The 144,082-nt window shown below is 40.1% G+C and overlaps 3 protein-coding genes and 2 gene segments (V, D, J or C); all 5 read right to left on the bottom strand.

The window, feature by feature from the left end:
• LOC113964073 (immunoglobulin kappa light chain) overlaps positions 1 to 5,639 on the bottom strand; it is a 23,176-nt gene extending 17,537 nt beyond the window's left edge. Inside the window, exons 1-3 of the mRNA XM_027675885.1 lie at positions 5,407 to 5,639; positions 5,117 to 5,179; positions 4,682 to 5,006 (exon numbers count right to left, since the gene is read on the bottom strand). Coding sequence (XP_027531686.1) covers positions 4,682 to 5,006; positions 5,117 to 5,179; positions 5,407 to 5,503 — 485 coding nt within the window. The 5' untranslated portion in view covers positions 5,504 to 5,639. The remainder of the gene's footprint in view (positions 1 to 4,681; positions 5,007 to 5,116; positions 5,180 to 5,406) is intronic.
• LOC113964074 lies at positions 78 to 1,330 on the bottom strand. The segment is given in 2 exon segments: positions 78 to 847; positions 956 to 1,330. Coding segments are annotated over 2 exon segments (627 nt in total).
• A 3,836-nt stretch (positions 5,640 to 9,475) lies between the features above and the next one.
• On the bottom strand, positions 9,476 to 10,043 carry LOC113964076. The segment is given in 2 exon segments: positions 9,476 to 9,876; positions 9,980 to 10,043. Coding segments are annotated over 2 exon segments (423 nt in total).
• A 13,492-nt stretch (positions 10,044 to 23,535) lies between these two features.
• Positions 23,536 to 136,495, bottom strand: LOC113964071 (amphiphysin). The gene is made up of 22 exons (XM_027675883.1): positions 136,315 to 136,495; positions 88,807 to 88,887; positions 76,672 to 76,726; positions 70,974 to 71,068; positions 68,346 to 68,441; positions 64,784 to 64,891; positions 64,319 to 64,404; positions 62,638 to 62,713; positions 61,669 to 61,751; positions 58,918 to 59,056; positions 57,320 to 57,448; positions 52,398 to 52,505; positions 49,110 to 49,133; positions 47,515 to 47,538; positions 44,858 to 44,890; positions 43,440 to 43,490; positions 41,217 to 41,336; positions 34,957 to 35,013; positions 30,920 to 31,069; positions 29,648 to 29,914; positions 27,217 to 27,318; positions 23,536 to 24,695 (listed from the first exon to the last, which is right to left on the bottom strand). Exons 1-22 carry the CDS (start codon positions 136,381 to 136,383, stop codon positions 24,588 to 24,590), a joined length of 2,061 nt encoding a protein of 686 aa, XP_027531684.1. The 5' UTR covers positions 136,384 to 136,495; the 3' UTR covers positions 23,536 to 24,587.
• Positions 44,947 to 47,292, bottom strand: LOC113964072. The gene is made up of 2 exons (XM_027675884.1): positions 45,981 to 47,292; positions 44,947 to 45,845 (listed from the first exon to the last, which is right to left on the bottom strand). Exons 1-2 carry the CDS (start codon positions 47,185 to 47,187, stop codon positions 45,400 to 45,402), a joined length of 1,653 nt encoding a protein of 550 aa, XP_027531685.1. The 5' UTR covers positions 47,188 to 47,292; the 3' UTR covers positions 44,947 to 45,399.
• Positions 136,496 to 144,082: the final 7,587 nt, after the last annotated feature.

Raw genomic sequence — 144,082 nt, 5'->3', positions numbered from 1 at the left:
TTACATGTACAACAGGGAAGAATAGAAGGGGGAACTTTTTACTCAGACGTGATAGGCAGTGGCAAGTATATAATTTCCATCCACCAAAGTAGTACTTCCTTCAGCATGTTGTCTTGCTTTTGATGCCTTCTCTTTCCTAGGGGAGAACAGTGGCTGGACTAGAAGAACAATGTTTCTCTGTTTGCTCCCCTAAAGGCCACCAGACTTCTGCCATGGCGTGCAAACAGCACCAAAGGAGCAGGAGAGTGTCCAGCATTTATATGCTAGGTCCTAAGGCAGTGATGATTTCCTTTGTCCTTAAAACAGTGGATGTGTGTTGAAGACAGGAGTCCTAATGATGCCCCAGACTTTGAAAAGAACAGTTGTGCAGGGTTAGCTGCTCTCTTTGGGAAGCAGAAAAAGGTTTGGCCTTTCAGCAGCTCACATCGGATGGAGTGAGAAGACTGGTGGAATGGGACAGTTACAACCTTGTGGTTCAGATGTTGCAGGTGTTTTTTTGCCTTGATGATCTTTGAGTTTCTATCACAGTGAGGATCCCAGTAGGCACAGTAGTAAGTAGCAGCATCAGTTGGAATGACATCTTTTATTGTAAGAACACACCGTCTCTGACCAGAAATTCTTTCAACCATATATCTGCTTGCTTGAAAGCCAGTTTCAATGGTAGGTTTTCCTCCTGAAAGGAACAAGAGCCTCTTTGGAGCTTCACCCTCCTTCTGCAGATACCAGTGTATGACAGCACTATCAAAATTTGCCCCTAATGTTTGAATTTCACATGTCATTCGTGCACTTTTTTGGAACTTGGTGATGGATATAGGACTCTGCACGGGAATTTCCTGTGCAAATCCATCTAGAAAAAAGGAAAAATGATGTCATTAGCTGGAATTCAGTGAAAGATGCCTGTTAGCATAGCCATGAGTGCCTGTGAGGAAAGGTAGAATAAGAAGGAAGTACTTACAAGACCAAGTGGCTGTGGCAACAAGCACTACCAGCAGTAGCATGTTTGCTTGCCACACTCTGCTCTTGTTGAGACTGAGAAGAGAGTGAAAGGGATGCCAGATGGGGAGGGACTGTGTTGTGTGGAAGGAGGAGGTGACTCTTTAGAATGGTCTTCAGCAATGGGTCTTCTGTGTGCAAGAGGATGGGTGCCTTTGCAGAAAACCCTCTCCAGGCTGCCACATGCTAAAATTGGTTAAAAGGCTGTAGTCCTGTCTGCTTTCCAAGTAAATATGAAAAACATTGGTAAATCCAAGGATGGTGGCCCTATAAAACTCGAGTCAGAGCAACTGAGAAAAGGTTGCAAGTGAGAGCAGCTATGTATCGTGGAGTGAAGGTATCAGCCTGGAGGTGACCCTGGTGGGCAGTGTGTGTGTACCATCACCCGAGGGGTGCAGAGAGGTGCATAGTGTCTGAGTGGGTGGGAGGCATTCCCCCATCCTGTTAGGAACCACCCTTTGCTGCTTCACCTTAGTCACGTAGCTGCAGAGTACAGAAGTGCCTGGAGTGCCCCTGTGCAGGTGGTGCCCTCCACCAAGGCAGCTGAGGCCATCAGCCTGCAGCAACCAGGGCAGCTGCATGGCAGGGACTTGCTTCCACTTTGGCTTAGGTTGTGGGAGGAAATGCACAGCTGCAGGATTTCAGTTTCTAAGCTCAGCTGAGATGCAAACGCTCACTGGAAAAAAGACTGGAAAACAAAAGAGAGAAGCTGCTGTCAACAGCCGTGGCAGAGAGACTTCTCAATGAGGCGGTCTGGTGCTGTGAGGGACTCCCCTGTGATTGGTGGGCCCGGGCTGCAACTCACCAGGCAGGAAGGAAATGAATTTGTTCGGCCTCCCTCCTGCTGGCAGCTGGCTACATGCAGTGAGCTGGTGGTAACCACACATTGCTAAGTGCTTTGGAAATGTGCCTGTGAATGCAGGGTTCCAGGAAGAGTCAGGCTAGGAGAGACACCTGCCTCTGTGTGGAGGCAATGGAAAGGGTCCCCTTATTCCCAACAGGAAAGCCTGTTTAATTTTGTGTCTGGCCACCCTGAGGTAGGTGAGAAGGAGAAATTACTTAAAGACTGGCAGAGCACAACAAAGTGACAAGGAAGAGAGAACTGAGAAACAGATTTTAAGGTGAAGTGGGGAGGAGGGGCGAGGAAAAGACCGCTTATCTCAGCAGCATCCCATGACAGTCTCCTGTGTGGGCAACTGTAGTTAATCAGAGAGAAAACTGCACTGTCAATTGTATATTGAGGACCTGAAATCAAGCCCATGTTGCAAAAAACTGCCATGCATGAAACAGTAGCAGTACATTGATATTCTTCTGATCACACAGCAGAATTATCCCAGGCACCTGATCCCAGATGAAGAGTAAAGAAATATGGCAGTGATTGCATCAGTGATTAAATGCCTAATTTACAGACACTATCTAGGTTTTGTGCTGTAGTTTTCTAACACAGTAAGTCTCCCAGTAGGAATAATTACAGACCAAACATAATGATGTCTATGCCAAGAGGACACATGAAATGGCCAGAATAGTGTTCTACAAAATAATTTTCCAGATTCAAATTATCACTAAATCACTTGTCACAGATGAAATGGCCAAAATCCAAGCACTTTGTAGAGTGCTTCATTACCTAAAGCTGTCTAAATAGCTTCCCCTTTGTAAATCAATGCTACTAATCCTGATCAATTCTACTAATCCTGTCCATCACCTTCCCAGGGATTGAGATAGGGCTAGCCTGCCTGTAGTTACCCAGGTCTTCCTTTTTGTCTTTCTTGAAAACAGGAGTGACATTTGTTTTCTTCTGGTCTTTAAGAACCTGTATTGGTTGTTGTGAGCTTTCAAAGACAAGTGAGAGTCTTTGCAGAGGCATTGGCCAGCTTGCTCAGCACTTGTGGGTGCACCCCATCAGTGGCCACAAACTTATGTGTGTTCAGTTTAAGTGCTCAGTAATCTCATCCACCAAAGAGTATGTCTTTCTTGCTCCAGACTTTATGTCTGGTCTCAGGGGCCTGAGATTCCTGAAGGCCATTCTTAAGTGTGAATACTGAGGCAAAGGAAATACTGAGTACCTTGGCTTTCCCATGTCATTTATCACCAGTTTCCCTGCCCTACTTAGCAGCTTTCCCTCATCTTTCTTTTGCTGCTTGGTGTATTTGTATAATTCTTTCTTGTTCCCCTTTACATCATTTGCAAAATTCAATTCAAGCTGGGCTATTTCTTTCCTGAAATCCCTGCATAGTTGAACAGCAGGCCCTGGATCACCAGCCTATGCACACTTCATTTTTATGCCTAAATTCTGTCAGTAGCTTTTTGCTCATCCATGAGGGAGTCCTACTGACTCTACTTGATTTTCTAGTTGTCAGGATGGACCCTTCTTGAGCTTGGAGGAGACTCTTGAATACCAACCAGCTCTCCTGGACACCTCTTCTCTCCAGGGCTGTATCCAAAGGGACTCTTTCAAGCAGATCTCTGAAGAACTCTAAAGTCTGCTCCCCTGAAGTCCAGGGTTGAGGTCCTGCCTTTTGCTCTGCTGTCTTCCCTCAGGAGTCTGATCTCCAGTGGGTCATGGTCACTGCAGCCAAGGCTGGCCCTGACCTTTCCATCCTCAACAAATTCTCCACTGTCTGTGAGTTGGAGGTCCAGCAGAGCACTTTTCCTTGTTGGCTGCTCAGTCACCTGTGTCAGGAAGTTGCTCTCAACTCCCACCAGAAACCTCTTTGGTTGTGAGAAATCCTCAGATCCAAAGGATACAAAGACAAAAGGTGACTGAAGTTAATATCTGAGGTCACATGCAGTACAACCTGTGTTTCAAATAGTTGAGGAGGACAGAAACATCTATAGCAAGACATTATAGACTCAAATCACACAGAAAGTTGAGCAAAAACAGTGCCTGTGGAGCTGTAAACCCATCACCATGGAGGTATTTGGGCTCCATTTTTAAGGTCCAGATGTATTAGAGGAATATCTCAAAGGATATTGAACATGAGCACTCTAACCTAGTTCAGAAACTTGAAGACATAAAAGTATATCAGTGTTCTGACCAGCTGTCAGGAAAATGCCATCTTTCCTAGAACCGGTCTGTGATTGTAGAATCTGATTTGTAAAACTCAGTACACTTAACCCAAAGGCTCTGAGAGGCTCTGCTTGCCTGGGGCATAGCTCATGGCTGAGGATTTCAGTTATATCTTGGACACATCAGGTGAGGGACTGTGACAATAAAAATAGGTCTTCTGGGCTGTTATAGGAATTTGTAGTGACTGAAATGCAAAGGAAGACAAAAGAAAAATATGAAGAAGGATGTGCAAGATCACCTGGTCTTCTTTCCCTCTTTCATATTCCTGTATTTTTTTTCAAAAGAAAGCACTGTGGGGATGGAGACGTTGCTCTGCTTGATAGCATTTTAACAGAGAAGAGATTTATAGCTCCCACACAGAGACTGGCTGTGGTCACTGTCAGGTGAGTGCTTTCAGTAAAATTAAGCCTTCATTTTAAGAGCAGTGTTTCATATATCTACTTTTAAGAGACAGGAAGACTCCAGTTTCTGGATGTTGCAGATGCGTGTGAGTACTGAAGTGATATAGTGATTGTTAACATTATATATTTAATAGTTGTCATAAGATGCTGTTTTTCCTCTCCTGCTGCAGAGTTCAGAGCTTGTGGTTCAGAGCACAAAGTACCTTTTTGTGTGGCTTATCTTTGATCACCTAATGCTGTGCTGTAGTGCCAATATGCACAGTAGTAAGTGCCAGAATCCCTTGGGGTTAAAGACTTTATCGTGAGACCATATAAGGGCTGAGTAGCATCCTTTTGGACTTCAAATCTATTTCTATCATTGCTGTCATCAAAAGCAGATGTATGTCCTGACAAGTACAGTATCCTCTTTGGTGGCTCTCCAGGAAGCTGCTTGTACCAGTGCACAATGTCTTCATTCATCAGTCGGCATGACATGCTGGCAGATCTGCCCTTCATCTGATGGTGCACCTCTGGGGTTTGCACTGGCGCTGACTGCATGTCTCCACCTGGAAGTGGAAGCAGAGAAATTATGTGAGGGGATAAGCTCCTGGAGTTTGGAATCAGGACTGTATTCACTGTACACAGGAAGAAGAGGGGAAAGGAAAAAAGAGCTTACGAGACCAAAATGAAGTTGCAAGAAGGACTAGAAGCAGCAACATGCTGCCTGTGCAGATTAAACCTGGAAATGAAATAGAGACAGAAATGTTACAGAGCCCTTCAGGTGGAGAGAGGAGGAAATGACTCATTCAGTACATCCAATGGTTGTTCTTCAACTCGCTACCACCGAGGATGTTAAATTTACAGACAAGCTAAACCACAGCAGTAACAGTGGAGAAAGGACATAAAATACTCAATCTGAAAAAAATTTCTTCATCTATCTACCTACTACAACTCATTTCAGATTTATATACTGAGCACACACATAAAACCTCAAGTTGTTCAATCTGGCCCATCCCAGGGATGTTGTCCTCTCTTCAGACACCTCAAAACTTCCCAGAAGCATGTTTCACCAGTCTTTCCTAGAACATTATGGAATCATATAATAATAGAATGATTTGTGTTGCAAAAGAACTTACAGATCATCTAGTTACCACCTTGACCCCATCGGCAGGGACGTCACCCAGCTGGATCAGCTTGCACAGGACCCCATCCAACCTGGCCTTGAACACTTCCAAGGGATCTGGCATCCACAGCTTCCCTGGGCTGTCTGTTCCAGAGCCTCACCACCCTTTCATTAAAGAACTTCCTACTATCTAATCTAAAGTTCCCCTCTTTTAGTTAAAAACTATTCTTCCTTGTCCTATCACCATCTACCAGCCCGTGTAAAGAGTCACTCTCCATATTTTCATAGGTCCCCTTTAAGTACTGCAAGGCTGCAATAAGGTCTCCCTGGAGCATTTTATAGCCTGTCACTAGTGGTGTCCCCAAGGGTAAAGTACTGGGCTCAGTATTGTTTAAACTTGTTCATCAATGTCTTGGACGAAGGGACAGAGGCCTCCTCAGCTAGTTCACTGATAGCACAAAGGGGGGGGAGTCACTGATACGTAATGATATTTAATGATATCTGTCTGTCTATCTATCTATCTATCTATCTACCTGTCTATATTGTTCTTAAAAAGAACGTGCGTTGGTAATTTCCCTGTGCATTGAGGGTTACCAATACATAAAATGACATATAAACATCCAACTGCACTGACTAGCCATGATCCATTTCTTTTGAAGATCCCTGTGTTCCTTTAACTCTCTCAGGTTATTGCATGAAATAAGGAGTTCCTCTGGTAGTAGTGACCTGACAACAGTGAGATGGTTGGGTATGTACTGGGTTCAAGTGCCTGCCTTCCTTGATAACAGGGCTGTAGCACCAAATAGGAAAAATACAGCTGGTGGCTCTATTGCAAGAGAGCCCTAGTGGCTGTGGCAAAGCCAGGATGAAGCATGCATTTCCGCCAGCCAGCTATTTGCTGCCCCCTGCTTTTTCTTGTGCTTTCCCTCATTTCAGAGCGCTGAAAAAATGCCCTGCAAAGACTTTACAGCGGATGGTCCCTTGGATAGCAGCCACCACACATCATACTCTTCCCTGAGAAAAATGTCATATTTTATGACCCAAAAGAGAGAATCTTCTGGATAATTTTTAGGCCTTTGTCAATAGCAGTGTTCACAAATAAATCTCATCTCACAACTAGTACAGAAAGTTCATATTGTTCTGTTGTCCTTGTGATAAATACATGAATTTGTGTCAAGTCCTGTAGTGCAGACATATCTCTAATGAAAGAACAAAAAAACCACTCACATGGACATGGGGTTGTGAATACCATTGCCACATAGGTGAAATTTCACTTTGGCTCTCCTCACAGCTGTCTGGCTGAGCAGTGCTGTGTTACCATTTCCATATCCCTGCTTCAGTTTGCCATTTTCCGTTGTAAAAGGTCTTCACTATCCTTTCTTGAAACAGTCTTTTCAGGTGTTGCCCAGATCCTTGCCTATAAGAAGGAGTCATTATATCATAAGCATTAAGATGGGAGTGACTACTGATAAGTATCACCCATATCTCCACCATCACCTGGATCTGAAGCCTCCCAGGCTAGATCTTCAGTGTGAATATCTTCCTCCTATGCTACCTCCTCGCTATTGCTTCATTTTTGCTTTCTCAGACTTTATTTGGGAAAGTATCTGTATTATTCAAAGACAATCTGTGTTACCATATAATTTAGCTGCAAGGTCATCACCCACAGGAGTGCTCCTTTTCCCTAGCAGAGAGCAATACCAGCTGGGTTGTAGCATACTGCACATCTTTGCATTTTTCCTTGTCTGATATTCATATAAACATACTCAGCATAAACTTGTTGGGATGTTTTAGAGGCAGGAACTTGCAATTATCATTCTTTGCATTTGACAGAAAGCCTGCCCCTCAAGGTATAGGTAGCTTTCTGTACAGGCTGCTTGTCATCTGCTAGTTCTGTGGGACTGCAAGTAGGAAGAGTAGTAGGTACCTTCATAGTTGGAGTTGATGTCATTGATTGTGAAAGTGCAGACATTTATACCTTTCTTCAAAGAAGAATACTTGTTCTTATAGGAATCGTCACCATAAGAAGCTGAACATGTTCCGATATACAGAATCTGTTCAGGAGCTCTGGAGGGCACATGTCGGTACCAATGGATATACACGTACTGGAAGCCAGATATGCCCTCGGCTATACAGTCAATCAATGCAGTGGCAGTGTGCCCTCCGGTAACAGATACTTGACTCTGCTTCAGAAGCACTTGTTCATCTAGAAACAAGGAGAGAAAACAGAACAAATACTCTTAGCTTGCTATGCATTCACATTCAGAAATATGGAATGCTTCCTGCAGCTGCCCCATACCATGGTGACAAAGGGAACCTGCAAGACCAGGCTGCAGCCAGGGCCAGGGGAGGAAGCAGCAGCATTCCGAGAGGTCTTGCTGATGTCTGCCTCCAGGAGGAAGGTAACAGCACTACTGGCAGGAGCTGAGGAAAGGAAATGACTCACATGGGCATAATCTGGAGCGGCTGCCCTGGCTACAGGTGGGTTTTTGAGACTAAGCAGCTTGATTGAGCCCCTCTAAATGTTAACAGTCAGATTACAGCTTTTACACAAGTGGCACAAACCTTCTCTCTCTATCTCTCCCTTTCCCTTCCCTGCTCCCCACCGCCCTAATTACCTTAACTATTTACAGAGTAATTTTGTGGTCTGAAGCAAATTTTAGCACTGCCTTTAGAGTAGTTGAAATGCCTGGACTATTCTTTGGTCTATTAGACCAAGGAAATGGACTTTTTCTCAGGTCCCGTAAGAATAAAATGTAAAAAAATCCCCACAAATCATGGAGCTTAATGAATTGGAGGGGTCTGAAAATACTGCTTATAACACAGATTGAATGCTGAAGATCAGGAAAATACACAGCAGACATTTGGGAGCTCAAAAGCAGTATCGTTGTGTTTGTGGCTGCTTCTTGTCACAGGTAAGGTAAGATGCAACACTTCAGGGTGGCTTCTCCAAATGCTGGGTATTATGCAAAGAAACACGAATGCTTTGCAGCCCCCACAGGCTTAGTTTAAAAGAAAGACAACTAGGGCAAGCAAAATATAGAAACCATTTTCTGCAATTCAAAGTCATTCTTCAGAGGCAAGGTCACTGTTTGTTCCCTTGGAAAGAAAACTTCCCCTTTCTCTGTTGTTGTAATGTTATTTTACTTATGCCAGCTAGATTTTTCTTTTTTTCAAGAATTTTCACACAGATTTAGTAACTGATGTCCTACAGGAAGTTGCGACAGGAACTTGATCTTTCAATCTTCTGTGAAATGCAACCACCACCCCAGTGCTCAGTGTGCTCTGGAAACCCCATAGTGGAGACTGGCAATACTGGGTCCTTTGGGATCAGAACATAATGGCCCCGTGACTTTATCTATCTGTTGTTTTTCCATAAACAGAAAGAGCTGAAATAACTTATATGAATGACTCTCTGTTGGCAAAAATAAAAATATCCATTCTATAGCTGCAGTCTTACTGCTCTGTAGGATGAGTCAATAAGGAGACTTGTGTCTTAACCTAATAGAAGCTTTGATCAACTCCAAACAGAAAACTAAGAGAAAATAAAACCAGATTCTCTACTGACAGGGAAGTACAAAACAGGTATATTACATCTGTGGTCTTAAGTGGTGCTTCAAGTTTATTTTCACTTGTATCCTTCCGTTATGCCACACAAATGATGTAACTGGGGATTTATTCCAAAGATGTAACTTGGAGAGTAATGGGAATAGAAAGCATTCTCCTGCCCTTAGGTAGCCCAGCCTGCCGTCCTGTAAACCCACTCAGAGGCAATCCATCCAGACCTATAAAAATCCTCTTTCTGTTGACAAAGTGAAATAACAGCTCTGCTGGTACTGGGTGTAGTGTGCAAAGCTCAGCAGCATCTTTGGTATCTGGCTGCCTGATTCAAGGCTGGTGGGAAAAGCAGGGTGGTGATGTTCCTGTATGCTGTCAAACACTGCAGGATCTGGTTTCAAAAGCAGAGCAGTCTTTGTGCAGGTCCCCTATGGCTTTCTGCTGCTGTGCATCCCACCTAGCGCAGTAGTAGGTGGCGGAGTCTTGCAGAGTTATTTTGCTCACTGTCAGGGTGCAGACAGATTTGCTGAGATCCTTCTCAACACTAAACTTCCCCTCATCTGACTGGTTTTCGAGGAAAATCCTGGAGGACATGTAGGCAACACGCTCTGGAGCTGCACTGGCCCTCTTTCGGTACCAGTGAATGAAAACGTTGCTAAAATCAGGACTGGAGACGTGGCAGTTGATTATCACTGTTTTACCTTCTGACTTTGTGATGGATATGGGGGTTTGCTGCAAGTCTTGTGCAGAGACACCTGTGGCAAAAAAAGAGAAAAATTAGAGGCATGAACCTGAGATAAGAGAGCATACCCTTTGCACTGGTGGATGTGCAGGCAGCAGGATGAGCAGGGCACATACAGGAAAAAACAGCTGCCAAGAAGAAAGCGCTTAGCAGCCACATTGTCACTGGTCTCCTTAAGGCTTCCTTGCAGGGATAGGGTCAGGGCCAGCCTCTGGAGGGGGTGAAGCAGATCTGAGTGGCAGAAAACCATCCAATGAGGCTGTGCCAGCTGCAAGTGGTTAAATAATGACGCACACGCCATTTCCTTTGGTATACGCTTAAACCGAAGAAGAAAAAAAATCCAAACCCCACCCTTGTAAGAAGAGAACTCACTACTGAGAAAAACTTTTTTTATCTTCTTTTTTTCTGCAGGAAATTTTCTTGGATGATTTTATTTCTTTGCTTGTTTAGTGCGATCCCTGTTCTCTGAGATGTATTCCCCACATAAGGTACTAGACAGAGATCAGCTTCATTTCTTAACTCTCTTACAGACTGAGGTGATGGAGACTCTAAGTGTACGATAATTTTTAATCCCATGACAATACCTCTGAAAATCTTCTTCTAACAATTTGTCCCATTCATTTTGAACCTAGAACATCAAATGTGATCCTGTAATACTGCTTCTACATGAAATCCCTGTTCCTACCATCAGCATTTGGAGTTACTCATTACAGCAAAGAAAGCTCCAGGGTTTTCAAACTTTTACTGATGACTCCAGAAATTAAAAGAACATAAATATACATCAAAAGTATGCCTGACCCCCAAACATCTTCCATTACCTGACCCTAATGCTGCTGGTTCTCATAGTACTGAAAAGGTGGGATTTCTCTCTGCTTACCAGGGTCTTCATACTCAGGCTTTTCCCATGGTCTTGGTACCCTTACAAATTTTAGCAGGCAGGAATGTATGTTTAGCAGTATAATTGTGATGTATTGCAGTATAAATTTATATGACATCTGCATGCCCTCAGAAGTAATGAGCTCAATTTCCTGTTCTTACATTCTCAAACCAGCAAGACAATCTACACACAGATATTTGTTTTCAGTCTTGCATTACTCCTAATCAGCTTCTTATGAGCGAAAGACTTTCTGCTAAGGAAAGCAACAAACCAACCATTTAAAACAAAAACAAACCAAACCAAACCATAAAAAAATTTACTCTTTCTTCCTACAAACCCAAAATTCTAGTAGGGGCTTCTGTCATATATTATATAAAATCATAATTATCATCCATAATGTATGGACCTTCATACAGCTCATGTATGAAGTTAGGATAAATGACCTATTAGGTACAAATCTGTCAACAAGCAAGTCTGACTTTGAATAGCTTAATCCAGCTCATTGTTGAGAACCAGCAAATTGTTTTGATGAGCACATTTGAGCCTTTTTTGAGACATCAAGGCTCTAGAACAGGTGGAACTGAATTCAGTGTTGGTAGTTGGTCTGATTTTAGCTTGGAAACTTTAAGTCAACGATTTCATAATACTTTCTGCATTGATACATCTGATAGGTGTATCACAGGAACTATCAAGAGAATGTAAAAGCATTCAAATGTGCTGTAATCAATTACAGTGACTAGTAAGAATTTAGGTAGCAAGGATTGCCTTCCAACAGCATCTTTGTAGATGCTTCTATCTTGACAAAATATTTACCTCCAGGGCTGGATTCTTCTCTGCTCAAAACTTACAACTTGTTGAGACGACATAAAAATCACATCAGCTGCCTTTCACCAAGGCAGTCAAGATGAGATGGTGTGCATTGCAAGGAAGGAACTGTACAGAAATGCATGAGTGCATTCATCAAATTTTAGGCCTATCTGGAACACCACCACCATCTCAGGTGGTGACCTCAGTCACCCCACCCCATTGCTCTCTGCTGCATTGGAGACACCTGAATGCAGGTTCTCACATTCCCTAGTTCTTTGACTGTATCTTCCTCCCTTCCTTCCTTTCTTCCTTCCTTTCTCCCTTTTTCTCTTTCTCTTTCTCTCCTTCTCTCTTTCTCTCTCTTTCTCTCCTCTCTTTTTTTCTCTCTTTCTCTTTTTCTCTCTCTCTTTCCTTCTCTCTTTCTTTCTTTCTCTTCTTCCTTTCAATTATCTGTATCTGCTACCATTCAGGTCAATACTTCAAGACATGACTGACTTCAGCAGAGTCAACCCAGCCCTTTTCTCAGACCATGAAACAGCCAAGGTGCAGGGAGAGCTGGTCATTTCCACTCCATCTGGAGTTGAACCAAATGGGAGAGCGTTGTGGCTTACTACAGATGCTACCAAGGTAAGGGGCTCTTCCTCTTATTTCTGCTTGGCTTTGGCTTCACCTTGCAAAGTGCCGAGCACTCTCACTGATGGCAAGTCAGAAAATAGTCTTGAGAAGGGACTCTACGTCCCCTCAGCAGTGAAAATCCAATTACCAGTTCAAAGTTTGTGAAATGTACCTGTTAGAAGTGCAACTATTTCATGTTCGATGCAAGTGCATCAAAACAACTGTTTATTGTTTCATGATGTAGCACTTGGCTTACATTGCTATTAGATCTTTAAAGAACAGTTTGCTGGTTTCCTGTATGAATAGCAAAATAGACAGAAGTGGAGGCCTGTTGCAACTATTGCTTTCTGAGTGGGATGAAAAAAAAGCCCCAAACCACTTATGTAAGTTTATTTTGTAAGACTACAAAAAGCTGTAGGATCAACAGCAGTGCTGCATTAGTCCAGGGGTTGTGCATCACTGGTGCTGGAGACATACACGCTAGAATTTTCTTACCTTGACCACTCGCTCCATGTGAGGTGTAAGAGGCAGCATAGGCTGGAAAAAGAAGATGGACTGCTCTAGCAAAGATCCTGGTCTACCCTTTGGCTCTTTCTGGTTTATGTAGATGAACACAGGGTACACCTGGGAATGGAGTTCTCTGCAATTCAGCATCTGAAAGATATCCACCCTCTGATGCAAAGAATGATTTTTTTCTTTAAATATTTGCTTTATAAACTAATATGCAATAAAGTACTGAGTTCTTTGTTCAGAAAGCCTAAATCTACACAGCCCTTAGCAACTCCAGAGGCATTGACTTCTCTGCTTCTCACCAGTGTTAGTTGTAAATAATATTCAGATAAGGACCTCTTTTTTTTGTTAATCTCACAAAGTGCTTTGCATTCTTTAGCTGTTGCAGGAAAAAAAGGTAAATCTTTTCTTCTGTGGAAGAGTAAGTGAACTCTATGTCACTAGCCCTTGTTGGTACAGCAAATTAAGGCTGTCAATGAAGACAATGTCCTGATCTTGAGATAAAAAAGGCTGCAGCCCATCACTTCCCCTTGGAGATGATGGCAGTCCTTGAAAACTGCTAAAACTAGATTATCATAGAAACAATATAAGGAATAAGCCTACATGAAGAACAAGATGGACTGCAGGATCTGACCTGTGCCCTAAAATTTCCCTTTTAGTTCTAGAAACTTTTGATGCAAATTCATAACGACTGTTGAGAGCGTATATTTAAGTCCCACATTTCTGTAAATAGCTTTGGTTTGTGCTTGACTTTTATCTGATAAATAAACCATAGCTTAGCAGCATCTCCCAGCTGCTTATCAGCTGTTTGGCTTACATCACTCAACAGCCTGAGAGGGAAGAGTCAACAACCTAGGAAGAAAGGATAGCATAGTGCAAAGTAGGATACCTCATAAGATACCTCTCATTAACTCTCTCCAAGATTGCACTTATATTGAATTTCTCTGGAGTAGCAAGAGTGGGCTGCAGCAGACAGTGCTACATGGCTCCTGGAATAGCCCCTTGGAAATCACAGGCACTATGCAGTCCCTTCAATCCCCTGCTCAGGTCTTCAACTGAAGACAGTTTGCGAAAGACTCTCAAAGAGAAGTGAGTTTCTCTCATAAGGATTCCCCAGTAATTACTTTGCCCTTCCCAATTCACATCTGCACATAATTTTCTTTTTCATCTCTCTGGATTTTGCATCTGTAAAATTCCTTATCCTGGGGTAAAACTTGGAAAGTGCCACAGGACATATAAACTCAGCAATTTCATCCAAAATTCTCTTCTTCCCCTTAGTCACTGAGGATGGCCCTTTTCCCTTCTTCCCCCTGTTTTGGATGTCCCTAGTTCCCTATCAAGCACTTCCTGACCTTTTTGCCTGTGGTTCTCCCATGTCCAGAGAAAGAAGCTGGCAATTCTCCAAGCAAAAAGTTCATGGTGTTGTGCAATGTTTCCTCTGCAAACACATTACAGCTGCAGTAAATAGCACAGGTTAAGGGGATGGTTGTGGGTGCAGCCCACAGCAGTGATGACTCCTGCTGACTTGGTTGTCCAGCTCATGCACCAGCAGCATGCAAATTTCTTTGTTTGGGTAGACAAGATATTTCTTTTGGAGGAAACCTATGAATCCAGTTAATATCAGACCCAGAAACGCAGATACAGATCAGGGGATGAGGTCCCAGGTGACATTTTGTACCAGTGGATGTAGCTGAACTGCGACCTCCAGTTACTTTGCACATAAATCTGACAGCATCTTCTGGGAGTGATTGGGCTGTGTGATGGAAGCTGCTCCTGAACAGGTAAAGGGCCCAGAGCACACCTGGAGGGAGAGCAGGGAGAATGTAGCAGGGATGAGATTGAGATTGCATTAAGAAATCCTCATTCCTGGTTTCATGGGGACATCCTCAAATCACACCCCATCCGTGAGGAAGAGTACCAGAAGAAGCAGGGAGTAAAGCTCAGGCAAAGGCACAGAGTGCTGCACAATGTGAGGAGGAAGAGAAATGCAAAGCCTTTTCTCCACTTTGTGAGTTATATTGCACACATTTCTCAACCATCACATAGGGTAATCAAGATATTTTCCACAAGTTCTGTGCCAAGCATCATTTGAGTTTTGGACTTGGGTAATAGGACATTGCAGATATTAAAATGCACAAGTGGGCCAGGGGACAAATGGAAGTGTGATATAAAACCAAAAAGAAATATACTCTGACACCATTAAAAATAACTAATAAATACAAGGCAAGAGACAAGCTTTGAAGGTTTTCAAGATGCCCATAAATTTTTTCTAATTCTCCTGTGGTTCTGAAATTTCCTGAAAAGGAAATTCAGAGGTGCTGGGATCAGCATCTCAGGGTTCAACCCTAATGACACAAGAAACTCCCAAACATATACCTTGCCCCCTAAAAAAGCAAATGAATTGGTGAAGAGCCAAGTGATTTACCATGGCAGCTTAATTTCTTGTTAAAAAAGAGGCAGAGAGGAGTGTGTTGATGTCAAAACTTGGTGATGCCATTCACAAGTGCTGCTTGTACCTGGAAGACTCTAACCAGACCAGGCCACTATGCTCTTGTCCTGCCCATCAGTCACCTCCATCTTTCTCTGCTTTGCCCCTCTGTGCCAGGGTATGGCTAATATCAAGCCCCCTCATAACTCCCCTGGATAATCACAGGCAAGTGACTGAGGGACAGGTTTTTGAGAGCTGGGGAGTACCCACACAGGTCTCACTGGGAAGAGAAGTGCTCTATTCTCTTGTATCCAGCCATCAAACCTTCCCAAAACAAACCCAGCTACACACACCTTTGTATGAGCACCATCCTCCTCCCTGTCCTCCAGCCTTTGTCTGTTGTGCCCCCTGAGACTGATTGCTCAGACATACAGACAGCTAGTCTAGGCATTTATTAACATACTTAACACACTTGCAGATCAGTCTGATACCAAGTGTGACAACATAACAGTGATAAGACATTCTCTGTATCACAATTTGAGTAGAAGAACATGAAAATAGGAACTATGTCCTTATACCAAGTGAGAAATGTTCTGTGCCCAGGATCTTCTCTTTTTCTACAATACCTCTTCCTGTGAAGATATTGCCTCATCATGGGCAGGGAGGACACAGCTGGCTAATATTCCTCCCATCTTATCAAATAAATCATAGCACAATAAGCAGGCATGGCTTCCCCTGACCCAAGTAAAAATCCTGCACCACCCAGTGTCTGGGACATCAACAGTGAAGGCATAAGTGGTGTTTTATTGAGCAGTAAAACAGCTTTAACAGATCGGGGTGTTTTTATTTTTACAGTAAAAAAAGGGGGGGAGAGATTCACACACACTGTGTAATTGAGGTCTCCATGTGTTGTGTAGGGATGGTTCTCCAGAAAACTTTGTCCTCCCAAGGAATGGCTCCATGCTCTCACTGCTTTCTCCCTGCTAGCACAGGCATGTCTGTGAACAGCCTGGTAAAAGAGCTCTGCTGGAGCCTCACCTCAACCCCCTCTCCCTATGCCTAGTCTTAGGCTAGTTGCTAAAGCTTGGACTTGCTGTGGTGGAGAATACCCAGTGAGCTCAGCCAGCATGTAAATGCTTGATGATACCCAGCCAGAAACCACTCTATGTTGAAGTGCCTGACTTGAAAAAAAAGAGTATTTCGTCACCCTTTCCCTAGTCTTCATCTGTTTCACTTACTGACTGGGAGCATAACTCCCCAGCGATAGGGATTGTTTTACAGAGATTACTTCTGAAGCATCTAACACAGCAATGGGTAACTCACAAAGAGGCATAAACACAACAGCAATCTCGATAAATGAATTAATTTCTTGCTAAATGTTCATTTTACTAATATGTGGGATATTGATAAGAGAGTGGTCTTGTGTTTTGTTTGGAGAGCAATGTGGTTTCTGCCTGGAGTACTGCTAATCAGACTGTATCTAACAGGCTACTGAGAAAGGGTCAGATTGAACATAAAGAAAATCTTGTGTTCATTGATTGAAAAAAAATGTTTAGGAAAGCAAAGTCTGGATGTTTTTAGGACTAAAGCAAAATATCTGATCAGTGCATGTGCTACTTACTCCCTCTGATATAGGAAAAATTTCATTACACCTTAAAGCATGTAAAAGGGTGTAATAAAAGCTTATGTACGTATTTCCAGTCACATTCATAGCTGCAGGGAAAGACAGTGGCATTCTGTACTAATCTGGGCTCATGAACAGCCATGAGCAATCATGACTATAACATCACTGCTAGCTTTTCCATCAGCACTGAAAGCAAAGATATTTAACTCTGCCCTCTTAAAACCTCTGCAGCCTTCAAGCATTCAAACTGGATGAAAGGAAACAATCAATTTCGAAATCTGTCATGTTAATAAAAACTACCATAGCATTCCATAAGGTGCCCCCTCCACCTGAATCTACCTCCAGAACCATTGCATTTGGTGACCACTTGGTAATGGACTCAAAGCAACCGACCACACAAATAAACCTTTCAGTACTTTGAAAGGGCATGAGGATTTGCTGAAAAGGTCATTTCTAAAGAATAAAATATTTGATTGAATAGCCAAAGAAATGTTATGTAAAACAGATGTTGTTTTCATCTGCTCATTCATGATGTGAACATAACTAGATTAAACTTCACTCATTCCCCTTCCTTTCTTTATTAGGTAGAGTTTGAAATCTGACAAAAAATAGTACCAAGTTGCAACCCTGCTAAGCTCTGCCAAGAGTGTCTAAGCCAGAAACCAAGTTACTTTATCAGACTGTCCTTTCCTGTGCTGATAAAACTTGCTGCCCACTGTCTACCAGTGTTCTCAGGCCGATGCAGAACAAAGAGTGATGCCAGGCCCCATCTAGGAGCCTGACACCCCTAAGGGGAGCCAGCTGGAAATGTTTTTACTATTCCATCTTCCAGTCTCTGCACCATCGCTTTCCCTAGCCTGCAGAGGCCAGGATGGCTGTCAGGACAGCAGCACTGATCTCTCCCTTCAGCCCCAGCACAGAGAGCTAGGAGAAAAGGGAGCTGTGGAGCTGCCACAATGAGGCTAAGGGTGATGATAGGCTTTGCTGAGCAGGAGACTCACACAGGCGGCCAGAGAGGCATCCCTTTGGGAATTGGCCCTAAGGATATGTTTGGAGAGGGTCTCTGCTGGCTCATGTGTCCATAGTTGCTTTTTCTGTCTTTTGTATAAAATGCAGAGAGTAATACAGGGTTCTTTAGCATATTTAAATATTTGCAGGATCTTTTGCAGAGGCAGGGCATATTACAGAATCTTGAAGGATAATTGTTTTATTTGCTGTTTTAAAATATTTTCCCACCGTTAATAATTTAGCTATTTATTTAACCACAGGTAAACTATAAAATTATTTTGAGCAGAAGTAGCATATAAAATTAGGTTTTCCTCAAACCAACATTGTCACTTCGAACTGAATGAGCCAAATAACTTATTATTTGGTCCAGATTTACCATGTTTGGTATACAGTATGAGTTTTAACATGTACGAGATGCAAGGACATGTTGATGTAATGATTTACAATGCAGCTTGACAATATAGTTTTCTGTCTTTGTTTGCCTGCAGGTTGAAGTAGCCAGTTACAAATTGGTTTTGCTTCTGTTATTGCACTGAATTTTCTCTGTGTGTCTGCAGGTATGAGACAACTTCAGATAATGAGAGATATTAGTGAAACAAACTCATAGCTGAAGATGGATCCAAATGACAGTTAATTTGGCAAATGCAAATTCTAGCATCTACCACCCTCTGCTGGGTATAAAGGAGTAAACCCCTCAGAAGCTCTTTCTGAGCAGCCATGTGATGTGTATAGCACCCATAGGCATGGATGGATGCTAAGAATTCCTACAGTACTCCGAAATTTTTAAGCAAAACAGTTGAACATGGGTCATTTTAATTTTCATGAGTTGTTTTTAGGTGGACAGTAGTGTGATATTCTTTCTTGGGCTGGGAGATACACCAAGATCCTCAGCATTTACACCGCCTCTCCTGTGAAACATATTATAGGCTTAAAATGAAGGGTTCTGAATCTCTACCAATGACTATGGACAATTTCCACTTTCATGTGTATGTCTAAGACACCTTGGGAATCACAGCACCATGCCAGGTATGGAGTCTGTCAGACTTTAGCCACTCAGAAAATTTTGCGTGACCTTGGCAATTGGCAATTGTGTGTTAACCTGTAAAGCTTATTCTCAAGATTACATGTTTTTTGTTTTTTTTTTTCATTCACTGACACACAGCTAGATTCTTTCTTCCATTCCAACTCAATGTCTTTAAATTTAAATACTTTAATATAGAGAATTTGGCTTTCCTATGAATTAAACAAAGTATAGGAAATCTGGAGTACATTCATTTTCTCCATTATAGCATGTACCTTGGGAATGTAATAATTTAAGTATATAACTACTCACCTTTCTGGTGCTTTGATGTTCTTGGTCCAATTATACCTTGTACTATAAGCAGTCTGTCTAGGAAAATATAGAGACACTATTAGTGATCTGGGGTTAGCCTGGCTTACACCAAAGCCTATGCTCTGATAGCACCAAAAGAAACCCCAGCCTCTTTTTTCCTCTGAAACCAGGTTGAGGACATAGAGGACTTTGCACTTCTTGACTCTCTTCAGCAGATGTGGGTCCCACTGACTCCTGAAAACTCAAGTTTTGATGGCTACATGATACTTCGTAGTCCTCTGCATTGCATTTAGTGACTGTGGCTGGACAAAAATCCTGCATACATACGAAGTGGTATTTTTACTACTGTCTGGGTATTTTCATTCACTAAAGTTTTCTTTAACGGCTGTTAAGCATCTGAATATGGAGCACAATTCTCTTTGGGACAATTTCAGCTTTTCCAAATTGATGCTAATTACATGGTGTTTCTGCTGATTACAGGAGACACCATTTGGAAAATGCTGTAGTTTTCCCCATATGATGCTTCTGTGCTGATTAAACAGGTCAGAGTGAAAGAAAAACACAGATGTAATCGAAACACTGGCAGAGACACGGTGCACAACGATAGCATTAGAACTGAAACCATGTGGATGAACACTCTTGGGAGTAAAGGGTTAAAAGTAGAAGAATGATGAGGAGGATGGTAGATTCACTCAAGTGACCTTGCAGCTAGGAATGCCAAGGCCTGGAGAGTAACAGTATGGAAAATCAAACATATTATGCCTACTGCTGCTTATCTTCTGTCTGAGAAGTAGAATATCTGTGTAGAGATAACGCAGGTGTTTTGAGAGACTTGGAGGCACTCTCACAGACATGCTTGAGCTCTATGAGAATAGAGAAGATCAAAGCTCAGAGATCATAAAAAGCACAGAGGAGATCACAGCATGGTGGTAAAATATGCGTGCATGGGCATTTGATTAATCGGTGCAAACAGCAGGCCCACCACCCGCTAGGATGGACTGAGCCTGACAGTGTCTGAGTTCCCACTTTTGTGTCTCCATCTGGGTCTTGCTTTGGGATCCTTTGGTTAGCAAGGTAATGAAATAAATTTACTCTGCATTTCAGCTGAGGTTTTGTGGTTGTGGCTCCCTGCCTGTGTCAACTCACACAAATAACTAAGGAAGGAACCTTTGAAAAGTGACTATCTATTACAGATCTATACATCTACATATTTAGTGAGATGCCGTGTCCAAAACCATAGTCCACTTCATATTCTCTAATTCTAAACCTGGACAGAGAATGTGCCATTTTCTAAAATTTTTCTTCCCAATTAAACAGGACTTCTTTAATTCAAAAACAACTGGGGTTTAAAGCAGAAGCAAAGGGGCTGCCATGTCGTTTCACAGGCTTGCTTGCACCAAGTCCGTTGTAGTTCTCTTATCTGCAACAAATGTCTTGCCTCCAGAAAACACAGAACTAACAGTAACACTGCTTGTTACAGCCAGCTGCAAAACCACCTTCATGCTCTTTTGCACTGCTTTCCCAAATGTGACCTTAATTAATTGAACTACTCTCTGCACTCGAGGATTGGCTTATCAGGTGGTGTTTCATCAACTGTCATCTTAGTGCCTTAGCTTTCTAAGTACAAAAAGATAGACCTTTTAAATCTGTTGGAAAAACTAACAAAAACCCCCTGATTTTGTACTTCAAGACACAAACTGGTGTTTTTGAACTACTGTGGTACTTAAAGCTGCTACAGCTTCAATACTTGCATATGGTCTGCCTGCACATGGGTGTGCAAGAGGAGACAGCCTTCTAAAGGGTCCTACAGCAAGTGGCTGCTCTTTCCCAATGCCATCCATCCAAACTACCTATCACAGTGGCTTTCTTTTGATGCTTTTTTCCTTGAGTCAGCAAGACACTACATAATTTTCATTAAGCGTGACCTTAATGAGACTTTGATTTATTTCAATCAGAGCATCCTGGAATCAAATGCCATGCCATCTGAGTAGGACTTTACTCCCCAGTCTCCCCTTCCTCTTCTTGTGGCAGGGACAATTGCACCTAGTAGAAGAGATGGAGTGATGTAGGGAGGGGAGAAGGTGGTGGAGGACAAGGTGAGAAGGGACAGAAGTGTTGTGCAGCTTATGCATTTTTCATTATTGATATAAGGTTGTAAACCAGATAAATGAGCTGATTTATTTGTTCACTCACATGAGATATTCCTCCATCTTTTTGTCTTTCTTTCAAGGCCATACCATGCATAATCAGTCTGCTGGATCAGGAGATTGGATCCCTAAATCTTTCAAGGGTTTATTTTATGTAGAATTAGAAATTACACCTGCTCTGCAACGTTAGTACTATGTGCTCTCTTAGGCATAAATAAATCTTTTGAGAAACAAAAAGATACAATGGACTATTGTTTCACAATCACTCCAAAAGCACAAAATTCAGTAATTTGCAAAGTCTAATATAGTGTATTAATCCAAAAAAATCCAAGAAAAGAGAGAAATAATTCTGGGCTAATATAATTTCAGAGGGAAAGGGTATCACTGGTATATAACAGCAGTACATACTAGAAAGTATTTCCCTTGTTTGTCGTAGAATAAAGTTCTATAGATCGCAGAGAAATACACTTACTGTGTTCATCTCAGGAGATGCAGACATAAAAGTGTCTGAGAGATGTCTGATTACCTAACAAAATTAGAGTAAGAAAAATATTTTATACAAGAAAAAGTTGTCAATCAAAAATGAGAAATATATTTCTATTCATGAGCTCCTTCTGCTAGAAGGGAAAATTAGGAAAATTAACATTCATGGCTAACTTATCAATGCCCTTCCTTTGACATCTATCATCTTAGTATATGGAATTTTGCAAAGAATTTTAAAGATACAACATTAATAATTTTCCTTATCTTTTCTGCAAGACACTTGCTTTGTGGCTCTGGGGTGCATGTGTGAGATGTAAAAACACACTCGATGTCAGATGTATGGTATGCCATACACACAGTCACCTGCAGCACTTAAATGATACAGACATCATGGGCAATAGCATGGCTTTTGGGACATTATCAGTACGTCCTGTTGCCAACAAATAATGACAGTCCTTGCAGCAAGATGTGGACATTTCGTAGTTCTTGAATTTATGTTTTTCTTTATACAGAGGTGGAAATAAAAAATGAAGAGTCAAGAGGTATTTCTGAAAAGCATGGCAGAAGAAACCATGAAAGTTCTTTGCTGTAGACCAGAGACCTTTCCTGTCTATGTAAAATCTCAAGTGTGCTGCAAACACCTCTGTGGATTTGGCACACTGTGCTGTATCAAGGACATTAGAAGAATCAAGGCCAAGGGTGTTGTCTTTGATGTGGATACTTCTAAAACATAATAATGTTAACTGCACACAATTGACACTGGTTAAAGGAATGCTTTGGGTTGATCACAGTGTCCTTAGGGTTAGGACTGTCACACGTGATGGTCTCGACTGTAGGTCCCTTTCAAAGAAGTGGTGACATGGTGTCCACAGGGAAACTGAGGTTCCATTGCCCAGTGTTGGTCTCTTGCACTGATCTGAAGAGCACCTATTACTCAAATGCAAGTGTTGAGATGCAGTTAAGCAGGAAACTGGCCTGAAGGTCATCAGAGTATCACTGTAAACCAGGTGAAATAGGTTATTATAACCATCTCAAAATGGTGCACTGAGTCAGGAATTGCAACACGATAGCCAAAGCAAGTTGTGTTGGAGAGATTTTTGGCCCTAGATCAAACCTGTTGAAGGCACGAACAGAAAATCAGAGAGCTTTCCTGTAATCTCCTTAGACTCACTCTGACATTTCAAAGCCAAAATCCCAGCTATCACAGTTGAGCCATTCAGCTTTTTCACAAAACACAGCTATCATTAGACTTGCTTTTGAAAGCTATTGTATCCTGAAAAACAGAGAAAAATCAACTTTCTCCTCTTCGAGAGACACAATCCCTCCTTTCTTCAAGTGAAATCTAACAGATGGAGTTGGAGTGGAAACAGATATTGTTTGCATACAAACCAAGCACCGAACGAAAATATAATGAAAAATAACTAAATTCCAAGGAAAATATAGAAGTTCCTAAATATTTGCAGCTTCCATTCCTCAGCAAACACAACAGAGCAGATTCCAGATTCATGGAGAACTTACTTTCCACATAAAATAAGTAGAAAAGTGAAAAATTACTAAAAGGTAGAGATCTTCAGTTGAGTGATGGTCAAGCACAGACAAGCTCCCTTCCTTAGTGGACAGATATTTGCTGGCGGTCAGAGTCTGGAACAGGAGGAGCAGCAGATCTTTTGGAATTCTGGCCACAACTAGGGTTGAGAGCAGGAATTTAGATGGTGCACCTGTTAAGCTATATTTCTTTGGAAAAAGAAGTATTAAATTAAGATTAGATTATATAATACAATGTATAAACAATATGGACTTCAGTGTTAAAAAACTTTGAAAGCATCACAGATGAAACAGGTTCTTTGGACCAAAGGTTTATTTTTAATGACACAGCACTGGAAAACATAAATTACAGATGACTCTTTGATACAGGATACATTATATATCTTACTTTAAAAGGTAAGCTGCATAAATACACATAGTGAAAATATATTGTGTTTATTTCTTCTCAGAGATTAGTTCTGTTTCTTTTTTTAAAATGTATTCAGCCAATTAAATAAAAAAGTATAGATTAGCATCATAAGAGCTCCTCCTCCAGATTTATCTCATTGTAACTACTGCAGTGAAAGAGGAGACTGAGCCATGCCTTCTCAAAGGTTAGCAGCTTTGAACGTGATGTTATTCATTATCTAAGAATGAAAATTTCACATTACAAACACAGATACTGTAATATGTTTTGGCAATGGAGCAGCTAGTTTTGCTTTGAAACAAAACCTTTTCCTGTTATGCCAGACAGTGGAAGAGCAATGCATGTACTGGATGATACTACACAGCCAAAGAACTACCATGAAGTTGTGCAAATGCATATATAGCCATATGCACTTATATATACACATATAAGTTCTTGTGTATATATACTATGCATGTCCAAAAATAACATTGAAAAATGTTGCAGTAGTTTATTTTTTTTAAACACATGAAACTTATAATAGTTTACCTCATACCTACAGGATAATTAATTAAATCTTCTGCAGTGCAACTCAATACAATACACTTAGTGCAGAGAAGTTAAGGTTTTGGTATTCAGGAAGCTAATTTCAGATTTCATGGAAAAGGACCAAATACAGGATCACCATAGCTCTGACAAAGCACAAACAAACCTGTCGCCACATACTTATAAACAAATAAGGACATTTCTTTTTTATTTGATTTTTTCCCATGTACTGCTTCAGAAATTGCTAGTTTAACTGTTTGCATTCATGCTCATTTCAATATGTTCCAACAAGCTTTGTCTGACACCAGTCTGTAAACCATTAACAGCTTAAACTACAAAAAGATGGGCTCCTGTGTTTCAAAGAGGTTAAAAACCTACTGACTGAGCTTCATATCACGTTCATCTGCCTGGGAGAATTATTCCACATGGCGTGTGAAGTTCTCTGGGAAAAGTCCTTTACAACTATTTGCATCTCTGTACTGAAGCCACTCAGATTCCTTAATGCCAGTCAACCAGCCAGCCTCCTGCAAAGAAAAAGACAGTCTCTTAAATTTCATGTCTACTCCATTCCTCACTACGAGCTTCAAACTTGAAGATGTTTCAGAGTGACACAGCTAAAAGATTTGGTGCTTATAATTGTTAGCACAAGGTATGGCCTTTAGCCCCATCTAACTCCTAGCTGAACTCAGTATCATAGATGGTGGAAAAATAGTTTTGAATCTTAATTTTTTCCTCCCAGATTTTTTTTTCTCTCACTCACGTATTAGCAGTCAGAAGAAATAACAGCTCTTGCAATCTCTGGAGTTACTATCTCTAGAAAATATGTAATAATTTTTCCAAAGACTCCTGGAAACCCAAACCAGAACTTGACAAGCAAAATTGTAAACAAATCACCAGCAGTCCAAGCAACCAAAACAGAGATTTCTTATTGGAAAGTACTGGGTTCTCTTAAGTGTGATAAATTCTACCTGGAATAAAATCAATTCGGTATTTTTAAAAATGATCAACCTAACTCAGTAACGCTGTACCTTTTTCATTTTAAGAACAGGAGCCAGAGCAAAGCCATGACAAACAGAACTTCTAATACAGCCATATTATTATTGCACAAACTGTACATCGGGACACAGAGTAGCTTGAACAGATCATCACATACACCATCGAGTCATTATTGCCTAGTGGCTGCATGTGCTGCAGTATACTGGCTGTCTGCTCCCAGATAAGCAGATCATTAAAGCATATCCAGCTTTATATAGGGCACTGGCTGGATACAATTAACTGGGGACATATTTTTGAAGCACATGAAATATCTGAGAGATAGAGGAACTGCAGCTCTCTAGAACAGGCAGCATAAATTGTATGAAGGACTATACAGTTTTACTGGATAATAACTTCAACTAAAGACTAGTGGAAAAAGCCACTGGATGGGACTGGCTTGCTTTAAATGGAGACCACAGGCTGATGTTACCCAGCTGTATCAGAATTATGGCTTTAGACAGGTCAATTTTGAAGGAGAATAAAGACTAACAAAGAATAACAAAGACAAAACCCCTCTATATAAATCAACAATTTGTACCAGTACCTGGCAAAAGACAAAAATATTAAGCTTTAAGGTGATGTTAAACATGAAGGGCAAAGATATACTGAGTAATAAAGATATGAACAGAATGGTTTCAGAAACATGAATACATACAGGTTTATTTTCTCCATCGTTGCACACAATTTACTTCAATTAATTCTAATGGAATTCTGATGCACACCAGAAGAAGAATAGACTGCATAGACTCACCAAGTGAAGATAAAGCATATTTAACACTTAGGAAAAATGGTCTGAAGACAGAGAGCGTATTTTGCTATCCTAAGAGCAGTGTCCTATTCTGCGAACACTGATAATGAAATCAAGTAAACTACTGATGAAGTAACACATAGCATAATTTGAGTAAGGATAATAGACTCTACCCCTATAAAAAGAGCTAAGTGCCTGCTGAATTGAAAATATTTTGTTCTGAAATAAGAAAAAAAACCCACCCACAAAAAACAATTAGTTGTCTCTTGAATTAAAAGAATGCTCATCTGAGATTATGAACGTTGATTATTATCTACCTCTGGGCAGCACCAATCAGCAACACAACTTCAAACACAGTTCCCAGCACTCATATGTGCTTAGGGCATTAGTATTTAGGCCTATTTTAAGAAATATTCTTCATTCAGAGCAGTGCTCTTAGCTACCTGATTAGGCAGAATCCAGTCCTCCACCTCTCAAATCCCAAATCAATGGAAAAATTTTCACCGACACCACAGGCATTAACTGATGCCCATGGGGTTGCTGGTGCTAATAGTGTGCAGTACAGTATTCTCTTTTAAAGCAGTGGCCAAAATCAATACACTTCACTGGAATTCAGTTGGAATTCCAATTGGAATGCAATTGTTTAAATGTTCACCTGAAATGGATTGTTAAAACAAAATTAGATGCCTTAAATGAAATCAAAGTGTTGTTTAATTCAGGTTCAGGCTTCCAGAGGGCAAAGTTATCTTTATCAGAGGCATGTAGCACGCATAGCAGCATCACCATACCTTAAGGCTATAGGACAGCGCAATCTGTGTATGTTCTCAGTGCTCTCTGTGGGTGAATTTGTATTATTTCTCCAAATCCACACATAAAAACTCTGAACATCTAGGGAGCATGTAATCAGTTCTACTGCAATGTTAGGACAAAATTATATAGAACAACATTACGCACGATTTGTAAGTCATCCTCTGCATTTGAGTACCTCTGTTTGTATAATATCAATTACAATGTAGCATAAAAATGCCTTAGAAAATAAGCTGAGGTCACATCCTGCTAATAGCATATATCTGGGACTTCAAGTGTAGTCAACTTTGTCATTTAGTGTCAAATGAGACCAAGTAAAAAGCCAAAATTAAAATCTTTGTGTTTTCGTACAGTACTGACATTTTGAATATGCAGTCTCATTAACTATAATCTGTGAGAAAAAAAAGTTGAGACAAAGAAAAATGTCAACAAAAGCAAGAACCACATGTTTTTACCTGATCAGCTGTGGTCTCAGAAGGAATTACTAGTACGATATCTCCTCGTTTTAAATTGAGCTCATCACTGTTAGCTGCCTCGAAATCATGTAGAACTTCAACCTGAAGAAAATAACACCAAACATATAGATGTGATCTAAAGAGAGATATATTTTCTCAACAAAATTACCTGCTTAGTCTTGACCGAAGAAAAAAAGAAGTCACCTTTATGCAAACATATGGCTATAGACAGGTATGTTCAAATTATCACAGAATCACAGAATGTTAAGGGGTTGGAATGGACCTTAATGATCCTCTAATCCCAACCTCCCTGCCACAGGCAGGGACACCTCCCACTAGACCAGGTCGCTCAAGGCCTTATCCAACCTGGCCTTGAACACTGCCAGAATTGGGGCATCCACTACCTCCCTCGGCAATCTGTTCCTGTGTCTCACCACCCTTACAGTAAAAAATTTCTTCCTAATATCCAATCTAAATTTCCCCTCTTTCAATTTGTACCCATTACTCCTCATCCTATCACTACAATTCCTGACAAAGAGTCCCTCTCCATCTTCCCTGCAGGCCACCTTCAGATACTGGAAGGTTGCTACGAGGTCTCCACACAACCTCCTCTTCTCCAGGCTGAACAGCCACAACTCTCCTCAGCCTGTCTTTATAGGGCAGGTGCTCCAGCCCTCTTATCACCTTTGTGGCCATCTTCTACACTTGCTCCAACAGTTTCACATCCTTCTTAAGTTGGGGACATCAGAACTGTACACAGTACTTCAGGTGGAGCCTCATGAGAGCAGAGTAGAATCATCTGCTTTGACCTGGCATAAATTGTTCATGTTGTCATTATTTATATCACAGTTTTCTATGCATTTCCTTGGAAGCAGGGACAGCTTAAGTCTTCCTAAGACCATCCAAGGAAAATTAAAGTCCTTTCCCAAGGTTACAGGATCTCAAGGCCAGATGATACTGCAACATCTCACAAGTCCTGCCACTTGGACTAGTCCTGCCACCATCATTCCTCCTGTGTAAGGAATTTCCTTTCATTCCCCACTATCATTACAATAACTGAGAGAGAGATTTTGGCAGGATTTTGCAAATAAAATTCAGAAAGACTCTCAGGAACTGATGACTTCAGATTCTCTCACTGTCTTCTTGTGGCCACTGATTTTATTCTTCTTGTGAACATCTATGGAAATTTGAGTCGGTTGTATGGCACAGGTCATCAAAAAGGTGAGTAAGAGGAACCCTACTTAATGCTTGCCCTGGAAGGAGCTCCCACATACTGGCACATGGGTACGCCAAAAATATCTGCCTTTCAAAGGGGTGATTATTAAAACATTGGCATGATCAGCATGTCATTGTGAACAGACCATTTTAAGTAAATGCTCGCTCCTTGAGAGAGAGCTAGTCTAATTTTCTCAAAGCAGAGACAGTTCCATGTGAAATGAAAGAAAGTAGCATTGTGAACCAGATGGCAAGCATATATTCTGCTTCTCCTTATTTACATCTGACCCAAAAGAGTGTGATGAAAAACAAAAGATGAACTATGTCAGCATGTCTGAGTCAGAGTTACATGATAATGTTCACCCTCACCTTAACATTATTCTCTAAAAAATACCTGAGCAATGAGAATAGACCAAGAACAATGGCATACTTATGGAGTGCTATGGGACTAATTAGTTTGAACTATGCAAATTATAATAGAAAGTATGTAAAGTTCATCTGTCCTCAAGGAGTTTTTCTGCTGCTCAGTGATTCTGAAGTGAGAAGAATTATCTAAGAACCTTGTGAACCAGGAAACCCTGGGGGTCTTGCCAGCCAAGGAAAGAACTTCTCTAACGCCTCATTAAACTTTTCTGTTTGATTACCCTAACAGTTTATAATATTACTAAAGTTGCAGAATGACATTTTGGCTTCATTATCATGAATTGTAAGTTCCATGGGTTTCAATAGAACAGTATTTCCACTATAGATTTTCAGGCCAGAAAAATGCCATTTTTTAATGTTCATAGATTCATAGAATGGTTTGAGTTTGGAAGGGACCTTAGAGATCAAATATATTGTTAGCATATCAAATATATAATTAGCATATATCAACAATATTCCTGACTAACTCCGTGGCAGAGCAGTTTTTTTCAATATATTAATTTACAGCAGTTGTTTGGTGAGATTAATGGTTCTGTACTTTGTGAGTCTTACAGCTACATAAGGATATGCACAGCTACAACAAGTGTGCAGAAAATGTATCTTCTCAGACTTCATTTATGAAGCAACATCACAATATTAGAGTTGTGTTTGTGTGTATTTGTGTGTGCATGTGTCTGGTTGATAAATTAAGTATCCTTTGACCTCAAGAAATCATCACACTACCTCTGCAGACAGACATATTCACAGAAGCTAGATCTGAAGGGATATCTAAAAGAAGAATGAAGAAGCAGACCTTATAGAGAAAGCCAGGTGGCATCACAGAACCCACATCTTCTTCCGGAACAGGCTGATCTTTAGGCGGTACAGATTGGATTTCTTCAGTAGGTTTCTGATCACTTCCAACTTGGGAAATTTCAATGGGAGAAGTGTCAGTGTCCTGAGTGCCCATCTCTGCTGTGGCATCTTTGGACTCATTCACGATGACTTCATGTTCTTCTCCCTCCCCTTCGTTGTTTGATGCCGGCTCTATTATTACTGAAGGGATGTTGCTGACCTTTTCCTGGGAAAAAACAAACAAACAAATGACCCGCCCCCCCCAGAAATGCAAGACTATTTAGTACTTTATTTCAAGCAGGAAAACACTATTGTTGGTTTATTGCATGTGGCACATATTGGGATGGGAATTTCTTTTTTCTCCACAGTGGATTCTTAAGACAGAAAACAGTATTTGTGCAAGAATGTAAAGGAGTAATCATGACCTATTTCTTTGACCGACTGAGGGGATTTCTCCTGATTTACAGCCATATAACTGGGAGCAGAGAAAGCAAAGAGGCTAATAGGTAGCATCTCACCAATAATGAAACCTAGTACAAAAAGCATTTAATAAGTGTTATTGGAGCATCCAACCTGAAAAAAATATGCTCACTGATCCCCTGCCAGACCATCTTATTCTGGAGCACAGAAGAAATACAACATGCAATGACAAAAGGTGGTAGCTGGTGCCCAGCTGTAGGGTCTGTTCTAGTAGATGTTCACCAGCTCCTCAGAGACTGCAGAACAAAAGGTGGCAGGCCAGATACAGAGAGATGGCTTGACCACCATGATTTACATAAAACAAAGTAATGCTATTAATATGACATGGTGCCAGGACACAAGAAAAATCCAATCCTTTTTCTGTCTATTTCTCACAAAAGCCCTGTTATGTTATGTGATAAATCTCATCTCCACAGAGGGGCACAGAGAGACAACAGCAGGAGGGGGAGCTCAAACAATACACTGTCCATCCATACTGCTCCTGGGCCCAACACAGGAGCCATCAGCCCATCAAGTCCCATCTCCACAAGCCCAGGGAAACACAGAGGCACAAAGGCAGGTACAACCCAAATTAAGGACTTAGAAGAAGGGATACCCTGTGTGGGCCCCTCCCAGGGCTATCCCAGGAGAACATCAGCCTTGCCACTGGTCAGACCTGGGGGCATAGACATTCAGTACCCTTGCCTCCCTAAGGCTGCTGAATCTGTCCCAATTCCCCTAACACTCTCTTCCATGCACTGACATGAGTTACCTGAGATATATCAGACTCCTTTTCTTCTCCCTGAGGTTTGTCACCTTCAGCAACATCCTCCCGCTCAGTGGCAGCAGTGCCATCACCAGCTCCTGCTGCCATGGCCACACTGTTTTCTGATGCCGCAGCCCCCTCACCAACAGGTACCACCTAGAAACAACAGGAGGGAGGGACTTTTCAGGATATGAGTTACAATGTTTGCTGGAGAGACCATGGACCAGTCTCTGCTCTGTGACCTCCCTGGGTGATGCTGACCTATGGTCTTCACTGGTGTTCCTCCTGATTTATGGAGATCAGTGCTGGGGGCAAGCTTGTGCAGAGAAGTCGAGTAACAGGCAGGAGGAGAAAGATATTTATGAAACCTCGCTAGGCAACACTTAAAAGAGCCCTCAGGTGGACTAGTGGAGTAACCGTTTGCCAAGGCTGTAGTATTTTTTCCTTCTCTAATTTACCACTGGTTCCTGCTGAGGAGGAGGAGCTTGCAGGCTGTCCAAGGAGTCCACAGGACCCTGCTAATGGAACGTGTTCTTGGTAAGAGGCTCCAAGCCTTCTCCAGCTAGTAAGCTACCTCTGGACCCGGGTTGGCTTCAAAAATCTTGTAATCTTAATTACACACTCCTTTCTAACAGAGAGACTAATAAATCAGGGTATGTCAGGAAAAGTAAATATATTCTGCAGTTGGATAAAGATCAGGAAAAATATAACTGCAAAGATCTATCGTTATGTCAGTACAAAAAGATACATAAAAGCCCATTCAGTCTGGATATGACTGAACCATTTCTGATCAGTCCACGTTGAAAAGATAATGCATGATTTCTTCTAGTTCTTGAAAGATGGATAGAAAAATACCTGCCTACTACTAGATCAATGTTGAATCCTTCATCCAGCAGAAATTGTTACTATAATTATGTATCACCCTAACATTTGTATTGCTATGTACTGCTTATAGTACCATATTGGGTATATACTTACAATGGATTAGTCTTAAGGTTTGAAGGGTGGGAAGTAAATGAAAAACTCATTATTTTAATCTAATTAATTTCTAGATGGAATTTTTAACTTACAGTAGATAGTTTCAGGAAAAACACTCAAGGAAAACTGTTTTAGAGGTACCAATGTCAAGCCACAGTTAGCTTGATCTCTTTGCTCTCCAGTTATCAGTCTGATGCTCTTTGTTTCCTCAGTTTGATCTCTCCCCCGTGGATGATGCTAACTCTGCTACCTGAACTTAGCAACTGTTCATGGGCACTCTTCAGGCATTGTTTTTAGCAACATTTAATATTCAGCACTACTCCTATTCACTGCTATTGATTGATATGATAAAGAAATTCCCCTAGAGTCCTTGAAGGCAGAAAATACTATACGGATTTGTAGAAATTACTGGGGAACTTTAATTTAAATTGAAAATGCTGCTGATAAAGAATGCTCTATTGTAAAAAGAAGTAACATCAAAAGACATGGGCAGATGTTGACATCTTCTCCTATAAGGCATGCAAGTCTGACACTCACAATATTAACAATTTTAGTGGCCTTGACCCAATGATGAGTGTAAAAATCCTGGAAGAGGCTAGTAGGAAAGAGTGGGAATAGAGCATACATCAGATTGATTTTATACTATGCATCTCTAACAGCATGCTGCAAAAATTGATCTTGCTGTTTGTTGTGATTAGGATCAACCATTTCTTTTCTATTTATTGGATTTGTATAGCCCATTTTATTTCATGAAGGAGGAGAACACTAATTTACATGAATCAGCTCGCAAATGTCCCGCAGTAATGCTCTCACAGCGTGTAGCCATGAGTCACTAAATGCATACCACAGCTTACAATTGCATAATCATTTGTTCTTGTGTCTTAAGAGTGCAAAACCAATGCAAGCTAGAAGACTAAACACATCTTTTACAAAAAGGCATGTGAGGTAGCATGGGATGAACCTTACATTCAGCCTCAAATATATTTGATTAGTACAGAGGAGAAAAAAAAAAAAAAGAAGGAGACTGAATTAATTTCCAGCTATGCTGAACCACATACTTGCAGATACAAGTATATTACCTTACTTCATACTGAAAATCAGTCCTACAAATGTCTTTTATATAGGTCATAAATAACATCAGACATTCTAAGATTATTCCAAATCAGCTACCTCTAGCAGTATTATTGAAATTTGGACAGTTGTCCCATTATACCAACCACAGAGGGGACAAAGAACAGATTATCCAGGATAATGAGGGCTATGATAGAATCACTTGACTATTTAATTGCACAGATGTGAATTCTTCTTTAGACAGGATGTAGTCAATTCACACTGTTGTACTCCCATTAGCATTGCTCAGTACAATGCCAGAGATTCAGCAGCAGCAAGAACAAGCCTAGCGTGAGGAGAAGGAGGGGTACCAAACCTGCCACTGGGGTCTGCCAGAGGAGCTCCCTGAGCTATGCTGGTCTTCCAGAGCTGAAGTTCTTGCCCCAAGGCTGCATTTAGAACAGGAACAGGTAATTTTTACGACAGTTGGTTATAATCACAGCTAAGCTAGCTAATTGCAAGAGGAACCAATCATCATGCTTTAGGGAATCCATCAATTACAAAGTCTTGGAAGATTCTGGGGTTGTACTGAAGAATTTGTAGGCAACTTAGAGTATCAAAGGGACCACCCTCCACTGGCAGTCAGATATCAGCTTAGCAAATAGCTTGATCTCTTATGCCAGCTCTTCTGCATACAGTAATACAGTTTTAAACAGCTATTTTAAACAGAACACAGGGTCAAATTCACTCTCAGATAAGAGACCTCAACTTTATAAGAACAAGTAGTATTAGAATAAAGGAAAAAGATTTCAAAGACTTAGCCTTGCTGTCACAGAACAGTGAGGCATTTCTTGCATGTTTCTTCTTGGACCAGACTTGGGAGTGACAAGCCAGTGCTAGAAGAGCAACACAACACTCTATTGCACTGTGTCAACACATAGTTGGGCTTGATCTACCACCCTGGACTTTCTTGCTATGCAATTCCACTGTTTTCCACATAGATGTGACGTTGCTGCTGAGGAGCATGGCCCCACTGAGTCCCAAATTCACTTCCCAGTGACACTGGTATACTCTAGAGCCACAGATACATCCTCGACTCTAGGAGAGTTAGTGCTATTTTACAGCAGGATAACAAACCTAAGCTTGGACAGCTGAACTTAGTATGTTCTAAAACCAGTGAACAGAGACCAGTTGTATATACTGTGGCACCAAAACGAATAACAACAAAAACAGGAGGCTGTCAGCACCTTGAGATACAAATCCTGAATGATTAGTAACTAGGAGTTACTCTCTTTCCCAGTCCTTACTTCTATCCCAGTGTTTAATATGCAGCCATTCCTCCTGTGCACATTTGAACACCTTATAGTTTCACTTTAGTATACAAAGATTCAGGGTAAGTACTTTTATCACCTCTGAAGAAATATAAGCAAAATGCAATCATTCAAGTCCACACACGCACAGCTTAAAGTATGTCATTGAGCTTTTCATTTGCTTTGCAATTTGATTTTAACTGTATCTAACGATGCCAGATTGCGTTTTAGCAAACCAACTCGTAACATGATTATTTTCAAGTATCTGTTTTAGCTTAGGGCATATTGTAGTAGGAAAAAGAAATTATTAATCAAAGGTTTTTTTACTTTTTATAAAGAAGTTTGCAGGAAGGCCAGGCAAAAAAATTTACGGAAACTGTAAAAGCTACTAGGAATCTATGCAGCGTATTTCCAAATGTTCCTTCTGCCATGGAACTGCTTTGTTTGCTGCCCTGAAATATTCATCACTCTATACTGCTGCAACAGGCAGTTTCTCAGGTAAATCCTGCATTGAATGAGAAGTGATTTGTTAGAACATATGCCATGGATATAGATATATCTGTGCAGTGCTAGACTAGATACCACAGCTAGGTCGCAGTTGTATTGTATTGGCCTGCCTTCTGATGACATGCAAATGACAAATCAATTTTTTTGACATGATTCTCTTGAAGACACAACCACACTCTTGAGGCTATTCATATGTACCTCATTTTCTTTCTCAGCAACTCCTGTAGTCTCCTTATTCCCCGCCTCGACACTCTCCTGTACGAAGAGGAAATATGGTCATCACCTTGGTCATGCTGAGGCAATGCTGCAGAGGAATTGGTATTAATCAAGCTAATGGAAGCATGCCAGGTATGGGATGCAATGAAATGATCTAAATGGGGTAGTATATAGCAAGCAGGAAGATTCTTTCTGCCACATATAATCTGAAATAGAAGTAGTTACATGCTAAACAAATAAAACCTTTAAGTATGTCATCATCATCATCACACTCCAAGAGCTAAGGACAATTTTATTTTCTTTTATTACAGGTATTTTCATAATAGCACCAGATTTGAAGAATTGTTTATTAAACAACCTTCCAGTTTCCATCATGCTTAAATTTTTCCCACCATGACTCAATCTGTTTCCATTATGACCTGCTGCTGCTCTTGCAACTCACCACAGCTTCAAGGTAAACTTTGTATAACACTTACTTCTTCTACTGATGGTGCACTGCAACTCATGTAAAGGGGCTGTTCAAAACAGGTGGGTCACAAAGTTCAGAATTTTTTTTGCCCAATCACCTTTCTTTCGGTCCTTATTCAGCAGTATATGCAGCTGGTGCCTGACATTAAAAAAATTAGACATCTAGTGGTTTTCCAAATCTGACACCCATTTAGCTGTTTGGAACAGCTGCAAGTGCTTTTTTTGCTGTTCAGGTTTGACTCTCTGCAGACACGGGCTATTTCTAAAGATGCACTGCTAAGGAAAAACAAGTCAAAGATATGTTATGGAAATGCACTTTGCCAATAAATTTTGAGGCTGCTTTGCAAACATAACTAGGTCAGCTTTTTCTAAAGAACTGTAAGGGTGAAGAGAAGTTACGCAAACATATGTGGGGGGCATGGTAGACTGGACCATCTGCTTTAGCAATCAGAAATTAGGAGACCTCAAGTACTCAGACTCCAGTCACCTGCCTTCACACACCCACAACTGTCACTCCAAAATTTCTTAAGGTTTCAGTTGAAACAGTTGCATGTTTCTTTTTTAATAAAAGAATGCTGAGTTCTATGCAAACTTCATATCACTCATTTTTTTTCTAGTCTAATCTTCTAGTATTACTTGCGGTCACCTCATAAGCCCCAAACATGCCCAGATGCCAGGGAAAGGCAGCTGCTGACAGTGGTGTTGCCATAGAAACCCCTTACAGCCTTATCACCATTAAAATTGCAGTGTTATATAACTTTCTTTGAAAATTATTAATTCCAATTGTTTTGAAGATGCCAAGCCTCTGCCACGTGGTCTTCAATTTTATAGTAAGTTTGAGGAGACTGTAGAGGGTCTTAAATAGAACAAAACAAATATCAACAAAAGAAATATAAATATTTCATACTCTATAGTGATGCATACATGCACACAGTCATCCAGAGAAACCTTTTTCTTTTGTACAGCAGAGATGCACTGTTGCCCGTAAAGGCTTTATGTCCAACTGCAAGTTAGTTGACAGACGCCTTCCCTACTTGTACCATTAAAAAGTGCTGAATTTCTGCCATCAGCTGTATTTACAATTTACCTTCAGAAATTATCATAATCTTACACTTTAAAGTCAGGAATGTGTCAGCCTTTGACATTTTCTTAAAAATTCCCTGCTAATATTCTCTAGTAAAAATCCCACCAGCCCAGCTTTGGGTATCTTTGCAGAAGAATCTAATATATACATATACATATTTTTAAATGAGAAGTGGTTTCCAGGCTAACTGAAAGCACAGTTTTGGTTGGAAAGGTGAAAGTAAGGAGAGCTTCTCTTCCTTCTCAAAGCTTGGGCTTTCCCAAAGTTAATGTGACTATTGTGTACTAGTCAAATTAGTAGCATTTTGCTTTTCTGATTAGCTGGAAGTTAGGATTCACTGGATAGTGAAGTTTGAGAAGAGAGGCACGGTAGCATAAACTGTATAATTTTTAGAGCATGAAAGCCTAAGAAAATGGATGACTAAATAACATGCTAGTAAACTAACACCCTGGTTCCAGAGAGAAAAATCTTCTTCTGCTGACTTCAACAGAATGACACTGTGCTACATCAGTTCTCTCCTGTATACAAGAGTTATATATTTTTAATAGCCTTACGCTCCAATTTTGCACCTGCACTTAGTTTCACCCTCAGAATCTGGACACAGTTGACTGCTCTTCAGTATCTAACCATTGTACTGCTCTCTGAAACAATACATGCTCCGCTATTTGGGCACTGTGAATTGTACCTACAGTGGGATTCAACCGTAATTAGATACTCTTGAAGTTGCAGGCTGTTTCCTGGCCTCTGCTGTACTTGCTAAGTGTCTGCAAAGAGCTTATCAGAAGGTATGCTTATAACACAGCTTTGACAGTATTTAGCTGCGTCTGACTGCATTAATGGGAGAACTTCAGAGTCCAGGCAGGCATCAGACCCAAAGTACTGAGAGGCCCTTTCCAAAGTAATGGAAGTAATGGAAGTAGAAAAGTTGATCTCTGAACAGTGCTCTGAACTCCAAGCACTATGTCTCACGTGTAGTTGAAGAAGAAAGGGAAATAATATTTCATAAGCTTTCACTTTATTATGATGTCCTCATGTCATCTTTGCTTGAATGTGAAAAATTGATGTGTTGAGAGGGGTAGTATTATTTGAAAAAGCAATAACTCAGTGGTTAATGCATTGTATCCTTTAGACTATCCTTTGGATGTTACAGCTGCCTTTGGGGATGCTATTCTGCTATGCAGAATTCCATGCATGAACTTTTTAACATGGTCAACTTTTTTCTGTTGGCACACATGGTCTTTGCCTTTAATTACCAAACATTTTATCCCCTCCCCAAAAAAGATCAACTGTTGACAGCTACTAATAAAAATGTTATTTGTTCTATGGCATTTGAGACCTGAAGGATCAAGACAAAAATATGCAATGAGATCACAGGCAGCAGTTCTGCCAAGCTCTTCTAGTGGCATTTTGGCAATCTTGATCAGGCAGACTATGAAACAGCACGTAACTGAATTCAAAATACCCTGAGAGGCAAGTGGTACCCTATCCCCTGGACCATTTTCTCCATAACTTAAATGAATATCCTACCAGAAAATTTACTATGAAGTTCCTACAATGAAGAACATATGTCATAAATTTCCTGGATTAATGGGATATGACAGGAAACTTATCATAGAAAAGTGAAACTGAGTAGTGGCTGTCACTCCAAACTGGAAGTAACTAAACTCCCCATGAGGCAGCATCTATCAGTATTTTACAACTTCCCTTTTAAAGTAAATTGTCATTCATAAAGCAAACAAACACAGAACATTGAGCAATTATGTTTTAATATTTTGCAACTCAGTGTACTTTTCCTTAGCTTTGATCACATTTGTCATTAATCCTAATCTTCAACTCTTCTTTGCAAGTCCTGGAAAGCCCTTCCTGAAATAACAACCTTTCAGAGCCAAATGCAGAATGACTCAATTTTAGGCATTTTTAAAATCAGCACTTCTAGCTTATTTTCCCAAATTAGCAAGGACAACTTCACTTTTAATAAGCAACAAAAAACCAAGAACAAACCTGATCAAAACTCTTTAATTTCTATTTAATGCCTATGTTATTTCTTGTGGCTTGCTCTTAAATTGCCTGTCTCTTGCACTGTGTTTCCCTTTGCCTGTCTCACAACAGCTCTGCAGTCCTGTGACTCAGCCAGAGCAGCTGATGACAGTCCACGGACCCAGAACTCCTCAGCAGCAAAATGGATCACCTGAAAAGGTCATGTCAACCAACGAGCAAATGCATGGTGCTGCAGTCATAGCCTGTTTAATTAGTGCTTAAGATGTGCAACAGGCTTCAGAGCATTGCTTTGTCTTTACTGCAAGACAAAAAGGAGCTGGTTTCCTCTTAGAAAAATGAGGAACTTCTTTTACATTTTCTTCTTCCTTAAATCCTTAGAGATAATCAAAATAAAACCACCTTTTCAGCTTCATTAATATCTCTTCTTCCACATTATTCCCTGACATTCACTCACAGGAAGAGAAGAAATCATCAGAGACTGATTTCCTATCCCTTCCCTCTCCACCTTCCCTCCCTCTTTCTTTATTCCAAACTATCAAATTTACATGGGGCACTCTGCACAACAGTTTGACAAAAAAAATGTGCTTCACATAGAAAATTTCATTCTTTGCCTTAGTACGGAGTTAACAAGTTATTATTGTGATTTATATCAAGTAAAAAGGCAACACACAGGAGGGGAGAGCCTGGTCTCCATAGACCACTAAGTTATGTTACTAGAAGGGGATGATCCTGAAGTAATTTCCTCCAGTGTGTACCATGGAATCAAGCAAAAGTGAATTAAAAATATGAAACAAATACTCAAAGTTCATGCAAATGTAATCAGAATTAAACCCTAAATGTAGTTTTAGGGAACACACTGGGACTGCTTCCCTCCATAGGTGCATTGTTGCTAGGAGTCCACAGAGAAAGGGTAGGGTTGGACAGAGACAGGTATTATCTGCCCTCTTCCCCAAAGTCCTGTAGAACAACCCCCGTAGCATTGCCCACCTTTCCTCACACAATAAATTATTTTTCCTCCATTAGAAAGATAGGACCAAGGGAAGAATGAATTAGGCAGGTGCTACAGCTAAAGTTTTACCTCTCTCTTTGTATCATTTGTGCTGGATACCATTTTTTAATCCTGTGATACAGATAGTTGAAACCACTCAGGCAAACTCATCAATTCATCTTTAAGAAAGTCTTTAATAAACTACTTCTGCACTCCACAGCCTTGCAACCGATGCTAGTACCCAATTCCTTCTGCTGAAGACATTTTTCATAATATCACCTGTGGCTTTTGCGCAGGTCTAACACTGCCAGCAGACAACCAGCCTGTCCTTAGCAGGTAGAGCTAGTGGGCTTAATGCTACCCTCCTAAGTCAACAACACTACCCAACCTGGAGTCATCGATAAATGTCACCATTAGCCTCGTGGTGTTGAAGCCATTGCCCTTAATAAAAATGAGCTCCAGAGATGCTCCGAGAAATGCTACAGTAGCTTCATATCTGATAAGTGGATATCTATCCATGCTCTCTGCTGCCACATCTGTATGTGCATCTATAGCTACTTCCACTTTCTTCAGCTAATTTGCATCTACATTAGCTTAATATTGCTTTCCATGTGGCAGTGTATCAAGGGCTTACTGAAAACCACCTAATTTTATGGTGAAACGGTGTCTTCACAGTTGAAGACACATACGGACTCTCCCAAGGCCAAGTGCAGCTAAGTAAGCTTAAATCTTGTTCTTCTGAGAACACTAATGGTACCGAACTGTGCTCAATAGTCAAAAAGCACAGCTATACATCTTCCACCAGCTTCTGTAGCAGAACTCACAAAACCCAACCTCTTTTTTTCATCCAGTTTTTCAGTAGTAATCTGCATATTCTACCAGCAACAAGCACTCATTAGAGCCTTTGAACATGTTATTGTCTTGAGGAAAGCATGAAAGCTGTCAGACTACAAAAACAGATGCATTTTTCCTCCAAGGTTTCTTAGCCTGTGGGTATCATCCACCACCAAGACCTTCTGACAACAGTATGTAGAAGAGGAACCTCAGATAAAAAGGATATTCACTGAGATACCTGTATAAAAAGGGATGCTAGTTAGCAGTAAAACCCCATGCCTACTGCCTGAGACCACCTCTTTATTTGTAGTGATATTGTGTGCCCTGCTTTGTTCTTCATGCAGACCTGTAATTTCTTCTTCTCTCATCATTTCCTGAATTCTGGCATGTAAAAATCCTGGTGTTTGGAGTTCCCTCTTTGATCCACAACTGGCTTCTAAAACCATGAGTCTTGTAGACATTTATATTACAATCACTTTTTTTTCTAGAATTTTCATGCTCTAGTAAGGATCATACAAGACATACATTGGCTTAGATCTTGAAATGAAATCAGAAAACTGTTAATAAGGTCGTTTAAAAACGGCATCAGTTCTTTCCCCTTCTGAAGTTCATCTGGAATCAAACAACCTGTGAAACTACAATCACTAAGATGAACTTCAGTCTAAAACGCGAAACATAAGAGGAATGACATTTTAGGGCTGAAAGGAGGACGAGTGCTGGAGAGGCATGCTGTGACACAGTCAGGCACTGGGGAAACCAGCCAAGGAGGGTGACAATGGAAAGGATGGCTAAAATGCAGCAGGCACATTCACCATGATGAAAGGTGTCTCAGATGAGGGCCGAGAGGTGGCATCAGGGCAGATCACTCACCACAGCCTGCTCTGCTGGTTCAGCAGGCTCACCAGGGACAGCCTCCTTTTCCATAACAGCAGCAGGAGAAGGGGTTTCCTCGACCTTAAGTTCCCCAGGTGGTGCTTCTTCAGCCTCGGCCTTTTGTTATTGATTTTTAAGTAGACAGTGGAAAAATTGTTGAGGAGCACATGATAGTGGGAATGGAGGAGGAGAAAGGGAACTGTGCCTGGCACAGTACTGCTTCAGGCTCAATCTTACCGAGCTTTGCCCCTGGCAAAGGACAGCATCTAAAGGACATTTTCATCCTCCATGTTTGATATGTAAAATGTGCCAGTTTTACATCCCTCCCTCACAAGTAAAGAAAGCATAGCTTTCTGAGCTAGAGTAAGAGGTGATGGAAGGCACCCACAGTTTGCTCCAAAATGCTCCAGAAACTGACAGCAAGGCCAGAAGTTTAAACTGGCACCCATGTGTACCAACCCCGGTCTTCAAATATGAGTTTTCAAAATTATCTTCTACTCCCTAGTTCCGACTGCTCCTCGGAAAATACAGTCCCTCCTCCAGTGAAGGTAAGAAGCAATTAGCAGACACTCAAACAGTTTTTGTATGCACAAGGGCAAACACTAACTAAATTCTAGCAGTGTGAAAATCATCCCTGGTGTTTTATTAAAATGCATTTTCTCTTGAACTCTCAATCACCTAGAAGGCATCCATTTATCAACCCACCCTTAAAAGGGATTTCCACCCTTTTAAATTCTGGCCTCAGCTTGTTTTTGAGCAACAGGATCTATCAAATATCACCAGCCCTGAAACAAGTTCAGTTTTGCGGCAAAATAGCTCACAGCAGAAGTGCAATGTCCAATGGAAACATCACCTTGTGAAACATCACATGGACATACACGGGGAGAGCTCCAAGCAGTGCTCAGCATATTCCATTTATAAAGATGGCTGACTCAACCAGATAAAATAACCCCAATAGATTAATTTGCCATGAACAAACCGCTCAGCATAATATGGAGCTCAAAAGCAATTGTTTCGCAGTTGATAACAGGCAGCTGGCTAGAATGTGATGTCTCCTGTGAGACATGAAGGGATAGTTTCCATGAAATTCTTTAAAATACTAAAATCTCCTCCTGATATTTTTCAGGAAAAAACCCATAACCTCTCAATTCTTTACTCACATATACCTTAAGCAGACTAATTTTTAATTTAAATATTAAAATTTTTAAATTTTAATTTTACAGAGAAGTTTACCTATGCAAGACCTTCAGGATTTGGCGTAGCATAAAGAAGCATTCACTATATTGTACCAAGCTGTGCAAAAATCCCTCTGTGCAGTGTATAATTACAGCTCTAGAAAACTTTACAAAGAAGAAATAGGACTGAAATAAGAAACACAAAGTAGATTTATCCCAAGTAAGGTGACTAATGAGTTTCCTAAGATTTAATGGTGGAAGATTCTTTCAGGCTTAAAATCACAGGTCATGTTATAAAGCAGATTGCACTGATGTGCTTCAAGTCATTTGTTGACAAGCAGACTTCAGTCGAGCTACCACATTGCAGCTACAAGTAAAAATACTCTCACCATATTTAGTAACCATCATGAACACAAACACCACCAGAGGCGTTATACAAAAGCCACATTAAATAATATCGAATATCACTCTGCTGCTATTAAGTAACTATAGCACTCACCCAGCAATGCTGCTATTCACATCCTTACTTCAGGCTAACCAAAGATTTTAAGAGGAGCTAAGAAACTGCCCAGGTGCGATGACTTTCAAAAAGATTGTCCAGTCAGAAGCAGATCATTCCCACTATTAATATGTGGTGAGTGGGTAAAACTACAGCAATATTGTAGATATTTAAACAGTCATCACGTACTATCACCTTCTTGCTCTACATTGGACCATAGTATTTATTCTTGTAATTTCTTAAATGCAATAAATGAACAAACGGTTTAATTACATCTTTTTAAAGTAAATATATCTTAGAATATTCTGTTGTTTTTTTTTTCTTTTGCTCTGTGCTATCCTTGTAAAAGATTGGTTCAGTGAGTATGGATTTAGAAACTACAATCATATCACCCACCAGCTCTTCCAGGTAGAAGAGTTGTATAAGCTTTTGTGATTTAAAGGATGGAAAGCACACAAAAAAGAGAAAATCTCTTTGCCCAAAGGAAGAATAAAAAATGCCTTTTTTTATAAGGCATTTAAAAAGTAACCAAAAGCCACCACTTACCAAAGGCTCTGTCACATTCTCACTTGATTGCACTGTCAATACAGACATATCCTAGATATAGAAATGAAAAACAAATGCAAAAAGTATTTGAGACAGCATATTTGTAGATGTCTCTCAAAGTACATTCACACTGAATAAGATGACAAATACAACCTAACTAATAATTATTTGTAATACTTACTTAGATTATCTAAGTACTATTAATATTAAAGACATTCTCTTTTCAGTTATATTCAATTATATTCAATCCTTCTAAACTAAGAAGTTTTTCACCTCACTAGAGGCAGTGAAAAACCCTTCATTAAATATATGTGATTTGCAAGGACTTTGTTTCAGGTACAATGCAATTTCCAGCTGTGAAACTTTTTGCAGACAACACATGGCTGTGCTTGGAGATTACACTAGCTCTAAGCTATTTTCATATGTTCTTGATTCTGGGCTTTTATTTGAACAATAACTAGAGTTAGAATTTTACCTGCATTAAGGAAGTAGAAATATGGAGGTGTTTTCCAACACCTCGCTCATTCAGAACCAATTAATTTGCAAAATATTGCTGGGCCAAATTATTTTCCTACTGCAGTGGGGGCAGTAGATATTTATTTCCTCCAGACCAACATTTTGCCTTAATTACTAGAGGTTGTGCTTTGTGCTTTTCCCCCTCCTTCCAGATCCTTTACTAAACCAAATGTCCTGGAGCAGACTGTTAAGCACTGGAAGATTCATTTCTGTCCTTGTATAAGCTGAATCTTTTTGTGTGCTTTTAAAATATGGTGTACAGCGTGTGCTGTGGATAAGCCAGTCTCTAAAAGGATGCTGGAAAACAATGAGGTCCCAGGTTATCCACCTGAAATTTGGGATCTTGACACAGGCCTGAAATTTGAAAGCATAAACATGGTGTCTTCATGTGCTGTATCTCTGTGATGGGTAAGACAGTCTCACTATCAGCACAGCAGCAAACAAATACTTTACATTTAACTTTGAGAGTAAAATATATCCTAACTGAAAGTAAAGATGGAGGAAAACCCCCCCCCATTATATATATACATACAGAATCACTGAAACTATGTGAAACTGGGGAAACCATTCTTTACAGGATTTGGGGATTGTGAGAAAAATTAGAAAAAGAGCACAATAAAAACGCTAAATCAGTCCTTTTAGGAGGAAAAAAATCCATCCCAGAAAGGTAGTCAGGTTTTTTGCTATTAAATTCAGTGAGGCCAAGAGTCCTAAGAATATTAGAATCATTCTAGTAACATCTAAGCAGAATTTCTGAGAACAGACAAGGTCTGGATTTGAGACAGTATGATACTGCTATGCAGCTTGTCTGTAGAACAGACTTCCTGAAATTGTATAGCCATTTCTAATCCCCTCCTAATAGCACAGAAAAAAAATTATCTTAACACCTGTTTATTTCTTACCTGTGCAAATCCATTAAATGCTGTGGTGGATGCCTAAGTAGAAGTGAAGATCAGAACAAATTATCATTTGTTTACTAGATCAGAACATGAGTCAAAACATTTTTATTTGCAAAATAAAAATGTAGGCCAGACATAAAAAAAAAAAAAAAGGGTATGGCAGCAACAAATTTGTCAACCGTGCTATTTTACAACAGGCATCACAGGTTTAAAGAAAACAACAAAAAGAAAGAGAAAAAGCAGAGTCACTTAAGCATTTTTACAAAACAATAATAAAAAAAGACTAGGTGCATTTAAAGATATACAGATAAAACACAAAAGCTGCGAGACACAATGTGCCTTCACAGTTCAAAGCTTCATTCACCATTTTGAAATGTGTTTTTGTCAGCCTGCTTCATTACATGGCTGAAGGGCACCACACTATGAACAGTTGCATGGCAATTTTTCAAAAAAAGAATAGCACAGGCTTAGGAAGGGCAGTGGGAAACACACAAATGGAATGTTTTTAAACGACAAGGTTATGCATGGCCTAAGGAACTCTTTGTCTAGACTAGGCTACACACTGGGGTAGGTACCTCTTCTTTATCAGCCTCAATTTCCTGGTACAACAATCCATATCTCCGGTTAGCAATTTCATCTTCAGATAAATCTGAGTTGTTGGTCTCATTGTCTTTAGGACTAGTTGAACTCTCGGTGCTAGCATTTCTGGAATTTCCCATTTGAAACAGAGCCAAGGGTCTAGCTATCTCCTTGCTCAGTCCAGGATTGTTAATGCCTGCCTGCTCCCCAGGATGACCTTGTTTTACTGGTGTCTCCTGAATTTTATTGCCCGTGCTTGCACCTATTTCTCCCCAGCTGTTATCAGTACCTCCTAAGTCCTGCGTAGACCATTTATTACTAATGCCCAACCAAATATTTTCCATGTTACCTTCCTCTGAGTCTTGCTGTTTGGGGAAAAAGGGCCAATTATCCAGTCCATTGGCTTGGCTATCTGACAGATTAGAAAAACCCCAGGAATCATTAGTAACTGTTGGATCCCAGTTTGCCTGCCAGGGATCTGTTTCCAAGGCTTCAGGAACACCACTGCCACTAGGATGCTCTTCAGCGACTGCTGCTGCTGCTCTACCTGTCACTTGGTCTTCTGCATTATCTAGGCAAGGATTACCACAGCTTGTGCTAGCAGCATCGGCTGTCTTGGGCTGCAATGCCCAAGACATTTGGGCATGTTCAGCAGCAGCTTGACCTTCAGTACCAGTACTACCATTTGGGAGGTGGATGATGCTATTGTCTTCAGTTCCTTTACCAGACTCTTCTGCACTGAATAATTCAGCATGACACAGATTGCTCACAGTATCTGTAGAGTACTTTCCTGTGTCATCAGTTATCTGTAGGTCAACACATGCCCTCATGTTTATACACTCTATGGATGTAATCTCTCCAGTGTCACTGTCAGTTTGGTCTAAGGCATCCTCAGATGTTCTTTCATGGTCCTGATCCCAGATACCAAGGATTCTCTCAGGTTCAGTGCCAGTGCTTTCTATAGTTTTACAGTTGTACACTACTATTTTGTCCCCGCTGTCCAGCCCTGTGCTCAACAATGGTATTTCTCCATCTGTCTCCTCAGTGACATTGACCTGTTTGAATTCTTCTTCTCTAGGGTTTTCTAGGTTAGCACCACTAGCTCTCCCAGTATCCCCATCATTATCTTCAAGCGCATGTAAATTTTCTACCTCTGTGCTGACTAAAATTTCAAGATCTGATTTTGCTAAACCCTTATGAAGTTCTGCCTCCCTGTTTCCTTTGGTTTCACAACCCTGCTCTTCCAGTTCCTCTGTACCTTCTACATCCTTGTAGTTAGCTCTGGTCTCTACCTTTTCACTTGGCTTGACACCTGCCCACTCGTCTTCCTCACGCTCTTCCTCTGCCTTTTGCACATCACATGGGAGGGGTTCATCCAACAAGCTATCAGTTCCCAGGATGGGTGTCTCAAAACTGGTTATGTTCTCTAACGGCTGATTGGTCACCACATCTTCCCACAGGACATTTTTGGCATCCAACTGGTCCTCCAGTGAAGTCCTCTGGTTTTCGTTTACAGAAGCTGACCCTGGTGCAGCATCCTTCTGCTCACCTACTGCAGGCCAAACACTAGTAGGCAGAGTACCCATGGATTGGCTTGAGGTTTGCTCTGCCCCATGAAAAAGCAAAGAACTGCCTGCAGTAATTTCCTGGCTGACACTGGGTGTGCTAACATCTAGGCCCCAGCTGAGTGAACCTAGATTAGTTTGAGATCTGTTAACATCTTCTGATGACCCACTGTTTGGGGTTTCCTCCATGACCAGGTTACACAGGGAAAGACTTTTTGAAGAGTCAGGCTTTAAGCAGACAGAAAAGCAAAGAAAAAACACAAGATGAAAAAGATAAAGGCGGACTTGATGAGAAAACACAAAATTTATATTTTACAGGAGCAAATTTAATTTAAAGAATGAAGTGATTAAATTAAGCCATTTAAGGAAAAGCTATGTGGTTTGTAACATTTGGAGGCAATAGATTATAATGCAAAAGAGCAGCACTGATAGACAAAACCAGAAAACTATATATTACATCACACTGATTAAGCATGTCTCTAGAGTGGTTGCAGTTTTGGGGGGAGGTTTGCTTACCGGCTGCACCAATTCACTGCTTGTCTGTATAGAATAAAGTCATACATATAAAGTCATGAATATAAAGATATATGTATAAATATATACATATACAGAAAAGAAGACCATAATGTACTTTGTTACAGCAGCAGTTCATTAATTAGCAGTTCTCTAACCAGGAGTTACCAGTGTGGGGAAGGACCAGCAGGTTCTTTCCTGCCACTCCACAGAAGACTAATCCCAGGCCCTTGAATTTTAACCCTCTGCATTACATTATTAAAAAAGTCACATCTTGCTTTCCTTGCTTTCCTCTGTGAACCACTGACATTTTTATTGCAGGAATCCTATTACATCTCTATTGAAAAGAGAAGTTGCTCTGTGAGACAGTGACAAGGAAGGAAGCAATGCAAGTAGTGGTGGGGCTTACTTGTATTTACACTCAGGCATCACTGCATCACTCAGGCAAGAGAGAGGACCCTGAGCATGCAGCTCTGATTCTCCATTATCTTGTAGAGGCATTTACATCCACACAGAGTAAGGCATTGAGTCACAAACCTGCTGTCTACATTGCCACTTTGAACAGACACAAATGTTCCCAGGAAGTTCAACAACTACTATGCACTCAACTTATTAAGAGAAACTTTGTAATGAGTATCCCTAATTTCAAACATTTAGCTGTGAAGTCCACTACTCTTTTTTTTAAACTAGAGCAAAGATGAAAAATAATTACAATTTAGAATACTTACACAATATTAAAATATTATAAATAAAACTGTGCAAAAAGAAGACATTGTTAAAGCTATCTAATGTAAGTTTAGAGCAATACATTCACAACACTTCTGGATATTTTAGCTGGTCTAGATATTTGCAGCCTTGAAATTCTGGGTAGTCTACATATGTGATTTTTTTTTCAGGCTTTATTTAACCTGACTCAATAGAAAGAGACGAACATTTAATATACATCACATATGGTATTTGTTCACAAAGCAGTGCTGCAAATCTTAATATATGACAAGTATTCACAGATTTCTGCGCTGGCTGAAGCTACAAAAGGTCAAAAATGAATGTACCAGGCTCCATGTCAAGTCAACCCAGCTAATTCCACAACATAAAGTCAGAAGAAAGCTCACAAAAATGAGTTGTTTCCTTCCTGCAGATCATTGTACCTGATTTGGCACGAGGAGGAAGAAGGAAGGATTCATACAGTTTCCTACAGTAGCAGTTTTTTTTGTGAATAAGTCCAGTTCACTGTATGCCCACAAACAAAATTCTCACTTCCTTCCTGAATTTTGAGAAAATGGTTGTCCACTGGGTTAAAGTCCTGAGGAACTACACCTTCAGGTAATTAAATCAAGTGATTAACATCCATTATTACATTCTAATACCTGTAATTCAGGCATAGTAAAAGCAACACACTTAGCTATAATGATTGAGAATTTTATTAGCCTAGATTACTGACATCACTTAGGTTTTGTAGGCCAAGCAACAGTGGCTTCATATACTTGAAAGTATCATTCTCCATAAATTCTTTATCTTGTTTTTTGGTAAAAGCATTGTAAATCTGACTTTAGGTTGTTACAAAATCAGAGGCATGGAAATATATATGTCAGGCTTACCGTCCATAGATCCCATGGTAATGTCTGAAAAAAGGAGTGGATAAAAGAGGCTGTGAGAAAAATATCATTCATACACTGTATATCCAAACACTGTGCATTAACTAAGAAGATAATACTTATTTATATGCATATTTATAATACATACATATTTTATATATTAGCACATGCGTGCACATCTGTGTGCATATATCTGCATAATACTCTTCTCGGCTATACAGGATGGGCAGTATGCAATGCATTGTGTTATTTCCTATTTAAAAGTAGTTGTTGCTTTCCAGCAAACTCACATTGTCACGTGCACGAGTAACGGCCAGATTCTGAGCTGGTGACTGAATGACTTTCAACATGTACAGGAGCCTCTGCAAGGTGTCAGCTTTAACGAGCTTACATAGGTCAGGTTTTCTAGCCAGTAAAAAAATGACCCAACAATCCACTGGTAAGTGTTTTTTCTCACTACTCTGGCACCAGAAAGGAAAACGGTATACTTTTGGGGAAAAAAAACAAGAAAGTTAACCAATATTTTCTTTTTGTCCAATTGGTTAATGTTAGTGACCTTTTAACAGAAGAGCTAAATAGACAGATGAAAGAAAAGCAGCAGACTTCATACCAAGTATTTATATCCTACCACATAAGAAGGAGCTCTGCTGGTTGGCCACAAAAGCTGTCTGAGATGCTTCAAAATGTATCTACTATATTCACACCTAGATTAAAGCCCACAAACCCTCAAAACCTAAAGATATTCATAAAGTAAAATGTGAAATTAAAACATTTGCAAATGTTGAATGTGACATCTAACATTAGCGTGAGAGAAAGGATTGGTGCATTTAGCTTCTTTTCTTCCCTGCTTCATATTTTATAAGGACAGAATGGTTCTCTGAACAACTTCTGCTTTGATGAGCAAAAGACACAGTAATAATTCACTACTCAGATTTACAGCATATTAACATCAAGAGCCATTTCACATTCATTTTAAATTGGTTTAAGTCCAGGTATGTGCTGCTTCTGCAGATGTAATTCAAAAGTGTATGTTCTTACTTTGCTGTAATGTTATTAGCTGAGCATTCCAGCTTTAAGGAAAAACGACAGGTCTGTTCTTAAAGCGCTAAATGGTACAAACCCTAAATGTCTAACTAACTTCCATGAAAGGAGAGATTGCTCATTTTCCATTTTTTCATTTTCCTTTCAACTTTGAGCATGAGGGGGAAGGAATAAACTGAGGAAAGGTGAGACAGAGCACAGCTAGAAAAAGGAGAAGAGGGCCAGGCAGGTTTAGAAAGGTCACTTCCGAAGCAGCCATAGAAACAGAAAAGTAATCGAGGAAGGGCACGCCAGGGCTCAGTTACTGTGGTTTGATCACCCTGGCAGAGCAGTGGAGGGAGGTAATTAATTAAATTATTAATAGAGAAGTCACACCAGGTCTCCCAAGGCATCATGCACAGATGACTACTCCTGTCTTCACATCACTTCTTCAGAAGTTTGCTGAATGGAAAATATCCATGACTGAGGCAAAAGCTACACACACACAAAATATATACACACCACTTAATCTCTGCTTAATCTCTCTACAAGCACAGGCTCTCCAAAGTCTGCAACCACAGGTTTCATTCTGTCTATGCTGCCACAGCACTGACCCTGTCAAATCCAGTGAGTCCAAGACCCAGACACAGGGCTGTCTTCCCTTCTAAAAACACGGTGCTTTGACTCATTCATATGCTTTTGTGGATGCAGACCATCCTTTCTCATATACATACATTATGGGGAAAGGTGAAAGAAGAGGAGAGACTGAAGGGGCTCAGTGAATGCTTCCTATGTACCTAGATGAAAACTTACAATGTACTTTTCTATACAGAATTATATGGTGCAGTTGAATCTAAAATAACTGTTTTTCACTAAACTAATAAACTCTTCTACAATCTGTACAATATGATGTCAGAACAAATGTGTTCTGTCACAAAAGTTAAATATCTTTCGTTTAACAATCCCACTGCTCAAATAAGCATTATTACAAAACAAGCTGAAAGGGTAGTTAGCAAAGCTACACCTAGAGTTTTTTTGTCACTGGTGAATGCCAAGGAATTTCATTCTCCTTCCCCATCCTCTTCCCTGTTTAGAGGGGGAAAAAAACCCCCAAGTAAAATGCAAAAAGCTTCTGCTAGAATGAAGCACTTCTAGCAAATCTCAGTGAGAAATTTCAGATAGCATTTGGAATGCTGACAATGCATCATTTTTCTGATAGTGCATATCCCATGAGAGATCACTACAGACCTCATTACATAACTAGCACTGCACACCAAGTAAGAAATTAATTAACTGAGGAAGAGATCAGCAGAGAATCAGGACTATCTCAGCCCTAAACCTGCTTGTCTTCTCACTCCTTTCCCAATGCTGCACTCCTGAACAGCTGATTAGTCCTCTCACGTCTCACAGAACAAGCCAGATTAGTGATAGCCACAGGGATAATAGGTCTTGCTAATGATGTATTAATATTGTTTCTTTGAGTACAAGACGGATACAGATATGCTGGCCAGGAGATCTTCCCCACTTTACTATCTGCCCTCTGGGCAGTGAGGGTGAATTCTGGACTTTAAAACAGCAGGTCCTGTAGGGTAAGCCAATGAATACCAGCAACTTGATATATCAGCCTTTTTTATTAATTTTCATCTTTTTTTTCCCTTTTTTTTTTCATATTGCTGCAAGAAACTACCATGGCAAATATTACTACTAAATGCAGAATTTCTATAACACAACATTCTACGAGGAAACACCCTATTCCATATCCTCAATTTCCTTAAGGTTAGGTCTAAAACAGATTTATAGCAAAACCACTCAGATCATTCCACTGCCTGGTACAGAAACTCCATCACAGCAAAGCAATTGCGTGCTGACTCCACGAGACCTAGGTCCCCCGAGGCATCTCTTCAGACATGAAGAATCAAGGCCAGGTCAGAAAAGTTGTCAGAAAAACAAGCACTGGAGAATTATAATGTTTGCACTAAGAGTTATTCTATAGATGGAAAATAACAGCATGCCAAAGTCCAGGCCAAGGTACCAGCAACCATTCTCATTGGCAGACATCTCATTTTACCACCTGACAATTTACTCTCATTCCAGTACATCATCAAGTACAGGATTACTGAGGGGGAAATATAGATGGCTGAATAGAGCCTCTCAGAAAAATAAAGTTTTTCAGACACTGCAGATACACTGTTAATACACAAGGCAAATCTTTGCTACCAAACACAGCATGTTGTATTCACGTGCTTTGCCTACCTCAAGGCAAAGAGATACCTGAGACATGGGTGAATGACTAACTCCTGTTGGTACAACTTCTGGCTTGAAAGGGTCAAAGTCCAAATCTAGCAAAGATTCCTCTTTCTTAGCTTCGGGTACTTCGTTCTGTTAGAAGAGAAACATAATTCTTGAAAAACTTATCTTTCAAAAACTTCCCTGAGCAGTAAAATATTAAGAGGCGCAAGAAGAAAGTAATTATATCACAGACTTACTAGCTGTTGTGCATGCCAGGAGGGGAGGAAGCTCTGAAGATTTTCCTGAGCTTTAGTATAAGTTTTAATTTTAGGAGATTCACTCTTATATGCCTTCAATTTCTCTGTAGTACAGTTTTGCCTTTCCAGCCTAAACAATCACAATCCTTTCAAAAAAGTGCTGAGTGTACACTATTTGACTGTGAAGGTCCTTTTAAAGTGCTTTGAGACAGACACCAAAGCTAAAGACTACATAAATGGCACGCAGTGTTCATACATTCTAATAAGTGAATCTTCCCCCAACACAAACATTAATAAAAAGCCAATACAGAAGGATATAAATGCCTTCGAATTAAATTTCAATTCTGAACATGAACACCTACTTACATTTAATGCTGCCCTTAGCTCTAAACTTTAGGAAATATCTCTTTAGGACAGTGAGGCACTGGAACAGGTTGCCCAAAGAAGTGTGGATGACCCATCCCTAGAAGTGTTCAAGGCCAGGTTGGATGGGGCTCTGAGTAACCTGGATAAGTGAAAGGTGTCCTTGCCCACAGCAGGCGGGTTGAAACTAGAGGATTTTTAAGGTCTCTTCTAACCCCTTCCAACCCAAACCATTCTATGATTCTGTGATATGCTCTCACTAAACTGGATTACATGGCAGAGTCTTTTTTTGTTAGCAATTAATAAATTAGCCAAGGCCTCTGAGGTCAACAGAAATATATATATTTTGTTTCAATGGGATATAGGTCTTTCCTGCTGTAAAGTAACCTGAACAATTAGTGTGCTTCAACGTAAAATATTAATTAGCTTGAAACTGTAGCTGAGACGCAATTATCACTAATTATAAATATTCTAGGTAAGCATCTTAGTCTTGGTAATGAGGCTGGTACTGCCTACTGCTAGTTGTTCAGTGTTTATTAAATAGTGGGAGAAGCTTGTACAACAGGGCAAGTCTGCAACAACAGGGCAGTAAACCAATAAAATTAGGAGATAATAATAATAATGATGATGATGACAATGATAGTAAAATAAATGAACAAAGCCTTTCTATTATTAAAACACTTAAGAATATAAACTTTCCAAATTAGTTTTACTATTGGTAAACAGATGTTCGAAGTTAGGTAATTAATGGCTTCCATTATGCCACAAAACACCCAAGCTCTCTGTGTCACCTACAAACATGGTCAAAATAGCTCCTCAGCCCCCGTGTTAGGAATGACAGAGTAACCTGGAACTCTTCAATCTGGAAGAGGTGTGCTAGGGATGATATGAGCAGGGTCTATACAAGCGTGAGAGGCACAGGGGTTTGGCTGCTCCCTGATTCTTCCAAAGCAGGAAGGCTGATGGCAGCAAAGTTGATGGGGACAGATGCAGAATAAAGAAAAGGTGGTGGTGCTCCATGTGGCACAGAGTTCAGCTGGGGATCTTCTTGTCTTCAGGCAGTGTGAATGTGAAAAATGTACACATGCTGAAAGACTGAATACATTTGTGCCAAAATAGTCTGTTGAGGCTTACTAAATACGTAAAAATCATGTTGAAGAAGCCTCTGAGTTGCAAATGACCGGAGGCTGGGAGAATATAGTAGAAGGGCATGTCAAGAGTACCAACTTTGCTTGCCTTTTTTTATCTTCTTCCCTTGGCCTCTGCTTTTGGCCACAAGTGATGAGGGATAACTGCTCTGACAAACTGAAGCCAGTGTGATAGTGTAGTACTTAAAAAGTCAAACCCACCATTCCCCCCAGTAACCCTCATTATATTCATTCTGACATGCCTTCCATCCAGTGCATTTAGACTTCATCACATACACCCTCGGGGCACTAATGCTCATATGTTCATACACCCTGATGAAACAACACAGCATTTGCTGACATATAGTCAGAAATGGATGGAGACAGAAATGTTAATTATCTTTCAATGAGGTCTGAGAAAGAAGTTGCTACTTTTGAGGACTGAATCCGATGAACAGGAGTCTTACTTAGGCCATGCATGATGACAGGTAAGGTATCTGTAGTGACAGGGTACTGACTACAAAAATTAACATCACCCATAACCCTCAGAACAACATGAAGAGAACACTTCTCTTTAGCGACAGAGGCCCAAATAAGAGTACCTAAGGTACCACATTACATGGAGATGTAGGAGAAACAGGAACCTCGGGAAATCCCTCAATAAGGGAAAAAGCTGTGTCAGGGAGGTCTGCCAAACATGCTGTATTTATTCCACCATAGCATGACAAAGCATGAATAAATGAAACATTTGAAAGAGGTGGCTGTGGAAGAAGCAAGGTTGTACACCTGAGAGGTATGTGCAAGGAATGGAGAAGGCACAAGAAACCTGCAGCAAGTACCAGAACTGCTACCCCCTCTCTGCACACAGTCTGTACAACCTTTAAAATAGCCTTAGCAGTTCCCTTCAGAGGTGCCTGACAGACTCAGACATGTTAAGTATCTGTAGAGGGCATATAGAGGCCTACAATGTCCAAGCTAGTAACTGGACTCTAGGGAGAAATGTGAAGAAAATGAAAAAAAACCAAGGAACACTCATTTCCAAATGACTCTTTCATCCAGTCAACCAGATATCTCATCTTCTCACCTCTTTCCTTTATTTAGCAGTAATTAAATCCATTCTTGACAATGAATAACCTGGACATGTGAGTTTCTTTGTTGAATCAGTGCAAAAATATTCAACAGCATCAAGCAGAACTGTCTTTCAGCATCTTGCACAACAGCAAATGCATTAGTATTGCTTGGTAAAGAAGGAGGAACAACAACAATTACAGAATATTTATGTTGCAGAGAAGAAAAGTGTTCTGCCTGTTTGTAATCTGCTCTGAAACATTGGATTAAAGCAGCAAAGTTCTATTCTTCAGCCTGTTGGGTTTGTGTCTCTGCATGAGCACTGTCTGGGACACCAATGGTGGTCCTTTGGGAAGTCCCGCACCATTAGTGGGCTCTGCAGGCTTAAGCGTTCTTCCATACTGCCCAACAAGGGCTTTGGGAGTATAGGAGAAGCCATAAGCACCAAGAGGAATCAGTCCATGTTTCCTGTGGATTTCATGCTATATATTTTCAATAACTGGTTCTCTTACAGAAGGATTCAAAATCTATACATCATTTTATTTGGGTATGTCTGTACATACTCAGGGATCTCAGATACACTAAGGATGCTTTAGTGATGGGGGTGGGTTTTGTGGGGAGAGATGTGCAGATGATTCACGAGAAGGTGGCCAGGGAATGAATAGGTCATTCCCAAGTCATTGACTGCAGAGGAGGGAAGGACATAAATTACTCACTGAAGGGAGATCCATTTTTCCTTGAGAGACAAGGAAAAGATCTCAGTTTTCGGAAGTATGCCCCACCTTTATTATCCCATTCCATTTTTATGCCAACCTCTCATAGAAAAGATGTAAAGATTCTGGAAATGTGACTTACACTCATTTAAAGCCCTCTTCCAGTGTCATCTCTTAATGGAAAACCAGTTCCATTTCTGCTTCCCCAGCTAGCCTAACATACGAATGTTAGTTGGATACAGTATGTAGTGCAGGGGGATGCATTTAGCACAGGTTACACCAACTCTTTACCACTGATGTCCAGGCTCATGTGAACAGAGTAGTTAACTCAGGGTACAATGATGCAACAGAGCTGTCATCTCCCTTCGGAAGGAGTGCCTAGCAGTGGCTGCATTCTGGGAGTTGCTTTTAATTCTTTAATTGCATGGGGACTTTACTATAAATAACTTTTTTCTCTTCCAAATAGATCCTTACAGACAGCAATGCCTGTTTCTCCCCTACACAAGAAAACAAAGCAGCATATAGTCAATTTGTATAAAATAACTTGTTCATTGCTGTGCCTACATTCTCCTGTGTTGTCAAACAAATTTGTACAAAACCAATGATTCACATGAAAACAAAAATTCATAAACATTCTGCATAAGCTTCAGATCTACATAATTCTCCACAGTCTATCAGATACAGGCTCAGATTTCAGAGTTGCAATTACCATAACAGAAAGGGTCCATTATTGAACAACCAGCAATTACCCATAACTATGTAAAAGCTGAACAGCTGAATACAAATTTTATAGACTTATCTGACACAACTCCGGCTTTTCTGTTTGTTATATGCAACTTTTAAAAATTTCGGAATAACAAGATAAAACTAATTTTGATTACTTCTCGTCTGTGTAATGTTTCTATGAGCAAAACTAAGTGAATGAATAAGCTAGCTGAAGCAGCCTTTTTTACTTCTAAAAACCAGCCAAGTTCCATTTTTAAAAAAACAGTCAAAAGAAAAAAGGAATACTTTTAATGATTTTGATGAAGGAAACAGAAATAAAGAAGGATCACTGTAAAGTTCCATTTGAGATGCTTAGGATTAGAGAAAAGCATTTTAGATAAACTCTCAGCTTATAATGCAACCTGGATGTATTTAAATCTCAAACACAACTGTTTCACAGTATTTTTAGTCAGGCCTCTCAGGAGATGTCTCATTTTTTTCAGTATGCTAGCAGTGTTAGCCCTTTTGAGTGATAATGTGTGACTTGTTCAAAGGTAAAACACCATATGGTAAAACACCCTTTCAAGAATATAGAAAATGATAATTATGCCTCTGCCTTCTACTTGCACCCTCCTCCTCCCTCCTCCTGAAGATCAGCCCCCAGGGCACTACTTTGGAGAACTTAGGGTGATTACAAGGTTTGGACCTGTAAGCCATTCACTGACGCTTACCTGTGATGGGGTTGTCACATTGATTTCTGGGACAAAATTGTCATCAAATAAATTAATGATGTTCTCCTGTTGCAACTCCTTCGTGGGTGTGAGCTTAGGCAGTGGTGGGACTGGCGGACCTTTCCTCAGCTAGGCAGATAGCAAAAACGTCACAGATTAATTCAGGGATAAAAGCTGTAAGATAGGCCCAAACAAACTGTTTCAGGTTTTTATCTCCACTGCTTCACCCTAAACAAGCCATGAGAATAAGCCATATGTTGAAAGGAACTGTTTAGTTGTTCACCACCAAATGCTTGAAATAAACATTGTGGGAAGAGCAAAACAACTCTATATTTCAAACTCCTTCAGACTCAAAGTATCAGATTTCATATAAAAGCAATTTTTGGCTTTTTTTTCTGCTGCAATAGGGCACACAGTGCAAGACGCTCTCCTATGCAGCCCACAGTTGGAAGGACGATACTGCACAGAACCAAGCCTCTGCAGCTTTTCAGCTTCTTGAGTTCATTTGTGTTTAGCTTTGGGATTTTGTCCCTGCCCACCTGTTGCTACTTTTAAAGCATACTTAATGCTAAAACCGTATAATTTCTGGGAACCAAAGGTGCTTAGTTTACTAATTCTCCCTGCTCTCCAGAGATTTGTATAACTGTGACAAACTAATTGCTTGGAATAATACCAAATAGTACTGGATAATTTTTAAATCTATCAAAATATCAAGAAAATAAATCCATAAAATAATCCTGAGGTGGTATGGTGACATAACACCATTGGCACCAATGAGACTGAGTCCTACCAGATGAATATTCAGACACTCTCTTTGGGAGACCAGAGAAAATAAGCATGTTCACTGAATGCAAAATTAAACTTCATCTGATGTGTGCCCAGCACAGAAATAGCATTCATCACAGAAGCTATCCCAATTCCAAAAACATCTGTAACATCAACACAAGTTTTTGATACGCTCACGAAGTGTCACATTTAACTCTTACACTATAGATGAAACTCATCTATAACTCATGCATGAAACTGATTTTTCTTTTACCAGTACTGGTGAGAACAGTGATTCCAACAGTGTCAAACTTCTCAATCCAGTCAATAACAACAAGTTATGACTTTAATTATCAGTAATTAGCACAGCAGTATTTAAGCTCGCTTTATTATTTACTGTTTTAGAGGCTGGCCAGACCAGCGATATCACTGGCTAATTTTTCCCAGGGTAAGCATAAATTTGAAGATGAATGAAGAGTAGAAATATATAATGTACAGAAATTCACAAGGAGGTTTTAGAAACAGGCTTTTCCAACTACCACTGCTGGGATATGGGTCCTTAGAGACAATGCAACTTTTAATGAAGTATTTTGCTTTGTCACTGCAAGTCCCACCAATTCACCAGGCACCTTAAAAATTCTTCATTCCCCCTTATATAAAAACCATTTTCCATTCATGTCATGACACAGGCACGAACAACTAATGAACAGAACAGACTGCAATAGAACCAGTGGCCTCCCTGTCGTGACTCAGTCACAGCCTAGATAAATCCACCATCTCAGCTATCTTTCACTGCACAACAGGCCAGTTTCTCCTGCTAGGTATTCGCTTACCTGTGTGGGTGACTTAGGTCGGGCTGGTGCCGGAGATGCTGGTGCCAGCATATGATTGGGACTAGCAGTAGGGCTGGGCAGGGGAGAGACCTCCTCTGGCGGCGACGGTGTTTTTGCAAAGCGGAGTGGACCTGAATCACTAGACAGAAACAAAGCAATGGCGAGGACATATATATCTTGCTGATTTATCACCTTGACAATTTGATGCAACAGTTGAACTGCATCCCTGCCAGTGACGACAAGAGGCAGTACACACTGGAGATGAACTAAGTAATTTCATAATGATTAAAACTAAAATTGTAACTAAATGCAATTAAAATTCAGTTATCTACAGTGTCAAAGGAAGCTTTAATTTTGAATCATCTTGATTTTTGGAACATCTGTTTACCTGATCATTATAACTTGAAGGAAAAAGCATACCTGCATTTTTTCAGATTCTGAAATGAAATACCATTTCATTTATAAGTTTATAACTATCATAAAATGTGAGATAGATTTACTGTCTTCATTTCACACGGTTCTCAGAATAAAAGACTCTAAAGATAAAAAAGCCCATAGGAAGGCATAACAATGAATAATGCAAATAATTTTAAAAGCTCAACAACTTCAGAAAGGTTTCAATAAAACACAGCCAAGATTATTATAAACATATCACAACTTAGAAGGACAACTCACCACAACTATAAACAAGCAGCAGTCAAGTGACTTCAACAGAGCTCTGCTGATACTAAGAAAAGATCTGATGAAGTCCTAAGAACACATCTGCTCCTTCTAATGAAAGAACCTGGTGCAAACACTGAGATAATATTCAGCTACCTAGAAATGCTGAAAGCTTATACTCAGGGAGGCTATAAACTACAGCACTCAATGTGTACTTGGTAAGAGTGACTCCTACACATCTTCAGGGAAAGCAGAAGCACTACCTGATTGAGACCACAGCATAAACATTATCCTAAATCTAACACAAAAAATTTGCTCTTTAGAAGGACAAGCTTAGCTCACACTCACCACCTCTTTCTGTGGAAATATTAAAAGAGAAAAAATAATCAGTCATTAAGAAATTTCTTTCCCAGGTACAATATTTACCTTCAGGACATTCAGTAGCATACAAGTTTTTAGAATCTTTCTTTTTACACAGTTCTTTAAAGGAAATATTAGATATCGTACTTGTCTAGTATCCAATTCTCATGCATCTAAAAAGGAAAGGTGTTTTATCTTATGAAGACCCACTCCATAATAGTCTATTAGAGTATCATCACTAATAACGAAAGTCAAAATCTATCCAGATTGTCACATAAGGTTCTGTGAATAGTACAGCAAAAGAGAGTAACATAGCAACTGAAGAAATAATGCTTTTTTAAAAAGCATTTTTAAAGTAAGTTGAGATAACACTGCATTAATGTATGTCTAGTCATTTGCAGCAAAAATTATCTTCTCATTAATGGAATGAGCAATTCAGTGGAAACAAGCATGTGCATGTTGGACGTGGTCTAGGAGACAGGATGACAAAATATCTGTTTTTTACAAAAACTGCTTGAAATCTCTCAACACTACATTATTTTACGTCCCACAAAAGTATTTTACAAATCCTTTATGGAAACATAGTCCAGTTTGTGAATCCATCCTAAAGGGGCTGGAAGTGTTGATGCATGAGCTAACAGCTCTGGAGGCACTATATAAACACATATTATCATGGATTACCACTGAAATAATCCAAAACACAAATTTTTGTCATGTGCTTATAAAGTAGTTCTAAATTTTGCATTAGGGAGGACGGTTCAATATTTCATTCTTTGTTCTTCCGAAGTGAGATTAAAACAAATGTAGGAATAACTGCCATATGTTAGAGGCAGATGTTACGTTGTTTGGTCAGTCTTAATTGTTGCTAATTTAAGTCCAGTTTGAGAGCAAATTAGCAGTAGCTATAACACTGTTCTGGTTGCTTCTGATTAGCTGGGATTGAATAGAAATTCAGGCTTTATGTATTAACTCCAAATATCATTGTGTCTTGGTAAGTCTCACTGTTTTACAATTTTAACTTTTTCTGCATATCACTATTAGAGTACTACAAGATCAAATTATGGTAGAAAGGCTATTTGTTGAAGGCAAAAAATCAAAATACTGTACTGGCATCCACTGACCTCAAGAAAGCACCATCTTATTTTAAACTCTTTTTGGTCGTGTGTGCTTTAAGACAAGATTTCTCTTGAAAGCCTTTAAAAATATGGTATTTTGTGACATTCTCTTTACTTCAGCTTTTCTGCTTTTATGATGCACCCTCAGATCTTGACTTTTCCCCGTGAGCAAAAGAGATAAAAGTTGACTTTCGAAGGTTGGGATTCTCACCTAATAATAGGAGCTATAAACACATCTAAAGGCTTAAAAAAATTGTAAGAGTTAGCAACATCGCTGTAAACTAAGCATCTGAGAATAAATAAGCTGCACACTTGGTTGCTGCAAATTGGTGTAACAGTCTACAATGAACTAGGCTAAATTGAAACAGCTTTCATTCTTTTTTTTTTTGGTGAAAGGACTTTTTCGAAAAAAAGTTGGTGAGAAAGTGCGCTTTACATTTTTACTCCTGTTGATAAGAACTCCATCCAAGGTACCTTCATCTATCATCCTGAACAAACAACACTCATTACCACATTGTGCAGCAATCGCTACACATGGTGTAGGTGATTGCTACATATGCTGAAACTCACAAAGCCTACTGCAATGTAATTCATTAAAAAAAAGCAGTAAATTCACCTTGGTGCCCCTTGAATGGTGAAGGCCTTGTCTGCATGCTGATCCCCCAGCTTTGTCATCACTTCATATAGTTTGTGACATAGCTGTGAAAACAAAATACTTGCCTGAGTTTACGTGAATGACTACAGTCATGATTAAAACACAGATGATAAATCTGGTCTGATAACTCATAACCTGGTAATATATAATCTGATGACTTTACACTACAGTATAAATCCTTTCAAAAATTCTCAGTGCCATGCATAGCAAAAGCCTAAATGGAAACCCAGCAAAATCCACAGAATCAAAGATAATAGCAGTTCTTCAAAAACATAAGCTATTTTTCAGCAAACAAGTTCATAAGTGTGACTGACTGCTATGTGAAGTCTGATGAAGGAGGTCACTCGAAATTTAGAGCATGGGTAGCCAAGAAGATTCATATTTTCTGCCCAAAAACCTAATCCCAATTCACATAGGATTTCAGTAAAGCCAGTTTTCAAAAAAAATTTTGGTTCCAATTAGTAGGTTACTATAGATAATACACTACCACTTAGCCAGGCACATTCAAAAGATCCTCACTGAAACCACCTGATTTGCCTAACAGTCACAGATATAATGCTGCATTGCTGACAATATATATAGCAGACTTGAAGGGAATGTTTGACATGTTTTTCTTGTACTGATTAAAGCAAAGAGGTGATTAGAAATTGGACATGGTAAAAATACTGAAGGCAACAATAAATAAGCAAAGTAGAAAGTGAATTTAGTGCTACAAGTGATAATGCACTGTAATCCAAAATTGTAGGGGCTGCTCTTCCCTTAAGGAGAGAAAAATATGGCACGTAGAAATAAATACAATGGTTATACTACAAATCTGTACCTACGGCAAATTCACGTGTGCCTCTGCTAGATTTTTACTACAAGACATCTGTTTGCTGTCATGCATATATATCGTAATCCATTATACATGAGATAGTAATTTTTACTCACTAAAGCTATTTCCTTGTGAAACTTGGCTTCAAGGCTGGATACATTTTTGAAGGTGTTCACATAGAAGCCAATTCGTCTATAAAGGATAGCACAAAGAAAGGAAAAAGAGAATAAAAGATATGGGTGGGAGGCCCACAAAGGCAAATTAATTAATTGTTTTCCAGACTACAAGCAACATTCTTGACTATTACTCTCAGCAAAGTAAATAACTGGATAAAATGTCAAAATTTCAGACTAGTTTGTTCATGATTATTTCTGTTCATGTTGAGAAACATCATATCTCACACCAAACAGTAAACCAAGTTGAGACTACTCCACACTGGGGGGCTTTCAGCTTGTTTTAGAGAAGGGAAGAGTGGAAAAGGATGGTCACAAGTGCAGTACGAGCACATGGGAGGCAAGGTGCTCTGGGCAGGCCATCTCCCACCAGACAGCACACTAGATGCTATTGCAGCACCAAAGTGATGCAGTTTCTTCTGGGGTCAGCTTTAATGTATACAGCTCAGTATAGCCCAGAGGTGGGTGTCCCATGCTCAGTCCCCCTTAGAGAAATCAGCCCTGAAACACATGCACATGTATGAAAGAGAAAATACTTTAATATAGACAAGACATTTTTGCACATATAGTCAAAAATCTTCTACCTTTCAGAAGCAGAAGGTGTTTTCTTAGGTTTTGTATTATTCCTTTTCCTATTTAAAACTTTCATGTGTCATTTCCCCCAACTTTTATTAAAAAAATAATCTTTGGAATAAAAATAAGCCTAAAAAATGTCAACTCAATTCTCTTCCTGAAGAATTGTAATAACTAAAATAAAGGACTCCGAAAGCAACTGGTTTCTAAATTACAGCTATAGATCAAATTAAAGTGTACCTTTCCCTGAGACTAGTTACTGGGCAACACACATTGAAATAAAAGGGTCCTTACTCTAAATCATTCATATGCAGTTTTACTTTTAGTAGGTCCATAAAACAAATATCTTGAAGTGCTAAGAAGATTTTCAACTGAAATAGGCAGAAACACAGCAGGAAAACACTCTATTGATCTGAAATTTAACAGGATTTCATTTAGAAGGCATAGGAGACAAAGGATACTTCAGTGACTCACAACACATTTCCACTCCAGATTGTCAACTGTTAAAGAACACAGGACACTAATGAGATGCTTCTTTTCCTACCAATTTTGTTCTCCCATTCATATTGTCTGCACTTTCTGAATAAACATAATTCATGACTAAACATCTTGAATGAATGATCTATGCCATCAAATCCTTTTACATCACAGACATAATCAGTGCAAAAGTATGATGTGTATTCTGATGTAGTTATAACAAAAACTGACCTGTAAGTAGACCCAAATCACCATAGACTATTCTGTGCTTTATCATAGTTATTTACTCATAGAACGTAGACCTTTTTGCACCTCAGAATGAAGATACGGTAATGAATCTGAAGTGATGATGAATCTGAAATGTGAATTCAGTGATATACTGAAAAAAATCAGCACTTACAGTAAGTATATTTTGGAGCACTTGCATACATTTTTCCTTTTATTATTTCAAAAAGACAATGGATGTAATCTTTAAGAATCCAGTAATCCATTTTCTATCAGCTCATTAAAATCCCCTCATTCCCTTTCCTTAGTCCCCGTTTAGGCCTTGCAGACAATATCTGTCTAGGCTTACCGTGACCACAGAGATGGCAACTCTTCTTGTAAGTCAGTGTTAAAGTCTTCAAACACTTTCTGTGCTTTTTGAAATTCTTCTTCTGCCTAAACCAAAATAAAAAGCATTACTTCTGCAATCACTACAACATAGCAAAACCTGCCAAAATTGTTTTTGTCTGGGTTTTTTTGTGAGTCTTTTAAAATTTTTATTAAAAAAGGATGTGATTCAGTCTCATGCCATAGAGGACAACACAGGATTTGCTGTGCCCTCAGTCTCATCAAGAGAGAAAGTTAAGGCTCAAATAGGACTCATTTGTAGAAGACACTGTGTCCACGACATGCACTGAAGTATTCAATATACATTTACGCTTCAAGATATCATTATTTCCATTTCTAAGAGAGCAAATTGTTCTGTCTCTGCACAGAAAAAAAAAGCCACCAAAGCTCCCTAAGTCTTTTGCCAGCATGTTTCTGTTTGTGCTACCTTGGTAATTCTGCCTTCGTCTTTTCTTTTTGAGCTCTGTAGGGCTTCTAGATGATGCCTTGCACTGTCATAGTCCACTAGCTTTCTGCTTCGTTTTGCAATGCGAGTCTGTAGAGGGATAGAAATGAAAGTAAGGATGAAGAGCACTTTTTTAAATGCTATTTTACTTAATGTTGTCAATTAAATTTTAGACTTACTTTTATTTTCCCTTATCTGCTGTTCATATCAGAATTATTATCACGGAATACGCCCAGTTGGAAGGGACCACAAGGATCACTGAGTTCAACTCTTACCCTACAGAGGACCATCCCCAAAGTCACACCATGTGCCCAAGAGTATTGTTCGAACACTTCCTGAACTCTGTCAGGCTTGCTGCTGTGACCACTTTCCTGGAGAACCTGTTCCAGCACCAAACCACACTCTGGGTGAAGAACCATTTTCTAATATCCAACCTAAACCTCCCCTGACACAACTTCAGGCCATTCCCTCAGGTCCTGTCACTGGTCACCAGAGAGGAGATCAGTTCCTGCCCCTCCTGTTTCCCTCATGAGGAAGTTGTAGACTGTGATTAGGTCTCCCCTCAGTCTCCTCTTTCTCCAGGCTGAACAGACCAAGTGACCTCAGCTTCCCCTCAAGGCCCTTCATCATCTTCACTGTCCTCCTTTGGACACTCTCAAACAGCTTAATATCTTTCCTACATTGAGGTGCCCCAACTGCACACAATATTCAAGGTGAGGCCACACCAGTGCAGAGCAGAGCAGGACAATCCCGTCCCTGGACCAGCTGGTGATGCTTTGTCTGATGCCCCCCAGGACACAGTTGGCCCTCCTGGCTGCCAGGGCACTGCTGACTCATATTCAACTGACCGCTGACCAGGACCCCCAGGTCCCTTTCTGTGGCACTGCTTTCCAGCATCTCATTCCCCAGTCTGTATGGATATCCAAGATTGCCCCATCCCAGGTGCAGAATCCAGCACTTTCCCTTGTTGAACTTCATATGGTTGGTGATTGCCCACTCCTCTCATTTGTCGAGGTGTCACTGTGGGGCATCCCTGCCTTCAAGGGAGCCAACAGCTCCTCCCAGTTTTGTATCATCTGCAAACTTGCTCAGTATCCCTTCCAGTCCTGCATCCAAGTCATTTATGAAGATGTTGAGGAGCATAGGGCCTAAGACGGAGCCCTGTGGAACCCCACGAGGGACAGGTCACCAGTCTGATGTCACCCCATTCACTATCACCCTCTGTGCTCAACCCCTGAGGCAATTGCTCACCTGCCACATGATGTGTTTATCCAACTGTGGGCTAGACATTTTGTCCAGAAGGATACTGTGAGAGACAGTATCGAAAGCTTTACTGAAATATAAAAAGATGACATCAACTGGCTTCCCTTGATCATCTAGGTGGGTTACCTTGTCATAGAAGGAAATCAGGTTCCTTTCATGAAGCCATGCTGGCTGTAACCAATGACTGCATTGTCCTCCAGGTGTTTTTTCAATACCTCCCAGAATAATTTTCTCCATAACTATACCAGGCACTGAGGTGAGACTGACAGGCCTGTAGTTTCCAGGGTCCTGCTTCTTGCCCCTCTTGAAAATTGGGATAACATTTGCAAGCTTCCTGTCAAGTTAGGACCTCTCTGGATTCCCAAGACTGCTCAAAAGTCATCAAGAGAGGTTTTGTGATGACATCAGGTAGCTCTTTTAGGATTCTTGGATGAATCCAATCAGGCCCCAAAGGGGTCCAGCTGGAGCAGGAGATCCTGCACAATTTTAGCGTCAATCATTCTTGCAGCCATGGTGCTCCAGCTCAGGGCACTGAGACCTCGTTGGTCTGTCACCCACATTGAAGACAAAACGTTAAACACCTCTGCCTTGTCTCTGTCCCTGTTTGTGAGGTGATCATCTTGATCCTGTAATGGGTCGATGATATTTCTATACTGCCTATTGCCATTAATATATTTGAAAAAACTCTTTTTAGTGTCCCCAACATTTCTGGCCAGCTTCAACTCCAGTTGAGCTTTGGCCACATGAACTTTCTTCCCATGTCACTTGACCTTGCTACCTTTTTGCCTTATTTCCACGAGAAGACTCCTGTTCACCCAAGCCGGCCTTCTGCCTCGCCTGCCTGACTTTCAACATTTGGGAATTGCCTGCTCCTGTGCCCTTAGGAGGTGATGTTTGAAAAGAGACCAGCTCTGATAGACCCCAGCATCTGCAAAAACATTTTCCCAGGGGACCTTACTAATTCCCTTAGCAGCCTGAATCATGAAGGAACATGGAAACAGTAAAAGAGACAAACTAACCACCTTATTTTAAATAATCAATTTATAGACAGTTTGGAATGGGGGTTTTGTAAGTGTAGGGGTTCTAGGCCTTAGAACTAAGATTCCAATGTTATGTAAGACTTTTCACATTCTCCAGAATAAGTGAACCAGGTAAACTCATGGTAATACAACCTTTTTCCCTTATATATAGTGTGGAAAATTAGCACTTAATGCATTTTTTCTAGAGTTGGAAAAATGCTAAAATATTATCCCAGAATATTCTGAATTGGAAGAGATCCACAAGGATCATAAGTCCAACTCTTGAGTGAATGACTCATACAGGGATTGAACCCACAACCTTGGCATTAGCACCATGCTCTAACCAACTGAGCTAATCTCAGGGTATACTTCTAACTTCAGTTGTTTTGACACATAACTAAGACAACTGGAGTTTATTGTATATACATACTTTGATATAGACTTTACAAAGCTATATATTATATGCAAATTTCACATGCTGAGAGGGCATAAGCACAGTTGGATTTAAAAGCAAGTTTAGGACTGTACATCAGTAATATTAGTATTTTTAATTAATTTTTCATTAGTCCCTGATGTACATGACAAAGGGGATGACTGTGTGATACCTACTCAATCATAAACCATCATAAAAAATTTCCAGTTATGTCCATACAGTCATATTCACATACAAAAGTATCTAACTGTCACCTATAATGATTCTTTATAACCCACACATTTAATTTACAAGTCATTTCGCTGGACTGTACACCAGACAGGAATCTGGGAGAGGCTAGAATCTGCATAACATTCTCTACTGATGTGTATTACAAAATCTTTTGATCACTAATTAAAAGACAGAAACCATGGTTTATATATGTGAAAGATACTTGCAGGTGCATCTAGCCAATAACAAAAAGCCTGTTTGCCATTTAATTTGTCTGGCATTTTAACAGCTGAAGAGCTTAATGTGTCCCTATTGAAGTCAGTAAAAATTATCTCACACCAAAGAAACAGGAGCAGGAAAAAACATAAAAGTTTCCTCTACAGAGGTTAATTTACTTCCAGGTACTAATGCATAAAAAATATTTTTGTTCACTTGAAAAATCAGCATGGCCTAATATCAGGGATTTACTTACAGAACAACATCTTGTACATTACAGGAGAGAATGATTTTCACCTTCCCCCCTTTCTCATTTTTCTTTGCTTGTAATCTCATTTTCTATTTATTTTGCAACTCAACAGTAATTTTAGAAATTGTCTTTATAGAAAAATCATTACTCTACTTTGATATCAGGAAATTGTCCTAGATATGTATCCAAGGTTAACAGCGACCCATCCACCAGTTTTTGATGGAAGTCTTCCCAAAGTTCATCGCATTTCTGAAAAGGCAGAAAATAGAAAAATGCACTTAGTAGTTTAATGCCACTTTAAGCCCAGGAGAAATAAAAAACGTAATTGGCAAAGGTAAATATTTCTGAAGTTTTAGAATCTTCTTTATGGCAATAAATCAGAGCACACTCATAAGATGAATGAAAAGGAATACCTTGACATTGAAAATGTAATTCACAACAAAGTAAGATTTAGCTTGATAATTAGTTTGTGTTTTCATTACTTCAAATAGTAACTGCTACGTGAAAATAAGGATATCACGGGTTCAAAGTGTTCCTCAGGGTTTCCTGAGGATTCCTGAGGGCCAATGGCACAGAATCTGAACCTGCCATAGTTCTTGCATCTAAGTATATTTGCTGATCGTGAACCTTCCTTACAGAGAAAGGAAGTACAACTAAAAATAGAAGAGTAAATAAAATAAAGGGAAAGGTCTTTCCAGTTCTTACTTTCTGGGCCATTATGGTACATATGATGAAATGGCTGATGCAGAGACAAGAACCCCACTTCGCACTACTGGAGAACTGGGATGACAGATATGAGATATCCCAACATCAGCAGGCAAAATAAACAAAATTCACACCCTGCCCAGCGCTATCCACACCCCCGCCGCCCCCAGGCCCTGAAGGTATTGTTCTTTTCTCCAGTCCCCAGCCCCCTTTGGAGCTCTGGGGTAGTCACCAAGAGAAATCCCTTGTAGTTTTCTGGTTTTTAAGAGCATGTTAATGCAGCTCACGTGACAAGGACTCATTCCTTACCAGAAGCAAATTCTGTTACATAGACATAGTGCTTGGTTTCTCAATTGAACAAGTCATTAGTACACGTGAAACATCCTGATTCCCCCTTTTTTGCACATTTCTAAAATCACTCAACATCCTCCTTTGATGGGAGGAAGGCTAAAGGGTGTGAGCACTACTCTGCAGGGCTGTTATCCTCACTGACAAGTCTGGGAAGCTATTCCCTAGTGTTTGTTTTATCATAAGCTACTATAGGGCATATTTTAAATACTGTGTGATGGCAGTCTTCAGTTAATTTATTTCCTACTCTAAAGGAGTCCCTAATGAATTATTACAATCTATTAAACATGCTTAAAAGAAATACCTAATTTATTAACACAATATTTAATCAAAGTGGTCTGCAGAGCAGCATGGCATTAGATCATAGCAAGCAACTGCCAGTTTTGTGCATTTGCCGTTGTACCTTGCTGATACATATTTTGGACAAATTAAAGTAATGAAGGTTTTCTGAAAGCTAATGGACTCAAACAACATTGCTGAAGGGTCCTTTAAGCCATCATCTTTCCTACCATACAGAATAAGGTCAATTATGTGGATCCCTTTTGGAATGATCATTTATATCCTAGACTGAACAGATACATAATTCTTTTGTACTCTAGGTTGAAGGATGCATAAATTCGCATTTGTGATTATGTAGGTAAAAAAATCAAGAGATTTTGTAATATTGCTCATGAGTCTCTTATTAAGAAGACATATGTAACATTTATCTTTACATCTAATAGAGCTTAAGATACAAATTATGGTCCTTTCACACACAGCTACAAATTTCTGAGTGCAAAATCTAATAGTCTCCAGATACAGGATGAGGTGCTACAGCAAGATGCAGCATGAGATTTTCCAGCTGTTTAATCTAAAAAAATATAAATGGTATGAGATCTAAAATTTTACAGTTTGGAAATTGTGTGCTTTTCAAATCAAAAACACGTCATGCCTTCAGCAGCAGGGAAAGGTAGGAGATGGCAGCCACAGAGAAGCAAAGCAATCTGTAAGCAGATTTGGTAAGACTGTTCTGTATTGCAGTTTCTTGTTAACTATATTATCAAGGAGGCCTTGCAAACTGAATGCTAAAAGTTGGCTAAAAGCTTCACTGACACCGTTTCAACTTCCTGGTCACCACTAGCACATTTGCTGACAGGCTTCCCCCAGAATTAAGGCTGTTTAAGCAAGCAATTCAGAGCACCTCAAGTCAAATTCCTGCAGTGTTGTCTAGAAAAGCCTCTTCTTCTCTAATCACTGGAGGAAGTTACAAAGGAGGAAATAAACAGTGTCCTGCAGCCTAATTTACCCTTTAATTCCATGGTCTTTTCAGAGACAGGTGAGTGTCTCATCAGATATCCTGTTTAGTGCCACTAGCTCAACAGCTGTTACACAGCACACAAGGATAAACAGATTTGATTATTTTAAACATTCATTTGAATTGAGAATCCTGACTGTAAAACTGCACATAAGATACCTCTGTCAATCAGATGCTATCAGGACCAACTCTGCTCATGCTGATATTGACCTCAGTGGGAGCTTATATCACCTGGTTTGTAAAACAGACACTTCAAGTGCTGCTTCTGGTCAGCAGGAGCTGCATTTCACAAGACCAACAATTTATATGCTGAGAAAACAGGATTTAACATGTAACAAAGAATTAAGGTGAATTTCAGATACACACTTCTCCTCAACAGCTCAGATAATCCATTTGCAGCTGAAGTACCTTTTCCATCTTTTCATGTATCTTACCTCTCCAATCATTTTCACATCTTCACGCCCGTACCAGTCTGGTTCATAAACTTCATGGAGAGACTCTGTAAGCTTCTTTGAGGCATCTTGCATCCCTGCAATTAGACAGAAGAAGGAACATATAACTGCAAACTACAAGAAACAGTTGCTAAATATCTTTATTTCCACTCACATGTACCCACTATTCTATTCCCTCTGGCAAATTTAGAAAGCAATGCCTGAAGTTGGGGAGAGTACTGTAATGGACCAGATTTTATGAAGAATCTTGTATGCTCACCCAGTAGCTTTACAAGTTTTTGGAGCCCAGTGCTTATTTAGGTTTGCAGTGAGGTGGTACTTGCAGAGAAGCACCACGTGCTAAGCCAAACTGATCAGTCACTTTTGGAACTTTTGCTACCACAGGTGGAACAAGAACAGGGACTATTGATGGTTATCACTGTAATACACAGAGGAGCTGGGTTAAATATGAAATGGTTTCAATGATATTATGAGAAAGAGCCTAAGTCTATCTTCAGTGAGATCCATTTGACCCCAGTGAATATAAAAAACACTCTCAGTAAAGGCACTGCCTTTCTGTTTTCATGGAGCACCAATCCATTAGATGCTGAATATGTTTCTGAACCCAGTGAAACCAAACGGATCTCACCTAACTTGATAAGAATTCAGAATCAGTAACTTTAAAATGACAACTTTTATTTCAACTTCTTTGCAAAATCTGAACAATGCTGTTAAATTTTTTACTTAGCATTAACTTATTTAAAAAAGTACATTTTTTTATCTAACCAAAAAGGATTTCTGAATAAAGAGGATTTTTTTTTTCTTAACAGATGCCAAATTACAGTAAAATACAGATGATCTTCACATATATTTCCAGGCAGAACTCATGTAAAATCTTTAATGACACTGCAAATTAATCAACTCAAGAGGTAAGACAAAACCAGCACAGTATCACCATGTTTAAAAGGCTGTTTCTCTCCACTCAGGGTGAACACACAGACCAGGATGGTCTGTGCAAGCATCCCTGCTTGCACTTGATCTTTTATGATACCTGAACTTCTGCCCTTCAGCACTGTGTGATAAACCTGCCATGTATTGTGGCAGGCAGGCTGGCACAGCTGCTAGATAATCCCTCCTGCAGCTTCCACTCAGCTTGGTCACAGACCAGGCTGGCACAGAGCACCTTTCCTCTGCACACTTCCTTTTTGAAGTACTACAGGGCTTTGCTTAAGAGAATAAGTAAAAGACACTTAATATCCCGTGCTTGAGTCATATCGAAACTGCACCAACTTTTACACTTTTTTCAGTTCTGAGAATCAGGTAATCCTCCATTCCACTACATTCCCGGAAAAAGCATCAGTCAAATCCAGCTGCAGTGTAAGGTAAGTGGGCATTATAGTACTTGGCTTCTTCAGTCAGAGGCTTCAGTCGGAAATTTCTAGGCCAAGGTCATCCATTGTACTCCTCTCCAACTGCACCTATACCAGGTTTACTGCAATACCCCAAATGAGTGCAAAGATAAATACCAATCCAATGAATTCTCGTTCTTTTTCATGTCTGTGGGCATAAACTTATAATGTCCAATGATATTTTTATCTGGCTTGTTTTCATATAGAATTATTTCTTATAAACTGACATGCATTATTCAGCACTAAAATTAAGAGGATTAGTGTCTCAGTCATAGACTGCAGGCTGTTTCTGCTGTTTTTAACTGTTATCATTGAGAAAGATAAATTGTTTAAATTTAAAGTACTAAGAAATGTGAAAAGAATCTTTACTGCTGATGAACAGTTAGAAATTTATACTTAATATCAATTGTTTCATTCAGTACTGCTTCTTGGTAATTGGATCATTTATTCAATATCTAAAAATGCTAAAATATTTTAATTGCTTAGGAAAAATGTTGCTAAACAACCCAGTTACTGAAGTCTGAGCCTCTCGGATTAAATCACCCTCTTTCTCTGGCAAAGAGCCCCTGTTTCCAGAATCCCAAAAAACTTCTAGAGGCCCCCATGTGATAGGGGGTGGCAGTGCAGAGACATTCCCACTAAACACTCTAGGGGTAGCAGAGAGTAGGCAACTCTTTACCATCACAATTCCAATGTACTCAAGCTCCCGTTGAGACTGGTCTGGGACAGCATGTGGCTGTAGAACCCATATATTGTGGGGTCTCCTCACTCACCCTCAGGGTAATCTAGGCTGAATAATGGAGAAACTTGCATTTTCCTGATGTGGTGAGGCATCCTGGACTGGCTCTTAATATTTAATTACTTATGTGGTTCTCCAGGGAAATTACCCATCCTGCCATAAGGGATTATTTTAACAATAATTTGTTATTGTTACTAACCCGTTAGAGTTTCCACTGGAACAATTCAATCATTTCATAATTCATGAATAAATTTTGCAGAAAGATGATAAATAGTTTTATTGCTTTTAAGAAATTACATGACTGACTTTAAGATTCATGTGTCTGGAGGATACATGTAGTTCTGTCAGCCACAGACTGACAACTAGGCAGCAAAACTGCTTACAGACTTCCAAAACATCCCCTCTCCTTCCTGTAGACTAGTTACTACATTAAGCTACCTGAAAGGTATGGTGTTTCTTTTTAATCATGCAGGATTCTGCTTAATCTTTGTCACCTCACCACATGCATGAAGATCAAGGTTTATATCTCCCCATCTGCACTGGTACTTGGAAAGAGCTTGGGGTAGAGAACGGGAGACTGATTTAGGGTTTCTATAACAATTGGTCCATAAAACCATTCAAGTAACTTACAACTCTCAAAAGATTAAAAATAAATTAAGAAGTAGAGAACCCAGATACATATTGCCAAGGAGACTGGAAAAGACAGAAGATTGAGGCATGAGATGACTAAAGCTATGGGGGATAGTATACAGTTTTGTCAGTACAAACAGCATATATTAAACTATCATACAGATTAAATAAAACATCACATAAAAGCCATTCACAAGTTCAACAGCTTTATGACATGGTTCCTCCAAGTCCTTGAATAACCAACAGGAAAGATCAATGTCCAGCTAAAACTAAGAAGCACCAATGAACAAAAGAAAGAGTCTGAATACAGCAAAAATTCTTTTAAGGATGTGTGATACTAAATCCCCACCTGGAGTACTGTGCCAAGTACTTAGCACAAGAAAGACATGGATCTGTTAGAGCAGGTCTAGAGGAGGCCACAATGATGCTCAGAGGAATGGAGAACCTCTTCTATGAAGACAGGTTGAGACAGCCGGGGTTGTTCAGTCTGGTGAAAAGAAGGCTCCGGGGACACCTCATTGTGGCCTGATAGTACTTAAAGGGAGCTTTTGAGAAAGAGGGAAAGCAACTTTTTACACAGTGCTAGGACAAAAGAGAATTAATGGTTTGAAACTAAAAGAGGAGAGCTTTAGATTAGATGTTAGGGAGAAATTCTTTACTCCAAGAGTGGTGAGGCGCTGGAACAGGCTCCTCAGAGAAGTTGTGCATGCCCTGCCCCTGGAAGTGTTCAAGGCCAGGTTGGACGCAGCTTGGAGCAACTTGGTCTACTGGGTGGTATCCCTGCCATGGTGTTGGAAGTAGGTGATCTATAAGGTCCCTTCCAACCCAAACCATTCTATGATTCTATGAAATCGTGCCTGGATTTCTACATCTAACTTCCAATATTGAGTCACTTAAAAGTCATGCAGCAAAATGAAGCTTATTACTGGAGTTCAATTCCTGAAACCCCTTAAAATGAACTGCTTCTCTCAATACCTCTAAGAGTATAAGAATGTCAAGTGTATTATTTTCCAGTAATTCTAATATATGCAATTATATGATTGTCCTTTTTTCCTGCAAAATGAGCCCCTGGTGACAGCACAACTCCAAGGCTCTGATGTCCTTGGCACAAAAATACCACTCCAGTGCCTAAATATGGGGGTTCCCATGCTTTTGTGCATAGACACCCCAAAATCTTCTAATGATGGCAGTCCTTCAAAGACTATCAACAAAGAGACTGTAGCAGCTGCTTCTGTCATCCAAAATCTGGAAAGTTCTTTAGCATTGCTGACCTAGTCAGCTTTGAGGAAGCCCCAGCCAGAGCTGTGTATTGTGGTCTACCGTCTCAGGTTGTGTGCTCTCTCCACAGCACTAACATGTGCCAACATGTGTGCCAAGGATGTCCACTGGTGGCTTGTTGACTTTGAAGAATAACATTTTAAGGCTCTTCTGAGTTGCTTATGACTGGATCTTTTCAAAGACATGTAGATAATACGGTGTTAGCAAACACTTTTCATTCGCAGTAAGAAGGTCAGTCTGAATTACTTATAGGCTGAACAAGAGAAAGGTGCTGAACAGAAAAGCATGGCTAAAAAGGCAAAACCTGAACAATGAAATATTTTACACAGAGATAAAAACAAAACTTGATGCAAAGAGTAGCCCAATAAAGAGAAAATGAGCAAAAGGATCATGAGTGCAGAACACTAGGAAGAGAAAGATGGAGAAAGAAAATGAAACTGAGAGGAGCATTGTTGTCACCTACACAGAAATCAAAGCATCATGTAAACAGTCAGCCTACATGACAGATAAGCCATCCAGCCAACAAACAGCCTCATCACGCTGCTTCTGAGTAACCATCATATGTGTGTGGGGAAGAGTGGAAAATAAGAGAACAAAATGAGCATTCAGTGGGTCCCCAAAAATGACTGATGCTAAAATTTCCTCTAAGAACAAGAGGCATTGCTCAAATTTGTCTGGTATGGGATTTTCTTTGGCCAGTCCATCCAGAAAATAATACATGGTCAAAGACATTAAACTACTGCTTTGCTCCCCATTTTACATTTCCCATCAAAAAGAGCTTTCTTACCTGCCTGTGAACAGCTGCTGAAGCCTTATTATGACAGCGATTTCCAGGGATGTTAACACTCATTTGTAACATTTTCCCTACTGGACTGGAGCCAGGTTAAAAATACATACACACATATATATTTATCATATATATATATATTTATCTCAAGAAGCCACTGTCTCTCTATTAGTCACCAACTCCTATTCCCTTCCCTTAGCACCTCCAACTCCTCTAGAGAGAGGTGGCATGAGAAAGAGAACACTTTGCATACAGCGTGCAGTTGAGTGTGCTGGATTTACAAATGTCTAGTAGGATTTAAACGCTGTTTACTTATCTCTAATATTTAAGCTCTGACCAGTGAAATTCTGCTACTTGGATTTTCAATGTAGTATCAAAAGACATCATATTTGAGTTTTAAACCTAAAAAAAAAATGGATTAAGCAGTCAGAAATATATGAGAAATCACATCATTGCAGGGAGCATGGTTGTGGAGGAAGATCATCATCCAACTAGTAATACATGGCAACATTACAGTTGCGGAGATCAAGAAATCCCTTGATTGGGATGCCTTGCATGGGGTATTTAACATTATAGCATTTGCAAAGACGAATAACAAGATGTGTAGATTTTATGGGTGCTGAAAATGCATGCAACATGAGAATCTGAGCAGTGTTCCTGCACACAAAGGACAGTCAAGGATAAGCTGTACATGCAAGACTGTACCCATGAGTTGATGCTGAAGGTCCAGAATACCTAGCAACGGGCTAAAGAGAATCTTATGTGTATTTGTCTTTGTATAACTTAAACAAGACTACCTGACTCAACTTTTAAAAAAACTTTGCTTTATGAAAGCATGATGTAAAACTTAAAAATCACCTTTAATGGCTGCTAAATATCCTCTCAGTTCTCTCTGGAGTCTGGAACCCTCTGCCTGGAAAAGAAAAAGAAAAAGCAAGGAAGTGAAAACACATTTCAGTTATGTTTAATGCCTTGAAACATGCATACAGGATGACAAACATAACTACAAAAAGCAATTTCAGGAGCTATCTGATAAACAGTGCCACATGTTGCAAGCATGCACAGATTCATATAGAAAAGGGGTCCTGGCAAAGATGCTATGCATAGTGTACTGTCTAGGCTAGAATTTCTGGGTTTATTTTATCAGTCATCTGCACAGGAAGAATTCCACTCAAAGAAAAACCAGTATATTTTACGGCCAAGATCCAGTTCAAGTCAGCCTGGCCAATGGCCTAACCTGAAACACAAAGAGAACGGTGCACCTCCACTGGAAACCACTCAAATGAGGCCACTCTAGACTTGCAGAAAATCCATAGTCTTACATAAATTGCTTACTGTCTTTGCAAACAGTTTACCAAGTACTTTAACATTTTAACATTTTGCAAGTAAATAACTCCTAAAATACAATAATTTTAGTTACTTGTTTTGTTTAGCTAGTGCATGTTGCAGTTTATTGTGAAAATTCAACTGTTTCTTTGGCAAATACATCAAAATTGTCTTTCTTTCTCTTATACAAATGCCCTTTGAAAAACTCAGAACAGACAAAGCATAATGGCTTGTGTTTATCTTTGACTGTATCGCAAGTTGGACTTCACAGCTCCTAGTATTTGCAAAGAAACCTGTGCTACACACATACTTTATTGCTAAAAAGCTGCTGCCAGATCACCTTCAATAGCCTGAATATTTTTGAAACACTCTACATTTACCAGTTCCCAATATTTTTCAAATTATTTATTTAAGCAATTGGAAACTACAGGAATTTCAGCTTGCAGTCACATTTTCTCTCTTACAGCATGGAAAAATCAGCTGCAAAATATGACTGACTGCTTTGGAGTTTATCTTGTATTTTCCATGTGAAAGTCAGAACATGAAGGTTACATGTGAATAGTGTGAGTACTTGAGAAGGCAGAAGGTGTAAGTTGTTATAATCCCACTTAAGTCAAAGGACTTCTGATGTCAGCAAAGGATTTGCCATTGGCAACTGCAATGCTCAGAGCATTCAGACACAGGATCATAAGAAATTCAGGTTGAAAGGGGCTATCTGGCACTTAGAATCCACCTACCAGCAGCCACTTGAAAATCCAAGTTATGGTTCTGAAAAAGACTTGCCTCACCAGTACACACTGCAATGCAGAAAACATCCACCAAGCTCACTTGCTTCTCCCAGCTTCCGGAAGGGAACTGAAAGCTTTTAGAATGGGATCAACACCATTCCCTACCCCCCCCCCCCCAAATTGTATTGCACTGTCAGATGAGAGCAACTGTTCAAGGTCCTGGAAATAGTAAGGAATTTGGAAGGTAAAAATGCCTGAGTGGGTCTAGAAAGCAGACTGAATTCACTTTTCAGATTCAACAAAGAGAAGAGAGCTTTTACACTAATTTGATCTGGAGCAAGTCACCTACAGCTCTCAAAGCCATTAATCGACTAAACTCTGAGCACAGGCATAGACCACCTGAGAAGCTGCTGAGTAACAGCAAGTGCACAGGAGCAGCCAGCCCACCAACCTTTCTCTGGTTTGGGACCATATTCAGTGCTCCATTCCCTTCCTTTGGGATCAACGCTGCATATCAAAACAAGGGCCAGACAGGTGCAGGTTGAGTATCAGTGGATTAAACCTCAGGCTTAATTATCTATAAAGCAACTGAAAGTTCTGAAGTAGTACCTTGATGTTGTGTCCTTTGAGAAAATATACATGCATACATCTTAATACTGCTTAGCGAAAAGTACTACCCTAATGCATCATTACAACACATTATATCATCTCACGTAACACAGTAGTTGCTGACCTCTTTCTACTTCATTCTGTGCTAGAAGGGGAGGAAAGGGTATGACTGCTTTTCATGGACCAAAGCATTAAGTCATCAGTGTTGCTACAGACAAAAGGAGATTGTACTCGGGAGCAAATTTCTCGATCTTGTGTCTGAAGAAGAGTATCAGCAAACTTTTGGCAGAAAGAGAAGTTCCCCTTTTATGCATTTCAGTCTCCTCCTGGAAGGATCCCTTATACTCTGAGAAGTCACATGAAGGTACAGAAATTATCTTTCCAGTTCATACCTTCTTTAATCTGAGCACTTGTGGTGAAAACAGAAGATACAGCAACTTTGTTCTTCACCATGCTCCAGCTGAACAGGTGCCCATACAATAAAAATTTTTAGTTATTAAAAAATTTCTGGTGCTTCAGGAGCAGAAAATTGCAGCTGGAAGGCTGAGAACCTTCATAGCTGACCTCATGTCCAGTAAGAGGTCTACATTTACTCATACAAATGTGGTTTTGTCTCTAGGACTAACTAGCACACCACAAATGGCATGTCTGGGAAACACTGCTGGAACACTATGCTTATAACTGAACTGCTGTGTAGTTTTATGACTGGTACCCTAACCCACTATGAGATCTATTGTGCTTGGTTAGTGTCATTCATCACTAGCAACCGCTGCTCAGGAAAACGTGTAAGAAAAAGTCGAAGTAGTAAAATATGATGCAAATATCTTGCCATATGTGCTGTTATGAGTTCTGACACTTCATTCAAAAGAATAATTATAACATGCATCTCTTTCAGTCTAGGTTATTAACAGGCCACAAACCACTGAAATATCCAAGCACAATAGAGCCATAAGAATTTTTCCTTGTTAGCAAATGTTGTGTGACATGACATTAAGGCACCCATGAACAAGGGCCAGCTCCCACTAAATTTCAGAGATAATCTCTCAGTTTCAATGGCAACAGAACTAGACCTTTCTAAAAATATCAGAAATAAAAATTAGCATCAAAAGTCCTCAGCCCTGTGAATTCTGCAAAATGTGCCTCTGGTCTACACACTTTCTATAGTAAACTCACTATTAGTGAAGACAGATATACTTTTACCACCTAAATTAATATTCACAGAATGAAAATACTGCACTGCTGGCTTTGCACACCTTGCAAACTGTGATATAAAGGTTTTAAAAAGTACTATTTTGAAGATTGTCACATATTTAATGTTGCCTCTTTGTGGTGTTTACTGGTACATTCTTTCTACTTTCTGGTCTATCAGATGAAAGCATCTGGTGGCTCTGAAACCACTGCTCCAAGTATTTTCATTAAAGCCATGAATTTTGTTAAATGAGATACAGCTTCTCAAGGGAGAATGAAAAGTAGGTGTCATTTCGTTAATGTCGTGTTCCTTCGAAATGGAATTTCCCAAGACAGCACTGATGCTTTGTTCTACGTGAGGAAGCACAATGAGTTAGAGTTTCATAATATGTAAGAAACTCCAGAGAGAAATCTCAATAGCATTCTTAATAGCAAACTTTTCACAATCAGGTTGTTTGATAACAATATGCAAGTTCCAGCAGACTCCAGCACCAAAAATCAGTGCTCTTACCTCACCTGGTCAAATTCAATATACAAATTTCCAAAAATCTACTACGTAATCCTGTTAAACTGCATATATGAGCAAGGAAAGCATGCTAACAACCTAAACCAACATCCACCTTTAGGAAAGTCGACACAGCTCTTGACAGCAATGTCCCAAACAACAGTTTGTTGCTTTGAACATGATAGCATATCACCTTTCTACTCTCTAGTCTCATTACATGGTCAGTATTACATAGCTGTTAAAGACACATGCACTCGGTGAGATAAGGAGGTTCGGTGTTTCAGAGAATCTTGTCCTCTACAGCCACAGGTCTTACATACCCTTACAGCAGCACTAAGCCTTTTCAGTACTACTGATTCTTGTGTATGTTTGGTTTTGGTTTTCTTTTCAAATAATAGCATTTGGATCAGCTCTATTATGTCACAGAATATTCTGAGTTGGAAGGGACCCACAAGGATCATTGAGTCCAACTCTTAAGTGAATGGCCCATACAGGGATCGAACCCACAACTTTGGTGTTATTATTTAATCATATCTTAGCACTGAAATTAAGACAAAGAGAGCCATATCACTGTTGGCTGTGAGACTGATGAGATCTAATTAAAAGTTAATGACTAAAACCATAAAAACCATGGTTTCTGTCTATCACCTTTTACCTCCTGATGCATTAGAAAAATTGTTGCATCCACTCAGAAATTAAAGGCCACCTTGCTCCACAAAATTTGGAATGGATGACCTATTTGCCAGGAATCATTTATTTATTGCTTTCCAGTTAGAACAGAAGAGTTTGATTTTTCTATCATGTCACATACAGGATGTAAATACAATACATCTTTACAGGAAAGGTCAGCACAGCATGTGCTTGATACAAAAACCAAATGTATCACTCCAATTTAGTGAGAGTCAAGAGCATTAAAAATGTTGAACCTGAAGTACAGGCTAATTAATTACCTGGCCCATAGAAAAATGATCATTATTAATGCAGCTCTAATACTGGAATTTTGTCATTCCATTATGAAGACATCAGGGAAATAGATAAAAAGAAAGCATTTTCTGTATCACCTGGAAGACACGCTTTACTGTAATGTGCTATTACCTGCCACAATGTAAAGCAGTGCTGCCTCTCTGTTCATAAACACTTCAGGTACTATTTACTGGTAGGTCTTTTAGAGAACTCTGATGTATGAATGAAAAGGACTATTACATTAAGAGAAGCTTAACAAAATAAGAGGCTATTTGGACAAATCTTTCAGTAATTCAGTATGAAATCTATCTGCTTACCAGACTACCCTATTTTACCATTTATCATTTATCATTCCTTATAGTTCCTAGAATGGTCTCCCAAATTTTGGAATCTTTTTCTTAAAGAAATGGGTTTTTTCTTTTCTCTTGCTACAATCTGTAAGAGATTTGGGGTTTGAAATATTTCTCTAGAGCATCACTTGAAAAAAGTTGGGTTTGCAACCTTCTCTGGAAACACAGACGTTTTAGGCATGCCAGTATCTTCCAGGACAGCACCAAATTTGTGGCCCAGCCAACTAAAAAGGCTCAAAAGTAAGAATTTCATTGTTCTAGTTACTAAGTAACATGATGAATTGAAGTAAACTGCATCAAACTGGCTTCTCAGATTATTTGGACGAATCCAAAAAGAATTAACCCTAAAGGTAAGAAATAGGGAACTCTATCTTGTGTTAGGAGTGACTCCCAGTAGACAGGGGAGAACGCTCTGTGCCTGCAGGGACACTAAACTAACTAACCCATTCACTGAACCATCGGTTTCTGTTTCAGATGAAGATTGAACAGAAAATACCTGGTACTCACTGTAAACGAAATTCCAACCTCGCCTCACAGCTAAACCTCTCCCTCCCCTAAACTGGGATTCTATATTCACACCTATTGCATCCTCCTACAAGCATACTCATGTCCTCAAATTAGGATCCAAAATAATGGTTTCAATGAAAATTTCGGATCTGCAAAGGCAGCAAGTGTAGAGTCTACAGGTGCTATGGCTAAAAGTAATCTATGCACACTTAATGTTGAGCTTAACTTTCGGAACCTGTACTTGGGCCTCTGTTTATGCCTATAGCTGCATATCCATACCAAGATTTGTAAATAACATATATAAGTTATGTATTAATAGATCTGGTATAAAATTTTCCAGAACTGTTGTGAACTACATCACGCTCAATCCATATGTTAAATCCCAGAGCTGGGCTCTGTCAACTATCCCCAGGGTAAGCTATCCCAAAGGGCTCCTGAAGAAACTTATACCAGTTTCCTTTAAAAATAGTCAGAAATAACTTGAACATTCAACTTCACTGCCTGGGAGAAAACAACTAGCACAGTTACTAAAGTTCCAGAGGCATAATAGTTTATGTCCAAGGGGCAATCAAAACCAGCACAGTGTGACAATGGTTTAGACTTTGGATTTGGAGCAATTAATAGGCAGAATCAAAAAGGCAAAACATCAGATCACCCGCTCCCTCCTTTGAAGTGAGGAATTAGTTGGAATGGATCTAGGCTGTCCCTGCAGAGATAATTTCGTAGCATAAAACAGAGAGACTCACCTTCCTGCATATCCTGCCTGATCAAAAATTAATGAGGAATCTAATGGTACACTATGTTTATTCTTATTTTGGGAAAAATGGTTCTTCATACATAAAATAATTATTAACCACACATTTCAGGACGGAATGGTAATGAGCAGAGAAATCCCTCCCACAGCCGCCCAATACTTTGCACATTGTATAGCTTATGTTTGGTTTAGTGATCATCCAGTATGTGAAGTACACTTTTGGATTGCCCCAAATGGCTCTGTCAGATTCAGCCTCCCTGAATGCAAATACTTGTTGGCTTGGAGAAAAAAAGTTCCATCCCACTAGCCTAGACTGTGTTTTCCTATGTCTGGTTTACTTCAGAATATCTACCAGGGACAACACTTGACACCATCTTTATTTAGCAAAGGCGTCTCCTACGGACAAAACTATACTGAACAAATAATATGTTGCAGCTTAACAAGTACCAAGAATCCCCTGCAGTTTAATATGAGATTCTACAGACAATCAAGAAAATCTGAGTATCAGCTAAGTAGCAGTGGAGTCTCCCATTCAGAGTAATTTTAAAGTTGACACTTTTTGTTTTATTGCCTGGATTCTTTTATCTGTCTCAAGACCATGCGCAAGACAGTAAAATGAGGGGAGTCTAAGAGGAGGACGTAAAGTAGGTTTAAAAATGTTCAAACAGATACACAAGATACCTAATAATTCCCAGAGAAAATAAGATTTTGCAGAATACAGATTGAATTTCACATTATTATTTGTAATATATATTGAAGCTCCCTTTCTTCATCATGTCTTTCATTCAGCTCTAGATTAAGACACCTGTTACTGTCTACATGAGTTGGGTGTCTCCTTGTCAGAGAGCCAATGAATATCTCTTCAGTACAACCTGTGGAGTCAGGACAGCAATTAAGAAAATCCAATAGTCAAAACCATTCACTCAGCATAGCCATCTACAAATGACATCTACAAATGACAAAAGCAACTGGTCCTTAGGGACCTGACAGTTTTGGCGAGCAACATTTGGAAGCCAAGAAGGACACACTACAGCCTTGCAAATGGCAACCAATGCCAACATTTAGACAAGTCACTCACAACCCTCACAGCAGTTGGTGGGGCTGTACCAGGAGCCACAGGTTTCCCCAGTGCAGGCTATGCCCTCACTGATGGGTGCCATCCTGTGGGGTCTGGGACAGGTTGGCAGAGACAGGGACTGGTAAGAGGCTTCACTGACAGCCCCCAACGTAGCAAGGGTTTGAATCAGATCCAGGGTCTGTCTGAGAGGTCCAAAAGGAGCAGCAGGAGATGCAGCTGAAACATGGGTCTCCTAGGCATGGGGATGAGCCTAGGATGTAACTTTTGCCAAGGGCTGAGCTTATTTAGGACTCCTGGGTCCATGTGCAGGATTAGGGGACCCAGATAGGGCTGATTAGAGACATTAAGGCCTACAGATGCCCCCAGGAAACTGATGGGTTTCTGTCTTGCACTCCAGACCCCACTGCCCAGTTCAGCACAAGCACTGGGAAATCTCCAAATCCTGGAAACAAAGACAATCTGAAACTGGATCTCTCTCCAGGCATGGGGCTCAGCAGCCAAAATACGTGTCTATTGCAGTTAGAGATCACAGACTCACAGAATCACACAATATGCCCAGTTGGAAGGGACCCACGAGGATCATCGAGTCCATCTCCCGGTCCTGCATAGGACCATCACCAAGAGTCACACCATGTGCCCAAGAGTATTGTTCAAAGGCTTCCTAAATTCTGTCAAAGGTTTGGTGCTGTGACCACTTCCCTGGGGAGCCTGTTCCAGCACTTAACCATCTCTGAGTGAAAAACCTTTTTCTAATATCCAACCTAACTCCCCCCACCACAACTTCTGGTCATTCCCTCGGATCCTGTCACTGGTCACCACAGAGAAGGATCAGTTCCTGTCCCTCTTCTTTCCCTCATGAGGAAGTTGTAGACTGCAGTGAGGTCTCCTCTCAGTCTCCTCTTTCTCCAGGCTGAACAGACCAAGTGACCTCAGCCGCTCCTCATACAACTTCTCCTCAAGGCCCTTCACCATCTTTGCTGCCCTCCTTTGGATGTCACAAGGTGCTCAAGAGAATCACAGAGCCAGCATGTATGATACAGAACTGTGGTCAAAGCCACATGTCTCTGTCTGAGTAACAGCTGGGGGCCAGGTGGAGGCACATCTGCTGCCTATTTGTAGGCGGTGAATCTCATCTTGGGTATCTTAATTCAAGAATAAGTTTTAAAAAATCAGTGTCACAGCTGATACAAAAAGAGCACTTCAATAAATGTTAACTATGTTAGAGACCAACTTTTACACAATGGCATGATAGAGCTGTAAGGCAGCTGAGCATGGTTGTGTGAAATGAAGATCTGGCCAGGATCAATCTTTTCAGGACCTCTAAGAATTATACCCGAGCAGTTCTTACTACGAGGTACACATTAAATAAAGCAGTTCACAGAAGCAGGTTCTGCTCACTCAACAACAGCAAAAAAGGGCTCTTCATTTTCATCTAATTCTATAAACTAGCAACAACAGCACTTGACATGTTGCTTTTTTCTAACAACATGCCATAGGCAGCTGCTTTTGTAGTAGCAACCACTGTATCTCTTGTGTGTACATACAATACATAAAGTTATTGGATTTAAACACTAAAATATATTTTAACTGTAGTCTGTAAAGTAGAAGTCTCATAACTACATATATAAAAATAAGAGGAAAATATGGATATACATGAAATAGAATTGCTCTCTTAGAAAAATAAAGCCAGTACTGTGAGTCATTAAAATATAAATGGGCATAAAGGCAATTGCTACTTTCTGTCAAAAAAAGAACGTGTAAGATGCTTAAGCCTCAAGAAGTTTCTTGTCATATATGAGTTTATACATTTTGTTTGTTCCACAAGCTTTGATTTAGAGTGGCAATTTTCAGTTTTCAACTTAAGTGGAAGGTAAAAAACATCTGTATTCACTGCTTAAAATCTGAATGTTTTTATTGTTGGCGTCAGCTGCAGCAGCTTATTGCTTCTGATAGAGTAAGTCCTGAGGCTCTGCAAAGCAACTGTGCTCTGTTCTCTCTGGACATAGGATGACTCAATTTCTCCATGGTGATTCATCTGGGTAAATCAACTCTGAGTTGTCAAGTCCAGAAGGGGATCTTATCCAACTGTATTCAGAAAGAGATGGGAATGGATCACTGGGGAATCTAAATCAGCTTTTTATCCAGATAGATCTGCTGCATGCATCCTTACACATAGCCTTCTGCTGAATTTGGTACATACCCACCAATCGATCTGCTATTCAGGCATCATGTTAAGATTTAAGGTTTTCAATTATCTATTTCCTGGAAATGAGCACTTTCCTTTCTCTATCCTTTCCCTAGCTGAAGTGAGAGTCCTAATTTATTATCTTTGGAGAGTATTAATAAAAACATCATTCTATACTTAAGATCAGCTGACCTACCAAGTGTTGCACGCTCAATATGGCACGGGAACAAGAGAAACAGACCATTTTCACATCTTCCAGCTTACCAAGATGCCCAGAGCACACAGGGCACCAGCTGCAACAAAGAACTTGCAAAGAGACACAGAACTGAAGTGATAGGGTCTCTGAAAATGAACCGTGGGTAGGTGAGATGATCAGGGAACAGACAAATCACTGCTAAGTGAGATTGCAAGAAAAAAAGTAAAGTCTGGATGTCCTTTCAAACTGCCTCTGCCACGGCCTTGTTTGTCAGTGACCACCATGAAGACAAATAATCCTGGAGGGAAGTGAAATAAACGGGAAGCCTCTACCAGGGGTGGTTCTGCTTGCAAGCCTCCTGATTGGCCACATCAACAGTTTGGTGAACCTCAGCTCAGGGATCACTCAACCAGACAGCCTTTTTATTCTTCAATATCTAGTATTTAACTTTTCTTTTTCCAAAGGCTCTAGAGTATCAAAACTAACCTTGAAAGCAAAACTGAATGTAAAGCAAGAAGAGATGGCTGCCTGAGTTCACAGAAGACAGCAGTTCTGCAAGGCATTCATTGGTAAAGTAATAATTCAGATGCACATTGTAATGCTTCATATCTTTGCATTGCTAATTAGTTGTAAATCAAAGGATGGACTAAACTTAGAGAATTTAAGTTATTTATATGCTTCCTATTGGTGACCGTGGCAGAAAGAGTGCTTTTGCAGCATTTCCCCCCTTGTATTTGAAGAATTGAGCACAAGTGAACTCTATGAAAGCACAGTAAGCATGTGCAACTAGTTCAATAAATCAAGCAACAGTCTCTCTCATTTTGTGTGCCAGTGGAACTAGCCTAATCTGCATGTGCCCCTCCCAAGAGTTGTAGTGGTTCCCTCTGCACTCCCTACACAATTGTCTCTCTGGTCCCAAGTCACATTTGCATCTAGATTTAGATTCATACGGTTCCTGCAGAGTCCTTGACTGTTTATTACTGTCTCTCTGTACATCAAAGGAGGAAGAAATAAAATAAAAGTAATACTAAAATCCTCCTTTGCCCTAAGCAAGACTTTCAGCTGAAAATCACCATGACAGAAAATTCTCTCTAAAGGACAGAAAAAAACCAATACTTGAGACATAATTTTGCTTAAAAAAGATGTGTTTTCCCTTTCACCTCTTTTTTTCTAAATTTCTCTTAGAATTTTGAACTAAAAAAAAAAAGCCAACAAACTCTGTTTCTTCATGGGGATGCTCAAGTTGATCCTTCTACATCCAAAATATCCTTACAGATGTACCTTTCTAAAAACACAGTTACTAGCTGTGCAAAGAGCTGAGATACCAACAGCAAGGATAAGCAACAACATAAGGACAATCAAGAAGTCAAGAAGACTTGGAAAAGTGAAAGGGGAAGAAAAGGGAAAATATAATATCTCTGCAGAGTTTCAAAGCTTCTTCAGACCTACTAATTCCCACCATCTTCCTGACCTCAAGAAATTTGAGGGAGGGAATACTCCTCTCAGAAAAATAGATTCTTTTACTTCCCAGCATTTTTCTCTTTGCTAAAGAGGAAAGATCTAGACAACAGCTCAGTGGCAGCTGAAACATCCCTCTCTTCTACACTGAGAGAGGAAAATAAAGGCTAAGTGACCATAAGATGCAAAAGAGTTAATAATAGCAGTCAGGATGCACGGTTTGTGTTTAAATGAAAAGGAGAAAAGTGCATGCGATGGATAGGACTGATTCAGAGGAGACATTGCAAAAAGTCACATCAGCCAATTTTTACATTGTGTAAAATATGTGGGAGTAGTTCTCACCCTCCAGTGCCTTTCTACAGGAGCTCTAAATCACAGCTCATAAAGACGACAGATACAACAGTTCATACTTACATAAAAAGACTATTTTCTTGGTGGTATTACCGCAGTTCAGGGTAGGCATTAATTTGTACTAGAAAGGCACTATATAATTAGTTGCAATTTATCACCTTGGAGCCAAAAAGTCTGTCCAACAAAGCAACAAGTAATAGGGGTTAGAATTTAGGATTGCATTGGAAGTAGATTATGAACTCTTTGGGGCACCTTTTTTTTCCCTGTATTGTGTTTACAACACTAAGAGGAATTGAGCACTGTTCCCTTGTAGTGCATCATCAGGACTGCCACCACAGACCCCAGCACACACAGGGAACGTTACAACACATATGGATACTGAAACTACTAAACTATTCACTTCTTATAAAAACAGTATTATGATGTAGCACTGATGAAAGTAATCCACAAAACGAAACCAAGGAAATATTTCTCTTCTTTGTAAGAAGGCAAACACCAGGCTGCATTTAGTTGGGGTTGGGTTCTGTTCTCAATTACACTGGTGAAAATCTGCTGTCACTCTGTTAATCTCAAGTAGTTCAAGAATGATGCTGCTACATGTGATTACAATATGTCCTTTTATTATCAGACCGTTTTTAGCCCTCTGCATGCACAAATCCAACTGTTATTTCTGTTTGAAAACAGCAAAACGAAATCTTCTACCCACTAAAAAAAAAATCCTACCTGTTACCCTATAATACCTTCAAAATCAGCAATTCTTAAAACACAATTAAAGAAACTGAAAAAGTAACTGACCTCTTGCCGTTTGAAATTTTGAACGTATTCTTCAAATTGTTCATCTTTAGTTTCATCTGCTTTTCCTAGTTTTTGAAGTACCTATATTGAAAGGAAAAAGGAATAATTTAATATTTATGTCACAGAACAAAAATATTTTCAACACTTCTGTTCTTGCAGTTAGGCTTAAATAGCTTTTTTTTGGGGGGGTGTTCATGCACTACAGTTTCTAAAGTTCACACAAGAAACTATTTTGTCAAAATAAAAACAGACAAAAGCAGGAGTATGGGGGGTGTGTGGAAATATACTTTAAAGTATAGAGTCCTTGGTGGGATGTGGGTTTTTTTTAGTAAAGCAACTTTTCTTTTAGCAAAGAATTCCATGGTTTCAAAGCAAGGAAGAATGAGAGAATTTTGCTGGCGCTGCAAGTTTTTCTTCAATTCAGACAAAGATAGAAAATAAAAATCATTAGGTTTTTCTTCTGTTTATGGTTCATTACATCAAACAGTATTCACATTATTCTTATCTGCATGATTTTCAACATAAAGTCAGAGAAAATAAAGAAGCGTAAGGCTGCATGAGAAATTGTTACAGCTGATGCTCATTTAAAACTTGGTGTTCATTTTTTCTCACCTCATTAATTCAGAAGTGGATTGTCATCCACTAGAAAATAAATATACTATAAGAGATAGTCAATCAGCAATCTCAAACATAATTTGACACCGCTACACTTTACACTGTATTTAACTACAATAAATGCATTCTATTATTAAATCCCATCGCTATCCTCTCATTTTAATACTGAACACTTACACACAGCTGCAAATAGGCTTCACCTTGCTTATTAAGCAACCCCTGAATCTTTATAGAGTACATGTATGTGGGACTGAACCATCTCACAGAGTGATGTTCAGATTGCTCTTCTATGACAAGTTGACCAAACTTTCAATTTTCACAGGAAAAACCAAACCCAAACAAATGCAAACAAAAGAAAACCCACCAACCCCATGAAATTGAAACAGTAGCATTTAACAGATACTATGAATAAACATATAAGCATCACACCATCTGTTCTTCTCAAAACAAAGAACATGTAGCTCCAGTACTGCTATATTCTCTCTCTGACCACTTTCCTCTCCCAAGCCCAGCCAGCTCCACACCACAAAATCAGTCTGCACAAAGGTGTGGTGAGCATTGCTACAGTGGAAACCTGGGGTCAGGGTGATCGAGAAGGTGATACAATGTTACCTTGTAAGACCCTAGGACTGGAGTTACGAGCTCACGCAGGGAGTTTTACTTTAAAAATATATAAGGTTCCAAAAATTCGCCCATCAAATCTTCAGAAGAGCCCTCAGCTCTTTAACCATGTTAAGACAGAGCGAAAAGGAGAAAAGCTCCACATTTTCTCACAGGGTGCTTTTACTGGTAAACTTTGGAAAATAAGAGGTCTCGGCAAAAGTTTAAAAGGGTAACAGGCAACTGAACATACCATTCCACAAAGCATTGATTTAGCACATGCTAACTCATACAACTTAGCAAAATCCAACCCATTTGGTCCCAAGTTACCCAAAATATTAAGAAAGTAGTAAAGAAAGAGAAGGAGTAAGAAGAAAAGAGCTACCACCAGGAGTCCTGTGTAAGTCCAGCTTCCAAGAGGTCAGGTTGTAGGTCTCAAGCCAAAATGGAGAACAGGTTGCTGTTGTTTTTATGTGCTCTGGTCCCCTGTGGTCACCCCTCCCAGGTGGGACTCCCAGCCCACAGGCCACTCTGGGGCTCCGGGGTGGGGTAAGGAGCGGTGCTCCCACTGTGCCAGCCAATCCTGGGCTGGGTCAGGGGCTCCAAGGTGGGATGTGGGCAGTGCTCCTGGGCTGCATTTGACTGACAAGTGCTCGGGGGTTGCCCACTGACTGCAGGGGCTGGGACAGGGCATCACCTCACTTCTGTGAAATTCGACCTGTCCTTTCCCCCCTACACACACACACTTGAGTTGGTCTGAGCCAATAATTAATATAATAATCCAGTCTCTCACATACCTGTGGACATGGCATATGAAACATCGACGAAGTTTTGACATATTTACAGCAGAAAGATAGAAAGAATGATATCAGAGAAGAAAAAAAGGCAAAGACCAGCCTTTTGCTGCCAATAGCGATGTGCATTTTCTGGCATATATGGGCATTTTGGGTTGCTTTTACGACTGCTGACTAGTCCCAGAAACCTCATGCACTATCATGACCAACCTCTTCATAAAATATTAATAAGTATCACAGATAGTTTTACAGAGGAATCATTTAACTTAATATTTTGAATCATCACATTGCTCCTGGTCACCAGTGAGACTAACAGTCTGCCCCCAACTTTGATCTGCACCAGGTGGCTTTCTGAAAATCCAATATCTCCTCTTCAAAGAGCTGGCTGCCAGGTAAGCCTCCTGATCAGGGCAATACATTCAAACTATGTTCACAGCAAGAAGTAGCAGGCATGTTAACTGTAGTCTGAGCAATTCATAACATAGATAACAAACTAAAGCAAGAAAAGTTGTCATGATAGACTCTTTTTTTCCCAAAATATCAACGACACACATCCATGTCTCCAAATGCGCACTCAGGCCCAACAGTGCAAGGCTCAGAAGGGAATAACCTTTTACAGCACCTACCTCCTATGGTTTGGGGTTTTTTTTATCCTATCTACGACTTACAATTTCTCTACATGTTTTTAGCTGAACTGAGACTAAGATGCAGTGTTACAATTTAGCCTCTGCAAACACCAACCCTAATCTTAAACCAGAGTTCCATTAAATAATATTAATAACATAGTTTCTCAATTTTCCTAATGCATATCAGAACTACAGATATGTCATATGGTTGGAAATAAAAGTTCCAAGCCAGAGGCTTGGAATTAGCTAAAGAAACTTACTCTCATGGAAGTACTGTAGCCCATGCCATGTACACAGATAACTAGGGTTCACTTACTCTTTTCCTAAATGCAATCCTAATCCCATCCCCACAATTCCATATGGAGACAGTGGAGCAGACTGGGGCTAAAATAAACTATTCCTCACAGGTCCATCCCATCCATATAACTCCATGCACCACTGAATGTATAGCTCAGCCTCTTACAACCAACCCAATTGCAACCACAACTTTATGACTCGTAGTCTAAATAGAGAAGTTGCCAGGCTGAAGGTAAGTCTTAGAAACTGACCCACCTTCCAGCACTTGTTTGCGCACTTCTGTCTCAAAGTGGAAGTCTCTTGTCAAGAGAAGTCTATAGTCAGTTTATTTTTGTTCAGTTAGGTGAGCACCTACAGGGTGTCTTTGGAGTAGAGTTAAGGCCAGGTGAAGGCTTGTCTGGCCTACATATGGGTTCCTCTAACTCCAACTCCCCCCATCGTGGACAGGCTGAAATAAATTTTAAACACATTCATTTTGTTACATAGAGCACCTGGGTTAGAGTCAAGGTTTGGTCTAGGACAAGGATTAGGAAAAGGCAAGTAGACAGCCTACTAGCACTAAGTTTAGAACAAGAGAAAACAGACTTGAAACACCCAAGTTATTGGAAAGCATCTGATGGCTCTTAATGGTAAAAGGAAGACTGCTCAGGAGCAGCACATGCCTAACCTCCCCCTTAAGCCTCAGTTAACCACCCTTACAGATAAGCATTAGCTTTAGTAACAGGAATAGCTCAGTTTATTCTGTATTAGTGTATTGCTCAGTTTCAATTCTGCTATGAATATTTCAATCCCAGCATAGCTCTGGTGCAACAGGCTCAATTGCTTCTCTTTTCCAAGTGGTTGACTAAATTTCATATTTTCCATGCTATACGGCCATATACTTCCAAGAACTCAGCCTTACACTTGTATTGTTGTTGCTATTCCACCCTTGTTTTCCTACAGAAACAACAGCTGAAGGCGACAAATGTTTGCCTGAGCCTCTATTCTCATTAATATCTGTTGCAGGGTTGTGAAAAAAAAAAATCCTTTTGTCATTGACAGACTCGCAAAAGCCTGAAAACCTGATTAATACAGAACACTGAGCATTTTACTAAGAGATTTTTACTACAGAAAATGCAGAAAGACACTGTAATAAAAGTCATGACTGATAGGCAATTGCTTTGTGTGGTGCTGGTTTCTGTTACTGATCTTATAGAATGACTAAACTAAGCTGAGGTTTCCAGATCCGCTTTAGGTCATCCGTAGTTACCACTCCTTTTTTCTGTCCACACTTGCATTACTAAGGTCATATAGAACAACTGATCATTCATCAAATTATAGGTAATCTTCACTGTCACATAATGTATTTTGTATCTTTATTGTTGTACTGGTAATTGTGCCCCAGCCTCCTTCAAAGTCTTCTCTTACATTGGGCACAATAATGCTAATTTGCCCATCATTTACAGTTGAATTTCATTGCTCAAGTTTGACACAGTGGATCACATACCAGAAAAAAGGCCATCACAGTAAACTGCAGTTGGGAGTGTAGAGGACTGCAACTCCACGATTGCTATCCTAATATATAACATAGCCAGTGTCTGTTGTACACTGTCACAAAGCCAAAGAGAAGTTATATCCGGAACTGCATGAATGCATGAAATATGGCCCAAGCAATAGAAGAGGGCAGTTGCTAGGTACCAGGCACTTTCCAGTACAGAAAAGCATAAAGATGGCTCTACAGGCCAGACCAATTGTCCATGTAATATACTAACCTCTCTCCGAACCCCCTCAAAAGAAGATTCCTAGGGAAGATACATGACAAGCATGCAGTGATGGTCCTCCAGAACCCTCTCCCAACCACTAACAAATTGCATTTCAATGAATTCCTGATGTTGCCTCTTTACATTTTATAGATCTGATGGATTTTTCTTATTGATGGATTGTCCTGGTTCCTGTCCTGGTAAAGCTCTGATAAGGTATTTGCTGTTTAAAGAAGCATGAAGGTGCACTTCTCTTATAAATGTTTTTCTTTTGTGAAGTTTTCGTAAGCTTTCGCTTGCTGGTGCTTTGAGTATTGTAAAATATCGTGACACAGGAGAACAGTTTGCTTAACAAACAAGAAGAGTATTGAATAACATCCAGACAAGCATAAAACACTATGATAAGCTATACGCTCTTAATCAAAATTGAAAGAGGGAAATGTGGTCTTTCTAATGCAGCCTAAATGACAGATGTGAACACTATGCCATGAGAGATTATTATAGCAACCTTTCCAAGAATTACAGAATCTAATTGTACATCATTGCCCAGATAATGTAAAAATGCTCTAAAGTGAGCCGCAAAATAAACAAGATTATGACTGCTTTCAGAATGAAGCCACAGACTTCTACATTAGTCCTTGGTCACTTGGTTAAAACCGGAAAGTACTTTACAGAGTACACTGACTTGCACATTGCAGTGTGCCACAGTGTGTAGGCAGACCTTTGCTCACCCTTTTCTTTGCAACATCCAGCAAATTTGGCCAACTAGAAGTATGCACCCTTGCAAAATTTAACACAGTAGTAGGTGGCTACTGTTCTGCATTAAGTGTGATCCTAAGAAGTCCAGAGTAAAACTTAGTTGGGCAGTAAAAATTTAAGGAGACTGAAGGATGAGCTTTCAAGTTTGCAAAGGCCTCATTTCACTTATGAGAAGGGAAGGAATACTAACAGCTATGACAATGTACTGCTAGGAACTTCTCCTGCTTGTGTCTTAGGAACTTCACACGGCTTAATGCTATGGGGCTCTCTCACATGACAAGGTGGCTCATCAGACACTCTCTGCACGTATTCTGAAAGGTGCTTATCTCCAGTGGATGTGAAAACCTGGTAGAGCTTCAAAGAACTGCCATGTATTTCAAAAAATAAACAAGCTGTTCCCTAGACTATGTAACAGAGGACCAGCCTATATAACAGAGGACAGACTCAAAGTAGAGGTGCTGGAATGGTGCTTTTTATGGAATGTAGCTTAAATAGGAAAATAGAATGGAAAGAAAAAATAAACAACACAGACCAAGGTGTAGAGACAAAAAAAGAGTGAGAAATCAAAGAAAGAACTAAGAGGGAGTCAAACCATTATGAGAGAATAGGGACCAAGCTAAAACCAAAGAATCAACTTTGAGAAAACATGGGTTTGATTCATTTGTCTTCCCATAGGCATCTCAGATAGCACAGGATGTCTCAAACATGTCTGTGCAGATGGAAAACATGACACAGGACCTGTGAAAGTGTCTTCTGGAATAGCAGCTTGAAGCAAGACAGGATACAACTCAAGCAGCCTACAACTCAGGCTGCTGAATTGAACTACGCTATTAGCATAGCAACATCTATGATCCTCAAACTTTTGAATGTTCTTTTTCCTCACAAAATTGCTTAAGGGTTCATTCTTTGCTCACTTTACCATTGGGCAAAAAAAGGTACAGGAAAGGTAAGTAATTTCTACACCAAGTTCAGAGGATGTTAATTGTAAACCAAAATCTGATTATTATAGACTAGCATCTTAACCTCTGGGCTGTCCTCCTCTGAATAGGAGTTTTATAGTACAAAAATTTGCTGTGCTCAGAATATTTGCACTAGAGCTAGACAGAAGAGGAAAAGTGAGACAAAAACGCTTCTTAAAGAACTGGAAAGACAATCTCTTTGCCCTTCTCTGGCTATTGTTGCTCTCACACTTCTTGCAAACATTGATTAGTTCTTTTGGTTGAATAAGATCTAAATTTAACTGCCTGAACAATTAGCAATAATATCTTTGGCTGAATTTCTGTGTCCTTTACTGCATCCCAAAGAAATCAAATCACCACTGCTAAATTAAAAAAAAAATAATCCTGCCAGTTGTTATTTCTGCCTATACTTTACTCATCTAGCTGAAAACTACCTGGATAACTTTCTAGTAGTGACCAGCCTTCTGGAAACAAGCTGTGCACTCAGGCTCACTTACATTTTCCTCATTATGTTTTATTTCCCTCTCTCTTACCAGTTCCTACGGTTTCTTACTCCCCTTTGGTTTGTCCTCTATATTTACTGTTAAGCAGACACTTCCCTTAGTACTCCTCCCTCCAAAAAACATCAACAATCAAAAAATATTTTATTTACTGCCTTGATAGCATTTCACTTTGATAGCATATCACTTCATGTGACAAGTTCATTTACCCAATCTTCTACTTTGGGCCCCATCTGGGCTGCAAGCTTTTCAAAGCAAGAGACTATTTGACCCTCTGCCCTTCATAGTACTGAAGACAAGGGGACGATCATCTTGAGTTGTCTGAAGATCCTACCAAAAAGCTGTGATTAATAATTTAACCTCTGATACCTATATTCACCTGGTGACCAGCTAGTTCTTTTGCTGTCTATTTACTTGATACTCCTGGTCCCTAAGAACTAGGGAAAAAAGGCTAAAGCAGCCACTTGAAAAATTTTTTCACCATATTCCCAAGGAAAAAAACCCCACAGAATCAAATATAAAACAACTGCATTGACAAAACTTCAATTTGAAAGTATTCAAACTAGATGTGGAACATTATCTAAAAATGGAGTAGATTGCCTATAGAACTTTTAAAAAATTAACTTTTGAGATCTCATCAACAGAACATTAAAATCAACTACAAAAACATTTAGCACAAAAATCTTCTTAAGCTGGAAGCAGCCACAACACAATAAACAATTTTTCTCCTGTACAGAAAGACCACTAAAGCTCATTCTTCCACAAGGAAACTAATGTGATTTATGGTACCAAAATCCTCAGCAGTGATCCCTGACAGGCAATCTGTTATCTCGAAATTAATCAAATTTTTCCTGGGCCAAGAAGAGAGATATCAAATATAAATTTGTAATTTATTTGTTGCTACCACAGTTTCATTTCTTAATTAAACATTTAAATTCTACCTGGAAAAAGACAACTTTGTCTTTTACACACTGTCTCTCTGGATTTTTCACAGCAATTATATGATGTTTTTCCTGGCTGCTGGCAGTCAAAAAAAATAAAAAAGGCAAAAAGTTTTTAAATCACATGGCCAAATATAAAGATCACATTCAATATAAAAGATCTTGAATTCAAAAGGGCACATGCATTTTCCCACTGTCTAGTTCCATGGGTTATATATAGCAGAGTCTTGTTTATTTAGCTCTGATGATATGATTTCATTGGATTAGAGAATTTAAGTAAATTAGACTTTAAGTAGTTATGTTTTTCAAGCTATTTCCCCTTATATTCCCACTATTGCATCTGATTTTCTCAGTTCCAAGATCCAGTGACAATATTTCCTATTGGTCTTGATTAAAATCAAATGGAACCAATGTGTAATAAAATATATGGATTTTGGCATGAAGTAGATAAAGAGCATTAGTGGCAAAATATAATGTCCCCTCAGTAGGATGATATGAAGATGGTAGGTCTCATTTGATAGCATTATAGGTATCTCTAGGCTACTTCTCATCACAGAAGGCAGACAAAGGTAATTTATAAATTAAAACAATTTCTTCAATGTGCAGGAAAATCAGATAAAAGCTTTAAAATATTTATCAGAGTGGCTGGGAAGAAAGAAAAAACCCTGATAAAAGAGATATTTTTATTTGATATGTTTTTCTAATGATTGCCTGTGAGATTGTAATCCACATCCTTAAACACAAAATTTCATTTCTATCAGGAATTGTGATGACAAATAGAGACAAGGGTACAACCATTCATGACATGGGTAATTAACAGAGCTCACTTATTTCTTATCTCACAGCATCAGAGAGTTAACAGGTGAATTCACTTTCCTTCCACTTACACCACTATATCTACAAGATAGGCTACTAGTGTTTTTGTGTCTTCTCAGTTTGGCTTCTAAATTAGTCCATATGCTCTAAGTAGCAATACAGACGCCTAATCTTGACTGCCTCCTCCAGTCTGAGCTGTGACATTTTCACAGATACTTCTTGGAAAGGAATTGTCAGAGGCTAGAAAGAGACACCCACATTTGATCCAGCACACACACTGAGGTGCAGATGCTGCCCACCCTGAGGCTCCTTCATGTTCAGCAGGGATAGGATTTCTCTCTGCAGACTCAGGTCAACCTTCATTACAGGACTGATATAATGGAGCCCTGGGGAAACAAAACCAAAAGTTTCCAGCATGGTTTGGTGGCTTGCCAACAGAATATTTCACCACCTGTTAAGACAGTCTCATGTCCTGCCACTCATAGCAACGCAGAACATGAAGATAACTTTGTCTAGCGCTTTGCAAAACATTTTCCAGATTGATGCTTATCTGTGGAGGATGAATTTTACTGTTTGTTCACAGATAAAGAGTATACTGCACACTAAATATCAACAATGTGCCTGACGTAGCAACAGTTGCTGATGAGATAACTTTTCACCTTTGGGATGCTCCAAATCTCCCTCATCTCTCCTCATCTGAAAGAAGACAGTGACACTGACATAACACTTCCAGATGAATTCACTCTTCTCTAGATGGAAGGATAAATAAGTTTGTTTCAAAAAATTGAGCTCCCAAAAGCAAGAAAATTTAGATAGAGCATATACACTTGGTTCAACAAATCTAACTTAGGAAAACTTTGAAGCCACCCAGGTCTTTCTTTTTAAAAAATAGCTTTGTCAGAAATTTAGTGATCCAAAATAGATATATTTCAGACTTACTGGAAGAATTTGTGAACACATAACCTCCTAACAATCACAAGTTTCCCAAGGCCATCTCTATAAAGAAATAATTAAACCAGCATAATATGGTGTGGTAGTTTAGTCTAAGTCTTCCTTGGTGACCAGTTTGTAACCAAGGAAGTGCCCAGATTTACTCGGTATTCCCTACGATTTTTACGTAAGACAGGGTATAAGAAGAAAGGAGGAGAGGCCTTCGCCCTCCTTCCTTCCGGCAGCTTTGGAGCTGTGGGTTTCCCTGCTGTTGAGTCTGTCGGGTTGGGGAGTGAGGCCTGGTAAGGCCGTGCCAACCTTGGGAGATGGAGGTTGCCAGCAGTCGCTCCAGCGTGACTCTCCATTGTCCCAAGGAGAGTAGTAAGATATTCTTTGCTAATTCTTTTAGCTGCTAGATTTTGGGCTAGTGGTAGTGTATATTTTATTTTGGTTTTGTTCTTTTTTTTCCCTTCTCCTTTCCCTTTTCCTTGTGAAATTGTATATATATTTCAATTGTATATAACTGTAATATAAGTGTAAATATATTTATATATATTGCTTTAGCTGTCTCTCTCTCATTTTGGTTCTCTTGGGGTTTTTTCCCTCTTCTCCCTTGGTTTGGGGGAGGGGGGGACTTCTTGTGGTAAGGTTTGGAGACTTGGCAGGGAGCCAGCTCCAAACCATATCATATGGCTACTATTATGTGCTAGTCAGATATTTCTGAAGAAAGTTACCATGTTTCCTTCTCATTGCTACTCAGAATTATTCATAATTTTTGCATTACTGGAGGTCAAACAATATCTCATAACACTAAAGTATTCTAAGGTTGCTCAGCTAACAGTGTATTTCTACTTTTGTTCTGAAGTGCTACTAAGGATAAGTCTGACTGTTCTCAGAACTTTATATGCATCATTTCTTCATGCTCGCCACAGGTCATGGCCTTTTAGTTATTGAAAAGGAAAAAAGCTCTTAACTGAAGCTGAGGTCATCAAGGACTACCAGCAGTGGTTGTGCCAGTGCTCCAACTTTGACACCTGAGACACTCTAAACAAGCAGGGTTTCATCCTCTCTCACAGGGCTTGGGAAATGAAACTCCAGAATTAGCCCTCAGAGCTGCTGAACATGGAAATAGATGTGTTGCTCCCTAGCACATGTAGGGTTCCTCTTTCCACGGAAGTATTTTCTTTGCTGAGCCAACATCAGTTCCCTTCCACTCCATGAACAGCTATGAAAACAACCCATTTAAGAGCTCTGTAACAGTCACACTTTCCAGGCAAAAAGACGTCCAGAAAAGGAGCCTGTCTGCCAATGCTGGAAAATAAATGGCAGGTGAGCACTGTTTTAACGCAAGACAAGCCATGTTCTTCTGAAGATACTATTCATCTGGAGTAAGATTCTGATGCCTTTCAGTGATCCTCATTAAGATAAATACCAAGTTAGGGAAATGTATCACTATGAGAGGAAGAAGGAGAAAAATTCAGCATCTGGACAAAGAACAGTTTCAATACAGAAAGAACATTAGGACAGGTAGGAAAAAATATCACAAACCCTGTTAGGTGTAAGAAGATTTAGAAAACAGCACTTCCAGAACTGAGAGAAAATAACAGTGGGATCCTGTGGCCATACAACCTGTTAGTGTAGTCATGAAGGCATGCTGGAGAAACAGCAGCAGCAAAGACAAGCTGGAGGGACCTTCATCAGCAAGTCCAGTGCTGTGAGGCCTGTCATACTCTTCAGTAGCAAACTGTTTCCACTGAGGCTGAAGCCATACTTCAATGAACAGCTCAACCGAAATCTCTCATTGCGCTTAACATGGAAGGAAGGCCTTTCACAGGAAACCGGCACATGTTACAGACTATGAAAATCATTGGGATACGGCACATAGCAGAATTCAGCTGAAACAAAGTGAACACTAACTTGACAGTCTTTCGCACATTAAGTGTCATGGAACAGCATGGCAAACAATTCTAGTCTTTCTCTTGAAGATCAGCTGTTCTGGCATCCAGTGACAAAAATGGAAAAAATATCACCATTCTCTTTTATAAGTGTTATCATTCCCACCTTCAGTCTACTCCTTTCTACACTGGCCAAACACCATGACTTCAATATTCCCTTATGGTCAAATTTTCTAATGTTCAGTTATTTTCTTTGCTTTTCTCTAGACACTTGCCAGTTTCTCTTATAATAATATGCCTAAAAACACTTGATATATTTTAAAATCGGTGGTAGAAAGAAAGGTTTTAAGCACTGAAAATCAGCTTACATGTGAAAATGGATCTGAAAATGTTTTTGGACATGAAAAAGCAGCAAAGGAGATTAAACTGCAACAATTTGGTACCCAGGACTTAATCATATGAAAAAAACACTTAGCATATCTTCCATCAAAAAGTTACACATTCCTCAGTGTCTTGCTACACTTGGAGCTCAAATGTACAGTCAGCCTAAATACTCCTATCCACCACGATCACAGTAAATACCTATCTTCAAAGCACCTCTTAAAATCACTTCAGGATTGGATTATAACACCTCCATTTCTATGGGGAGAAAACTGAGGCACAGGAATTGATTAAGCAGCTGTGCCAGCCTTTAATCGTGCAGTATGCCAAAAGGACAGCTTTAATCTGAATATGTAGATGTTGTGCCTTAACACTGTGCCTAAACAACTACTGAGCAACACAAAGAAGTAAAAAAGCACATATAACAGAGTATAAGTATATAAAAAGGTCCAAATCTCATTTATTTCACTCAAGTAATTAGATTTGTGGATCTGAATGTGTGAGAAACATGAGCAGGATTACTTTCTCTACCATTCCCAAAAATAAACTCATACATATGGCAACTATTGCTTAAAATTGTCTATCATAGCTACTCAAGCTGTCATACTTCTTGTAGCAAAAGTTAAAATTTAAAGATACTGGTGCAAAAATAAGTAAATCAAAACTTACTGGGAATAGTTCTTTAAGTGCAAAGATTGATTTTATTTTTTTTCCTTTGTGTTAAATGCAGTCCCTGAAACTTTCAGCTGTGTAAAATACCTTCTGCAGTAATTTCAGAACAAAGACATGTTTTAAGTGATTTTTATTATGTGCTTTCATAAAAGAGGCTTTTCAGATAATGAACCATATTGACTTTAAAAGGTAAGTAGAACTGTAGGCATTTATAAATTTAACTTCTGGCAGCTACTAACAGATTAGAAAGGCACCACAGCCATAACATTTTGTTCATTTATGTGAATATAAATGAGATCTTCTAGGAATACAGAAGTATTTGACACCCACAGGTACCAAAGGATGTTATACAGAAGCACTTCAGGAAACTTGTGATGTTCTTAGGTGTCTTTAAAAACATACTGGTTTTGTTATTTAAATGTACAGAGACACTGTTTCTGACAAACAAAGATCACACCGTGCATTTTAATAGCACAGAAGCTTGTTTAATGAAATAACTGAAGTTGCAGGGATAAATTGTCTGTTCAGAGATGTTTATCTCAGGTAGCTTCAGGATTCCCTTGATCGAGCAAGATCATAGCTTTAATAATATAAATCTCTTCAAAGTCAACCAGATTAGTCATGTAGGGGGAAGTATATTGTGGTGTTTAGGCCTTGGCCCATGTGCAGCAGAATCATAGCAGAATCCAGTCTGCCACCAAAGACTTCCTAGCATTTACACTCAGGGTGAATATTCTGATTATTAGACGCCTTATGCTGTTGTAAGTTAACAGGAAAACAAATAACTCCATACAAAAGGAAGAAAACTTCCTTCTAAAACCCGCAAAACATAAACTGAAACCAGATCAGAGATGTGTGGCATAAGTCTACAGTAGCATTGTAGAGTGATTCACGTTATGACTGTCCCCCTTTTGCCTGCCTGTACAGTGCAGAAAGCTCTTCAGTTTGCACTTTGAAATGTGTTTGGATTCCCTCTCTAGACATCTCTTTCAGCTTCGATGGAAACATCAGCCTCTATAACCAAATATAATTTCTGTCTTTATTTGCTATTTCACTCTGTTAATCAGGTGCTATGAAGCATACTATGAAGAGGACTTGTGAGAAGTTTGCTGAACTGTTTTTAAAAATGCCAAGGTGAAGATGGCTATCAAGTTAGTCTTGATTTATCTACAATATCTGGATGATATCAAACTTCAGGCAACACAGTATATACTACAGTCAAACATCAGATCTGTCCTTAGAAAGCCAGCTTTTCAGTCAAAAGCAGAAAGTATTGATGGCTGGCTGCTGAAATATGCAGAAGAAAGGATGGCTACACAAAGCCCGAAAAGGAAGGAGATGTACCCTGCTCCATGCTGTGCAAACTCCTATGTATCTACCCATGATGCCAGAATTTGATAATATAGGCGAGGAGCATTATGGACCCCTTCTTGATCCAAAAATAAAGAAGTACTTCAGTCAGTCTCAGCACTGTTACTGAATTCCATACAAACAAGGCGGTTAGGATGGTAGTTGTGGGCAGCAGCTCCAGGAAAATAGATGATTGATTTCAGAATCCTCTTATCTACCATAACATTAACAAAATATCCTAATAGAAAGATTTAATGCATTTCACAGCAAAAGATCCCATAATAGCTGACATCTAGAAGTTGTGGAAGTTGGTCAATAGTTCACTTCTTTTATAATTTATCTCTTAGATTACACATTATAAAATGCAGTTTACTAAATTATCCCAATGCATAGTGAGATTGCTGATAAAGCTAAAATAACTGCAGTTCTCTGTGGGGACTATGAGATGGAAAAAAAAGAAGAATTGTACCTACATCTATGACTTTTTAGAAACAAAAGTCTTTAAAGGCCTCCCCAATCCATTGATCAACTGGATCATGGCATATTCTTTGCCCAATCCTGTTTGTGGGGGGAAAAAAGGCCCTCCAATACTTGCAGTGATCCAGTTGCTTACTCTGGAGGCCGTTTACACCCTTAAGACCATGGATCAGAGATCTCAAAAAGTTGTTAGGCCAGGAAAAGGTGCAAAGGCATTAGTGTTAAATTGGACTTTCTCATATTAACTAACCCCCGCCCTGCTCACGAAATGTAACTATTGCAGCAGTACTCTGGGATTCCGGTACCCTCTAAACGAGCAGCACTTGCTGGCTTTCTGCAAAAACCATGTCTTTTCTTCTCAGCAAAAAAACATGTACTTTAGACAGCTAAGTGTTTTTAAACTTTAGAATGGGGTCATTACACTGATTTCATAAACTGCCAAATACAAGAGCAGTTTAACATTAAACAGTCAACTTTTAAACTTTACTGCAAGTCCTTGTTCTAGATCAGCCTCGTAGTATCACCACTGCTCTGACCTTGCATGTGGGATACCCACTGTAATCACAAGGCTATAAACTGGCAAGGACTGGAATGCTGCCATGGATGGTTAGAAGTGCTTCAGAAAGGACAGGCGAAGAAGGAAAGGCGGTTGGCTCTGCATGTTAGGGAGTGTTTTGACTGTTATAGAGCTCAAAGATAGTGAGGATAAGGTTCAGTGCCCTATGGGTAAGAATCAGGGGGAAGGCTAACAAAGCTGATATCCTGGTGGGAGACCACCCAGCCAAGATGAGGAGGCAGACGAACTATTCTATAAGTGACTGGCTGATGCTTCACTATCACTAGCCCTTGTTCTTGTGGGAGGTTGCAGGAGGTTCCTGGAGTGTGTGGTAAGCAAGCACAGCAGGACTGGTGCTCTGCTAGACCAGAGAAGAGCTGGTGACAGATGTGGTGGTTGGAGGCCATCTTGGACATAGCGACCATAAAATGATAGTTTTCAATTCCTGGTAAAGTAAGGAAGAGGGTCAACAAAACGTCTTCCTTGGTCTTTCAGAGGGTGGAGTTCAGCCTGTTCAAGACAGTGGTTTGGAGAGTACCTTGGAAAACAGCCCTTAAAAACAAAGGGATCCAGGAAGGCTGGACATACTTGAAGAAGGAAATCTTAAAAGCGCAGGAGCGGGCCATCCCTATGTGCCAAAAGATGAGCTGTTGGGGAAGTCCAGCTTGGCTGAACAGGGAGTTTTTGCTGGAACCCAGAGAAAAAAACAGTTTATCACAGGAAGGGGCAGGCAACTCAGAAAGAATACAAGGATGTCATTAGCTCATGTAGAGAGAAAATTAGAAAGGCAAAAGCTCAGCTAGAATTCAATCTGACCACTACTGTGAAAGATAATAAAAAATGTTTTTATAAATACATTAACAACAAAAAGAGGGCAAAGGAAAATCTCCAGCCTTTATTGGATGTGAAGAGGAACACAGGAACCAGGGCTGAGGAAAAGGCTGTGGTACTTAACACCTTTTTTGCCTCAGTCTGTAACAGAAAGACCAGTTATCTACCTGAGCTGGTAGACAGGGACAGGAAGCAGAACAGACCCCCTGCAATCCATGAGGAATTAGTTAAGTGACCTGCTGTGACACTTAGACACTCATAGTTCATGGGGCTAGATGGGACTCACCCAAGGGTGCTGAGGGAGGTTCCAGATGAGGAAACTGGAGGTTAAGCAGTGTGATGCCCACCTACAAGAAGGGATGGAAGAAAGGTCCAGGGAACTACAGGCCTGTCAGCCTGACTTTGGTGACCAGGAAAGTTATGGAACAGATTATCTTGAGTGCGATTACACTGCATGTACAGGACAAACAGGGGATCAGGCCCAGTTAGGATGGGTTTAGGGACAGGCAGGTCCTGCTTTACCAACCTGACCTCCATTTATGATCAGGTGACCTGCCTACTGGATCAGGGAAAGGGTGTGGTTGGACCTGGACTTCAGTAAAGCCTTTAATAGTGAAAGGAGTATCTTTCTCACTGGAGAACCTGGAAGTCCATGGCTTGGACAGGTGCACTCTTTACTAAGTTAAAAACTGGCTGGATGGTCAGGCCTTGCGAGTGGTGGTGAATGGAACTAAATCCAGTTGGTGTCTGGCCACTAGTGGTATCCTCCAGGGATCAGTCCTGCTTAATATTTTTATCAATGATTTGGATGAGCAGATTGAGGGCACCCTTAGTAAGTTTGCAGATGACACTAAGTTGGGCAGGAGTGTTGATCTGCTTCACTGCGGAGGGATCTGGACAGGCTGGATTGATGGGTTGAGACCAACAGTATGAGGTTCAACAAGGCCAAGTGCCAGGTCTTGCAACTGGATCACAATAACCCCATGCAATGCTACAGGCTGGGGGAAAGGTGCCTGGAAAGCTGCCCAGTGGAAAGGAACCTGGGGGTGCTGGTTGACAGCAGCTGAACATAAACCAGCAGTGTGTCCAGGTGGCCAAAGCAGCCAATGGTACCCTAGTCTGCATCAAAAATAATGTGGACAGCAGGACCAGGGAAGTGATTGTTCCTCTGTCTTGGCACTGGTGAGGCCACACCTTGAGTACTGTGTTTATTTCTGGGCCCCTCAATTCAAGAAAGACATTGAGGTGCTAGAGTGTGTCCAGAGAAGGACAACAGAGCTGGTGAAGGGTCTAGAATGTAAGTCATATGAAGAGCAGCTGAGGGAGCTGTGGTTGTTTAGCCTGGAGAAAAGGAAGCTGACACTTCCTTTTACAATGCTAAGAATTCCCTATATACTGAAATCTGATCCATTACATTAAAGAAGTGTAACTTCATCATGTACCACACAATAGCCTCTTCTTACTCCATTAATAAATTACAATGTGGTAAAAACTTCATTTAATATACATTATAAACTCAAGGAATCAGCTGTAAGTGTAATTTTACAGATGTAATTTCCTAATTCTTAATAATAATCCCAGAGACAGAAACCTTACATTGACTTATAACCAAACCTGTTATGATATAAACTACAAACACACGTTACAATTTGATGCTTCTTTTAGACTTCATGTTGATGAGTGATAAGGACAAGACTTTTATATCAGTATTCCTGGTCTATTTCTGCCCCCTCCACTGTAATTTCAATGTGACTCGTGCTAATTTAATCCTTGCAATGCTCTTGACTGATAGTATTGCCATAGGCCTGCAGGCAAATCAATGAAAATAAGGGCAGGCGATTATGTGCAGTATTCCTAAACTGTCACAGTATTAAGGCAACTAAAGCTGACAACATGCATCCTAAAGGAAAGGTTGCCTGAATAATGATGCTACTCCTCCAAGGGTAGTCCTTATCAAGTTATCCACATGCTCCTCTTTATAAAAACCTCTGGCTCTACATCAAAAGCTCATAATATGCAAAGTAATAACAAGACAGAGTTATTACTCTTAGCTTTGTGTCTTTTTATAACTTTTTTCCATTTATTTTCCTTGGGAGATGAATTTTATGAACTAGATTGATAGTCACAATGGAATTTTGGATGCTACAAGAAATCATGTTAGCTGTTCAGTAGATGCAATTGCTTCCTCGGATTTAAACTGAGGCCATTAGAGATGCTACATTTCCATAAAAGTAGCAAAGCTAAGTCTTATTAGTCCCAGGTATTGGTCACAGTGTATTTTTCACAGCAGTAAGAATAAAACCATTCAAATAGTTCTGTTCTACTTTTCTTAACTTTGTTCTTTCTCCTCTTCCAGCCCTTGGCCGTTGTCAGCACTGCTATGGACTATGATACATTTGTCACATCCTTCAAAAGGAAGCTGCATTTCAGTAGTGCCTGAAATGATTTATGCATAAAACACTGCAGTTCTCACAGATGATAAAGCAATATAAATTCAGTGCTGGTGACTAATGTAAAACTGTGTGATTAAGTGCAAGCCAGTGTGATTAACAGGGCTACAAATATGAGTCCTATGCTTTCTCTTCCTGTAACTACTTTAACTGTTTCCAAATCTGCTCTGAAATTAAGATGAGATGACATTATTTAAAGTGAGCTTTTCAGATTCAAAGTACCATGTCAGTACAGAATTTATCATTTTAATCTTCAACTATTTATACTTTTGTTTCAGAATAAATATGCATCCATGAATGCTTGAAGATCTCTCTCGGTGTCATAGTGGCAGGTTTCTGGAGAAATCACTGTGCATGGATTACAATACTGGTCTAAATATAAACATTTCAGAGATTTCAGGGTCACATTTGGGTGAGAAGAAAATAGACAGTTTTACCACAGTGACACTGTGGTAATACTCCTTATGAATATGGACAAGGAAGGTTTTCATTATGAGCTATGAAAGCAGCATCTGAAAGCATATAAAATCTATTAAAAAAACAGACCAGAGCAAGAATTTCTCAGCCTCTGGAGAAAGACAGAGAAGAATTCAACTTGAGCATTCAGAAATCAAGTTAATGGACAGACATATACTACTTGAAGCAGTATCCTTCTAAAAACCAATTATCCTTAACAGGAGTCAAGCTTGGTCAACCAAAAAGATTTTTTTTTCCTTACAACCACTTTCCCTACATCCACCAGGCTCTCCACACAGAGGGAAAACACTGGCAGTTTCACTAAAAGGTTACTCTGCTGCAGGCAGCACCGGGCATGACTCTGGGCTCCTCGCTCAGATGACGTTAAGTCAGAGGCAGCTTTGCTGAACGCAAATCGCTTCGGACTCAGAGCCTTAGTTAACGGCATCAAGACACCTTCCCATCCCTACCTGCTCACCCTCACCCTTCTGAACAGGACCTCTCACCACAGCACCCACAGTCAAGTATTAACAGCCCAAATCAATAGAAAGAATCAGTAGAATGCAGACCAGAAATATAAAAGAGATCCCAAGAGGGGCTGCCTTTCCTTCCCCTCCCCTGTTTTTCCCTTCTTTTTTCTTTTTTTCCTCCTTTCTTTTTCTTTTTTCACCCTCTTTTTTTCTTCCCTGCTCCCTCTTTTTTCTTTTTCCCCCTTCTTTTTTCTTTTTTTCCTTTTTTCCTTTTTTTTTCTTATTTTCCTTCCCTGCTCTTCTCTTCCCTTCCCTTTCCTTCAATGCGGAACTTAAGACACATGAATAAATCATGACTGTGCAACTGCATAAAAATCAGTGCAAGTAAATCACATTTATTGAGAAACAGTATGAGAAAAGTAGTGTGGAGATAAGAACAATTTACTGCAGAATGCAGGACCCTGCATCCTAGATGGCATTAAGCAGCCTCAAATATATGAGGAGTGATACTAAGGTTTTGCAATACCACAAGAATTTGCACTTCAAATGCAATACATAGGATCAGTGCAAAGATTTTAATACATGAAGATAGATCCTGGTCTTTGCACTGTATTTGGGTTACAAAATCAAGCACTCTGCATCCAGAGCACCTAGACTAAATTACCTGTCTCAGATTCAGTACCCCAGAAGGGCTTTTTCTGGAGAGAAATGGGTCTTGTGCTGTCCTACCATCTCGCTCATGCTGCTCAGGAGCAGTTGGGAAGTGCTGGGCATATTCAATGATATGATGAATAACCCCTAGGAAATCTGCTAGTCTCTGGTCAGAGCAGATTTTTTCTAACATTCCCACACTGCCCCTTGCTAGTATGCAGTGCATGCTCAACACTATTTTATACTTTCAGAAGGAAAAAAGTAGTTAAGAATATCTGGGTATTTTTCACAGTGGTGAGTCTGTCCATTCTGATAAAGAACCAAAAAAAAAGAGAAAAAATCTCTGAGGGATATTGTTTAAATTTAAAAGTAAACACAAAAAAACCCAGAAAATCCATTTTTAGCATAGAGGGGACTCTGCAAAACTTTCCCTCCAAATCAGGACAACTTGGAAAGCCATCACTATTACACTTAAGGGATATCAGAAGGGAATCAATCAAGTAATCAAAGAGATTAAGAATATGAATGCAACTCTGCCATCAGGACAATTCAGAGAAGAATTTGAAGTAGCTACTTCAAAAAAAAGGGGAGTTTACCCTGTTACCTCGTACAGGGTAGAAAGCACAGGAAGTAGTGGAAAGATTACTGCACAAGTGAAAGAATAAAGTGTTTTTTCCACAATATGCCATAAAATGTAGGGCTTTAACTTTACAGCACTTTACCCTACCTAATTTCTGCCCAAACAACCATGCAATCACTGCCAGTTACTTTCAATGCAATTATTTCTCCTGTGAGCAGATTTTACATTACAAAAATGCCAATAAAGACACCAACAAAAAGAGATGAGGACTGAAACATAATTAGACACATTTTTATAATTAGGTCACAGTTCAATAACCCTAAAGTTGAGCTGCATTAAGAAATATTTAGACATTAAACTGCAAGGTACCTTAATGTCATGGACAGAAAAACCTCATCTTCGCATAAACTGGAATCTTTTAGCCTGTCCAAAAAGTTATAACATCTTTTGCCAGTTTTCTATGTCACAAGGTAAACTATACTCAAAAGGATTTTTCTATCAGTTTCATTTCAGAACATACTCCAGCAGAACTTACTGTAGATAACCAGCCATGAAGAAAGTTAAAAGTCTGTGAACAGAGATTTTTAACAAGGGTTAATCTGAACCAACAGGGCCATTCTAAACAATTCCTTCAAAAAACCTATTATTTGAGGAACTTTCTTTCCTCTTCCCCATATCATTCCAAATCACAAAGCTGGAAGCACGTACACAGCTTTCAAATAGCTGAAGAACCTTAGCAATAGCTGCGATATGAAAAGTAATGAGCATTCAACTTTTCAGAGTTGTCATTTTGTACCTTGCCTAACTTAAAGGAAATAGATATTCCTGAAGAGAGTCAGCAGATGTCCACATCAGAAGAATACATTGTATACTATTCATAGCAAGGGATAGGGCAGGAAAAACTCTAGCTTGCTCCTTGTACACCAACGGCAGTGACATTTCTTCCAAGCTTGCAGGACCTAGATCTCCTTTTGTAGCCAGAGTTCCTCCTTTCTCTTTTTGGGAAGTATTACAGTGTACCATAGATCAAATATATAAATATGCTGTCACATTCCAAGCACATCATAGTCTAAAAAAAAAAAGCTCCCTTTGCCTCTCAAACACAAGGATAGAACAATTTTCATTAAATAAAAGAGACGATGGATATGGTACTGTTCTGAAGTACCAACTCACACTGCTTCATTGCTGTATGTTTTAATTTTTTTTCTGTGGGATTCAGAAAGCCTGATCTTTATATGCTGCACAAAGAGGCCATTACATTGACATCTCCAAATTTTAACTGGAATTTGAGGTGAGAGCTGATTTATTCATGGATGAAATTCTTTTGAGAACAACTAATCTGCTCAGTCAACTGATTTCATACAGTTTAATAATCTATGGGAGAAACTGAGCAAGAACTAAGAAGAACCAAAATTCCCCTATTCAATGATGGAAAATGTTTTTTTCTTGCCTGTCTCCTAGGTTTGCACTTTTGAAGTCCACTTTTGCTTAAATTGACCTTTTATTCAGTAAGTGCAGTTTCTGTGTAGTTAAAAACCCATTATATAAAAATACTTCCTTACTTAGCAGAATAATTTCCAATGACTTTTAAGAAGTGTGTCTACTGTTGGTTTTTAAAATACAATTATTACACCTGATTTTGTTAGAATTGCTGTGCCAATAGGGAACTGGATTTTATTTTACACTAAAATTCCCCAAAGAGATGAATTCTGGTTGAAAAGTCCTTGATCATTATTGAGTATGACAGCAAGAACTAATTTAATTCCTACATTTTGGGTTGTGTATGCCAAGATATCAGACCAGAAAAATTTTTGTGGTTTTTACTTTTTTGAAATTGTAAATTGAAACACTTCACCCTTGAGAAATATAGTGAAAGACTTTGCCATTTCTAGAATTTATTTCTTATCCAGATTACTTCAAATTTACAAGCTTTTCACATGTGGAGGGGAAAAAAAATAGATACAGGAGAATGTTTCTGGAAAACTGAAAATGTATCTGGGCATACAATGAAACTTCAATTATGTGTTCTCACCATTTACTGGGTAATTTACAGGACCTTGCTTGCAGTCTTCAGATTAGAAAGGTCCTCTGATATTTCTGTAGTGTTTGAGCTGGTATCAGAACAGTGTATCTTAATTTTCTTTATCTTTTCCTTAGAGATCAAAGAAATGCTTCCCAGATAATAATATAGTCTCTGATAGGAAGATGCGGTCGCTTCTGTAAGTCAAATGTACTCTTGGAAAAGAAATTTTGTTGGACTGAAGCATCTGTTTAGTTGGTTTTCCTCTTGAAAAATAAAAGGGTTTTTTGGAAATAAACATTTTTTTCACAACCATGCGCACCCAGGATCTGCTGCTCTGCACTGAGCTGTTCTGCTGACTCACAGCGTCCCTGGGCAAGGTGAGTCCCCTTACTGCCAGCTCAGGAAAAGGCTGAGCATGGAAATGGAAATATACGCTCACTGTCACCGCTTGAGAAAGTGGTGGGAAGGAGGATGCTGCCAGAAAGAAAATTTATGAGGAGCTGAGCTTAGCTGGAAGCCCTTGCTGAAGGTTACCTGTATCTTACGTGTATTTAATATAGCACAGGGGAGCACAAAGATATATAGTGAGACCCTCTGTGCACCTAGGCATATCAGTGACCCACAGGATGGACTATTTACACTGACTTTTGGCAAGAACATGGAGTATTTTCTTCCTGAAAAAATGTACTGGCTGTACTGTTAACAATATGTAGCATTCAATTTATAGTCATTCATTAAATATATATAGTTATATTACTATATATAGCTAACAGACTATATTTAAAAAAATCCCCCAAACCATTTCAGCTATTGGAAAGACCAGATTGCTGCAGAAAATTACAATCCGAAAGATATATAATTTTTTTTTAAATTTCTTATAATTTGATATTTTAATTATCCTACTGTCAAATGTCTGAAGTTATTGTTTAACTTACAGGACTGGACGCTGTCGCAGCAAAGCAAGGAGGCAGATACGACAGCTAAATGAATACCAGATGCCTGATCAAAAAATGTAAGTGTAGGGATGTGCAGAGACACCAGATCTGGGTGGATTTGTGTGGTTTTGCTGGAGTAGGAGCTCCATCCTGACTAATGAAACCCCTCTTCAGCACTAGTGGGCATGCTAACATGGCTATATAGCTATTGCAGACATAATTTTGGTATCACTGCATTGCGTTTATTTTGCCACACAGGCACACTTGGCTACAAATTTGGTTGAATGTTAGCAATAGAAGCACTTTGAAAAAGGACTGGCAATTGTAAAAAGCAAAGGCAACCTTAACCAGATAGAAAAACACCCTTGGGAAATTAATAATGTCATTCTCTGTGTTGTAACAGGCTTTAAAGGAAATTATGAGGACTGGGGTTTTTGCAAAGTAACCTTTGCTAACTCAGAAAATTATATTTCAAGGAGCCCTTGACAATACAGCATACAAATTGTTCCTGTGAATCACAGCTTTATTTGTTAAAAGTCTCATTGACAACAAACAGTGTACAAGGTTACATCAGGATCTTTTATCCTTTTATAAATACTCCTATGCAAGAGTGAAACACTGCATCAAGCCTCTAAAGTATATCATGTGAGAAAACAGCAAAACTAGTCAGCATTTCTCAGAGAAAAAACCTGTTATTCTCCCGAATTAAACATGCGTACAGACATTAATCAGTGATGTGCAAGTGATGTACAGCTCTGCTTTCTGCCCCTTTCTGTCCACCTACAGCTCCACTATCACTGTCACTTTCCTTTGAAACATTCCCTTTGGGTTTTCACTTTTATTCTTTGTTTTACCCTTTTATTCTGTACCAGCATTTCTAAGATTTCTGGTGTCATGCTCTGTCCTTAGTCCAACTCATTCCTTTCTCTCTGAAGAAGTTGTCTCCTCAACTTCTTTTCCCTCCATCAACTTGTGATCACCTCTTCTTTTACGATAAGTGCTCTTGACCTCCAACTAAAAACCTCTACTGTGCAATCTACTTTGGCACTACCTCTTAGATCCACTGTCTCAATTAAACAGAAGCTTTGCTCATGACCAGAGACATAATTTTTTAGCTCTTAATTACACATGCAGCTCGATGAACTTCTCTTTCCAATTTAAATCCAGGATACTTTTGTTTCCTACTGATAATTTATTCAAACTACCTGATAAATAAATGATAATTAAAAAAGCTGTATGACTACTTAAATTACTTTTTTAATTGATTTTTTAAAAAATATACTCTGTGTACAGACCAGGCAGAGTGACAACGGAATACAACAAAAGAGAGAAATTCAATCTGGAGGTTAGCAAATCTGAAAGAAAAATAACTGAAGAGCTATTTAAAAAGTGCACTAGAGCAACAACTAACTTTAAGAAACTACAATCTGTTCTAAAACATGCAAGAATAAGATAATCAGATTAAATTCAGAAATAAATATTATTTCCACATGAATAATTCCTTCAGCTGTAACTAGACACCTGTTCATGCTTTGGTATCATCACCTCCAGCTACACAGAGACTTCCTTATGCAGTCACAGCAACCCTAGCCAGCCTCTCATGACTGGGAATCACTCCCATATTGATGCAAGAGTTAAACAGTTTCATATTCCTAAGGTCTCTCTTGGGAATAAGTCACAGGAGGCTCGTATTTTTTCAGGAGAAGCCTGCTAGTGTTTGATCTGATTAACTTTCAGGAGGAAACCTTGCTTTAGTGCTTTTCTTTCTGTGCATCTCTCACAAGAGATATTTGGGTAGGACAATGAAGACAACACTAAAAAGAACAGCTTCAGCATCAATCCCCCCCAGTAACAATCAGTAATAATAGCATCAAATAATAAAAACTACCTGATCTGGAAATTGCATACCAAACTGTGATGAAAACTTTAATCGAAGAATTGATTTGCATTATTTTTTATCTCCTGCACCATTCCTTTTTTTTCCCCCTCCTCTGAATATGAGGCTATGAATAAATAAAATCAGGGCTTGAGGCTCTTCATCTTGAACTTAGCAGACCTCAGAATGATCAAGGCTGGCTGTTCATAATGCTTTCAAATCCTTGGTAATGATATTCAGCTTCTACTCTTCATTACGTTACGAAGCACTAATAACTAGTTCACCAGTGTATAAATCAGTCAAGAGCGGCTTGGAAAAAGTAACCATAATAAATAAAAAATAAATGTTCCAATTAACTTATCTCAGTTTTCCTTGTTTATCTCAACATTTTACTATCTCACTGTTAAAAAGCCTATATTGCTTCTCAAAAAGCATTTATTTGTTTAAATATAACCTCAACCTAAAGTAAACACAGAGGAGTATGTAAACCTATTTAAAACAGAATTTCAAAAGACTGCTGTTTGTTGGTAATGTAACCAACATTTGTTTGTTTGTCTATGCATTAGCCTTTCACATATTATATTTTTATAAATATTTTTCATGTAATTACATCTAGATATAAGCGATCAGTCCTTTCTGAGGAATGTATATATGGTTTCTTGGCAAGTGTTCTTCCTTCATGTAAATTAAATTTAAAAAAAACCAACAGGAACACATCAAGGTGAGCAGAATGTCTCACAGGGCAATGCACATCAGAGTCCAAGGCTTTGAGGAACATGGAAGAGAGGGTAGGGAAGACAGCCAGACCTGTGACTCAAATTTATATACTTTCAGATAACAGTTTTCCTTTCGAGGAATTGACAGAGGATATTAGCCAATACTATAAAAATGTAAGCCTTTTGCCATCAATGAAGGATTATACTAACCAGAATATATGGGCAGCTGTGTAACTCCACTCTGATATTTCAGCTATGAATTGTAAGAATTGCTTAAAAACATGAATTTGAGTTTGAGTTTTCTTCTGTGCCTAACAGTGTGTTTCTCCTGCTTACAGAAAGGGTGCATTTACCAAGCATATTGCAGAGCTGTACAGAACTACTTCAGCAAACCTAGAGAACCAGAAGCATGGGGGCTCATCCCCACAGCTCATGCAATGCTCAAGAGCGCAGAACAGATATGCCCAAATGGCCTAGTTCACCTGATCCCCCAGTGCAGATGCTTCCTCCAGAGAAACCTGCACCTAAAATCACTCCTTTATATTAAAACTCACTAAACAACATGTTAAAGGCCTTAAGAAAAACAAACAATCCCAATCAGGTATTAGGAACACACTCCTGAAATACCAGGCTTGGACTCCTGTGTTTGGTACACACATATCTGCAAGCATAACCTTGGACCACCTGCTCTGGAAGCTAGTAAGTGTGAAGATATTGAAGAAAGACTTCAATATCCTTCATCTGAATACAGTTTAAAAAATTGTATTTCCAGCCATAAGCTTACTAGAGATGCTTTGATACATGCAGAACCTTGGGTGTTTCTAAGCTCCTAGAAAAACACTGATGACAAGGTGCCAGATAATTCAACTTTGTGATGCCAGGTGGAGAGAGAGCCTGATATGAGGAGATTGTAGAAGGTGACACTCTCCTCTTCTGTTTATCTCCACCAGCTTTAGACTTTGTGTTTTACACCTCTGATTTCAGGCACAAGAGAACCACAGTACTCCAGGCAGAGCCATACAGCCCAGTCAGCACACACTGGAGGTCTCAGTACTGATTCAAGAGTGTGTATCTGAACTCTAAATGCATCCCACCAATGAACTGTTATTCCTCCTTGTTTTCTATTGGATTCTGAATATTTTTGGTTAAAAACAGAAAGAAAACACGGATAAATCAAATCAATAAAGATCTGGCCATTTGAAGAGAGGCATACAAAATTCTTCAAACTACTGGCAAATGAATCATCATTTCAAAATATTCATATAGATAGCTCTTTCAAGATTATAAGATTCAAGATTTTATTCAGATGAACTCGCAGTTTGACTCACTTTGCTTTGATGTTTAAAAGAAAGAGGAAGAAAGTGGCAAGTACTGTAAACTACAGTGTAAAAAATTAACACTTCTGATTCTATTTCACCTCAGTAAATATATACAGTAACATAAGACTCACAGAGTTTCTCCACAAACCATTGCTCAAAGCATAATTGTTCCAGTTATGTTTACTATTTCCACCTGATTTCTATCATGGTATTTTTACTCAATCTCTTTTTCCATTCAGGAGGAGATCAACAGGATTAGAGGGATGCTAGAAAAATATCTTATGAGTAACAGGGAGCTGTGAAATAAACCTCGTTTGGAGGGGACCTGAGTTAGCAAGACCATACTGCGGTCAGCAAGCAAGCATGCCTAGTCCTTAAGCAAGCTGGTACTGGGAAAACATGTTATTTTAATGTCTGGAGCATGTTTGCTAGCTAAGATCACAGCCATTTAGCAACTTTCAGTATGGGGTCATCAGCTGGCCCCTCATAACTACATCACTCCACTGTGCTTCAGTGAAGCAGCATACGTACGTCCGAGCAAAGTGAGACTCATTACAGGCACGTATTTAGTAATCTATCACACACTTTTCCTCAGCTTATCCCATGGTCTTTACAACAAAGGGAATATTTTTTCAATAAATATCTCAGCTGGCTGTGTCTACAGCTTATGCATTTAGGTGCATCCTGTTCCTGATGCCCACACGCTGCTCTCTGGGAGTTACACATTCATTGAAATTAAAGTATGTTCCCTGGATTCAGACATCACAATCAAAGCTTGAGAGCAAAACTGTGAGAAGTCAACACATAAACTCATTCCAGCCTTGGCAGAAGACAATAGAGTTCAAGTCAAGAAATAATTCATATTCAAAATAAATAATTAAGGGCTGTATTGTGCTTTGAGGTAAAGTCCTATCTTAGGAGTAACTCACAGATACACCACCAAGCCTGGTGTCTTCTGCAGCCTCCAAGGGCTGTCAGAGCATGGCAAGCTGATACTAGGCTTGAATAAGTCCTTTTCTCCTCGTAATTGACCTGAAAGCTAGAATCTTACCCACAGTCCAGACACTGCAAACAACCAGCCATTACCAGTGCTACACTCTGTTCTGTGATAGGAAACCAAGTGTATGCCACCTGTAAACTACACAGGCTGGTTGTAAGTGAAGATAGCACTTCTAGCAAATGACACCTTGAGCTTGGAAATTTCTATTTGGATCCTCCCAGTGGCCCCCTGAAGTGGTCCAAAAGTCAAATCTTGACATCATGATTATGCCATGTCACAACAGATCAAGTTCAGTGACATGTTCTCTAGCTTTGCATAGCAACAAGTACTGAGAGACATTAATATCGCCTAACAGAACAAAATTTAGGGAGAAATAAGTGTTATTACAGTCTGTCTCTTAATGACGAAAATGTCATAAATGACAGGGTATTTTATGTTATTGTTCTATTCCTCTCCCCTCTACAGGAGCAAGGGAAGCTACAGCCTCCCTGGGGATGCTCAAAAATCTGGTCTAGCAGGAAAGAGCATTGCATCCAAGGAAGGAAAGAGTTCGGAAAAAGTCAAAGAACTTGAAAAATATTTAAACATGTTTCTCTGCAGGCATTAATGATTCCAATGGCTCATATTTTGCCTAAAAGCAGCAAAAATTTAATTTTGTTCATAAACAAGTTTATGCCAGGATTCAGATTCAGGACTGAGCAAGATAAATATTTATAAACTGGCTTTTGCAACTTGTCATATTCTAGAACAGACCTTCATTAGCAAGCCATGTCAGTGGTTTAGGGAACAAAGAATCCAGAGCTTCAGAAGATACAGCAATCCCCCTTCCATTAATATGGGAGTTGCTCTATTTTGCATTTTAAATCCATCAAATGCACACAACTGTTCATGCTATGGGATGAAATCCAATCTTATTTCAGTCTCAAATTGGTGAGATTTAATTCCTTCCCATTTAAATCACCTCAGTGAATTCACAGGCCTTATATAAATATCCTTAAGTCATGACACAACTTATGGACCAAAATTTTAACGTGTGATGATTAAACTTTACATATATGCTCTTAAATAAATGATAATCTAGAAAAGAGGTTCTATGAGTTGAATGGACATTGAGCTCTCTCCAGACATACCAAGTAGTCTGTAAAAAGTGTACAATAAAGGTACCAAATTTTAGGGAGGATAGGTTTTTAATTTCTATTCTGGTTTAAAAATTGCTTCCAGAAGAAAACCAGAAAACTTCTCAGAAAGCACAATAAGCAGAGATACTACTTATAAAATGAAAATATTCCCAAATTCATTATGACAGAAGACACAAACTTTACAATGCTCCTAAGGGAGTAAAGAGCATATGCAACTGTGCCTCTTAGAAACAGACAGCAAAGAATCCATACTAACATAGAAAAACATTTTTCTCCCTGAACCTCTGTGTACATCTTCTATGTATTTTCAAAGAATTGTTGCCAAAAGCTATACAAGGGACAACAGCTGAGATCTCAATATCTCTGGCTTGAGCAATTTATTTCCTACATTTCCATAAAAATTTCTCCACTAGCTCTTGGACATGTGACATGTGTTGGTCAGGCCTTATGTATAAAACACAAGTAAATAAAACACAGCCCTGGAAATTCCATACTCAGTAGCCCATTTCAGTGCTTTGTTACCATTAAAGGCAACATTTTTCCGAATAAACATCCCAAATTTTTCTTTCTTCTCATTAAGCTGTTTGCACCTTGTCCTACAGCCAGATGTTGATCACCACTATCTTTAAAAGTAAGCAAAAGCAAGTAGTTTCACACGTGAGACTTATCATATCTGCACTTAGTATTTTCTGTTCTAGACTAAGAAAATAAGGAATTGGGGAATTTGAGTTAAGTGTCATTTTTCTTCCTGAACCTCTGTGTACATCTTCTATGTATTTTCAAAGAATTGTTCCCAAAACCTATACAAAGGACAACAGCTAAGATCTCAATATCTCTGGCTTGAGTAATTTATTTCCTACATTTCCATAGAAGTTTCTCCACTAGCTCTTGGACATGAAAAAGTGGAGTTCTTCCTTGGACTGGCCCTTTACTGTTGGTTAATTTTTACTTAATTTGACCTTGTTGGTTCTGTTTGCAAAATTACTTTGGCTTATCATCCCATCCTCCATTCTGCCCTGGGAAACCCAGACCAGTCTGAAGTCAGTCAAACACATTGTCTATTCCATCAAGGACTGATAGCTGCAGGGCCAAGTTGGCATGATGCTGGAGATATTAGCCAGAGCCTTTCTTCTGTATTTGCATCTTATCAGAAGTGAATGTCTGCACCAAACTTCTCTTCATACAGATATCCTCTTTGATTCGACTCACTCTTCCTTAAAACCACGATTTTCTGATATGTCTACTCCCTGTAACACAGTTATGTCTTCTTTACAGTTTAGTAACCAACACACTTTCATCTATCCTTTTAGGGCTGCATTTCATAGGTACAGGATGTCAATGTAATTTGTTTCTCTTGTTTCTCTCATTGAGTTGTTGTATTCCAAACAAATCCAACTTCTCTGTCACTTGAGATATTTTCAGTACTACTATACATAGGTGGATTTCAAAAATATTGGAGTGATATTCAGACTCTGTTCCCCTACACTACCTCCCCACCTATCCCCTGTAACGCATAAATTGAAGCAATTTAAAGTCATCTTCTGAGTATTCATAGCAAAAGTGCTCTAGAAGCAGCATGTGTATTTACCCAAGATTCCGTATACATTAGGACATTTGTTTGATTCATTATGTTGCAACTCAGCATTTGATTAATCTTTTTTTTTCCTGCTTGAAACTCCCTTATCATATCTACACTTTTTTTATGAACTTCCCTTGAGGTTGCAGCTGGATTCCTCCGTGGAACAGCTGTGATGGGCAAGCCTCCTGACTGAACACTACTCAGAACCATCTCCTGAGCCAAGCACTTCAAAGTTTCATTGGAAGTGTTAGAAAATAGTAAAGATCAAGGAGCTGAGCATATTGCAAAAGAAACACAGAAATGTTGTTTTTAAAAATGTAAGACAAATAATCAATAGGGGCAGAATGGCAGACCTTGTTTCACAATATTACATGAGATAGCAGAGAAGAGAGAGCTACTTATATTTTAAAGTAGGCATTTGTTGAACTTCTACTACTTACCTAAAAATGTATTATTTGAAAAAATCAGCAGCTTTTCTCCAAAACTTTCTGAATTAAAAGGGGGAAATAATATTTTTGTTAGTTTTGAAAATTGATGTTATTCTGCTTTATGTCAATTAGGCTGCTGAAGTATTTTGTTTAATGCATAGAAGTTAAATGGAAAATTAACTTCCAGTAGAAATGTTTAATAAAAATTACAAAAATGAAATGCTCTGACTTTATGCTGGAGACTGAGACTTTTTAAATAAGAGGCTCACTAAATAGTAAGAAGTAAAATTAGTTTTGTTGATTTTGGTGGGAATTAAAAGTACAATGAAAATAATTTCAGGACAGGACGAAAGTAATTGACAAACAAATTATTCTCAATGTTTTATTCATTAAGGGGAACATTGCAGTAGAAACTTCATTTTGTTCTCAACTTAGAAAGGAGTTTCAATGGGAAAATTTCTACCACCCATAATACTTTTATTTGTGTTCCTCATAATTTATACCAGAGGAATTACTTGTAGAATATTCAAATTACTTTGTCACTGTTCTGTGTGATTGGAAAATGTAACTAAAAAGATTTGCACATCCCAAAAGATGACCTACAGAACATTACAAAAATAGGGCTCACAGCTAGGGGGGAAAAAAAGTGACAAAGATGAAAGTCTTTTTAAAGTTGGTGAGATCTAAAGATTTCCTCACATCCCTGCACTGTAAGGGCAGAATTGCTGACACTAGCTTTTTATCATCTGGGCTGTGTAAGGTTAACAGATTTCTGTTGCCTCTTTTGTTCTGTCCATAGAGAAAAACATTGAACCCTAATGAAAAATGGCTGCAAGCACACAATATCAGAGGTATTTTTGGATTGTCACTGGACTCAACCTGAGCTTTTCATATGAAACTTCAGAGAAGGATTGACGGCATTACTTAACAGAGGAGATAAAAGAAGTTTCAAACATTGTTTTCTGTGCTACCCTAGCCTTAAGGGTCTTGTGTCCACTCTTTCCTATCCTCATATACTTTGAGGGTGGAGAAAAAATAGAAGATAGATATGACCTACACAGGAAAAAGAAATGAAATGCTATGTTCTGTTTTACGTTTTCATCAAAGGGTCAAAAATACATATGGCATGCACTTAATATTTCAAAATACTTCAGTAGTTTTAACAAATCTTTGGAATAGTTTCAGAGATTACATATAAACATTTTTATTTGTAAACATCCTAAAGGTGAAAGGATACCACAGACTACTTAAATGCAGATCTATCCTGCAGCAGAAGAGAGCTTTACCAGTGAATTTACAGTTGGTCTTTATTTTGCCATTTAATATGCTAACTGCATATTTAACACCAGAAAGACCAGAAACTGCAAAGTACATGCTGCCTGTGAAGTCAGTTAGTAAAAAATTATTAGATAAAGAACATACGGAGTCTATCATATGCTTTAGAATATCTGTTTGGTCAGGAAAATAAAATAAATCAAAAGAAAAGAAAAGGAACATAGAAGTGAGAGAAAAATATGCTGCAAAGGCATGAATATATTAAAAATCTAAACATAGATAAACATAGTTAAAAATCTATCAAGGTCTATTAAACATGAGGTTATACTATCTGTCACAGGGAAATGGTGGAGGGGGAAGTACAAGTATTCTAATACCCTTTGCATATGTTTGCTCAGGCACCTGTTAAAGACACAAGTACTGTGAGCCATAAAGTCTTGGTACAGAAAAACCCTTCAGTTTGTGCTTAGCTTTAAACGAATCAGATAAGCATAGACTAATTTTTGTTTTGTGGCTCTTTTGTTTGTTTTTGGTTGGTTGTCTTTTTAGTATTTTGATTTATTATTCCTAAGCTGAAGGCAAAGCACATCTTACTAAGGCTATGCTTAGGTTCCATATAAGAAACCAGAGGAATACGAATTTTTGCTGTCTCAGGTTCATCCTTAATCATGGTCTGGAGTCCTTCCTGGGATTGGCACCTTCCAGAGAAGACTTCTCTGTAAGAGGCTACAGATATATCAACAGCAGCTCTGTATGTAACACTCCCTTCCTGGATGGCTGAAGGAACATGCAACCCACTGCCATACTGTAAAGTACCACATATCAAGTACCACTGCAACTGCATTAAATATTGTAAATCCCTTGTCAATAAAGAAGCCAAAGAAGAGATGGCCCAGATTCCACACATGTAAGATGAAAATAATACAAGTAGCAGTAGACACACATAAAAGATAGATAAAAATGTTTTCAAAGCCTTTACTCAGATTTTGTTTCTGCCCAGGCAGTGGGCACGCACAGAAGCAGCCTGGGCAAGGACTGTAAGGTCCCCCCAGGTCCCTGACAATGTGAATTACACTGAAACAGCAAGTAAATTTTAGTTTGGATGCCTTCTTTTTGAATGTCCCTTTTTTTTTCCCCGATGCTTTTGGAATCAGGAACATCTCTTGCCTCAAATGGAATGTGTTTGTCTACCTCTCAAGGAAGCATAATCCTTAGAAAGCAGGTAAGCAGGTCATATGTAAAATGACACACGCTGTATTTGCATATGGGATGCTTAAATACGTTTTCAACAAGGCTCCACATGTACATGGAACTCTCCCAGGGCACATGAGCTTACAGCAGCTGAGAATAAATCCTTGTATTTCCACTTCACTTGCACCACATTACCTTCAAATTACTAGTTTTGATACACAGGAAAAGTTTCCATAGCATAAACTTGGCATCACAGCAGGTAAGGGCAAGATCTGAAGAAACACTTGATCTTTCCAGGTCCAGAGTTCCAAGGCAGGAAGGTATGTGTTCCTGAGTTGAATACATCAATACAGCTTACACTTATCAATCAGCCATACAGCACACATAGAAAAAAAGTCTAGCCTGAAATTACTCCCACACAGTAAATGCTTCCAGGAAATTTCAAATAAAATGTAAAAACTCTACATTCTCCATATAAAATATGTCTGTATGGAAAAAGAAAGGTGTCTGGGGAGAGCCCTTCCTCCCAGCTATGGGAAACAATAACATTTCTACCAGGTATATCACATATGCAAGGATGTTACTTCTTGTTATTGGACTCTCCAGAAACCTTATGAGAGCATAAGACACCACAGAAAGTTGATAGGAGCAGCAAACATGTTTAAGTAATTCCTAAGTTTGCCTAGTCAGCGTACAAAGCAAGGTTCTGGTATTTACTGAGTCACTCCAAATGGTCCGTCCATTTGACTACACAATGGAGTGTAGGTCTGAATCTTGACCTTTTCTACACAGGCATCGCTATTGCTTTGCTTCTCAACAGAACTGTTTATGAGGCCACAAATAAAGAAGGACCAACTCAGGCTTTTAAGCAAAAGCTGTTGTGGAGATCAATCAACATGAAAAAAAAACCAAAAACCAAAAACCAAAAACCAAAACAACAACACAGAAAAAATAAAACCAAACCACCCCACCCCCCAAACCCACAAACACTATCAGCTAAACTGTTGTCCCGAACTGTGTCCAGAGAACTGGTATACCTGAGCCAAAAGCTTGGCCAAGGGGCAGCACAGTCCTTGAATTTCACTTAGGCGTTTCAGGGACCTATCTTAGGAAGTCAGCCCTAAAACCATGAATGACAAAGAGGTATTGAGGTACCCAGTAGCTTTTGCCCTTCTCCATGTTTGTTTCTCCTTACTCCCAGTTCTTCCAACCAAGGAAAACTGCTGCTGTTCTCCACTGCTGAGGATCACACCCCAAGAGTCATGTGCTCCCTTGAAGGGACAAAAGTCAGAACTAAACTCTAGACACGGGTCAAGGGCAATGATTCTCCTTCAGTATTTGGAGTTCATGAAGCCTGCATTGGGAGTGCTGTTGCTTCCACTTCTGGGCTACCCAGTGAAAGAAAGACATGGGAAAACTAGAAGGAAACCAGCAGAAGACCACTGAAATGCTCAGTAGGCTGGACCAGTGGGCATGAGAAGGGAGCTGGGCTTCTTCAGCCAGGAAATGACGAAGATAAGGGAATGAACCCTGATTTCTATTTCCAAACACCTCATTAGTCATTACAGAGAAGACCAGGCCAAGCCCTACTCAGAGGCTTACAAGAGAAAGGGACAGAGCAACAGTCATAAGCTGCAACAAGGAAATTCTGAGCAGATACGGGGTACGAAACAAATCACCACGAGACGGTGAAATTCTACAACAGGTTGCTCAGAGAGGCTGGGCAATCTCCAGCCTTGGAGATATTCAAGACACAACTGGACACAGCCTTCAGCAACCTGACCTAGCTTTGACATTGTCCTGGCTCTGAGTTGGAGGTGGATGAGTCAGCATCCACAGGTGTCTTCCAACATACATTATTCTACATTCTAGTCTATTCTTAAATGAAGGATCAGTTGCTGATCTTCAGAAGACAGAGGAAGGGGCAGGAATGGGAATGGGGACTGTACAGGTTGTATATGTGATTGAGGAATGCATTGAGAAATGCTAATGAAAGGGAAAGGAGGGGAAAACATTTGCTCTCATTTTTATTAAACCAATATTCGGTCTTTTTATTTTATAAGATAAAAAAATTACAACCTCACCTTTTTTTCAAAAATATGAAAAAACCAGCCTGCTACACTGTCCTTTTCTGATTTGTATAACAATCATGGGAGGTTATGTGGGTTTTCTATTATCTTTAATTGAACAAATCAACATGAACAGTTTGCATTTATTCTTAAAAAAAAAAAAATCAAAGCAGAGGAAGAAGGACTGTGTTTTAGGCTGATAATTGGGTCTAGCCTACATATTACACACCTTCAGCCAGGCCTCGAGTGAAGTGGAACAGATAAAATAAGGTATTGATGTACAGAAAAAGAAAAGGGAACAATCAAACTGCATCAAATCTAGACAAAAATCAACACTGATGTGTTGCCAGAGTAACCTAAAACTGTACTCTTTGAGTCTCCCCAGAGTCATAATTTCTAGATAACTGAGGGGTACAAGGTGGAAACCCTTCAAACCACAATTAAACAGGTGCTAGCAGTGCAGAAAGGCATGTTTGTGAATGAGGAACTGAGTTACCAACAACTTGAAATTAAATGAGGAAGCCAGTAGGAACTGAGTTCTTTTGGAAGTCTTAGAGCTAAAAACCTTGGGTGAAACTTACTCTATTTTTAACATGTTTTAGTAGTTCAACAAGTAATTTTGCTGTGATCAGAAACACCCTGCTCACTACTGGTGTAGCTAAAGCTAGTTTAGATGTAGACATAACCTGTTGGTATACATATCTTAGAGTGGAAATGAGTTTGTGACACTTTTAGAAAGCCTTCCCCCACCCTTTCCCTATTTCCACTTTTTTTTTTTAATAAGACTTAAAAAACCCAAAAAACGGGGATCCAGCACAATCCTCCAGAAGTGTTTGGGTATTTTTTTTTCAACATGTAATGATAGCACCTTCTCTGAAGAAAATCTGAAAATACCCTGAGTTTCAGAATGACAGAAGTGCTTTACATTTGAGAATGACTTCACACTGCCTTTTTTTTAAGATCCATTAAATGTGCAAAAAATTCTAAGATGCATTAAAGCATAATCAAATTTGCTTGATCGGTGACTGCTTTCACGCAAGTAAGGAATCTTTCTGTAAAAGAGAGTGTAAAAAATATCCTTCTTTGAGTCAGAGAAGAGTTTATATGACTACTTCAATCCCACCAACACTTCTGATAACAGATGCTACTGAGCAATCCAACACCACTATTAATCAGCATACTTCATGATAAGCCTTTGGTAGGATGGGGTCCAGTCTTTTTACTTCTTTTCCAGATAAACACTGCCTATAGAAGCCATCCCTCACTATAGAAACCAGAACTGAACAGCACAATCCGAGCTGAAAAACTAAGAAAAACATACCGTACTCAAGTTTGTATTCATCCTGCAGTGTGTAAACACGTGTTCTTGATCCAAAATATTTTTCAGTCCATATCTGAATCATATTTGACAAAGCTGATTCCTCCCCATCGTCCCATGTTGCCAGTCATGACTCTGGGAGGAGTGACTCGTTTAGGAGTTAAGATGCCCTTCAAATAGCACACGTTTGTCATCTAAGGGTTGCCTAAATTTCTTCCTGATTTGCTTCTCAGCTTGGCTGTCAAATCAATCTAGATTTTCAGCCACCTTCTGAATTACTATTTATTTTTACCCTACTATGAAACTTTGCATAAAAGATGTTGGCACTATGCTTGCAACAAATATGTTCTTCGATTGATGCTACAGGAAAACATGATGACAGGGTGGTGTTAAGAATAAAACCCTCTTCAGCTCTGCAAAACATCAGTGAGGTTTGCCTTCTCTGAAACAGGCTTTTCAGACTCTGAAGCACAAATTTCACAGGAGGGTTTTTTTAGTACAGAGAGCAGGAGTAAGTTCAAAAGCCCTGGGATACATACAGCACCTTGACTTCACTGAATCTGAAGTGATAGCACTGCTGGACTAAACCCTAAAGCTACCATTTGGGTGAAGTTCCTGTGGACTCAGCTGAGTCTCCCAATAAAAACATAGCTAACGAATGCATCCCATTGCAGGCTCCTTCAGCTTTCACATTTGCACTTCTTGCACTGCTGTCTTAATTACCGGCAACTTTGCTCTCCGTTTCTCCTTTCCTGTCTTTCAGTTTTTCTACAGGTACTTAGCACTGACTATGTGGGGTGCTGTCACTTTATTCCCAGCTTTCCCATACACAGGGAGGACCTTGGTCAGCCCTGCAGACCCTAAGGGAATAGAGCCCTGTTCCAGCAGTACCATCTGTCCCTCCTCTCATGCACAGCAGGAGACAAATAAAACAAAATGAACATTCAGTATTCTTTGATAGCCTACAACGTTTGGAGGCCAAGTACTGATTTTTAAACCTCTGATGTGTGCAGCTAGGTTCACCTATGAAGTAACAGAAGTTAAATAATTTTCTAAATGTCTTTTATGATTATGTCTGCAACAACTTGTTTGGTTAGACATACAAGAGAGGAAGGGAAAGAATAAGCATCAAGTAATGTGTTGCGTGTCTTTAACACAGGCCTGCTTAGGATTAGTAAACTCCAACTAGCAGAGACTCAAAACAACAAAATGACACAATTGCTTTTCCAAGCTGGTCACTGGTTTATGATTCTGTCAACTACTGACTAACTAGCTACTCATTAAATCTGGAATAAATAATTTTGCATTCAAGAACAGCAAAGATTCAGTGATGCACAGCAGTGATGCTGGTGCTGCAGAACATTTAGGGAAGAGTGACACAACATTGGAAACACTTCGGATTGTAGACTATCATAGAATCATAGAATCAACTGGGTTGGAAAAGACCTCCAAGATTATCAAGTCCAACCCTTGATCCAACACTGCTGTGGTTACTAGACCATGGCACTAAGTGCCACATCCAGTCTCATCTTAAAAACATCCAGGGATGGTGAATCCACCACCTCCCTAGGCAGCCCTTTCCAATGCCTGATTATTCTCTCTGTAAAAAATGTCTTCCTAATATTCCACCTAAACCTCCCCTGGCACAGCTTAAGACTGTGCCCTCTTGTCCCTCTTGTAGGCTCTAAGTAGCTGAGTTTGCAGCAGAGCCCAGTGAACTAAAGCAAATGACAGTTCCCTAGGGAAAATGCCCTACATGGTGAAGCAGCAGAGCCATCTGCTACTCCTTCTCACCACACTCTGCAGTCCTCGAGGTGAATGAGTGGACTGGCATAGCGGGTAGTGACTTTTGCCTGATCAGAGGTTTTGGTAGGGGTGCATCCCTCTGTCTATATTTTAGGCAGGTGAAAAAATCCCTCTGACATCTTCAGGCGAGTTCAGGGAGCTATGGTCCTCTTCATGTAGGCAAAAAACCCAACTGTTAAAGGGCATCTTTCACTCTTTATTTTCATTTTCTCCCAAACTCAGTATACTGTCTGCCATCCCACACCTGCTTTTACTACCTGGCAAGCCAGTAAGAGAGGCTCCCCACAGCCTGGACAACTGTGCTGCAGGAAGGGTGGGCACAGGCATGCTGATCTCCCCTCCATGCTCACCCCCACCTCATACTTACCCTGCTTTTCTCTGCCATTTATCCCCACTGAAATATTCTGATATGACAGATGTTCGGCAGTTTTCTTCACAGTTCCTCCTAGCCAGTGCATAAAACTTGGTCCACTGAGGTGAAAGTCACTGTGTATTCTCCTTTCCTGCCCTAATTCACTGCTCTCTTACCCTCGCTGTCTACAAAGCTGGTTGCACCAGGGTCCAGCAGTACATCCTAATCAAGGAGGCAGCCATTGGTGATCAGTCCAGACCACGAATTCCTGTATTTTCCAGACACACAGGTTATCACCACCCCAACATCTCTCCACTATATGCCCATAAAGTCACACTCTTAATTGTGCCACATGGTGGCATTCACTATGGAGTAGCTGCAGACCACTGATGACAGCTTCACTGACAGCCAGCATGGGGCAGTCCTTGAGTCAGAAACATTAGGGCTTAGAAAATACGACAATGCAAAACAGATGATCTTCTAAAGGGGCAAGATGTAGTGAAGAAAGCAGTCCAGACCCAAACCTAACAAATTAACAGTAGATTTTTTAAAGAATTATTTTATTTTAAAGAGAGGGTCTAAGTGAAGTATAAAGAGATGAGTTTTCACAGGATGGCAAAACCCACCATTCCTGACATTAGCAAGGCTCAAAGATCAAAACCTCAGTCTCATGTAGGATATGTTTCTCATCTAAATGCAAAATTGTCTTACAGTTGAGCAATACCTGTTCATTTTCCCCTGGATTGCTTTTCCTCTCTTTGTGCTCATTTTTTGAGATGCCTGAGCTGTTTCCTTTGGAAAAACATACTAAAACAAAATAGTCTACAAACAACAGTACTCCATCAGTGAAAAGGTCCCTGTGGCCCAATACTCTGTCTCCAAAGTCGCCAACCATCAATATTAAAGGAGAGCACATAAGCAGTGCAAGTCTTTCTCTGTCAGGGTCCTGGGAGTGCTCACAGGCCTCAGTGGCTGCGACCGGACTCCCCTGGGATGCCCACCCCCACCAGCTCCTGCCAAGGGGCCAGTGGACATACTCCAGCTCAGCATGGGGCCTTCAGTGCCTGCCTGAGCCATGCTGGCAGTGTGCCCCTTTCTGTCCCTGTCTCCTGGATGGGTCTGGGACCTGTACTGCAGAGAGCAGCTCTCTGGGATGGAGCCCTCAGACCTGGGTCATAGCTTGTTGTGCAGAACTCTGGATGTAACATAGCATAACTGTTCTATTTCCTACACTTAGCGTGAGTCAAATAACAATGAGTCTGTCATTTGTCTGACACAACAGGGGGGTTTCAGCTTCAAAAACATTTACAAGGACACATAACACACAGGTTACAGCTGGAAACATGATATTTTAATTTTTATTTTTCTCCATCTGTTTCAGAGTTGATGTTCACAAGCACTAACACAACATGCATGTGTAGCCAGAAGCGGGCTGATGCATTTCTTAGTTTAGCTTGAAAATACATCCTCTGCAGTCTGGCAAAGACAAGAGACACAAAAAGCAGCAGCAGGAATATAGGTCAGAAGAAGAGTATGTGGTACTGTGAGGTATTTTCCAGTGTATGACACGTATCAACGACAGGCCCAATTTTGCCTTCCAAAACTTGCTTTGCTGCTGTGCTTCCTGGCTAGAGATGCATGAAAAGCATTCTTGTGCCTGCTCTGTGCTTACGTTGCAGGCAGCTCTGATGGGGTAGCAAGCCTGGGGTCCTCCCAAGCACAGGCTGTTTTGCACAGGCAAGAACCCCTGGGGAAATGGAGCCAAGGGAAGAGCAGAACTCACTCCCACTCCAAGCTTACAATGGGCAAGAGGTCAGAGAGAGACAGGGCACGAGTGGTGCCTTGGAGGTGTGAGGCAAGAACAACCAAGCTGCAGGGGCCCAGAGGAGCCCTGACAAGGGACTGTGCTCAGTGCTACGAAGGACAAGAAGCAACATCCAGGGACCACACTTGGGGCCCACCCTGGGAGTCTAGAAAGCTTCCTCCCCCTGGATGAGGGGCACGAGGGTCATCTTCATGGTGCAGGAGTAGCCAGCACCTGGCCAAAATGGCCCAAAGGAGCCCTGGCAATAGGCTGTGCTCCATGCTGCAGAGAAAGGTAAAAAACTCCCTAAGACACTTGCAGCCCACCATGGCAGGGAAAAAAAGCCTTCCTCTCCTCATCTACAGGGCACAACAGGCCATCTTCATGGTGCATGAGCAGCAGGCAGCAACCCAGCCAAAAGGGACTGGAGAGCCCTGACAAGTGGTCATGCTCAATGCTGCAGAGGAAGGTAAAAAAACCTTGGGGACCAGTGTCAATCTGCCTGAGGGAAAACTCCTTCCTGATCATTATGTCAGCAATCAGCTGCCCCAAGCATATCAGCAAGACCCGTTTCCTGTCCCACAGACTGGTCACACCTTCCAGGATATCACAGAATCAAAAGTCCTCTGAGATCATTGAGTCCAACCTTAAGCCTAAGCCCTATCTCCCTCAACCTGGAGACATCTCAGGGGTTTCTGAGAGTAGCCAAATGTCCTCAGCCTGATCAACCTGAGGGTCTAGAATCCTTCCTGCACCGGCAGGGCACCAATGGGTGCTACAAAGCCCTAGGACTGCTGGCAACATCTCTGTATAGCTCTACTTACAGCAGCCGCCCCTGGTTCCACAGAGGCTGAGGACAGCAAGCTCTGCAGTGCTCCTCAAGAAGGTATTCACTTGAACTTACTACAGCTATCCATCTAAAGAGGCCTGACAGCCTCAGGCACCTCCAGGGGTTGGTGGTTCTTCTCTTTATCTGAGGGGCCTGTATCTGTTCCCCGAAGGCTGAGTGCCACTGGCAGCTGGTCTTGCCTCCAGTTTTCCTCCTTCCAAGTAATTCCACCAGCTCCTCGAGGACTTCCTCTTGGACATCTATGGGCTGGCTCTATACCAGCTTTGACAGTGAGACATGGGAGGATGTTCCCTTTTATCCTGCCCCCAGGGCACTGTTGCATTGCAGGGTGGTAACACTGTGACATGAGGGTGAGAGAATCCCCCATGTGCAGCCCTGCCTGCCACTTCCCCACTCACCAGCACTCCACACAGCATCCTTCGGAGGAAGGCCTTTGGGGTCCTGGCCCCAAGAAAGTCCTGTGCCCAGGATGCTGACCTTGCCCTTGGTTGCCATGCACTGGGCAAAGCTGCTGAGCATCCCTGACACAGCCTCTGCCACTTGGCTTCCAAGAACAAACCTCGTGCTGTTACTTTTCTCTCAGGTCATGGAGGAAACCAACCTGGTAGCCCAGAAACCACCCATAATAGCCATCCCGTCTGTGTGATGGAGCTAATGTCCATGATGCTACCTTGGGTTTTCAGAGGACCATGACTGCAGGAACACTAACTTTCCATTTGTGGACACTGAAATTATAAGGGACCAGTTGTATCAACTGAATGTTACTAAGTCCATTGGGCTTGATGGGATTTATCCCAGAGTACTGAAGGAGTTAGCAGATGTTACAGCAGGACCACCCAAAGGTCTTGGAAGGCCCCACCAACTGGAAGTTAGCCAGCGTTACATCCATTTACAAGAAGGGCATGAGAGAAGACCAAGGAAACGACGTATCTGTTAGTCTAACGGTTCCTGGGAAAAATATGGAGAAAATCATACCAGATTCTACTGAAAGACATTCAAAGAACAGTGTAGTCATGAGGCATGGTTAACATGGGTTCACAAAGGGAAAGTCCTGTTTAATTTAATAACCTTCTACAAGGTCACCTGCCTGGATGAAGGGAAGATGGTAGATGTAGTTTTTCTGGGTTTTAGAAAGGCTTTTGATACTGTTCTTCCCAGCATCCTTCCGGACAAGTTGTCCAACAGTGCAATGAGCAGGTACACAGTGAACTGGGTGAAGAATTGGCTGAAGGGCAGGGCTCAAAGAGTTGTAGTGAACAGGGAAGTATCTGCCGGGTGACCAGTTACCAGTGCTGTTCCTCAGTGCTCAATTCTAGAGCCAGTTCTGTTCAATCTTTTTATCAGTGATCTGGAGGATGCAGTTGAATGCACAGGTAGTAAGTTTGGTGATGATACTAAACTGGGAGGTGCTACTGACTCTCCCATGGGACGTGAAGCCTTGCAAAGGGATCTGGATAGCATTGGGAAATCACCAGTGACATGAAACTGAATAAGAACAAATGCCAGGTTCTGTACCTGGGATGGAATAATGCTGGACGTGAGGCTAAACTGGGAGAGGAGGGGCGGGAGAGCAGCCCTGCAAAAGAACCTCTGGGAGTGCTGGTTGGCAGGAGGCTCAGCAAGAGTCAGCAGTGTGTGCCCTGGGGGTTTGCCAAGTCAAGGGGACAAACCACATCCTGGGGTGCATCAAACCCAGCATCACCAGCCAGCCAAGAGAGGTGGTTGTCCTCCTGTACTTAGTGCTGGTGCAGTCTCACCTTGAGTACTCTGTGCAGTTCTGGGCCCCATCATTTAAAAAGGGTGTGAATGTGTCCTGAGAAGGGCATAAAGCTGGGGAAGGGGCTGGCAGGAATGGGCTCTGAGGAGAGGCTGAGGGTACTGGGTTTGTCTGGTTTGGACAGGAGGAAGGCTGAGGGGCAACCTCACTGCTCCCTACAGCTTCTTGATGAGGGGAAATGGAAAGCTGCTGAGCTCTTCTCCCTGGTCCCCAGTCCCAGGACACATGGGAATGGCTTAAAGCTGCATCCATCGGGGGAAGTTCAGACTTGACATGAGGAAACATTTCTTTACTCAGAGGGTGGTCAAATCCTGGAACAGACTTCCTAGAGAGGTGGCCAATGCACCACCCCCAATGCCTGTCAGTATTGAAGAAACATTTGGACAGCACCCTTAAAACCATGCTTTAACTTCTGTTTGGCACTGAAATGGTCAGGCAGTGGGACAAGATGATCATTGTAGCTGAACTATTCTATTCTATTAGAGTTGTTGGGATACAGAAGAGAGCACAAGGAGATAAGTAGTGCTACATATTGGGTTATCAGCTTAAACTGAAATTTGCAGAGGAACCTAGGGATACAAACTCAGCCTTTTCATCCAAGTAATCTTGTTTTCAAAATTGACTCGGCCAGCCTTGGTTACCAATACATCTTTTCTGGTTTCATTTTAAACAGCCCTTTAAACATATTGGCATTTCGTTTACTTTTATGGCTGGGATGTAGGCTCCTCAATTGATCTGGAGCTTTTAAAACTTTAATCCAGATTCTTCAGCTGACTGTTAGCAGCTTCCAACAGATGCTGCAAGCTTAGTATGTCCACACTTCCTGAATTTTGGAGGACAAGTCACTGAAGAAATGCAGTGAAGACTAGTGGGACACTCATTGATTCAAAATCAGGGTGCCAGGGCATGTGCTACCACAAAAAGCAACACCTGAATGATGTATGGAAATAATTTTTCACAGCTCTCCGATTTAACACTTCTAAAACAAGACAGATTTGCTCAATACAAGATATTTTCCAGTTATTTAGTTTTTGTCATATAAAGAGTGATTAGGCACACTATGGGCACATGCAACCTACACCATGTAACTAGAATTTCTTCTGGACTGTAAGGAACTGGAGGTAATGATAGCATCACTAGAAAAATAGTTTCCATAAATAAAGATTCATGTTTTAGAGCCACTCTGTGTTTCTAAAACATACATTGCATCAATAACAAATAGAAAGTTATGGATAAATGCTTAATAAAAACACTGAACTATAAGGATACATTAAGTAAACTGAAGGTGCCCAAAGCCAATATAAATGACTCAGAATGTATTTAAAAAATCTCTTTAAGACAGTGTGATATTACACACCTGTCACAATACCACGTTATTCATACCATCTGGAATCATAGATTTTCAACTCCTAGATACAATTTACTTGTCATCAAGTACCCAAAACAAATAAACCCCAATCATTCTGTATCATTCCCATTTGCTTGCTTGATTTTTTTGTTTGTTTTTTTTTTTAAGTAAAGTGTTAGCAAAAATAATGAAGGATTTTATGTTGTATAACCATAAAGGAACTCAAAGCTAACCAGAAATGTAAGCATGAGAGAGCAGATGTGCACAGCTCATGACAATAACTACACATGCATGCCAGGAAGGAGGAGGCAAGGATACAGAGCTACATAGTACTGTGACCTATTCAGTATCAGGCCACTGGTACTGTGACCTACTCTGTGTCAAGCCTCTAGTAGCTTGTAAATAACCCTGTAAAAAAGGAACTTTTAGACCACTGACATAAGAAACTACCACCACAGACGCCAAATGAGGCCAAAATTGCCAGATGTCTGACTGCAACACATGCAGATCAAATTAGACAAATTTTCCCCTTGTTACCATGGCTAATCACCAACATGAAGGTAGAGCAGCCCATCTGTCAGAGCCTACCAGCATCCCCAGTTTGCACCCAAGGCACCTGTTGGATTTGAGGCAGCTACCCTGGGGCTGGTGCATGAGCAGTCTTTGCCAGGTACCAGGTACCTCAGGTACTCAGATTAAGGTCTTCTCTTTGGTATGCCCATCTATTTCTGTGAGCAGCACCTCCCACATTTGAACAGTCACAGCCAGAACCAGTACATATGATTATTAAGACTTGCACCAGTGCTTTTCCAGATGGTTAATCACAGCAACACTGACAAAGACACAAGGAAATTATCAGCATTTTTAGGCTTCAACTACTAACCCAGATCAACTCACACCATAAAGTCATCAGATCTTTCCAAACTACTAAAAAGTGTATTATGTGTTTTACTCAAAAACAGTTGTAGTCAAAACCTGCAAGAATGGAAATGCATCATGACTTTGGTATTGAAAAGTCCTCATGAATTAGACAGGAGTAATTCAAACAGAAAATTAATCACAAGCCTGCAACAGCCTAATCTACTGGATTCTTAAAGACTAACATGATTATGTATAAGACTTTTCTACATATTAATTGTTGCAAATTTTATGCCATTAGAGCTCCACAGAATTCAATGTGTGGCAAAAAGGTGAGGATTTATAGGCAGTGAAGTAGAAGAAATATGGTCATAAAATAATCTCTCTTAATTCTCCAGAGCCCTATTACCTAGGGTGTATTACAACACAGGATATATGCTAGAGGGGTTTTATTAGCCCTCAAAAGAGATGACTTGCAATGCTTGCTGACAACCATGTCTCCAAAATTCATGCTGGGAACAGCCTTATTGCAAACTGTACTAACAGCAGACACAGCTGCTATATATAGCATACAGAAATGCTTTTCTGCTATGTTTAATATCTGTATCTGTGGTCCTGTTTTGAGACACCCAACAGCTATTCGTGTAGAACATCCATACCTATTGGCTTTCATTAAAGAAGATGAACAAAACAAACAGTGGCCAGTAAGGCCCGCATCTTTGGTCAGGAGTTTCTGCAAATTCTCCTCGACTTCGCCCGTTGTTCATTTCCAGGCTACAGCAATACCAGAACCGGCACCGTCTTCCTAAGCAATACACATCATCAGCCGCAGAACATTTCGACCAGCCCCGTGACATCCCGAGAAGCTCCCCAAAACCGCGGCAGCCACGGAGGAAGGCGCGGGCCGTGCCAGCCCCCCCCGGGCTCCTGTTACACAGCGGTGCCTGTCACCCCGGGCGGCCGCTGGCGGGACTGCTGGGCGGGATCGCCGCAGCTGGGGATGAACCGGCGTGGATATTAAAGGAAAGGCAATCCTCTTAGGAGGGCTGGCGGCGGGCGGTGAGGCGAGGCGAGCCCGCGCTTCCCGGCGCGGGCCAGAGAGGCAGCGCGGCCACCCCGCCGCGGTGCGGTGCGATGCGCAGCCACTCCCGCGGGCAGCCCCGCGCCTCCTGAAGGGCAAGGGAGCAGCGACTGCTTCGGGCCTGCGGCAAGTGGCCACCAGCAGCGCCCGCAGCGCCGCGTCCTGGCGGGGAGCGACGGGCCGGCAGGGCCGGGGACAGCGGCCGGGCGGTGAAATGGGCCGGTTACATAATAGCGCCGGCGCCCCCGTGCCCGGCCCCGGCGGCGGCTCGGCGCCCCCGCGGGCGCGGGCATGGGGAGCCGCAGCGGCGGGCGCTGGGGGCGAGCGGGGCTGCATCCCTTCGCGGACCCCGGCACTGCCGCCGCTCCCTTTTTCCCCTCTGCGCCCCTCCCCAGCAGTTCCCCCGCCCCGGAGCGCACCTTCTCCTGAGCGCGGTTGAGGCGTTTCTGGACGTTCTTGGCGAAGATGCCAGTCTTCATGTCGGCCATGGCTGGCAGCGGGGATGGGGAGGGTGGGGAGGGAAGGCGGGCGAGGCAGAGCCCGGCAGCTGCGAGCGGCAAGGGTGAGACAGAGATGGAGGGATGAAGGGAGGGTGAGGAGAAGGAGGAGGGCTTTAAAGACACAGCGGGGAGAGGCGGGGCCGCCGCCGCCGCCTCAGGTGAGGCGCGGGCCCCCCCGCCCCCGCCCGCCCCCGGACCCCGGAGAGGCGGCTCTTGGGACCCCGCAGGGCCGGCAGCGTCGTCTCCTGGAGATGAAACACATCAAGAGAGATAACGGCGATGATGATTTCTAGAAACCGCCAGCGCTGTGGCAGCTGACAGCTGCGTCCACTACCGGCACAAGCCCCATTGTACAGCCAGAGACCCTATTTATTCCTCTAGAAGTTTCCACCAGGTCAGAGTCTCTCCCAGTGTCCAAGCTTCTTTGACACTTTTCACTCTGTTTTGGGGCTGCAGCATCACAGACCTTCAGTGCAGTAGATGGGTGCTGCAGTTTAGGACCTGCACCCCAACTGGGCCCGAGCTGGGCTTGCCCAGCACAACCATCAGCCGTACTGGGCTCACCGTGCCCGTGCTGCTGAATGTGGTACACGCTAAACTTGCCATTTGTGCTATTCTCGACATCCTCCTCCCATCCATTGCTCACTCCTGTCTCAGTGTAACAGCCAACAGCAGTAAACTGGCTCCAGACTGGTTTCAGGCTTTTGATCTTGTTTCTGAAATTACAGCTTTAAATCAAAACTGGAGAGCAGTCACAACGAAACTCTCTGTCCTCCCTTGACACTCAAAATCTTCCAAATACAGAATCTCTCAGCACCAGTCACTCAAGATTGGCAAAGTCATCCTTCCTAGATATCCCAAATTAACTCCTGCCATATTTTTCTGCTATTTGGCCAAGCATGGAGTTCTCTGATATGGAAAGTAGAAATCTAGTGACCTTGTATTTCTGACATCTGCCTAGTCCCAGACTTGCATGACACATTGTCCTGTACTATTAAGAAGTGGATTTAACATACCAACTGCAGCAGTAACAATGTTTATTAAGAAATTGTGACCTATTTTAAGGTTTGAAGGTACATGCTTACTCAAAAACCACAAAATCATAACCAAACCCAAAACAAAAGCAGAAAACCAAAGTAAACATATCATAGCAAGCAAGGAAATTATTTTGTCTAAAAGATTACAGGCAGTCTCTTATAATGCTGTTAGGCTGGTGAAAGTTCAAAACAAAACCTTTTGCACAGGGCTTCCAAATTCTTTGAAGTAATTTTTCCCATCTTCAGAGCTTCTCTTTCTGGCCAGTTCAGTATCCGACTTCACCACTTTATAAATGATTAAAAAAATCATGGAAAGAGGTGGTCTTAACTTTGATTACTTATGCATTTTCTTCACCAAAGTATAACAAAAGTAGGAGGTATCAGCAGTGCAGGGTGCATTTGGTTGCATTTGATTGCATTTGGTTGCCTTTGGGCTAGTAGAGGGAGGGAGAACACTCTCCTGTGCCTTTTTGTCCCCTGTTATCTGATATTATAGTAGATCCTGCATCACCAAGCCCAAAAATGCTTTTCCATGCTGGTGGATGAGGAGCATGAAGATGTGTACTGTCAGACAGCTGGTCTTTTCCTCCTCAGTTGGTTGACTTGCACTGGCTTTGCCCCATTTAATTGCCTTGGACAATAGCCAAGGCTTTTTCACTGGCTGGTTTATCGATGGGTGTGTTGCTCTCTATCAGCTAGATTTTGGAAAGTAATTATCAGCAAACAATCAGGCTGATTTCTCCGTACTCTGTTGCATATAACATTTATTGTAATTCTTCAGAGAAAATCTTTCCATTAACATGTGTTTCAAAGCATATTTTTCTCTGGTTTGCTCATACTTTATTCTGAAATAGTTGTTGTTTAAAAGTTAATAATCCTGTAGTACAATTTACCCTGCTTATTTTCTCCTTATTTTTGTTGTTTTTGTTTATTTGGTGTTATTTTCAAATGAGATTTCACTTCAGTTTCACTCTTGAATAGCAGTCATTCATAGAAAAATGCTCCTAAGTGAGAGTCTAAAGGGAAGGGAGAAGGTAAGCATTAGTACAACTGTTATGTCACCAGTTTTGCCAGGTGATGATCGCTGTTCACTTGAAATGTTCATCAGAAAAAGAAGAAATTTACATAATTTCTGACACTTCAACAACATGGTTTCTCATCACTCATTTCTGCATTCTGATCACTATTCATGTAAAGCAATACTGTTAGAAGACACTGGTCCATAGAAGTAAATTTTACAATACTGATGATAGAAAAAATTGGCAGGTGTCTTTTAGCCATCTCCAATGCAATGATAATTTAAATATAGATATCAACTGCCATGGAGTAATAAGCGACTTGCACCTCACAGAGCTCTACAAATCACAACATACGGACACTCAAAATTCACACTCCAGCATAGCAGATAAAAGACATCCCCATCACAAGCACACCACTATAATATTCAGTGTAGTGGCAAATTGGAGTGGGAAATGAAGTTGCAGGACAGCCCGGGAGTTGAAATTGCACTGTAATGTGGATTTAGAGAGGCAGAATGTATGGACATAAATACAATGCCAGTTGGGACAAAGAGATTAGCAAACATGGGAAAGCAATATGAGAAATTGAATGGTTTCAGGAGTACAAGACCTGAATTTTAAATCTCCTTTTGCAAGTGACAGCTTGGTACTATACTTGCAGTTCAGGTCAGCATATAATGGGCAGTAAAAGACTGTCTAAATTATCTGGGCAGTTTCTGGAGGTCTTGCTGCCTTTTGGATGTGAGTCACAGAGAGGAGAGCTGTCTGTCTCACATGACAAGGAAAGTAAGGAACACTATGGAAAATACACACCAAAAGAAAAATGTTTTAATAAAATAAGTGTAGCTCTAAACCCTGTAAAAATCTAGTCCAAAGGAAAATTTTAACAAACATCTGAAATTAAAAAAAGTGTGTTCTATATTTAATACTTAGGCACTTATTTTTAATTAAAATTCTTCTTATTAAAGACAAATACAGATTTTTATTTTTATTTTTTTTACATTTTCCTATATTGCCATGAATTCATATTAACACCTCTGTCTCAGCCATTAAAGTGCTAACATATGTTGGACTGATACTTACATTCTGGCACAGAACATCAGTTCCACCACTGGGAAGTATTTTATCTGAAAGGTGTCCTTTGATTTCAGCTTCATTACTTGAACCTATCCAGCTTCACAGAGCTACATACAGGTAGGCAGTGTTCGACACTGGCCTTGGTTGTTACCCTGTATGTCTGTGCTGCGACTGACTTCGATCAGCAAATTTCTGGATTGACAACCTGGGCTCTGAAACTCCACAAAATGCAATTTACATGGGAAAGCATCACTAATGAAGGGCTACAGAGGTTGCTCACAGAATGAGCACCAATGATGTTTCTGTAGGAAATTTTTTCCTGGGTAGCACCCACGGGACACAGATGTCCATGCTGGACTTCTGCAGGGAAGAGTTACATTTCTTCCATCCTCCAAGTCCTCTTCCCTGGAAAAACAGGAATTAGAGAAATGAGCTTCAAATAAAGGGGGGAAAAACGCTAGAGAGAATTCCTGGAATTACTGTTGCATTTGGGTGAATCTTTTCAGGTTTGAGGCAGTGCAAGTAGATAAGAAGACATGACTGGAGATCCAAAATCCTTTAGGGTTTGCAGGTGGGGGTAGGAGTAAGTAATTAAGTATCACTTAATTAGTACCAGGCTTTTTCACTTTTTACACAGTCAGTGTGTCAATAACATACAAACTTGAGGAAAAGGCTAGGGTGATGAGAAGGACAAGCTTCCCGGAGATCCAAGAATGAGTTTCAGCATGGCCAGAGCTACAGGGATGCACAGCTCCCTCCCTCCCTCAGTGAGCATAACCGCCAATCTGGATCTGCACAAAGAAATCATCTTTAAGTTGTATCATTTAGATGGCAACAGTGTCTTGATAGGCTGTTTATACACTACCTATTCCAGCATTAGGAATGAATGCTGAAGAAAATACTTGTGCTCTGGTCGGCCTCCTGATGTATCAGGTTTGTAATTAAAAGCACAATGAAGTGTACAGAAGATGAATTTTGAAAAATCGTGCTGACAACATATGAGCTTTCCCACCACACAAGTAGGAAGAACTCCCACCACACAAAAAATACCAACCACACTTAGCCAAAATTCAGGTTCCCTTAATTCAGCAATAAAGGTCATTGAAAATGGCTTTTGAAAAATCTGAACCTAAATGTGCTTGACACATTTCAACTTCTCAGTCAGAAGGACATTGGCCAGAACCAGAAATATTTTAAGTGACAGGTAAAAAGGACAGAAAGACTTTCTGTAGGACATCATTTGGATCTTTCCTGAAAGAAAAGTCAATCTCTGCTTAAAATGTTTATTTCTACACACACAATTTTCCATACCCATCCTCTTCTCTTTCCTATCAAATATATTTACAGTATTCCTAGTATTGACAGTGAGTATCTAGAAAAGCACACCTTTTGTTTGCATAACAATAAAAATTACTATTGTGACACTTAGTCTTTCTCTTTTTTAATGTTTCTTTAAAGCCACTCCAGCACATTCCCCATTTTCTTTGGGTAATGCCTCACCAGTGGTGAGTTTCTTGCTCAAGTTAGGTACTTGTGAAGGGGACATGGCATGCATGGCACCAGTTTGATTCCATACATTACTCTTTGCTCATGAATTGGCTGTTAATGGCATTACGCACACATCATAACATCATCTAGCCTCCCTGCTTTTATTCCTAGTGCAAATGCACATTTATACAGTGATGTTGCTTCCACCACTCATGTGGGCTAGAAGGAGGGATGTAGCAAAAATATGTGTAATCCTAATCCTGAAATGTTTAAAATGTGGAGAAAAATGACAAGCCATAACTATTCTGATTGCATTTGCCCGTAATTTAGAAAGGCCATGAAATGCAAGATAATATATACATGCAAAATAATGAACACTTTTATGCCAGTTTGAAGGTTATAGGATTTGTTTTTCTTCAAGAAGACAGATGTATGTAAACCATTGTGAACTGATTGTCCTGGTTTAATATCTGACACATCATTTTCTAAATATCAGGAAATATTTCCTCCTAGTCACCTGAAGCTTGACTATGGAGGTTGGAAGCCTCCTCTCCTGCAGCAGCTCTTCTTGTCTTGACACTCACTGCTTTCAAGGAAGCAATAACAATTTCGAGCAGCCAGGGATCTGCTTGCAGGGATATAGAAGATGGTCTGCAAGACCAACACCGCCCAACTGTTGCTACTAGTCCTAGATGCACCAGGCATGTCCTAAAAACCCATGGTCTGCAGGGGCTAATGTGACCTCTGGCTACAGGAGAGGCACTTTCATTATGAAAATTGTATTCCACAGCAAAAGATTAATCCAAACTTAAAAAAGGCAACCCCTCTGGAAACTGTCAGATTGTAGCTTCTGCTCCTTTAAATCGTGTAGTCGAAAGTCAGCTTTTAAATCTATGGGCTCTCTGAAAATAACCACAGCTTTTGGTTATCAAGGATCCTTATTCAAATATCTGCACTCTTCTCTCTCAGTATATGGTTTGTTCTTAATTGAGCTAGATTTGTCCTGACTTGACTTACCACAATCCATAAATTTTTTCAAGGAATCCCAAACTGAATTTGATGACTGTGCTCTGCATCAGAGCTTTAGGAATGCCAGCACTTCCCTCATCAAAATTAGGAAGAGCAGCACTCTGAAAGGTTGCAACATAAATTTCTCTTTGCAGGAAGAGAATCTTTCATTTACTATAGCTCCAGATATATTATTATTCATCCTAGAGGTATCCTGGACAGATGCTGTGGGAAGCAGTCTCTGGAGTCAGTTGGAACAGTCCTATCTGTAAATGGCCTGACAGGCTTAAGAGATTGTTATTTAGCTGCGGCTAGCGTATTCTTCAGCGTGTTTGAAAAATTGTGTTGTTTGGAGTTTTTTTGTTGTTTGTTTTGGTTTTGTTCCATTTCTCCAGAAAGGTATCTCTGCAGCATTTAAAAGAGCGACAAACAACAGCAGGGATTGAAGGCAAAATAGCCTTTGCATCCAGATCACAGCAAAACTTTCTTTGGTCCTTCCTCAGTCTCCATTTCTGATCTGTTTCACCTTATTTTATGCATGACAATAAATAGTCTACTCATCCTGAAACTGTCTCTGGAAGGAAATTTTTCCAAACTATTTCTATCATTAGATAAAAAGACACTTTGGATGCCAACAGTTGCTGTAACAGTCACTATAGGAACCAAACTCTTTAACTGTTGCAGGCTTCCTAGTCCTTGGCATGCGAGACTGATTTTTCTCACACTGTGGGGAAAAAAACCTGTCCTTAGATAATAATGGTATGCTAGTCTTATTTTAGAGACATCTTTTTGCAGGTTCTTGCAGCTTTTATCAGAGGCAGCCTTGGTAAAAATTAAAGTTAAATTTTAACACCTTCTCCCTTCCCTTTCCCCTCTTCAAAACAGTATTGAGAAATGTTCACTTGTTGCTATTCATCTCCTGATTGTATGTCAGAAATGGCAGACAGCAAGAGAGAGCTAACTACACAATAATGATATCTCAAAAATGTTCTTTCAGGAGGAAAATCTTTAGTAAACCTTAATAACCGATTAATCAATGACCATGACATATCAATTAAATTTTTAAAAACTGCAAACACCTTTAAATGAATATATCTTGTATAATCAATAATGAATGCATTGCTGTGTAGAGAGAGGTCATAGACTTCATATACCTCCTCTGTATTCCCTGAACACCTGTAAAAAACAGAGATAAAATAAAATCTGTCATACTAAGGAAAATGAGGAACAGGGTCAGAGAGCAGACTGAAAGCTCAGGCATCTTGGTGCTGTACTTCAATAAGGATTTTCAGTGGATGGGACAAGGATTTGCAGAAAACACATGAGCAGAATCTGGTGGAATATTTTCCACTGTGCACTGAATTCTCTTCACCTCAGTGTAGCATTTTTCAAAACCAGTATTTTCAAATACCATCCTACTTTTCTTCTGAAGCAAAAGATCTAGTCATGTCCCCTTCAATATCAAGGGAAGAATTTTTGATCAAGGTTAGTGGAACAGTAGATGAGCAATAAATAAATTTAAGAGCGTTAGTAGTGTGAGTGCACGTGTCAATAGTGTCACTATGTCAGAGCTGATGTGCACCAGTTGACACACACCTTAACAAGGATCTCAAAGGCACTGCTGAGAAATGCAACAGAGGCATGGGGCAGAGCCCTGATACACACAAAGTTAATTATTGCAGTACAGTTGATATCTACCCATGAACAAGCCTTTGAAACCTTCACTGCTTCTGTATGTCAAGTGTGAAACAAGTTTCTTCTGATCCTTCCCTTCACGTCTACCAAAACTCCCCCTTCTTCCTGTTAACCAGTATGTGCTAAAAAGCTTCTAAAATACAAAAACAAGATTAAAAGATAAGTGTACTTTTGGAAAGGAAGGAGTCTTCTTGGAAAGTCATTTTTTCTCATTACATTGCTTCAGACTTGGTGTGAAGTTGACTGTGTGTTACTCCATCTTGCTTGCTGCAGGGAGAACTGAGGTGAGACATCTGGGGCTCCATCTCACAGGTAAAAGTCCAGGTCTGTGTCTGAACCTGCCATGAGACCCATGTTGAGGTG

This window comes from Neopelma chrysocephalum, unplaced genomic scaffold (genome assembly GCF_003984885.1).
Source record: "Neopelma chrysocephalum unplaced genomic scaffold, ASM398488v2 Primary Assembly neopelma1_26, whole genome shotgun sequence".
Lineage (NCBI taxonomy): Eukaryota > Metazoa > Chordata > Aves > Passeriformes > Pipridae > Neopelma > Neopelma chrysocephalum.
Note: the sequence above shows the minus strand (reverse complement) of the source record. Positions and strands in the feature narration are given on the sequence as shown.

Excerpts from the sequence above, each read along its gene's own strand:
- LOC113964072 (XM_027675884.1), bottom strand. The coding sequence starts at position 47,187 with ATGGAGGAAACCCCAAACAGTGGGTCATCAGAAGATGTTAACAGATCT. Across the intron at positions 45,846-45,980 it reads TGCAGAAGACCAAGTGACAG|ATAGCCAAGCCAATGGACTG; the intron begins GTAGAGCAGCAG and ends CTAATCTGTCAG.
- LOC113964071 (XM_027675883.1), bottom strand. The coding sequence starts at position 136,383 with ATGGCCGACATGAAGACTGGCATCTTCGCCAAGAACGTCCAGAAACGC. Across the intron at positions 71,069-76,671 it reads ATATTTAGCAGCCATTAAAG|GGATGCAAGATGCCTCAAAG; the intron begins GTGATTTTTAAG and ends GTCTAATTGCAG. Across the intron at positions 59,057-61,668 it reads ACCATTCAAGGGGCACCAAG|TGATTCAGGTCCACTCCGCT; the intron begins GTGAATTTACTG and ends GTTTCTGTCTAG.